Source organism: Pelobates fuscus, chromosome 9 (genome assembly GCF_036172605.1).
Source record: "Pelobates fuscus isolate aPelFus1 chromosome 9, aPelFus1.pri, whole genome shotgun sequence".
NCBI classification, from domain to species: Eukaryota; Metazoa; Chordata; class Amphibia; order Anura; family Pelobatidae; genus Pelobates; species Pelobates fuscus.
In genome coordinates this window covers 149,410,575-149,554,753 of record NC_086325.1, presented here as the reverse complement: position 1 = coordinate 149,554,753, position 144,179 = coordinate 149,410,575, and the positions used below count along the sequence as shown (strand labels likewise).

The window sequence follows — 144,179 nt, the reverse complement described above, 5'->3', positions numbered from 1 at the left end:
CTGCATCAAATGGGTAATTGAAGCCATCTACTGGTTATCTAAGTATATGCACATTTCTAACAATGGTATATGCTTGGTGTGGGTAATTTTACACTTGCGATCACTGCTCTGCTTTTAATTTTTTTTTTTGATTGATTTATTTATAAAGACACTTCCTATTACATGGGATAGGAATAAAAGGCAGACAACTTGCTTTTTATTTAGTATTTTATTTAAACAGTTAGTTGGAGGACACTGACACTGAAAATACGGCGTTAGCTCGCCCCAGTGATCTCTGCCGATCTCTGCTATTAACAAAGAGAAAAGGACAAAAATTAAATGGGACAATCATTACTCAAAGGAATAATAGGAGCTACAGGTAATCTCTATTTCTCATTTTAATACATTATACACATAATGTGTAATGCATTCAAAAATAATAATAGAAAAATATTTTTCGGAATTCTTGCATTTGCTGTATTCACACAGGTAAGCCGGAGCAACAGATAACCATTTCAAGACCAGGAAGAGATTCCACCAATCAGGATGCTCTCAGGTGAATTATCTTATCCCATACACTCCTGTACTACACAAATGTATGGGATATGTGGTAGAAACCTCTGCTGAAAAACCTCACAGCAGTCATACCACTGATTCCACCAGCTTATAGGTTTAAGTTTTGGAAAATGCTACAGTTATAAGTAACTAAGTGCAGGAAGCAGGGATGGGGTAATTGTACCTTAATTTGTGCCATGGGCATATGTTGTTGTGGTGCTTAGAATATCCTTTACACAACTGGAAAAGCGGTTGCCAAAAGTTGGACCCCTAGCTGTTTTAGAACTACAACTACCTACAGATAGGGATTCACCTTTTGTCCATCCCTGAAAGAGAATGCTTGGATGGTTAGCTATACATAGGAGGAATATCTCCCCATTTCTTAGAATAGGTGGAGACATGGTCCAGTATCTCGTTTGCTTTTGATAGGAAGACCATAATGAGAGTCAATACATCTCCCTCGGCATAATGAGAATCTATCGGATCCTTTCCATAGGCACGTCTATAGAGCCCTGAAAGCGAATAATAGCCTTTCCCTTTTTTATGATCATCATGGTTCGCCTTGTCCAGCTGTTTGAACACTGGGAGAGTGTCCAGACATGGCAACGCGCTGGAGATATCATCCTGTTGTTGTTCTAGCTCTGTTTTCAGAAGAGGGAAATCGTAGAAAAAGCCATTGTGTGCTACAAGGCAAACTGGCTGAGCTTGACGATTCAAAAATTCATTGACGAGGGAAATGAGATGAGAGTTGAATTCTTGCTTCTCGTTGTCCTCAAGCATTTTATTATTGAGACCCGTGATATGTGCAGCTTCTTCAGCCAATGGCTTTGTTGGATCAACACATAGACATAGCTTGTCTAGAACCCGAGGAAGTTTTGGTTTTCCGGATTCATCAAAGTCTGGATTCTCCAAGGAGGAGACATGACAGGCCACCATGCAGATCTCAGTTATCTTGGGATGCTGGTAATTTATGCCAGTGGCTTCCAGGTCCATGAACACAAAGGTTTTTACTGAATTAGCCATAATGCCAGTCTGAAACGAAAAATTTAGAAAAGGTTGATAAAAAAAATTGACGCAGCATTAATCCACCAATTCATGTTATAGTAGAATTGTTCTAACAGGTTTATTTACAAATGTTACCGAGCTAAGGCCTTGGTTTAATGATTTTTGATACGTTTTTGACATTTTTTAATATTTTGAAAAATATTTTTATATAGTGATAATTTTTACATTTTTGATATTTTTTAGTAGCTAAAACTTAATGTTGAATATTGTCTCAAGAAAATTATTCAACCACATTTGAAATTTCTTGCCACCAAGGACATAGTTTCTATTAAAGGGGCAGTCTAAGCAGTGCTCTGTAGTGGTTGTGGTGCTAGGTGACCCCCTGTAAGTAGTGAAACTATTTAGAAAATTTTAGAAACTTACCTGGGTCCTCCAAATCCCTCCTGTCTAGCCCTGTCTTCAGATATAACTAAATTCCCAGATTTTACTAGTAACATGACGTAAAGTCATGATTTTATTAAAGACACGGAGGCGAGTATTATGCATAACTCTTTCTTTATTTCCTCAGCAGCAAAGATAGAGGAATATAAATATTGTCAAAATGAAAGAAAAAACTGTTCAGGCATAACAGGCAGCCAATCACATAACAGAGGAAGTAGCTATATAAGTCCTGTGTCTCCCACAATCCCCCTCTTTCTTGCGAAAACCGAAGACCAGGTAAGATAACGATGTCCCATTCGATCCAAACAGGAAACGGGAAACAATGCGAAACTTCAAGCTAAAAAAGATAGAAAAATATGGTAATTTCCAAACTCAAAACTGTAGACTTACCAAACATAATCGTGAGGAGCCATAAATAAAAAAACTGGATTCTGAAATAGAAAATATATAAAAATTAGGACCCAGCATAAAAACGTTCAAGATCATCCAAAACATGATAAAATTACATGATATAAATACACGAAATAAATACAGACCTAATTGAAAAACATACCTGAATAGCACCGAAGCATCTCCTTTCCCAAAATCCACACCGGGAGGGTGGGCGGGAATAATACTCGCCTCCGTGTCTTTAATAAAATCATGACTTTACGTCATGTTACTAGTAAAATCTGGGAATTTTATTAAAGACACGGAGGCTCATATTATGCAAGTTCAAAGCTGTGCCACTACTCGAGATGCGATGTGTTCAATTGGTCTGAAATAGAAATCTCGAAAGGTCGATTCTCTGGACCAGTCCGCCGCTCGCATAATGTCTTCTAGACGACATCCGACTGAGGATGCTTTCGAAGCCATCGCGCCCCGCACAGAATGAGGCGTAAAAACAGAGGTGTCTATACCTGCAGAAGATAGTAGCCAACGCACCCAACGTGCCAGAGTAGGTGTCGAAACTGGCCGGTGAGGTGACTTAAAAGATAAGAACAAATCATGTAGATCAGCGGATCGAAGGGAACGTGTAGCATCCAGATAAACTTTGACGCAATCCACTGGGCAGAGTGCCGGACAACCAGAAAACCTCGGGTAAGTAAACGACTTGGATGCAGATTTCGTCCTCCTGGATATGTCAAAAGTAACGCCTTCTGGGGTGAATGCAACGGCGTCCCAATCCAGGGCCCTGACGTCAGAGACCCTCTTGCAAGAGATCAAACAGAGTAACATCACCAGCTTGGATGACAAACGTTTTAAAGTCAATTCTTGGTTAGGGTACCATGATGAGAGGAACTGCAATATCACGTTGACATCCCAAAATGCAGAGAAACGAGGCCGAGGAGGACGGGCAAGGCGAATACCCTTGAGAAGGCGACATACAAAAGGATGTCTGCCGACAGGGGAACCATCCAAACCCTTGTGTCTGGCCGAAATAGCCGAGCGGGATAGGTTGATCGTGCGGTACGCCTTGCCCGAGTCAAACAGGAACGTGAGGAACTCCAGGATCAAATGTAGAGGGGCAGATACGGGATCCACTACCCGTTCCATGCACCAACCAGACCACGATCTCCATGAAGTTCGATAAGCTGTTCGTGTGCCTGGGGCCCAGGCGTTATCGAGGAGCAGGAGAGTTGTCTGCGGAACGTCTGAGACAACCCAAGGTCCCCTGAAAGGAACCATGCTATCAGGGGCAACTGGTGTTGTATCACCAGGTTGTGTGAGTTCCCATCCGGATCTAGAAGGAGGTCCTGGAAGACTGGTATCAACCAAGGGAAATCTATTGACAACTCCATCAAGCGAGGGAACCATGGTCGAGATCTCCAGAGAGGGGTGACCAACGCCACACGACAGTCGTGGCGAACCAGTTTCGAGATCGTGCGTGCGATCATGTTGAACGGGGGAAAGGCGTACAGGTGACCCTGCGGCCAGTCTTGGAGAAAGGCATCTGTCGCCACCGCCGCCGGGTCCGGCCTCCAACTGTAGAACTTCGGCAGTTGAGTGTTCAGCCGAGATGCGAACAGATCCATCTGGAATTTTCCCCACAACATGTCCAGGCCCTGGAACACTGAAGCGTGTAAATGCCAGTCGCCAGAGTCTCTTAAGTGTCTGGAATTCCAATCCGCTCCCGAATTGTCCAGACCCGGAATGTGTTCCGCCGTCACCGAGACGTTGTTGTAGAGGCAGAACTGCCAGAAATCTTTCGCTAGAATCGCCAACATTTTGGACTTCGTGCCGCCCAGGTGATTTATGTAACGGACCGCCGACACGTTGTCCATCTTGAGCAGAACGCAGCAATTCGCCCGCCCTGGGGTAAGGCTGCGGATCGTGAATGCCCCTGCCAGAAGTTCCAAGCAGTTGATGTGTAACGACTTCTCCACGTCGGACCATCTGCCTCCTGTGGAAACGTCTCCACAACGAGCGCCCCAGCCGTGCAAGCTGGCATCGGACTCTATCACTACGTCCGGGACGGAGCCGAAAATGGCTCTCCCGTTCCACGCCTCCATGTGTGCCAACCACCATTCTAACTCGTCTCTGGACTCCGCGTCCAAGCGTATCCGGGATTCGTAGGAGTGGCCCAGTCGAAGGTGTGAACCTTTGAGCCGTTGGAGGGCTCTGTAATGTAGTGGGCCCGGGAAGATCGCCTGAATAGAGGCTGTGAGGAGGCCAAGAATTCTCGCCAATTGTCTTACTGACAAGTCCGAGACCCGAAGAGCCCTCCGGATTTCCTTCCGAATGGCATTCATCTTGGAATCCGGTAGAAATAAAAACTGTTGGACGGAATCCACTTTGAAGCCCAGGAATTCTATCGACTGGGCGGGGGTCAGGACCGATTTGTCCCAATTGATCAGAAATCCCAAACCTTGTAAAAGGTCGGTCGTCCATTCTAAGTGTAGTAGGAGGTCCGCCCTTGACTGGGACAAGATCAGAATGTCGTCCAGGTAAATAATGAGGCGGACCCCTCGTGTTCGGAGGAATGCCACCACCGGCTTCAAGAGCTTGGTGAAGCACCAAGGAGCCGAAGAGAGACCGAAAGGCAGGCAGGTGAAGCGCCATCGTCGGCCATGCCAAGTGAAATGCAGATAGTCCCTGCAGTCTGCAGCAATGGGAACCGTGAAGTAAGCGTCCTTCAGGTCCAGTTTGGCCAGCCAGTCCGACTGGCGTAGAAGGTCTCTGAGGCAGTGTATGCCTTCCATCTGGAAATGTTGGTAACGCAGGAAAGCATTGAGAGGGCGAAGATTTATCACGGGGCGAACTCCGCCCCCTTCCTTTGGTACTAGGAACAAGTTGCTCGTAAAGCCTCTTGCGGCGAACGTCAGTTCCTCTATTGCGCCCTTGGACAACATTTCCACGACTTCCGCGGAAATCATCTCGTCCTGATCTGGTGGAAGAGACAGTTCCCTGGGGGGACAAAACTGGACAGGCATAGAAACGAACTCTAGGCGATATCCCCTTACACACTGTAGTACCCAAGCATCTGATGTCAGTGCCACCCACCTGTGATAAAACAAGGCTAACCTCCCCGCTACCTGAACCTGAGCGGGAGGGGATGAAGGGGTACTCACCGTAAGGACGTCTGTTTGGAGCGCCACTGCGGGGGTATCTGGAGCCCCAAGCTCTGCCTCTGGCTGGGAAGAAGGTGGGTGCTCTCGGGTCTTGGAAGCCTCGTGACGGAAAAAAGGAACCTCTGGGTGCTCGGAACGAGCCTCTGTAACCGCGGCCAGGCGGACGGTTCCTGCTACGCCCGGCCCCTCCAAAAACCTTGGGCGCGAACATGCGCTTCATGTTCGCTTGCGCCTTATCAATTGCGGTAAAGGTCTTCACATAGGAGCCCATGTCTTTGACAAAGGAGGAGCCGAACAGTAAGCCCTCCTCAGTCGGGTCAGGTTCTGTCACCGTCATAGCGGCCAGCTTAGGGTCGATCTTTAGGAGGATCGCCTTACGCCTCTCGGAGGACATAGCTGTATTAGCATTGCCCAGCAGGCATATAGCCCGCTGGACCCATCCAATGGCCACATCCATATCCAAAACTGAGTCTCCAGATTTGGCAGCTTCGAGAAGCTCGTATAACTTCGATAGGGGCCCCAGAGTATCCAGGATCTTGTCCTGGCACCCTTTCAGGGAGTGGTCAAGGCCTTTCTTGGGCTTCCAGCCCGACTTATTGAGGAATTGGGCAATTTGGGGATCAATATCCGGGGTTCTGCCGGCTGCGCCGGGGAGGGAAGGCCTCGGGCATTCGGCGCGCAGTTTATTGCGGCCTTCTTTAGAGAGCGGGGTGCGAATACGCTTAGCCACGTACTGGGCAATATGGTCTGGGGGAACCCACTCAGCGGACCTGGGGTGCCGCAGGTCGTCAGGGTCGAACAGAGGGTTACCCTGCGGGTCAAGAATCGCCTTGGTATCCCCAGAGGCGTCTAATAAGTGGCCACTGGCCTTGGCGGAGGAGCCCGAGGGGGTCACGCCCGTAAGGGGCAAATCCTCGCCAGGATCACCTTCATCAAAGGAGTCATATCCCATATGGTCGGACTCATCCTCCACACTCCGGTCGGTATCCGACCCATCATCTAGGGCTCTAGCCCTTTTCCATAGTCTAGCCTTTTTAGCCTGGCCAGGGGCTCTTTTGCGCGTGGGGTGCGCGCTATCAGTGACCGCTTCCAGCTTGTCATTCATGGCAGGTAGCACCTGCATCGAGGAATGGGAGCCGACATTTTTGGATTTGGCCTTAGCCTTACGTGCCCCAGGCACTGTCTGGGCAGGGGAAGGGGACCCCCCACCCTGGGAAGCTGGGGTGGTTACTGCAGGTAAAACCATCGAGTGCAGGGAGTGGGTAAATGAGGAGGAGACAGCCCCCATGGCTGAGGCAATAGCCTTCTGCAGGGAGGAAGCCATAGTGGCTTCAAGCAATGCTTGAAATTCCTGAGAGGCCATAGCACTCTCAGTAGTCTCCATGGTAAAGTCCCCAGAGCGATCTGTAGGCCCATCATTCCTATCCTGCATGATGCAATAATTTGCAAGCTGTAAACTAACGAAATAGGGCAGGAGAGAACTAAAAGGGTTGAGTAACCCACAGAGAAGAACAGTAAGAAAAATTCAGACCGTTAGTGTGCCCGGGAGGGATCGAGGCGACCGACTGCACGGCAATAGGAGGCAGACCGCATGGAGGTCCGTCCAAAATGGCCGCCGCACGCGAGGGAAGTGCTCGCGGCCGTGCACCCGTCGGGGGAAGGGGCACGTGCACTCTGCCCGCGCGGGAAGTTCGTGAGCGGGCAGGGAAGTGCACGTAGCCGCGGTCGTGAAGAAAGGACCGGCCGCGGCACCAATCACTGTCTGCACCCGCGAGAGGGAGCAAGGGAAAGGCAGGGAGAAAAAACCTCCCGGTAAAGGGGAAAAACCCTCAGGGATCCCCAAGGCACACTAAGCGGAGTACAACGAATAAAACGATGCATATACAATTAAAACAAAGGATGCATCAATAAAACAACACCAAAGTAAATTAGTAAATAGCAATAATAATAAGAAATACCACAATCAAAATGCCACAAGTAAGAGAGCTAAACATGGATACTTAGCTGTCTGAGGAAGCAGCAAAGAAAGAGGAGGATTGTGGGAGACACAGGACTTATATAGCTACTTCCTCTGTTATGTGATTGGCTGCCTGTTATGCCTGAACAGTTTTTTCTTTCATTTTGACAATATTTATATTCCTCTATCTTTGCTGCTGAGGAAATAAAGAAAGAGTTATGCATAATATGAGCCTCCGTGTCTTTAATAAAATCGAAATATTCTCCTTATTTTGATAAAATTAATTGGCTGCGAGCATCACAAGATGGGTAGAATGGATGTCACTATGCTAAGTGGACAATGTAGAGGCTTCCACTCTAGTGATATCTGAAGAGAGGGCTGGACAGGAGGCACTCGGTTGACCAGGTGAGTATTAAACAAGAAGCACATTGTGAGGGAATAGCCCAATGTGTTTTGCATTAGTGCTAGCTCGTATGCTATTTTTTGTGTCAGACTGCTCCGAGTAGTTTAATACACACTGGGTACCAGGGAGTTGGCCCCGAAATATTCTTATTTTATTATTTATATAGCGCCATCAGATTCCGTAGCGCTGTACAATGGGTGAACTAACAGACATGTAATTGTTACCAGACAACTGGACATACAGGAACAGAAAGGTGAAGGGCCCTGCTCCATGAGCTTACATTCTAGAGGGAGTCGGGTATAGTGCCACAAAGGCCAAAAGTAGGGGTACGAAGTAGGTTGCTAGAAAAGTATTAATTGAGGGCTTAGAAGTTAATTTTTAACAGTTGAAGGAGAGGAGTGATGGGGGGTGGGGGATAAAAACCTAATTGGTATGTTTAATTTGTATGCTTTCTTGAAGAAGTGAGTTTTCAATGATTTTTTGAATGAGTGGAGACTGGGTGAAATTCTTACGGAGAAGGGAAAGGCGTTCCACAAAAGAGGTGCAGCCCTGGAGAAATCTTGTAGGCGAGCATTAGAGGTGGGAGTACGGACAGAGGAAGTACGTAGGGGCCTCAATGGGACATACTTGTGTATAAGGGAGGATAGGTAGGTTGGAGCAGCATTATGTAGGGACTTGTAAGCAAGCACCAGAATTTTAAATTGAGCCCTATATCTAACTGGAAGCCTATGCAGGGACTGACAAAGAGGGGAGGCGTGAGAGGTGCGAGCGTACAGGAAAATGAGCCTTGCCGCTGCATTCATTATAGATTTCTACGGTGCAATCTTGGAACACGTAAGACCACTGAGAAGAGTATTGCAGTAGTCTAGGCGAAAGAGATCAAGAGCATGGACCAGCACCTTTGCCGCATCCGGGGTTAAATAGGATCGGATGCGCGCTATGTTTTTGAGATGGAAGCGACAGGATTTGACGATTGATTGGACATGAGGGTTGGAGTCAAAAAGAACACCCAGGCAGCGAGCCTGCGAGGTAGAGGTGATGGTAGCGCCATTGACTTGGAGGGAGACAGACATGGGAGTAGTAACACTTGAGGGACAGGTTGAGTTTAAGGAAGTGAGCAGCCATCCATTTGGAAATCGAAGAGAGGCAGTCAGAGACACGAGTCAAGATGGGTGGAGAGAGATCAGGAGAGGACAAGTAGTGTTGCGTGTCATACGCATAGAAATGATAACAGAAGCCAAAGGAGCTGATGAGTTTACCAAGGGAGGCAGTGCAGATAGAAAAACAATAGGGGACCAAGGACAGAACTTTGGGGGATGCCGACAGAGAGTGGTTGGGGGGGGGAAGAGGCAGAGTCAGAGAAAGAATCACTGAAAGAGTGCTGGGAGAGGTAGGAGGAGCACCAGGAGAGAGCAGTATCTCGTAGACCAAAATTACAGAGAATGCGAAGAAGATGTTGATTCTTTGCACCATAACCATTGCATTAAACCCAAGAAAAGTGAGAGTCAGGAACCTGACGGGGGGAGATTTATAGAAATGATGATTCATTCTAAAAGTGTGACAATCATTATAGAAACAAGAACATTCCACTGGTTCTCTTCTTGGTTCAGTTTGATAAATTTGTCTGCTTTTCTGTTCAATCACTTTTTGTTTATTAGTCTCTCCCACCTTGAGGCTGACCTGAGGGCTGCAGCTGATTACACTCAGGTCATGCAATATGTTTTTAAAACACTAAATTTAAGGCAAAACTGAAAAAATATATATAAAAATCAAACTATATATTATAACTCCATACCGCCTGATATTAAAAAAAAAATAATAATAAAAAAAAATATATATATATATATATATTTTAGTGAAGTGCATATCATTATTATTTTATTATTTATATAGCGCCAGCAAATTCCGTAGCGCTGTACAATGGGTGGACTAACAGACACGTAACTGTAACCAGATAAATGGATGCACAGGAACAGAGGGGTTGTGGGCCCTGCTCAATGAGCTTACATCATCAAGGTTAAGCGATTGCTCCCATATCATACTGTTGGGGATATTTATAACCCGGTGAAAGTCTGATAGAGTTGAGTAGGTCAAACCAGTTGCTATCCATGAGATCTGCCCAGCCATATAGGATATTAGGTAGTTTCTAGATCACGGGTAGGCAACCTTCGGCACTCCAGATGTTGTGCACCACATCTCCCCTGATGCTTTGCCAGAATTATGGATGTAAAGCATTGTGGGGGGATGTAGTCCACAACATCTGGAGTAACTATGATTGACTTACCCCTGCTCTAGAGCATCACTTATCAAACATTAGTACATCTTAACCAAGCTCTGTGTTAATGTAATAAGTACATAGTGACCAAATATTCCAAAAGTATAATAATAACATAATATACATCAAAACAAATATTTCCAAATGTCTATATCTAGGCATCCATTGATAAAGGCTTATTGCTGAAATGTTGGGATTTCCCACTACTCTATAACCAACTTAAGGAATCTGTACATTTCACCAACATCATTGGTTTCCTCGTTTTGCTGATTTTTTTTTTTTGATTTTTTTTTGCTTATTGGGGATGGTTACTTCTTGTATATTATGTTATTATTGTTCTTTGTAATACTTTGGTCACTATGTACGTACTATTAAATCAACACAGTGCTTGGGTAAGATTTATTACCCCATTATGTTATATGAGGTTTGACTTAATAAACTATTTTTGAGTGTTTACCAGTGTTCTTCAGTACTATTCCTTTTTAACCACTAGAGGGAGTGTTTCATTGCTGACCAGCATCCACATATTACATAGCATGCTTATTAGGGGGGTCTTTTTTGTTTGCTATATAGAAACATAGAATGTGCCGGCAGATAAGAACCATTCGGCCCATCTAGTCTGCCCAATTTTCTAAATACTTTCATTAGTCCCTGGCCTTATCTTATAGCTAGGATAGCCTTATGCCTATCCCACGCATGCCTAAACTCCTTCACTGTGTTAACCTCTACCACTTCAGCTGGAAGGCTATTCCATGCATCCACTACCCTCTCAGTAAAGTAATACTTCCTGATATTATTTTTAAACCTTTTGTCCCTCTAATTTAAGACTATGTCTTTTGTTGTGGTAGTTTTTCTTCTTTTAAATATAGTCTCCTCCTTTACTGTGTTGATTCCCTTTATGTATTTAAATGTTTGGTAAACAAGAAAGAATGGCCCCTAGGCCCTGGTTAGGGGATGATGGGGGGCAGGTATGCGGGTTTGCCACCTGTGATAACACCGCTATAGAATTTATTAATTTCTCCCCATGTGTTACCCAGACACGCTGAGAAGTCCACTCGGAACTTAGAGACTTTTTCTTTTCTTTTTTGTCTAGGTGACTTGACCTACTCTCTGAGATAGTCTAAGGTGTTTTTAATCCCCAAATCCTGGACTGGTAGGGGGTCCTGAGGACTGGGTTGAGATCCCCTGTATTAGATACACTGTATCACTGATTTAGCTGGCACTTGATTTTCGTCTTCCTGGAGTAGCATCTATTTAAGTCACTTCTATGAGTGGCATAGTCACTATTTAGCTCTCCTCTGAGTGGCTCTCTCTATTTTGACATTATAAGCCGACCAGGGTTACTACATAAAATGATAATGAGATTGTCAGATTTTTATTTGAAATACCAGGGCTTAGTCTCTGGCTTTCAGGACTCCAGTCCACTTTGCCACGGCCTCTTACTAGGAGCTACAGACGTTTTGATAGGGGATACCATTTGAATACATGGTACGCTATTAAAGGGCCATTTTGGGCACCCCTTTACTTTAGGATTGGCTTAACGGGCCTTTCCAGCCTGTCTTTGTTCTTTCTTCCTATCTTTTTGTTTGTCTTTCACAAGCTTTACGATTTTCATTGTTTTTACTTGTATCATTAAAGGTTAAGTTTTATTAAAATTCACACGGTTCCCCAGGGACTTCCTATATCTGGACCCCCAGGGCTAGCTCTAGGGGCTATTCTTTCTTGTTTACCACACACGAGTGAGGGTTACCCCCTGCAGGTTGTCCCTGACACACAGTCGCTTGTTCCCCCTAGGGCCTAGGGGACTAGCTTATTCTAGTATTTCAATGTTTCCATCATATCACCCCTGTCTCGTCTTTCCTCCAAGCTATACATGGTAAATACATACTAATGGTATATATAACATATCCAGAAACATGGCAGATCTGCATCCCTAACAGACCTAACCGTGTACCTAAAATAAAAAAAATAAAAACTTAAAACCCACAATTCAGCAACACAGCTTTTAACCATAGGTGTGTATATAGCTTGCAGGGTGTGTCCAGAAACACCCTAATGTCTTGGTAAACACTGCTTTAGCTTTATCTAGTAAACTTCCTTTCAGGTTTAAAGTATAATGGGTTAATGCATTGTGTGTACACGTTACACACACCATTGTACACGCAATCTTGCATATACTGCAGCCGGCTGCAGATTGCAAACTGGCTTTAGTGCGAGGCAATGCCATGATAGGTGTCTGACATCTACCCTTAAATGCTTGCCTTCTGAGTGATGGTTGCAGTAGAAGATCCCTAATCAGCAGATTTGGCTGAAGGACACCCCTGGTGCAAGGGGTTTTGACTACACAGGTGAAGACGCATTTCGCTGCCCCCTCAGCATCCCTCTTTGCTCACATCTTCTATCCCCCCTTGTCTGTCTCTCCTAATCCTTTCGTATCCACTTGCTTGTCTCGAACCCCCTTTTCCCCCTCTTACTCACGTAATTGTGTTTCTCACGTCCCTTTGTATCTCTTTTTTTCTTTTTGCATATCGTATCACCCATGTCCCTCTTATCCCATATTTTGGACATCTTCTTAGCCCCTCGTTTGTCTCTTACAATTTCCCCTTCTGAGTCTCAGAAATTGTGATTAGTGAGAGAGAGGGGATGAGGGCTGTAAGCTTGTAAGATGGACAGATAGACTGGGCATAGGGTATGTGTAGGCTTAAAATATATCCTGCAAGTGTCCCTCCTGCACCTTCTCCACCAGATACAAGACACTCTGGAGGAAAAACTGATTTAGTGTTTTCTGTCCATAAGATTCTATAATAAGGCCCAAACTCATCAACTCCAGACCCAATAGGCTCTTGATCCATCACTGATAGTAGCTGGAGTTATGGGGGCATTCAGCATCACAGATGGTATTTAGACTTGGACACAGCATAGAGACTAGGATTAGTGAAACAAGTTAGGGTTTAGATATGGTTACTAATGATATTTGGTGGTAAAGGATAGGATCATGGATGTAAAGCAGGCTTATGTTATAAAATGATCCTAACCTTTAGTTTTAATATTTAAATGGATACAAATAAATGACCTTAACTTTGTGACAGATAACATACCAGGACGTTCAGGACACGTCAGATAATAATGGAATTCTCAATATCCTCAACCAGCTGGATAGATTTATCTTTCTTTTCTATATTTATAGGGGTTTTACTACTCCCATGATGCTCCAGGTGCTGAGGACTTATCATCCCAGGAGTCTTTTAACAATATATATTAATATGCTATTAAAAATAGAAATATTTAAATACATAAAGGGAATCAGCACAGTAAAGGAGGAGACCATATTTAAAAGAAGAAAAACTACCACAACAAGAGGACATAGTCTTAAATTAGAGGGACAAAGGTGTAAAAATGATATCAGGAATTATTACTTTACTGAGGGGGTAGTGGATGCATGGAATAGCCTTCCAGCTGAATAGGTAGAGGTTAACACAGTAAAGGAGTTTAAGCATGCGTGGGATAGGCATAAGGCTATCCTAACTATAAGATAAGGCCAGGGACTAATGAAAGTATTTAGAAAATTGGGCAGACTAGATGGGCCGAATGGTTCTTATCTGCCGTCACATTCTATGTTTCTATGTATTAATGCATTTTATCAGCAGTCACCGCTTAAACAAATACATTTTAATTATGGATTTTTGAACGATAGTAATATTTAAGGTGATATGATCTGGACAGGCAGATACTAACTTACATATTGATATTTGACATGAATCCATACTATGCACATGTAAATCACAGAAAGTGCATCCAATAGCAAGTTATGTTATTTACATAGCACTGATATAATACTCAGGGCTGTACAATGGGAACATAAAAATGACAGACAAATGACACTCCGGTGAGCAATATTCCTGAACATTTAGTTATAACTTGTGACTGTCTACAATAATCTGGGACTCCTGGCACATGTGAGTTAGTTAGTACAGTTTTAACACTGACGGAGTATCTTACCTGTGAGAATACAATGCTGTGAGGATGCTGTTTCTGTCAATTAATGTTCCTATGACATGTTAGGGCTGCTTTAATAGAGTCTAGATCGATCCGCCCATTGATTGCTTAACAAGCTGAAGACGCATAATAACATGTATTTCAGGAGATATACACCCTTAAAGCAATATGCAGATATACAAAAATATAGATCAAAGTAAACTACTTCCTGATATGGTCCAGCCACTCATATGTAATCTAAGGATTACAATGTATTAATAATATCGTTTTTTTTTTTTTAAATGTTGTATTAAGTATTAAGTATTGGTACACTGCGGGAAAATAGAATTTGGTAAAGTATAAATTAAAATAAAATAAAAATGAGAGAGAGAGTGAGTGAGTGAGTGTGTGTGAGTGTGTGTGAGTGATTGTGTGTGTGAGTGTGTGTGTGAGTAAGTGTTTGTGCGTGATTTTTTTGTATTATAGTACAAGGGACCTCAAATAATCAGAGCAGCTTCTTTGCAACTCTGTCACTAAACAGAGAGATAATTGGAGATCAAGAGTCTTATTGCAATGGCGCGGCTGTTGCGTAATTAAGATACATAAACTCTAGTTTAAAATAACAGAGAACGACTTGTATTGTATTGTAAACACAGAGAAAAGGAAGGAAACCTGATAATATAATATTACATAACAATGACATAACCATGAATCATACTGTGACTAGAAATAAACAAACTAGTGTGTGTGTGCAGCATGACTTGGCATGTTACAAATACGCAGGAAATAAAAAAAGGTAAAATCTTAACATAAAACAGGCGACGGCAAATGCCAAACTAGGAACTGTGGGGATGTACATTTTGTATCATGTCACAACCTCTATCATCCAACATAGCTAAATAGTTAAAGTGAAGCATTAACCAAAAGTCAGTAGTCCAGTGCCTTAAAGCAGGGCTGCCTAGAATGTAGATCTCCAGGTGTTTTAAAACTACAGCGTCCATGATGCTTTGTCATACTAAAGGCATAATAAAGACACGCAAAGCATCATGGGAGTTGTAGTCCTACAACATCTGGGGATCTACCTATTGGGCACCCTTGCCTTAAAGGGACATTACAAGAACCATCACCGCTGCAGTGTGCTGTACTGGTCACGGTGCCAGGAGTGGCTTGGTGCCATCCCAGGGTAAATGGCTATTTTCAAATTGTCTGCCAACTTACCTGGGACCCAAAATACAGAGTCAGAAGGTCCTGCATGAAGCTTACATTAATTGCCCTGAGCCAAGTCCAGCAGTGCAGATGCAGCTTAATGGCTGGAAGCATTAGCCGGTCTTACTCTGCGCAGAGAGCTTCCTGCTCCTGGAGCATGCTGAAGTGGTTATGGTGCTTGAGTGTTCCTTTAAGACGCAATAACAAATGTCAGAAGGTGAAAAGTTCCCTTGTTGGTGTGGAAATAAAGAGTTCAATTACATCCAGCATTGGATGTGTAGCATAAAATGCTATGTTATATTATAGCTTTTTGCTATTTTTTTTTTTTATTGGTCTAACTAATTAAATAATGATTATTTTGATATTACATTGTAATTTAGTTTTTGTAAAATTGTGACCACCAAAACATGAGTGTATAAGGTAAGTTAAAGGGCCATTATTTAAATTGATTCTATAACTGTAAAAGTGATGGCAAAAAATATCAGAACTTATTTACCCACGCACGGCTCCTACACCTGGAGAATTCGGAAGCGATGGCAGTATGGCCGAGCTAACACAGCGCATTGATGTATCCCAGACCCTGGGAAGACTTAGAGCACCAGCTGCACTCAGAGGGGAGAACACACAGTGCCATCATCTGTAATGAGACCTGTAGGTGCATGCCTTTTACGATTACAGAAGGACGTAAGCCTGGAAGTGGTGAGGTGGCTGGCTCCTTTAAAAGATTGATCTCTGGGGTCCTCTGCCCTTCGATGGGGAGTTGGACAGACTCTAGTGACTCTGCTTCTGCACACAATTAATTTTTTGGTGCTAAAGTTTTTTCTTTGTACTCGTTTTAGTTTATTTTTGTGCCATCTCAATAAATGTCAGCGTTAATGGGTAACTATAGGCACCCAGACCACTTCAGCTTATTGAAGTGATCTGGTTGCAGTGTCCCTGTTGCACTTAGTGCTGCAATGTAAACCATTGCAGGTCCTGGGAAACTGGCGCTTCCTGGCTGTTAACGCACTTTTAGTCCGGTAACTAACGCTCTGCATGAGGACATCCATCGTCAGCTATTTTCCTATAGGAAAGCATTGATTTAATGCTTTCCTATGGGGAGGCCTACTGCGCGTGTGGGACTTGCTGCGCATGCGCATTAGCGCTCCCTTGTCGAGTGACGTTGGAGGAGGCGCAGCCACAACCCAGCGTCGAGGGACATTCGAGCTGGATCAGAAAAGTAAATAAAGGGTTTTAAAACCTTTTATTTACCACTGATAGGGGAGGGGAACGAGAGGCAGAAGGAGCTATAGTATCCATTTAAGTACTATTAGGCAATGACCAAAAAGTAAGTTTCCCTCATGTAAGCTCCTGCTAATATTCATGTAGCTCAGTTAAGCGACCAACACCTCTTATTTCTATAGAATAGTGCAGTTTATCTGTCATATAATGATTCTGATGTGTATTTCCTATTGATGCCTTGACATTTTAAGTTTATATGTCTTTTTTTTCTATATATATCAGAACTTTGATTGGGATCACTGTGACATTGTAACAACTCACCAGCAGCGATTAACATTCCACTCAATATAAATGATAGATTGTAATGTACTCAAAAATCCCTGAAAGGACATATCTCGACATGCACATAGTCGTCTTTTTGGCATATGCCAAATAAAATTGTTACCGCACAACCCTCCCGCCTTCCTCCCCCCCCAAAAAAAGAACCCCGACACCAGAGTTAAAGTGGAATTAAATATCACAGCTTTTTTTTATTTTTATTTTTTATTCTTTATTTTTGTTGTGCTTAGATAATACATATATGCTTGAAATGCCACAACAGCTATTACCAACATTTCAAAACACATAAAGAGATTGCTTGGCATGCAATAACTCTGCACTGTTTTGTTAAATAACGTATAGTGAACATGAGGAAAGGTAGAGCCAGGACGAATACTGAAAAGGTCAGAGTATGCTTGGTAACTGACTGCTCTAAAATGAAATAAAAACATAACGATAGGAGCCATGTAGCTTAGCTAAATCATTTCCCTGGGAGGTCCCTTTTTAAGAACAGAAAACAAGGCATCTGAGAAGGCCCTAACAGGTATGGCTAGACAAGAGCTAACAGGGTAAGAGAGTAGTTGACATCAGGAGACTATATCCCAAATTAGCTAAATAAAACTAAAGGTTCATCCACTGCAACTGTACTAAGGTCTCCAGTGACCCTAGCAACTGTACTACGGTCTCCAGTCACCATAGCAACTATACTAAGGTCTCCAGTCACGCTAGCAACTGTACTAAGGTCTCCAGTCACCCTAGCAACTGTACTAAGGTCTCCTGTCACCCTAGCAACTGTACTAAGGTCTCCAGTCACCCTAGCAACTGTACTAAGGACTCCAGTCACCCTAGCAACTGTACTAAGGACTCCAGTCACGCTAGCAACTGTACTAAGGTCTCCAGTCACGCTAGCAAATGTACTAAGGTCTCCACTCACCCTAGCAGCTGTACTAAGGTCTCCAGTCATGCTAGCAACTGTACTAAGGTCTCCAGTCACGCTAGCAAGTGTACTAAGGTCTCCAGTCACGCTAGCAAGTGTACTAAGGTCTCCAGTCACGCTAGCAACTGTACTAAGGTCTCCAGTCACCCAGCAACTGTACTAAGGTCTCCAGTCACGCTAGCAACTGTACTAAGGTCTCCAGTCACCCAGCAACTGTACTAAGGTCTCCAATCACGCTAACAACTGTATTAAGGTCTCCACTCACCCTAGCAACTGTACTAAGGTCTCCAGTCATGCTAGCAACTGTACTAAGGTCTCCAGTCACGCTAGCAACTGTACTAAGGTCTCCAGTCACGCTAGCAACTGTACTAAGGTCTCCAGTCACCCAGCAACTGTACTAAGGTCTCCAATCACGCTAACAACTGTACTAAGGTCTCCAGTCACGCTAACAACTGTACTAAGGTCTCCAGTCACCCTAGCAACTGTACTAAGGTCTCCAGTTACCATAGCAACTGTACTAAGGTCTCCAGTCACCCTAGCAACTGTACTAAGGTCTCCAGTTACCATAGCAACTGTACTAAGGTCTCCAGTCACCCTATGCCAGCAGATGGCAGAGCACAGTCCACGTTTATGTAGGAGTACTTCTGGCTGTTAAGCTCAGGTGAAGGTCGGCAGTACAAATCGGAGACCGGAAACAGGGCTCTCCGCACCATCTCAGGCTTGTTAAATATCACAGCTTTAATAAAGTATATATATGTAAAATATATAAATAACAAAATGTGTAATTGCCAAACTGACACAATATATTTATATCATGTAAACATAGATACACCCCCAAGTTAAAACTACTATACCCCCTGGCAATTACCCATAACATAATACCATAAATAAAACCATAAAACAATATAAAAATAACATCACACAAAACACGGCCACAACAAGCATCATATTCCAAAATGATTTAACATTGCAAGGGTACACTTCGGTACCCCTACACCCCAGGTTGAAAGCCACCAACGGACTCCAAACTACCAAATAACAAATTCAACCATGTGAATATTGTTAGCGCACTTCAAACATACGAGCTACCAATCCAGAACAGTGAGTTAAGTTTCAACCGGTTCATAAATAGTTAGACAGATTACCAGAGGATGGAACCCATAGAAATCTGGCACCACAACCACAAAAATGAGCTGTTGTGTCCATTTAATTTACTTGGCTAATAACAAAGGATCGTTTGTATAGCCCCTCATTGCAAAAAAGACCAAGATTTTATGAAATATTGATGGCTAAAGAAGTGCCCAATATTTATCAATAGTAGTGTAGCAGAGCGGCAATATTAAATCCCACGATCTCCACTGGTATTAAAGGTAAATCCACAGTCATCGCTGAAAAGTAAGGCAATATCCCAAATCCCCAAGTAACCGGTCGAAACACAGCTTCCAGTATTTATGCAAGTCCCCATGCAAGGGGTTTCCTTACTGACATAGCAGGGGTAATACAGTGAGGGACTTAACAGATGGAGCAATTCTCCCATCAGGCACTGCTGCACTAGAGGGACACTCCCACTGAAATACACCGTTAAGTGGATTATCCCTCCATGCAGCAGAACCGGCATTTTACATTTAAATACATAACTATCTCATAATTCACCTTATTTGCACGAATCGACGTTCGGGAGATAGCGGGGGTCTGGGGGTACCTTTCGTAAGAATACCGCTCAGATCCCAGCTAAAACAACCGAACGCCGCACGAAATGGACTTTGCCATCGAGTTCGTTTAAAACTTCTTAACACCGATGGGGAACCTTAATAGGAAACGATTGGAACTCCCGAACGGTCTGGAAGTACAGCGGTGTTCGTGCCATCGAGTAGACGTTTTCAGTTCCAGGCGCTCGACGACCAAACACCGCTGAGGAGACAAAGGATCCAAGATGGCCGACCGCCGCGTGGTCGGTAGTCGAACTACGGCCACCTAGGAGAGCCTTTAAGTACCGATTGCAACAATGTTGCAATCGGTTAACGAGCGCCACACGTCCCTCTATGGGTGGTCTATCAGGGAGGCCCGCATTCGTTTCACGAACAGCACGTACCATCGCTGTTCGTGAAACAAACTACATGAATGCTAGTGGCTTACGGCTGCTAGCATACGAATTCTATGGGCAACATAATATACATTCAAGTTATACATACATCACAGCAATGCATACAGACAACCTTTGGCTACATGAAGTCCAGTATCCTAGAAGTGGCTAGGTTTGCCACAAGCAGGCTTGCCTTTATCTAGTAATTAGCATACTGTAGATCAAGTCTTCTCTATCTTCTTATCATTCATACCAACACCCACAGAATTTTGTCTCGCCCATCCTCCCTTTTTTCATGGCATTTTGTGTTTCTTCTGGTCACAACAGTGGCTTTAGGTCTACTCCAGCATCATAAACAACCCGGGGGGGAACCAGAGGGCACTATAGTGTTAGGAATACAGAAGGCAAAAAAAAAAAGAATTAATTAAAAAGTCTGAGCTATTCTTTTATCTATCACTCTATGCAAGGCTGACTATTACAAAACATATGAGCAATTATTCCAGAATGTGGTTTGAATTTAATCATATAAACCTCCCACCTATTATTATGATACTCAAAGGGAAATTCCAGGTAAAAATAAAATCACAAGAAACCAAAGTGAGTATTACTCATTTAATAAACACAATGAAGTAAAGGATTTAATTACAAATCAGTCAGACCGTTTAACACACCCATGTTTCTACTAACAATAAGCAATACAATAGACTAAGCTCTATACCCACTCCCAGTCCAGCGGTCAGGAGTCTTCGGAAGCAGTCCATCTGTTTTTTTAATAAATGATTTGAGACGTTTTACAAATCTGGACCACCTTTTGTTGATTACTTTAACATTATCTGTACAAATTCTTAAAAGTCGTGACAGCACTGGGTTGGCGATGCATCACGAGAAAACTAGTTCAAAAAGATCCGTGGTTTTTAGTTAAAAGACAAAATGTCTTCTAGCATAACGATTCCTAACCCAGTCGTCAAGTACTCCCTAACAGTCCAGGATTTAGGGATTACCCTGTTGTGTATAAAGTTTTTTTCAACTTTTCTTTCTAAAAATACCTTAGACACAACTGGGTAATACCTAGATCTTGCACTGTTAGGGGGTACTGGAGGACTGGGTTGGGAACCAGTGTTCTAGCCAATACCATTAAACCTGCAGAACAATGCATTGGCCTCTGGCCACCTATAAACAAGAACATTGGTACAGTTTATCCTCCCCCCACCCACTCGGCCATTCCAACAAACATAAAGGTATACAAAACTAAACAAACAAAAAAAAACAACACACTTAACACACCACAAATATTGATGGCCCAAACTGCTCCCATATTGGCTTGCAATGACAACTCGCATTTTATTTGGAAGTCATATGAAACGTAGTTAACTTTTTTCCCATCAAATCATTAAAATATTTTTTTCTTTCCAGCAATTTTAAAAAAACAAAGAAAGAAAGAATGGCTGGGGAAAAAAAGGGTCGCTAAAAATGAGTGGGAAAGGTAGGCAAGTGATCTATCCTTAAACATTTCAATGTACGCAAGAAAAAAGAATGTGATGGTATGTTACAACAAATCTTATATTAAGATATTTTTTTTTTTTTTTTTTTTTTTCAGACAGTACCTGCCGATAAATTTCTGCTGCCGTTCATGTAGTTCGGACCATGGTACTTAAGTCATCATTAATATTTTCCGTTATCAAAAACAAAAACATGAAGACAATACAAACACATAGATGGTGACAAAGGTCCTCAGTAATGTTCCCATTATAATAATTAGAGTAACTAGCTGATTATCTTAACATTTATTCTTACTTTTCTTTTTTTTCCTAATTTCTTTATCAAATTAGAATACGCACAACTTATTTAGCCATATATCTATATCCATCTTTTTTTTTTCTTTTCAGGTTTATATTTAAGCCTCCTTCCATTTTTAGCTGTAAGATTAACTGATTTTTTATGGTTTCCCAATTTGGTATAATATTAGTTCTCCATCTTCTAGCTATAGAAATCTTTGCCGCTATTAGAGCATGAGTAAAAAAGTATTGGAAATCCATATTATATTGGCTGAGATTTAAGTGTAGTATGAGTAATTCTGGAGACAAGGGTATTTTAGTACCGATTATTTCTTGGATTTTACCTATGAACATTTTCCAAAATTCTATTATCAGGGGACAGCTCCACCAGATATGTAACATGTCTCCCGTCGCTCTATCACACCTCCAGCAGGTAGCTGATATGTTATGATCCATTTTATTCATGCGACTAGGGACCAGATAAAGTCTGTTTATAATCTTAAAATGTAACTCAACTAAATTTAAGCATTTAATGTGTTTAGCCACAGACACCCAAGCTTTTTTCCAATCGCTTTTATCCAATTTTTTCTTTATTTTCAAATCTTTCTCCCATTTCTAAATGGCCGGAAAAATAAGATCTTCTTCCCCGAGTCTCAGTATCGAATTACACTTTTTTAATAGATTTTTCGTGTCTTTCGCCTTCAACAAATGACATAATTTACATTTAACTTCTGAATGTTCTTTATCTAGTGCTTTGCTTAAGTAGTTATTAATCCATATGAAGTTATATTTTTCTTTTTCTGGAAGAGCGAATTCTGTACTTAATTGTTCAAATGATTTAAGATTTGATCCTATCATTAGATCTTCTATATTTTGAATGCCTGCTTTGGCCCAATTTTTTAAATTTAGATCTTCTATATTGTTTTCCAGAATTAGAATTGGTAAAATGATGATAATACGATTATTAAGACCCATATTTTTTCTTATTTTGCTCCATGCTTCTCCAATATTTAGTAACACTATACTTTCAGAACATGGTTGGCAGTTATCTTTCTTTTTTTGCGTCAACCAAAAAAGGGTAGACAGATCTTTATTATTTGACATTTTTTTTTCTATTGCATACCATCTCTCTAGTTTAGCCTCTGTTTGTTGTGAAATAATACAATGAGAGAGAGTACTCGCTTGATAATATTGTTGGATCAGCGCAAGTCCTACACCTCCATTTGCTTGTTTAATCGCCAAGAATTTTCTTGCCAGCCTAGGTTTCTTTGATTGCCATATAAATTTAGAGAAGGATTGTTGGATCAGTGATAGCCAACTATCGGGTACCTTCAAAGGAAGCATTCTAAATAGGTATAACCACTTTGGTAGAATATAGGATTTAATTATATTTATGCGGCCCCACCAGGAGAATTCCAAATTTCTCCAATCTTTTAATAGCTTATTCATTTTTAGAAGTAATGGGAGGAAATTGATCTCAACAATTTTCCTTGGATCTGTACAGATATTAATTCCCAAATAGTTAAATGATTTTTCAATCCAAATAAAATCAAACCTCTTTTTTATCTCTTTTTTTTCTTCCATATTTACATTACTCGCCAGAATAGTTGATTTATCTGTATTTAGTCTGTAGCCAGAAACCTGTGAAAACTTTTCTATAATTGTCATGAGCTGTGTTATTGATTGTAACGGATTTTCTAAAGTTATAATCACATCGTCTGCGTAAAGGTTTATTTTTATGTTTTCTTTCTTGTGGTCAAAACCTAAGATGTTTTCTTCTTGTCTGATGGCAGATGCCAGAGGTTCTAATGAAATTATATAGAGTAAGGGGGATAACGGATACCCCTGTCGTGTTCCGTTAGATAATGGGAACCACTCTGAGCTAAAGCCATTCCCCATTATTCTTGCTGTTGGGCCAGTGTATAGGGCAAAAATATTCTCGAGAAGTCTTCCCTCCAATCCAAATCGCTGCAGTGTTTGTCTCATGAACTCCCAGTTGACCCTGTCGAATGCTTTCTCAGCATCCAAGGACAGGGTCAACATGGGAGTTCCAGTGGTCCAAGCGGAATCCAATATGTCAATCAATCTTCTGATGTTATGGGTTGAAGACCTCCCCGGAACAAACCCGACTTGGTCTCTGTTTATCATTTCTGATATAACTTTTTTTAAGCGTTCTGCTATCATAGCAGAGTATATTTTAATGTCGGTATTCAACAGTGAGATTGGACGATAATTCTTTATCTTCTCTGCATCCTTTTCTTGTTTAAGGATTGGCACTATATTTGCTTGTAACAGTTCTGCAGGTATGCTATTAGGTGTTACAAAAGAATTGAAAACTTCAATTAGGTCCGTTTTAATATTATTTCCTAATAATTTGTAAAAAAAGGTTATCAAATCCATCTGGACCAGAAGATTTATTCTTTTTTAATTTGTTAATACAGAAAATAAGTTCTTCTTCTCGAAAAGTTTTATTAAGCTCCTGCAGTTGCATTTGTGAGATTTTTGGGCTCTTTATATTCTCGAGGAATGCACTAATGTTCGCCGTTTCGATAGGGTCTTTAATATTATATAGATCTTGATAGTAATTTTTGAAGGCTTCTGCTATTTTTTCAGGTCTCAAGAGAGTCTCTCCATTATGAATAATTTTGGTAATGATTCTTTTCGATTTTTCTTTTTTTATTCTGTTCGTCATTAATTTTTCTGCTCTATTTCCAGTGTAGTACCAGTTCTGTTTTAAGTATAGCAACGCATTATTAGCCTTTGTCATAAGATGTTCATTAATTCATTTTTCAGTGTCTGTAATTTCGTTAGTAATACTCCGAGATTTTTTTTTTTATTTTGTTCAATTAAGTTGTCTAGTTTTATGTACAATTCAGCTAAATTTGCCTTTTTTTAATTTAGTTTATTATCTTTTGCTGCTAAACTTATAAAAAGGCCCCTTATCACTGATTTGTAAGCGCACCAAGTCATTGCTGGAGAGACATCTTTATTTCTGTTTTCTTTGAAAAAGTGGTCTGTTGTATCTTTAATTTGTTTGAGATTATCTTTATTTTTAAGTAGCCAGTCTTTCATTCTCCAGTCAGCTCTTGTTCTTTGATGTTGTTCTTTTATATCTAGGATGACCGGATTATGGTCTGACCAGGTAGTGGCTATTATGAAAACCTTTTTAATTTGGCTCGCTAAATTTCTATCCCCCAAGAAGAGATCAATTCTAGAATATGAACAGAAAGCTTTTGAGAAACAGGAAAAATCCTTTTCCTTCGTATGAAATATCCTCCAATAATCTAAAAGTTGAGCTTGTTTAATTAATTCTGAGAATTTTTTTTAGCAGTCACCTTCAGGTTTCCATAGTTACTAGTTTTTGTTTTAGAACTTCGGTCTATCTCAATATCGGGTACGCAGTTAAAATCTCCCATAACAATAACTCGGCCCATTTTCACACGTTCAGTTTTATTAAGCACTTTTTTAATAAATGCAATTTGTGATTGGTTTGGTGCGTATATATTAACTAACGTATATTTTTGATTATTAATTTCTGCTACTAATATAATATATCTGCCTTCCAAATCAATTTCTTGGTGTATAATTTTTAATGAAATATTCCTAGAAAATAAAAAGGCTACTCCTCTTTTCTTTTTTTGGCTCATAGAGGCACTGATTATAGTAGGAAAAAATTTAGATTTAAGATTGTTTTTATCTTGCGTTCTCCAGTGGGTTTCCTGTAGGGCTGCAATCTGGATTTGTTCTTTTTTGAGAAACTCAAGGATTGTATATCTTTTAAATTGTGAGTTTATCCCCTGTGCGTTAATCGTCGCTAGTCTCATATTATTTTATGTATACTATTTCTTTTCCTTCGAGGACTGATAGGTTCACCATCTGTACTAACAAACATATAAAACATAACATAAAACGTACAATGTCTGCCTTTTACTAGGCGAAAAACTATGTATCTATTCCCTCCCTTGTATTCCTCCCTGCCTGGGCCACCCATAGCCTTCGGGGGGGAGCCCTGCCAAAAACACAGGGAGAGAAAACAACAACCCAAAAACGACACCGACTCTCTAATCAGTGACGTCGTAAATGTCCCCATACTCTAAGCTCGCAAGAAGGTAAAATGTCGAGATCTGCGAGCTAGAGTTTTCTCCTTGGCCATGGGAATATTAAGATATTGATGTATGAAGACAGTGTTTCTTTAGATTACAACCGTTACACAATTAAACATTGAAAATAGTTTATAGTTTGTGTTCATGGTTTTTTTTCTATAAAAGATTTACCAAATTACATCACGCCCCAGTTCACTCAGGGTAGTTACCTGTATTGTAATAACCTCTAATACTACACTGACATTTATTTGTTTTTGGTATTTGAACTTTACATGCACTCCAGACTTTCTTTGTATTTTAACATGTACACATTTGAATGACACATTAAATATGTAGCACTTTGTTATATTCCAATGTACACTATCACATATGGCCTGTATTACATAACTTTCCTTGTACACATGAGGTATCTCCACCAATGAGCACTGAAAACTGTGGTCAATCAATTTGTTTGGTTGGACCCAGAACTCCTTTTCAGTTTGCTGAAAATATTACCTGCTTGCTAGGGTCATTGATATGAAGGTTTGTACTGAGCTGCGGATTTTCACTAATAGTTGTGGTTTTTGGGAAGAACCAGAGTCCTCCACTAATTTGAAACTAAAGCCTAGTATGCAGGTTTATGGGGTATGCCAAACACGGTTCTTGAAGACAAACGCAAAAGCAAGGGATGACCGACAAATTTCCGCGATTCAAAATGAGAACCTTTTTCATTTGTGGACTAGTCACATCTGCTGCCCTCGTCAGATGGCAGATTTAAAAACAAGAAGGGATCCTGAAATTAAAAATTGTTACCATATATGGGTCTTTATTGACGTTTGCTCCAAGAAGGTACATCCAAACGATTTATACTGCTCTGGAATGAAATATTCTCTATTAAAAGTAATAACACAATTATTGAGAAACTGGATGACAATAACTTATCATTGCAACAGTGATTACAGAGAAGAACAATACATTAAGATTACCCATATTCTTGGAAAGTCTGGCAGCTATGTTAAGCTATCCAGATAGTATCCTTCCGTACCCTCCAAAGCTTTACTAGAGCCATACACTAAATATGATATATTATGGATGGCTAAGGTTCATGTAAGTTTGTATGCTGTAACTCCACACCTTATCACGGAATAAATTTATACACAACAGGGGTGGTCAAACTTCACGACCATAAGACCTGCATGTTAAAATTGACAAAATATAGATGAGGGGCAATTAAATTTATTCAACAGAACCAAAGATTTGAATCATAATTTTTATGAATATGATTTAGCCCCTCCATGTGTTTCATTCCCACCAAGCCCCTCCATTCAGGTGTCTTATTTCAACGCAACCCCTCCATTCATGCATCGTATGCCCACAGTTCCCCTCCGCCCAACCGCCAGCTGTGCTGTGTGAGCCCCCCCGGTTGGTCATTGGACCTTGTGCCGCCTTATGGTAGCCCCTGCCCTGAAATGTTTTGTGAGCCGCATTGGACAGTCTAAACATCCACATGCGGCTCGTGAGACAGTTTGGCCATGACTCGTATAAGTTGCCAGTAGTCACCAGTAAGACTGTACACAAAACTTTAAAATGTGTGTGTATGTGTGTATATATACGCTGCTCAAAAAAAATAAAGGGAACACTTAAACAACACATCCTAGATCTGAATGAATTAAATATTATTTTGAAATACTTTGTTCTTTACATAGTTGAATGTGCTGACAACAAAATCACACAAAAATTAAAAAAATGGAAATCAAATTTTTCAACCCATGGAGGTCTGGATTTGGAGTCACACTACAGGCTGATCCAACTTTGATGTAATGTCCTTAAAACAAGTCAAAATGAGGCTCAGTAGTGTGTGTATGGCCTCCATGTGCCTGTATGACCTACAACGCATGCGCATGCTCCTGATGAGGTGGTGGATTGTCTCCTGAAGGATCTTCTCCCAGACCTGGACTAAAGCATCTGCCAACTCCTGGACAGTCTGTGGTGCAACGTGACGTTGGTGGATGGGGCGAGACATGATGTCCCAGATGTGCTCAATTGGATTCAGGTCTGGGGAACGGGCGGGCCAGTCCATAGCATCAATGCCTTCGTCTTGCAGGAACTGCGGATACACTCCAGCCACATGAGGTCTAGCATTGTCTTGCATTAGGAGGAACCCAGGGCCAACCGCACCAGCATATGGTCTCACAAAGGTCTGGGGATCTCAACTCGGTACCTAATGGCAGTCCGGCTACCTCTGGGGAGCACATGGAGGGCTGTGCGGCCCCCCAAAGAAATGCCACCCCACACTATTACTGACCCACTGCCAAACCGGTCATGCTGGAGGATGTTGCAGGCAGCAGAACGTTCTCCACGGCGTCTCTAGACTCTGTCACGTCCCTCACATGTGCTCAGTGTGAACCTGCTTTCATCTGTGAAGAGTAGTGATGTCGCAAACATAAAATTTTCCGTTGGCGAACGGCGAACTTCCGCAAATGTTTGCGAACGGGCGAATCGGGCGAACCACAATAGACCTCAATAGGCAGGCAAATTTTAAAACCCACAGGGACTCTTTCTTGCCACAATAGTGATGGAAAAGTTGTTTCAAGGGGACTTACACCTGGACTGTGGCATGCCGGAGGGGGATCCATGGCAAAACTCCCATGGAAAATTACATAGTTGATGCAGAGTCTGGTTTTAATCCATAAAGGGCATAAATCACCTAACATTTCTAAATTGTTTGGAATAACGTGCTTTAAAACATCAGGTATGATGTTGTATCGATCAGGTAGTGTAAGGGTTACGCCCGCTTCACAGTGACAGACCAAACTCCCCGTTTAACGCACTGCAAACAACCGCAAACAGTCCATTTGCACAACCGCAAACTCCCCATTTGCACAAGGTTGGATACCAAGCTAGCCATGTCCCGTTCCTTGTCCTCACTGATGTCACTGAAGGTCTCTTCCTCCACCCAGCCACGTACAACACCAAGGGTCCCTGAAAGGTGACAACAAGCCCCGTGTATTTCTTTTTTAAATGTACACTACTGTGGCGAAACCAACTTCGCCACTGTGGGCTGGAGAAGCCTGGTTGCTAGCCTCCTGCCCTGCGACTATGGCCCTGGACATATTGTACTATAAAAACTATATTTGGGCATGTAATAATGTATATTGCTGCTACCGGCCCTTTAAAAGCATCTAGGAACAGATTGGGACTTTTGGGACTACTGTCCCTTTAAGGCCGGGAAGCATATTCTAGTGTACTGCCTGTAATATTGTATATGTATTATGTGTTAAGTTTAACCTGGGTGATATATATGCAGCATTCATCTGATTGTTCGGTAGAATCACTCCATTCATTATATTGAGTGAGACTACCGAACAACCAGACCACCCAGGAATAAGTGTGCCTCCAATTACCGTTTGCAACAATGTTGCAAACAGGTAATTGGCAATCCATGTAATGTGTTCTGTGTCCTCTGGGTGGCCGCCATTCGGGAAACAACCACGTGGCGGCGGCCATCTTTAACTACCGAACAGCGGTGTTTTGCCGTCGAGTGTCTGGAACTGAAATCGGACACTCGACTAGGCAAACACCGCTGAGACCTCCAGACTTCCAGGATTTCGTGGGGAAACTACCGAACGGCCCGCCGTTCGGTAGAAAGAAACGTACGAACTAGGGGATTCATACGAATCCCCCTTAGTCTCTATAACACAGACAATTCGTCTGTTTCATTCACTTGTTTGTGACCGACCGCAGGGCCAAAATGCATGGAACTGTTTTCGGATACTTTACCCATGCGGTCGGTCAATACTTCAAAGTCCCATAACTCCCGAACCGTTTATCCGAATGGGCTGATTTTAACATATGTTGTCCCTCCAGACTAGGGCTATCTGGCGATACTGGATTTGTGGATGTACCCCAAGTATTTAGGGTACATCCAAAACTTGGGTAAAAATATGTCCCTGTTAATTGTGTTAACAGATATGTTGGAGGGAGGAGATGTGTGGGTTGTACCTTAAACTGGATTGGTGTACTGTAAACCCCTCCCTTGCATGGGAGAATCTCATATAAGCCTGTGTGTGAATAAATCAGTGTTGTTGCTGTTTAACCCTGAAGCTGGAGTGTGTCTCTTTCTTGGGGGGAAAGGGGACTGTATGCCGACTGCCAGGAGTGTAAGCTGTTCATATTGCTTTTCCTGTTCGGCTGCTTCCAGGGTTCGTGTGTCTGCTGTTCGAGAGTTGGTGAATTCGTGCAGTTTGGGAGTTCGGGAAGTTGGTGCTTATGGTAGCTGCTGGTCTATCTAAAGGGGATGATCGCCTAAACGGATTTTTCCCCTTTTATGCTGAAACGGTCCGTTACAACTACTGTTACACCAGATATGAGTTGCACTGGTGTGACACTGTGCCCTGGCAGGCCCTGAAACGCACACGTGTGAAGGAAACTGACTGCTATTATATTACAGTCAAAAAAGTTTTTTTTTTTTAAATGCAAGCTATTGTGACACCAGATATGAGTGGTGGCACTGGGCAAGTGGGCACAGTATACGCTGTGAGCCTGACACACACGCTGGCAGGCAGGCAACTGCAATTAGATTACACAGAAGAAAAAAAAAGCAGACTGATGTTCTAGCCCTAAAAAGGGCTTTTTGGGGTGCTGTCCTTACAGCAGAGATCAGATGAGTCCTTCAGGACTGTAGTGGACACTGAATACACTAGCCTAGCTATCGATTTCCCTATTAAATCAGCAGCAGCTACACTGTCCCTCCTCTCACTAAGAATGCAGCTTCCGGGGGGCGGGGCCTAGCTGTCATGGAGGAAAGACGCACTTCGTGTGAGCTCCCTCAATATCTCACTTTAAGCAGCTATCAACAAGCGAATTTCACCCCAGAAGGGGATGACCCAGCAATGTTGCTCCTACCTGACCGACCCAACATGTTTAATAGCGGTCAGCAACTCGACAGAGTCTTACTTACCTCCGCGTGGCAAGTGTGGCCTGGTGCTCACCGGGCGGGAGAGGCGGCCGATCTCCCGAACCTGGTTTGCCCAGGAGCAGCTACTTCCCGGCAGGAGCTCCGTTACCCCCGCCCTCGGTCCACCCCTTAGAGGCTGTCTGGAGCTAATGGACGCACAGAGCACAGCCGCCCAGGCTGACATACTCATCTGCGACTCTCCCAATATGGCGGCAGCAGCGTGTCCTCCTGGTACAAGCAAAGCATGGCAGGATAGACTCTTTAATCAATTTAGGAAGCAAATAACAAGCAGGAAGCCCCAACAAGCTCCACCACAGCCCCAACAAGCACCACCACAGCTAAGCGAAGCAGTCCCCATTAAAACCCACCAACACAAAAGGCGTCGAAGACGGGACCGGAGGCACAAACAGAAATGCAGAGCCTGCCCCACGTCAAGCATTCGCCTCCACCTTAAGCCACCACAATCCCGCACCGGACGTGAAGCACCACCGGGACAGATCCGACCACCCGACAAAACAAGCTTCCACCACCTCAAGCCGCGAACCCGGCACTCAGCCAGAGACTTGCCTTTGTTGTTCCAGGTATCAGGGACTCCCAGGGTCTGCACCTGTCGCCCAAAAGGGATCGGATGAGCACAAGCAGTAAACAGCAGCCTGCCAAGCATGTCCCACTATAGCCGATCCTCCACACCATGCCTTTGATCACATGAACTGCTCTCTGCACATTAACTAATCGTAAAGTAGCAAGCGTTTAAACATGTCATTATTTCACCTCCTAAAGAGTTTATTGTCCTTACATGCCTTTACCTTAACCGTTCATGTATTATGTTATTCACTAGTCTCATCTCATGGGGCGACTCACACTTGATTTATAACTAGTGGTGGAGCTGCTGATATAAATACACAGTTGATAACGTGCAAGCTACACCCTAAATACAACAGCCATCTTTCACAACAATGTACTGCTATATACTCATACCCACAGTGCAACTAGCCATGATATACGCACGTTCAGCCTAGCATGCTCAAATATAACACACTTCTGTCTAAAAAAAAATAATAATAATAAAAAAAAAAAAAAAAAAGAATGCAGCTTCCGAATTAATCTAAAATGGATGCTGTCCAGGAGGTGGGAGGGAGGGTCTGCTGCTGATTGGCTGGAATGTGTCTGCTGACTGTGAGGTACAGGGTCAAAGTTTACTCAATGATGACGAATAGGGGCGGACCGAACATCGCATATGTTCGCCATCCGTGGCGAACATAACAAGCTATGTTCGCCAGGAACTATTCGGGGTATCTCTAGTCAGGATAGATGCCTCTGGAATGGGAGGTACGGGTTGAGATGGTACGCATACCAGTGTCTCAGGGGCCAAATAAGCATTTCTGGACAAAAGTGTCTGATGGGCCTGGGAAATCTGGTCCATGCGGTGATCCTGTTCTTAAAATCTTGCCTCATAGGGGGCCATTTGCTGTCCTAAACCTTCAGGGCCCATGGTCCTATCATTATGTCATGATGTAATACCCCAACACGCAGAGTTTAGGATAGCAAGGGACAAGACTAGGATATAACTTATTACCTGGACTTAGAATGGCCAGACTAAACGTCAGACAGAGATAAAGCGTAATCAGAAACGAGACAAGGTCATGGTAACAGAGAGACTACGAAAACGAGAACAAGCCAGAGTCAGGTAGATGGTAATCAGTCACACGGGCAAACAAGACAGGAAAGGGTTAAAGATAAATTCACAGTCAAGAACAAAGCCATGGTCAATACCAAAATAAACAAAATAGATCAAGGAACGCACTAAAGGGTACTGACACAGAAACCACGATAGGACAAAGTGGATAGGGCTAGGGAAGTTTAAATATCCTTTAACATTTGATTGTCCCACGTCATGCCTACGCCCCCAAACCGTTCGTGTGTGGGGGTGCTGGAATGACGTGGGCCAATGGGAGCCTGAATCAACTTTTGGCTCCCACTGCCCCTTTAAGAGTGAGCTCGTGACTCGAGCCGTGCTCCTAGTGCCAGGCGGGCCACGTGACTGATCATATATATATATATAGCATTTTATGTTTGTTTGAGACCACCTTAAAAATATTGGATATCGCTAAAAATCATGATCACTATATACTTTCGCTACAAACCTTTAAAACAAACCAAACTACTCATCCATCCGCTATACCACTTTATCCCACCTAGAACTAGTGCCCAGTTAAAATACTTGACTCTTACTTACCCACACTCAGTCATGCCACACACATTTCACCACTACTCTCACTGAATCCCTCTGACTACGGCTAAATTCATCTTCTACATCAGAACACTACTCCTAAGATTGGGTTGTATCCATGTCTCGGGTCTTTCATTTAGAATAGGGGCAGCTTTGGTCTCCTTCAACACTGACACTCCAGTGCATATTATTAAAAGATTGGGCAGATGGAAATCCTCAGTCTACAACCGACATATTCCTCATCCCGAGAAATAAATGAGGAAAGCTTTTAAAAGTTTGGCTTTGGAAATTTGATGCAATAAGTGTGTTTTTCTTTAATACCTTTTCACCCTCTTTGCATGAACCCGATTTACATATATTACTAATATGTTTCTGAACATATATATTATATTATTCACTCACTCACTCACTCTCTGGGCCGGCCTAAGACATCATGCTGCCTAGGTCCAACGATAAATGACTATGGGGGATAATGTATAATAAACACAGGTTACTGGCTATGGGGGGATAATGTATAATAAGCACAGGTTACTGGCTATGGGGGGATAATGTATAATAAACACAGGTTACTGGCTATGGGGGGATAATGTATAATAAGCACAGGTTACTGGCTATGGGAGGGATAATGTATAATAAACACAGGTTACTGGCTATGTGGGGATAATGTATAATAAACACGGGTTACTGGCTATGGGAGGATAATGTATAATAAACACAGGTTACTGGCTATGGGAGGATAATGTATAATAAACACAGGTTACTGGCTATGGGGGGATAATGTAAAATAAACACAGGTTACTGGTTATGGAGGATAATGTATAATAAACACAAACACACAAAAAAATAATAAAAAAAAAGAATGCAGCTTCAGAATTAATCTAAATTGTATGCTGTCTAGGAGGTGGGAGGTTCTGGGAGGGAGGGTCTGCTGCTGATTGGCTGGAATGTTCGCCAGCAAACCGTTCAGGACATCACTAGTGAAGAGCACAGGGCGCCAGTGGCGAATTTGCCAATCTTGGTAAATGCAAATGCCAAACGTCTTGCACGGTGTTGGGCAGTAAGCACAACCCCCACCTGTGGACGTCGGGTCCTCATACCACCCTCATGGAGTCTGTTTCTGACCATTTGAGCAGGCACATGCACATTTGTGGCCTGCTGCAGGTCATTTTGCAGTGCTCCTCCTGTTCCTCCTTGCACAAAGGCGGAGGTAGCGGTCCTGCTGCTGAGTTGTTGCCCTCCTCTACATTTCCTGATGTACTGGCCTGTCTCCTGGTAGTGCCTCCAGGCTCTGGATACTACGCTGACAGACACAGCAAACCTTCTTGCCACAGCTCGCATTGATGTGCCATCCTGGATGAGCTGCACTACCTGAGCCACTTGTGTGGGTTGTAGATTCCGTCTCATGCTACCACTAGAGTGAAAGCACCGCCAGCATTCAAAAGTGACTTAAACATCAGCCAAGAAGCATAGGAACTGAGAAGTGGTCTGTGGTCAGCACCTGCAGAACCACTCCTTTATTGAGGGTGTCTTGCTAATTGCCTATAATTTCCACCTGTTGTCTATCCCATTTGCACAACAGCATGTGAAATTGATTGTCACTCAGTGTTGCTTCCTAAATGGACAGTTTGATTTCACAGAAGTGTGATTGACTTGGAGTTACATTATCTTGTTTAAGTGTTCCCTTTATTTTTTTGAGCAGTGTATATATATTAAATTAAAATAAACAAATAGTCATTAATATGACCACCAGAGATACTGGTGCATACTGATCTCTGGTGCCAGGTGCAGACCTAGAGTAACTATCTTGTGTGCTCAGGCCTTTACAGTGTAAGAGCTTCGCTGTGGTAGATTGTGGCAATGCTTTGATTGGCTGTAACTTGTAAGACAGCTACTCATGGTCTACTGTGAGTGGTTTTGCTTTGGAGCTCTGCATTTTCCTTGACTTCCTTGGCAGAAAAAGAACCTCAAAAGGCATGCTCTGCATTTAACCATTTATCACTTCGCTCCACTGCAGGGCAGGCTCTCACAGCACTACATGGTGTACCAGTTTATCACAGAGCTCCTCAACAATACAATTCCCAGTAATGAGCGTATCACATTGTTCCCCCAATTATAAAACAAAGTAAGGTGTATGATGTAATGGGTGCATTGTCTTTGTGCAATAAGCATGAGGACTGTGTGTGTGTGATATTTGTAGTAGGTGTATTGACTGCGTGTGATATGTCTATTAGGTCTGTGTGATGGGTATATATTCAGATAAAAATAAACCCACTGCTTATTTAACCCTACTAGACCCTGGTGGAGGATAATTAAATCCTTAACCTGGGTGACGCACGGCCACACTTTATAGTGCTACCTGCAGCACATGCATGTTCTGTGCACCCTCGTGCCAGTCACTCAGTGCGTGTGCGAGCAAAGTCTGCCACCTTGTGTCCCTGCTGCTAGGCTGCCCTGTGCACAGCTGTCTGGCCTCGAACCCTTCTATACACTATTGTTCTACCTGAAAACAGGCTTTGTAATCTTACACCTTGAAACCTCTATTATTAAAGATTAGCAGGGTTATTTACTAAAGGGAGAATTCATTGTGAATGTTAACATTTTTACACAAGAGTAGTCAATCTGACAGCATAGCTGTAAATGTTTCCAGTTTGGCAATTTTGACTGTAAATTTTTACTTTAGAGAATAACTGTATATTTCATCTTTTTTGCCCCAGCAGCACGTGGAAGCGGACGTCAGACTCAACAAAGCTTCTAAGCAATTACAAATCTCACCATTGGAAAAGTAAGGCACTCACAGGACTGTGCCTTCTTCCAGCTCAAAGAAGAGGACCATGAAGTCACCAGTATAAGTGTGGACTATGTCTTTATATATTTCATGTCAAATGAATAAATTTATAGGCAATAATTGAAAATTGTGTGGATTTAATGAATAAATAATTCACATCAGTTTTCTTTTTTCCCCCATTTTATTCTGTGCAAGAATAATTATTTCAGCAGGATAAAATTATAGGACAATTTATTAAAGGCATGTAAAAATCTATCAGAAAAAAAAAACAAAACGAGAAAAACCACAGACAAAGCTTATGAAGTACCAACGTACTAGAGTACTTTAAACAATATCTATATCTTGTATTGAATACATTTTAAGAAGAACTTTCAGGGTCATGTGCGGGGTGCGCCAAATCTTCTGAAATAACACGGTACAGTAAATCCCATAAGTAATTTGGGCTTCGGCCTGATACTGCACTGTGGGATGCATTTGTTAAGCTTTCAACCAAATACCTTAACTTATATTATGAATATATGTAATACATTTTCAATCTAAAAATAGATTACACTTCTAACCTAATACAAAATAATGGTTTTGTATGTAGCAAGGTTTACAACATTTAACTTCCCATCATGTTGAAGTTTGTGCTTATAAAACAAAATAAGGTTCCGATAACCATATTTCTGCACCTTGACAGATTACCTTAATCATGGACTGTACATGTTAGTGGGATAACCGATTGGAGGCTCCATTAATCTTCTAGGATTTAGAACCTATTTTGTGTTTCCTTTTCCACCCCAAATACCTGGCCTGCAACATTCACTGTCTTGGGGAATCATGCATTGTGGGGCAACAATATCCTACAAAACTACAGACCATGTTAGGCCAGGAATAGTGATGTCCCGAACAGTTCGCCAGGAACTGTTCGCCGGCAAACATAGCTTGTTCGCGGCGAACGCGGTGGGCGAACATATGCGATGTTCGGTCTGCCCCCTAATCGTCATCATTGAGTAAACTTTGACCCTGTACCTCACAGTTAGCAGACACATTCCAGCCAATCAGCAGCAGACCCTCCCACCTCCATGACAAATAGGGGGCGGACCGAACATCGCATATGTTTGCCTGGCGCGTTCGCCACGAACAAGCTATGTTCGCCGGCGAACTGTTCGGGACATCACTAGCCAGGAATACCATGCAGAAATAGAATATATACAACCGAAATTAGACTCTTGGAAGAGCAAGAAAGGATTACAGATCGATTAAACTTAAATAGCTAATCATATAGAAAAATACTTTTATTCCTAATTACTTTAACACTATACTACCATACATTTAAAAAGTACAAACACACACAAAAAAAATTAAAACAAAATGTATAATACCGTACCCTTTTAAACACAGGGTATTCATAAATTACACCAATTTATACAATGTATGCTTAGAACAGTTTAATCCATGCATTAATCAAACCATCACTATTTCTTTGGGGAGTTCCCCCGCTCTTCACTGAAAGCCATTAAATAAGGCAGCAAACAGCTTGGGAGATCTCTGTTAGTATAGATGACTCGGGATGTTGGTGTTCAGTACAATTTGGATGGAATTTGCTGACAATCAGATAGAGACAAATTTCTGCAATCTTCACTTTAACCTCGTGTTTCTCAACAGATTTAACATTAAACTGATGATTAATTTAACATTAATTAAGTGAACACACAGTCTGTAACATGAGACAAGGCTTTAGAGAAATACAGACTCACAAGGACAAAGTTACAGCAGATTGTTATGCAGATGAGAGCAGCATGCCTGTATTCTTAATTAAAAACACACACCACAGTAGAGGGGAGGTGCGGCCACTTGGCGTAGCGGGCATAAATCAACAGTCCACGGCTTCCCTGCATTTTATGATGCATCAGACAACAGCAAGTAGCTATATCTTCCAACTTACCAAGCAGGGAACCTGCAGAATCAAGCAGTTTGAAAAGTAAACCTTCAAGACTACAGTTACTGCATAACTAGCAGCTGCGGTTGACAAACTGAATCCTTTCTTACAGTTACACCTGCTTGTAAATTAGAATCTAGGCTCACACCTACATTGCATGCCATTTCCTCAAGCGGGTCTTTTCTGGATACAAAAATAATGATTCTATTACTCGTGTAAGGACCCCTGGAATGCCTCGTAGTTTTGTTTCAGTTCCTTAATTTTCTCAGCTGAAAGAAAATAAAGAATTAATGAAGAATGATATTGCATTAGTTGAATTACAAAACCGCAAACAATTACTGAAACTGCAAATACAGGTCACCTATAGAATTTTATGTTTACCATATTCATCAGTTGCTGTAGGAACTATTAATTTAGTTGACATGCAAATTTGTGCTTACATGTAAAGGTCTAAAAACAAAAACAAACGCTTAGGCTAACATTTGACTCAAACTGTTAATCCATGGTAAAATCACAACCCTGCAATTTTTTTTTTTAGTATATTGAACTAAGAATCTTTGCCAATTGAGTATGCATGAAAAAATAAATAAATTTAAAAATTTAAAAAAAGGCAAAAATTTGCCAAGTTGTGTCCTTGGGTTGAGCTGGAGATTTTTTTCAGATTACCTATTTTTGCCTCAGTTTTGTCATATGGATTGTATTGCTAAAATTCTGTGAATAACCCTGTATGAATTGTTAGCGTGTGTTTTTCCCCTTCACAAGTCCACATCTTAAGATTTTAACGTGCCACATACGCAAGTTATATATCCCAAAAATCATTTACCATGACTTAAAACGGAGTAAGATGTTTGCCTAGGGAGTTATAGGCATTCACATTTCTAGGGAAAATAAATATGTTTTCTGTTAATAAATAATCATTAGAAAGAGGAAAAAAAAAAAGTTTCTTAAAAAAAAAATAATAGTGTCTAGGTACAACAAGCAGTTCAACAAGAGGAAGTGGTGTTTCTGTCCCCAGCCTTAAAAGGACACTTTAACCCCTTAAGGACACATGACGTGTGTGACACGTCATGATTCCCTTTTATTCCAGAAGTTTGGTCCTTAAGGGGTTAAACAACTCTTGCAGAGGAGATGCAAAAGATGGACTGGATGAGATATCAAAACAGCTTTATCACAATATTTAAAACTACTCTAAAATAATGACCAGAAGAAAACAAAGAAATTAAACAAATAGCTGGTCAGAAATACTTACACAATGTGGTGAATCTGCTGCCTCCCCATGTATCTTTGGACTGTTCCCTTTGTCTGACCACTCCTGAGATGTTCTCAGATGTTTCCGTAAACTGGGCAATAGCTTCTAGTTCCTAAAAATCACAATGAAGGACGCAATGAAAGTATGTGTTGGAAGAAAGAGAAGATAAGATATGCATTGCTTGCATTTAGTATACACCATAGAACCGGGATTTTCTGTCATGTGTCTTTAGGTTATCTGGGATGGTGAGGACCACTGAATGTTTAGCAAGTGTCGAACAGAGCTGGGCTTTTCTTTTTTTCCCCAAGGATTTACTTTTATATTTTTGAAACTCCGTTTTTTGTATATAAAAGAACTCACAGAAATCATGCACGCCCACTTGCAAAATGCAGTTATGCTGAAGTTAGGTGACTGCTCTAAGAACCCCCATTGAAATTATAGAATTCATTGAATATCTTTTCAACTATACAAACGTAAAGAGTTCAGCTATAAAATAAACAGACGGTTAGCAGAACAAAACCATTCATGACAGTTTAGAAGTGTCAAGAAAACACTAAAATAGCTACTTCAATACTACTTTGGGTCTAAGTGGTTACATAGCTACGGGGGAAATATAAGAACATCTAAAACGATTTTGACAGTGGAAATGAGAAACCATTCTAGCAATATGAAAAGGAAAGCTACATTCTCTACAACATAAAATACTTAGACCAAGGCAATTCTCCCTAAAAATTATTCCTTTCTTTAACCTCTTCAGTGCCAGAAATGCGTTGGCCGCTCCTCAAATACCAAAAGGGTTAAGGAGTGACAGACTCCCGCCTTGGAAAAGTAAGACTCTGGCAGACAGAATTCAATAGTGTAATGGTGATATTCATCCATCCCAGGAAGTGGGCAATGTTTCGATACTGCATGCGTCTTTATCAAGCCGTATTTAAAGTGCAAAATACAAAATCTTCTATAGTTGTACATATCAAAATCAAACCAATCAAAGTGCAAAAAAAAAAAGTGTCGTCTTCCATTGCTTCATAGATATGTCTCCATGTGTAAGTATATAGATATAGCAAATAAAAGAATGATAAAGAGATTGAGTAAGAGAATGGACTCCTGCAATAATGTCTATGACTTGTGAGTAACTGACAGGACATGACATCTTGCCAGCATTGCGAGTCAGGAAGCTGCTCAGAAGAGCAAAAGAAGCCTTGAAGATGCTTTTCCAGCATACACAGACAAACTGTTCCTTTGAAGATAATGGGTGCATTTAAGGAAAATCTACTGATTTTTTCCTGACCTGGAGAAAGACATCCTCAGCGCCATTTGGGTGTTACCACACACCCTAGATATGCCAAGTCCTGATTTAGACAGATTTTTCAAGGAATTAATGACACAAGTGTAAATTTACCTTGCTACAGATACTTAGAGAACGGTGAACAGACTGAAAGAGTGGTCCTGAAGGGCTAAGCTGAGGAGTTGGATGGCCGCAGTGGTCTTGAAACTCATTTTCATAAACTTGAGTGAAGGCAGCTATAAGCTGGTAAAGATCAGTTAGTGCCAACCTTAGAGTTTGTAGGATGGTATCGCTGCCGGGAACAGAGCTTTTCAGGAAAACACTCTGCGGAAATAAAATAAATAAAATCAATCAATATATTTTACATTCAGAGCAGTTTCAGCACAATACCCTTAGTAAATGTATACATCTTGGGTCACTGGGAAATAGTACACGTATGAAGACTTGCAAAGTCTTATAAAACACATGCAAGCCCTCGGGATGACAGAGTTGGGAGGTATGCCATATGCAGTGTCCAACACAATCCAAGCCTGATGCTCCTGGGTAGGAGTGAAATATAAATGCAAAACATTTATTAGCATGTAACTATGATATGTGCTTACAGATAATTAAATTAAAGGACTAGAAAAAAAACGATTGAACTCACTTCTTCTTTCAAGGCTTGAAGACTGGAAGAGATTTTCTGTAATGCTTCTAAAGAGTCACTCATTACATCCTTATTGGACTGAAGTGTCCTGGAGAGGGAGAAGATAGATTTCACATCATTCTATTTTTTATAAAATATGGAACATTTGCTTTTCTCATTTACAAATCGTGCGGCGTAGATTTTTCCAGAGGAAGAAGTGGACATTATTTGTTCTGCTAGCAAAGCAGCAGCTTTCCGATAGACGGAAAGTAGAGAGAGAAATGAAAGGGACACTGTAGCCACTAGAACTGCTTTACTTCATTGAAGTGGCTTTAGTGTCTGGAGTCCCCTGGTGCCATTGTTCCAATCAGTGTTAATGGTTTGCTACACAAGAGTCCTCATCAGCACATACCCCTGTGCTGCTCTAGCCAACAAGGAAGATCCAGTCTGAAAAGCAATGAGTGTCGCTGACAGCTTTCAACCTATCACAGCCGCCCATTCATGGCATGACTAAAGAGGGTCACAATCTCTTCCTTAGCCAGACCGCCAGTGGGTTCCTGGCTGTGGGTTATCAGACTCTCATTCAGTGTTAAATAACTTTAAAAACGGATTAACATTGAATGAAGGGATTGTGATACAAAACTTCAGGCAATATAACCAATTCCATTAGATAAAATGATTAGAGTGCCTATAGTGTCTCTTTAAAGGAATGTTCCTAGCACCACAACTACTACAACTCACTGTAGTGGTTAATGTGACAGAAGTGCCCTGGTGTCAGCTGATGGTAAGATGTCAAATTTACCATTTGTAAAGATATACTGTAAACACTTCTTCTGGAAAAGGGGTCCATGCCCCATAAAATGCAAACATACCTCACCAAACACAGCACCGACAATCCATGTAAATAAAATGGGAATCCATTTTGAACACAAAGTCTCAATTTAATTATTTTGGATCCGCATTTCAAATGATCAATCTGTTACAAAAACGTTTCATTTGATTTATCTACAGAAATAACTATTAAACATGGTTAAATATAGGAATTTTTGTAGATAAATCATTTGGAAAAAACAGATTCTGATCATTTGAAATGCAGGCCTAAGAGACATGTCAAAGACCACACATACATACATACATACATACATATAATAAATACCAGCGCATTAAATAATCATTTGCTATGATTTCATGAAGATCAGTGTACCGTTTGTGTATGGGTTCCTCTGTCAGTAAGATTGGTTTGAGGTCAGCTGGCCACGGAGTGCACTCAGGGTACAGAGTGGTCTGGAACTGGGAGCTGGTAAAGAGATCTTTCAACAGTTCTTCATTTTCTCGAACACAGTTTACAAAGGTTTTGTCAGTGCTGAGAAGGAAAATAAAATGATTAAAAGTTTCTTACTAGCAATATAGAAAACACACAACTCCCTCCTCTCCCAAACATAGAATCCCCCTTGAGTGCAGAGGAAGGAGAAAATGGTTATATGATTATTTTTACAGTGCTTCTTTTTGAAGGTCGTCTTTGATTATAGAGAATATTTATTCATTTACAGGGTTTCATTGCTCAGAGCTCACCATGTGTGCCACAACTGCTACTGCATTACGTGTAGCCAATGTACATTCTATCACTAGCAAGAACATTTTTTTTTGAGAAAAGGAAAAAGTTACATTTGTATTACATCTATATGAGAACGTGCAATATAAAAAATGAAGAAGTATAAATAATACACTTCGTCGCCTTTTGTTAAAAGTTTTAAACATCCTAGATAAATGAGTGTCTAGCAAAATAAAGCAGCCAGATCCCAAACGCAAGTAAGTACAGCTGCTTTATGGTAGACACATTCTCCTACGGAGCGCCATTGTGTAAGCAAACATTTCACCATGGAGAGCAAAGATTGTAAAGAACTTAAAATCGACAGTGCAGCTTTAAGAGTAAGCCATGTCATCACAATCAACTTGGAAAATGGACTGACAATGTCAAAATAAAAAAAAAAAAAACAATGAGGTTTTAGGCAAACTACCACTACTACCTTTTTGCAATCATAACACAGGACATTCTCTTATCTAAATACATTGGAAGTATATAGAAACTAAGCCTTAAAGCAATAGTTCTTTCAAGTGGACCATGTCTATTTAACCCCTCAAAGAACAATTACTTTCAATAGAGCCATTACAATCTACCTCCTATAAACCTTAGAACTGTAACTTCCTGTCAATTGAACAGAGGTAGGACGTCTCTGCACTCATTAAAGGGGGAGGACAGAACCACTAAAGATCGGATTAATCAGGAAATGCAGCATTTGTTGCAAAGTCATTTTCATATGTTCGGTGGCTCTTTTACAACAAGAGGTACAATTCTGATTTAAAATCAATTTACATTACCCAAGAGAAACGGGCTGTGCCGTCAAGTTACTTGCAAGTGTTCCAGGATTCTGAATGATGTCCATTAATTGCCCGAAGAAGGAAAGCTGCTTCTGTGGGCTGGCAAGCCCCTGCAAGAAACAGATGATTTAGGTGACATTTTTTAAAAGAAAAATAAAGTGTTGCAGTATATTGCTTGAACACATGCTGGGGCATTGGACATGCGGGAACGAACCTCCTCCCCCCCTTTTGCAAGGCTACTTACAGTAGTTTAAGCACCAAGTATTGCAGTTAGAATGTTAATCTCCCATGTTAAAGTTAGTGTAGAACCCACTAAGTGACGTAGTGGTGGGCTTAACACAATACGACCATATGGTGTAACTGAAACCCTTATATAGGTTTTTCCAAGATGGGTGGTTTTAAGTGGCCTCGTAAAATGTAAAACTATGTTTGCGCTGTTCCTTTATCTGTATTTTGTATATATTTTGGTCTTTACGGCAGCAACACTACTTAGAAAAAAAGTGTATTGATGGCACATCCAGAACATGTAGGTTTGAAATCAAGATTTCTAATGGGCTGAACAACCCACCCGTCCACAGGAATAAGTTTAAGCTGTATGTATTGCAAGTTACCATGTAAATCTCCCATGTTAAAATTAGTGTAGGTCCCACCGATATTGGGGTACTATGACGGAGTGTTTTTTTTTGTGTGCGCTGTTCCTCACTCTGTATATATATTTTGGTCTTTACGGCAGACTACTACTAAGGAATGCATGTTCCGAGTGTGCGGCCAACTCCCTTTTTTAAAAGTATAAACACACATTTGTTTTGCTTAACCCCTTAAGGACACATGACATGTGTGACATGTCATGATTCCCTTTTGTTCCAGAAGTTTGGTCCTTAAGGGGTTAAACAAGCCATGTGTGTGCAGAGACAGGAAGTGTTCATCAATAATGTCCATCATCTGAACATGTGTAGAAAAGTATGTAGATGCATAGCTCCATTACTGAAATCTGACAACACAGCACTAAGTCAAATGGACTATTTAACCAACTTCGTTAAATTCATGACAACCATAATAGCCTCATAGTAAATAAGTGGACAATACCAAAAGTCCAAAGATCCCCATCTCTAATACATTGGGACAGAAGTCCCTACAACCAAGCCAAACCTTTTGGTATTGTCCACTTGGGGGTATTTACTATCAGGCTATTATGGTTATCATCTAGTGTGGTAACATCAATTTCTCTGAGATTCCCCCATCCTCTCCTCTCCCCCCGCTCTTCTTTTTTTTTTTTTTTTAAAGGGAGTATATATGGAGCTCCCCATGTGCATATTTTTGCTCTCATAATATTATTTTGATCAGGACAGATTCTCTGTTATGACTATCGCTGTTCCCCCATTTAGTTCAAGTATTAATGGGGTTGTAACTTACATTACTATTGGTTACTTTCTGTAACTTTGTACTAGTGGAAACGTTGTCTCACTTGTGTCTAAAAGGTGCTTAGGGTCCTATATATGCAGCAAAGAATTATCCTCTAGATCCCTATATTACCCTGGACACATTTTGATCCTTTCCACGTTATAAGTATGCAGTTGATGTTCCTTGGATTATGGTAGACATTTAGGAGATAAGCCAATTTTTACCTATCCAAGCATTGAATAAAGGAATCTTTCCTAATAATAATAGCATTGATTGAGTTAAGGTGGCACTTCTTTTAATACTTTCCCGTAGAGTATATATAGAAAGTAGGTTTATATACATTTTTTGTGTGTTTATTCTTACTTAATGCTTCCTAGGGGAGAAATAATCCTCAGGGGGACCTCTCTATCTTTCTTGTCTATAATTTACACTAGTTATGTTTTCTATTAAAATATTGCATGGTGACACTCCAATGACTATATGCACTACAGCATTATTGTAGTATGGTTTTAGGAAAGTTAAAGTCCCTCCAGTTTTATCAAACCACTCAATTATTTTCACATAAACCAAGGGATTCCTAGTACCAAAGCTAACCCCTCCAGCATATTAGATCACAACACGGAAATGTCACTTCATTATCCATCCATGTGTCTGTGTTCATGCTTTGAAATGAGTGGCTCTAAACACAAAAGGTATAGGAACATGTAGGTGATGCAAAATTGCATCTGCACTACCTCACCCAGTGCTCTTTTAGCGTCTCTTTCTCTGGCTCTGCCTCTTCCTCCCAACCTCTCTGTTGGGGTCCCCCAAGGTTCAGTCCTTGGTTTCCTCCTGTTCTCGATCTATACTGCCTCCCTTGGTAAACTCATCAGCTCCTTTGGCTTCCAATATCACTTCCAAGCGGATGACAAGCAAATCTATCTCTCCCTCCCGATCTCTCCCTGCCCCTTTTGACAAGTGTCTAACTGCCTCTCTGCTATTTCTAACTGGATGGCTGTCCACTTCCTTAGGTCCAACTTGTCCCAAACAGAACTTCTGGTCTTTCCTCCCTCGAGAGTTGCTACTCCAGTTTGTCTCCCTCCACGTTATTGGTGCTACCATCAGCTCCACCACAGAAGGCTCGCTGCCTAGGTGCTCTCTTTGACACTGACCTCTCACCAAATCTTGCCACTTCCTTCTCAAAAACATTGCGCGCATCCGCCCCTACTTAACGCCAGATGCGACTAAGGTGCTGGTCCATGACACTGTCCTCTATCACCTTGACTACTGCAATCCGATTTGCAGTGGTTTTACAGGTTTCCAACTTGCCCCATTGCAGTCAATAATGAATGGGATGGTGAGGCTCATCTTCCTGTCCGCACGTACCTACTACGCCTCACCCCTCTGTCAGTCCCTGCATTGGCTTCCCGGAAAATATAGGGCTCAATATAAAAAAATCTGGTTCTTGCTTTCAAATCTCTAATAATGCTACTCCCACCTATCTATCCTCCCTAGTACAAAAGAATGTCCCGTCTAGGCCCCTACGCTCTGCTGAAGACCTGCGTCTATCCTCTGTTCGTACTCTCACCTCTGATGCTCGCATTCTAGGGCTCCACCATTCCTATGGAACTCCCTTCCCTTTTCCGTTAGACGCTCACCCAGCCTCCACTCCTTCAAATAATCATTAAAAACTCAAGTTTTCACAAAAGCATTTCAATTAAACTGTTAATGGCTCCAAAAGAAAACAAAAAAAACCCACACTAAGTCTTCATTAAATACAATTCTACCAATCTACTTCCCTTACCTTTTGTGTCACTACCCCACTCCCTCTAGCATGTAAGCTCATTGAGCAGGGCCCTCAACCCCTCTGTTTCTGTGCATCAAATTTGTCTGGTTACAATTACATGTTTGTTGGTCCACCCATTGTAAAGCGCTGTGGAATTTGTTGGCGCTATATAATAATAATAAATTGCAGCAATAATATGGCTGGACCCTTCATTATATCTGAGCACAGTAAAAAAGGGCTCATGCCAACAAGTTCACTTCAACTTTATTAAATACAAAACAAAAAAAATATATAAATAAAAAAATCTTACCTTAATAAGGTCCATGTCATCAGAACTGCAAAGCAGAAGTTCAAAGCCAAGCCTAACCATTTCTGCCAAGCAAAAGATTATATTATATACAGAATAAAATACTATACACGTTGCAATAGCAAGATGTGATCTTATCCATTGTAGGTTTTATGAATTACAATGCACAGAGAGATATATAGATCGGTTTGCTGTAGATATAAATTTAAAAGTGTGCTTTTGACACAATATATTACTGTAATTAGAGCATTCCAATTTATTTTACTTTTTCTGTGGTTCGTTTTAAGAGTGCTCAATGAGAATTATATTCACTTAACTGATTTGTTAAGTACATTCAATTGTGTGTTCTAGGTGCAGTGGCCCTTTCATTTTAACACGTTTTGTAGGATTAAACATACCTCTAGTGGCCATCTTCCTAACAGCCAACTAGAGGCGCTTCTTTGAGCAGCATTTGATTTGCGCAATGCGGAGATTTGTTACACATGTGTAGTATCCTCTCGATGCTTTCCTATGATACAGCACTGGATCATCATGGAAATGGAGACCAGTGTGTCGAGGGAAGAAAGGTAGAGGAACACTATAGCTTTTCAAATACATATTTGTATTCCTATTGCTCTTTAATTTCATTGCGCCACATCACACTCCTTTTAACTTTGCGTAATTTGGAATTTTAAAGTCAACTTGGCACTGCTGCGATTAAATTGGTGAATACTGTAAGCATGTCAAACTTTGAAGCTGTTGGGCGACAGCAGCAGAAAAGCACACCAGGTTCCAGAGCATGGACACACCAAAACGGAACTGCGGAAGTCTGGAAACATGATGGTTAGTCTGAGTCATTGTGATTTTTGATGATGCATGCAGATATTGTAATTATTTTTCACATGTTTCTGTGCTGGACAGACTTGGGGAGAAGCCTTAATGTAATCCCAACATATTCTTTAGATCTCAGTTTCACTGTGTGTGATGTGTACAGTTATGACAACGCTAGCACGCTCCATCAATATTTAACTTTGTACAAACGATTTGTCATTGAGTGATACATGTCTGTGAATGTGGAATATTTATAAGCATTGTCTTCTGTAAACGTATTTAACAACAAAAGAAAAAATACCTTTCACTTTTACATCCACTTGGGATTCTTTTAAAGACGACAACTGGTCTTGAAGAGGTGGATAAACTCTGTAAGAAAACACATTCCATTTTATAATGAGATTTCCTGCAGCATGATAAAGTAGCAAATCTCTACAAAGATCAAGCAAATTAAGTGCAATATTGCTTCTTGAGCTGCAATTTACAAACAAAATTTTTATTTATATGTGGACTTGATTTCAGCATAGTAATATTGTATCAATTGCACAATGAAGACTTAAAAATCTATATAACACACACACACACAATGAGGTGAAAAGTTACTAGACTGCACATTAATTTGATGTTCTTTGTCTTAAGGCTTGTGTTTATGGAGATGTCAGAGAAACCAGACAACCGCCCCAACTTGAAGAAAAGAAAAAAAGGTGGAAGCTACAGGAAAGACACTCAAAAGATGGGGTTAACCCACAATGGACTACCAGGGTAGTAACAGGAAAGAGGAGACAAGCTATGAGTGCCCTTAGTAGATCAAAATATCACTAAAATTTAACTTTTAATAGTACGAGAAATATAAAACAATTGGAGGAAAAAATAAAAAATATTGAAAATAACTTTTAGTGAATTTACAGTAAGTGTAAATGTATGTACAGCAAAACAAAAGAAAAGAACCAAAAAATAAGTGCTAATCAAAATCTGTAAGCTAGATGGTGAATACACGTATACCTATATTATAATGGTATATTTGTGCACATAGTATCGCGGCACATCTGCCCCAAATTGCAATGTGGGAGACATTCGATACTTCAAGTAGTGTGCAATTCGGAGAACACTGAATTGGGGTCTAATGGGCAGCTGCTGCCGAGTTTCTGAGCATGAATCAGCCCTGTGACCTATGTAAAGAGAGATCTTCAATCGCTGATAAAATGTCCAGCGTATTTGACAGGCCTGTTAAACGATCACAGTCAAGATGAGGATTAATCTTTCTAGTGATAAATCATAATTAAATGAAGTGCTGTACAAATATACACAGAAGATATGGTAGCTGTGTGCAACTGATAGTCCAATAGCAATCAGTGTAACGTGTGAGCGACCAAATAGACAAAAAACAATCAAACACTGAAAGTGCTGGTAATCAACCCTGTGACCTATGCAGAGAAAGACCTATACTCGCTGTTAAGATATCCAGCATACTTATTGACAGGTCTACAATGGTCACAGTGCAGATATGGTTCCTTCTTTAAAGTGATAAATTATACATAAATGAGGTGCTATACAAATGTTCACTAAAGATATAGTTGCTACATTCTTTGTAGTGATAAATTATACATAAATGAGGTGCTGTACAAATATACACTAAAGATATAGACATTAGATACATAAAAACACAGAGGACCTGTTCATAAGTTTTCAGGATACCTCTGGTATAAGTAACTTGCAACAAAACAAAGTTGCAGTTAGCTTGCAACAAGACAAAGTTGCAGTAAGAACTGAAATAGTAACAGTAATGATTTACTTGGTAAACAGAGTGGAATGTTGCCACCAACTGCATATGAGAAATGGAGCTAAAATAGCCCAAACTAAACCACAATAACTGTTATAGCCAGCAGACACAGAGGGAGGGGGTAGTATCACAATCGAATGTGTACTGAAGATGAAAGAATAATGCACAATGGCATAGATCTACCCCACAATATAGTCTGCTCCAGTCATAACAGGAGTGGTGAACAGGATCCTTCAGAGAGTGCAGTCATGTTGATCTGAGGACCACACACTGAGCTGTTGCACTGAATCCAATGGCCCCTGGCGCGCGCGTTTCGTCACAACTCATCAGAGGGGAACCGATGTGAGGTATCAGCTATTTAAAGGTAATAGGTAGAGCTGATAGGTGGATTCAAACGAGACCCGCTGATTCTGATTGGTCGGTCACTAATTGTCAGTGATGACTAATTGATCACTAATTGAATAAGTATCATCATTAACCCTGTAGGGTCTGTAGAGGAAACTAATGAATATGATAATACATATGAATAGATAAATGTTGCAGTTGAAAACTGATAAACTGCCACAAACTTATGAGCGAAAATGACTCAAAAAGTAGAGACAATTACATATCAATGGAGGACTTAAGACATAGTAAAAACACTAAGAAATGGTGTATATAATGTCTATATCCCTGTGATCATGGAGTGCTGTAAAGATCGGTTTTAACCCCTTCAATGCTGATCAAGGGGTGAAAAAACATAATACAGAGGAAAAACCAGACTAAGATAAAAAATAAGACCATATGTGTAATCTAATAAGGGATTCTTAGTCACAAGGGGCAAATCTTGTCATGAGCATTAGTATACAAAAATAAATACATACGCTCTATTGACTAAATGAATCCTAATGTGAATGAATGAATGGAGTGAAGTTGAATTCTTCATTTAGACCGCCTGGAGTGAGAGTTTTAAATTCATAAATCCACCTGGACTCTTTACAAAGAAGTATGTGATTGAAGTTGCCTTTCCTGGAGTTTAAATTAACTCTTTCCAAGACCTGAAAAGATAGATGATTAGGGTTTCCATCATGGAAATTTCTGACATGCACGGCCACTGGAGTACTCAGATGTACACTGAAATTCCGCCGGAGCTTAAAAACAGTTTTATTTGCTCAGGCGTATGGGATGACATGACATTTTTAACTTGGTTCAAATGCATGTGATTATAATGCTGTGGTTTTGCTGGATATTGTTTTGTCTGTTTTTATTGCTGGTATGCGCATCGAGACCCTATGGGTAATAAGACTGCGTTTTCTTAAGAATTTTTAATAAATAATAATAATAAATGTAGATTTTTAACAGAATTCACATGTTGCAAAGTGCGCCTCCTGAGTTCTTGGTAGGTCTTTCCAATATATTGCATGCCGCAAGAGCATGTGATGACATATATGACGCGTGTAGTACTGCAGTTTATGAACTGGTTGATTTTAAATAATTTTTGTGTATTCATGCACTTAATCAATTTGGACTGATTTATGAAAGGACATGCCTTGCACCGTCCACATTTATACATTCCCACGGGTGCAGTGAGCCAGTTCTTGGAAGGTGTTTTTCTCTCAAAATGACTGTGTACCAGAATGTCTCTGAGGTTTTTTGACCTACGAGCCGTGATGTTGGGATATGCCACTGCTTCTGGTTTTAAGTCAGTGTCATGTTGTAGGATTGGCCAATGCCGAGTAAATATCTCTTTGATAGGTTGCCATTGCTTGTCGTAGGTTCCTATACACCTAATCAATTGGTTAGGTGAGGTGACTTTAGTAGAATGAAGGCTGGAACTTCTGTCTTGAGAGAGAGAGCCCTCTGAAAGGCCTTTTTGAGGATCTTATTGGGATACCCTCTACTCTTGAAGCGTGTCCTCAAAATATCTGCTTCGGCTTTAAATGACACTTCATTAGAACAGTTTCTCCTAGCTCGGAGATACTGTCCATATGGAATTCCAGCTTTCAGGCGGTAAGGGTGGAAACTGCGCCAGTGGAGAAAGTTATTGGATGCAGTGCTTTTCAGATACAGCTCAGTATCTATTGTGCCATCCATGTTCAGTAAGATTCTGAGATCTAGAAATACCAGTTGTGTTTCATGAATGACGTGTGTCAGTTGTAAACCAATATCGTTGTTGTTTAGCACCGTCACCATGTCAGAGAAGCTAGAACAAGAACCGGTCCAAAAGATTAAAATATCATCAATATATCTCAACCATTTGTTTATATATTGAGAAAATTGGTTAGTGGTTGTGTCTTTGAAAAGGTTTTCCTCCCACCATCCCAAATATAAGTTCGCGTAGCTAGGGGCACAAGCCGTGCCCATAGCCGTACCGCGAAGTTGTAGGTAGTACAGACCGTCGAACACAAAGTAATTATGTGTTAAAACGAACTCCAAAAGAGTTAAGATGAATTCAATTTGCTCGGGGTTGTACTTAGTAGATCTGTGTAAGAAGTAGGAAGTGGCATATAATCCCTTGTCATGGGGGATGTTATTGTACAATGAAACCACATCCAGACTGGCAAGGAGTGAGGAGGGTGGAACCTCTAAGTTTTCCAATATCAATAAGGTATGTTTTGTGTCTTGTACATGCGACTAAAGTTTTGTAACAAATGGATGGAGGAGTTGTTCAAGAAATTTGCTATTTTTTTCAGTCAGAGAGTCGTTCCCAGAGACAATGGGTCTCCCTGGTGGGTTAGTTAGGGATTTATGAACTTTGGGGAGACAGTAAAAGGTTGCGATAGTGGGATTGTTGGTCGGAATCATAAATTGATATTCCTCCTTTTTGATTAGTTCATCCTCCAAAGCTTGGGTGAGCAAGATTTTTAATTCGGTGAGGAAAGTAGCTGTAGGATCCTGAGGCAGTACTTGATATTGAGTATTATCTTTAAGATGTTCAAGACACATATCGATGTACTTATCTTGGTCCATAAGTACTATATTTCCTCCTTTATCCGAAGGTTTTATAACCACATCATTGTTCTTACTGAGTTCTCCAAGTGCTTCACGTTCGGCTTTGGTTAGGTTATCAGGAGCTTCTGTAGGAGGGGGGAGGGAGTCCAAGGCTTTGGTAGTCATTTTTACAAAGAGATCTATATTTGATACATCTTTAAAATTAGGGGTGTACCATGAAGGGGGTTTACATGTAGTGAGGGGTGGGTTGTCATTTTGTTCCTCCAGGAGAGATATCATCGTTTGAACGTGTTGATAGTCTTCCTGAGTGATACCCAATTCCCTGGCATGTTTGTGCTCCTGTCTTGTATGGATAATGTTAAGGGCGAGTTTGCGTCCAAAAAGATTTGTGTCTTTCGCCCAGTCAAACATATTGGTCGTAGGGGAAGGAACAAATGATAGGCCCTTGCTCAGGAGAGAATTATGTTTCTTAGTGAGTTTGAAGGTGGACAGATTGATGACAAGATTCTCATCAGTACTGTCGTGATTTATTGGTTTTTGTATCCTTCTTTGCTGGTCTTGTACCCCCATCTTTTTCTGTCCCTGAGTCTGCCTCTCTGGGGTAGAGGCCACTCCTGTTCTAAAAAAGAAGACGAGGAGGAGGAGGCTCCAGGTTGAGAAGAGGTAAGTAAAGTGGAGACGTTAGTATTAGTATTTGAGGGGGTATAATTCTGTGGATCTGGAAATGAAACATTTCTCTCTGTTTGTTTTAGTATGCCTTTCCTTGGTATAGGGTTTCTACTCCTGGTCGAATATCTGTCCTTCCTCTCTAGGCTCTGATCTGAATTGGACCACTCTGTGTCCCCTGAAGTGGAACTCTGTCTGATATTATAGCGTTTCCTAGTATTTCTCAGTCTACAGATAGTTCCCTCCTTAAAGTCTCTATGATCTCGTTGATATTTGAGATGTTTTTTTCTCTCTGATGTATTTTTTGAAATTTTCCAAATTATTGTTCAATTTGGATTCCATTTGTTTAAAATCCAAGTGAGTTTGAAATGTTTTAATATTATTGATTTCTGTCTGCAGATTCTGATTTACGGTTTCCAAATGAGATTCCTCGAGTTTGATTAAAAACTCCATTAGTCTTAAAGAGCTATCAATCAGGATATCATTCCACTCTTTTATTTGGGTGTCCCCAACTTAACCTATCTGTGTCACCCAAAGTTTGATGGATTGCCAACACCGGCGTTCAATTCAGAGGGACCACAAAAGTCCACCGTTTGGCCATATCTCATAAAAAATGGTCTGACAAACTTGGGAGACAGTAACCTCTTTGCACCATAACCACTACAAGGAGCTTTATCTGCTTACTGTGCCATTTTAACATATCATTTCCTGCAGGCAGCTGTTGTAATTTATAAAAACGAACAACTAAATATTGGATAAACGCCAAACAATGGTAGAGTTATCCTCTAAAAGTTAAATGTCAAGATTGGACATAGCTACCATAACCACTGTATCGCTTGTAGAAAATAACCACCACCAGGGGTTAAACAATATAAAATTGGGAAATGCTTATTGAAATAAATCAATAATAGATACAGGACTCAGTGGAAAGGCACACAAAAGGAAAAAAAAAAAATATATAAAAAATAAACAGGATAAATAAAAAATTAAATCTTATAAAAATATATAAAATATAAAGTGTTACAAACTGCCATTTGTAACTGGCCCTTTAAATGAGAAATTGCCCTGCTTCCCTGGATTGTGGAGAAGCATGTTTGCCAGCCTCCTGCCTCATGACTATGGCCCCTGGAAGATTGTGCCCCTGAAAACTTATTAACATTTATTGGGTGTGTATGGCCCTTTAAGAACCGTCTGGGGACATATTGTGACTTTGCTGAACAATGTCCCTTTAAGACTATGTCCCCAGACCTGTAAAATAACTTGCCCCTGGCTTTCTCCCACTTGGTTCAGTAAATAGGGCTTACTGAACCAAGTACCACACAGGCGGACCACCCAGAAGCTAAAGTGTGCAGGCAATTTACCTCCCAGGCTGTGAGGTTACTGCAGGTTAATTGCCGAGCGCTGGGTGGCCGCCATTCGGTAGCCGAACACGTGCCGGCGGCCATTTTAGTCATTCGAATGCGGTCAGCGGTGTATGCTAAAGATTCTGTGGAACTAAAATCGGCTACACATTTTGCCGAACACCGCTGACCCTTACCTTCTCCCATACTGAACTTGCAGCTCCAGAGACTAAGTCCCGTTCGAAATGGGACTTAGTCGTTTTTCGGCATGAAATTGACCGGCCGCACAGCCCAAATCTATGGAACTGTTTTGGGCAGGAAATTGTGCTTGCGGTCGGTCATAAAGGGACTTCCAGCTAACTTTTGATCCACTGGAGGGATTTGGCTGATTTTTGGAAGTGTTTATGTTTGATGTATGCTGAGTCTGAATATGTAACTTTTATTGAAATTGAATGTATGGTTTTAAAGTTACAGTGTGTATGTGAAAACTGTATTTTTATTGTATGTAATAATTGGTTTAACTGTTTATCTGAGGGGAGGGGACCTGTGGGCTGTACTATGCTGTTATTGGTTAATTTCATCCTCCCCCTGGGAGTGTCCTGTGTGTACCTTATCCTAATAAAAAGCAGGCTGGGTGTTCCAGTCCTCAGACCTCTTCTGACCCTCAATACGTAGCCTTGTCTCGTTATTGGAGGGAACTGCTATATCACACTGGGGATTGCTATGCGCTGCATATTCCCCTGAGCTCTTAATCACTTAGCTCTTTTAAGAGCTTGTTCCGGATACGCTCTCCAGGAGGAGAGATCTTCCCCACACGTTCCTGAATGCTGAAGGTTCATTCCAGGGTGGACGGAAGACGGCGCGGCTCCAGTTAAGCTACGGCGGTTGTGGAGCCTTCGGTGGTTGTGGTGTCGTCTGCAGTGCTTGGAGTCCTCTGAGAGCGCTAGGAGCATCCATCAACGGAGGGTACTCGGTCGGAGTACACTGAGCTCCGTTACATAAAGTAAAATCAAATAAAAAAATGAAGATAATGGTAGAGGATTGCTGATATTTTGAGTATAAATTAATCAGCTAATTGGGTTATACCCTCTTGGAGTGTCTGGTAAATGCAGTCTACAAGTGGCTGAAATAATAATCTAGCTTAAGTGAATAAGCCACTGAGCTGAAAAAAACAATAATCAAAGAAATCTCTCAAAGGGTTAAAACAAATATATGCGGGAAAATATAGTGCAACTGACAGAGTACTGTTAAAAATGTATTAGTACATGAAATTGTCAAAAAAGCACAAAAAATACAAATATAAAGACTACAATTAATGTAGTCTTAAAACTAATAAAATACGGTAGTCCAAGCATGAGAGTGCAAAAATAGAGATAGCATTAATACCAGGTAGAGTAAACTTTGGTCCGAAGATGTAAAAAACACTTCCTTGCCGGCCGGACTGAAGTGGATACGGACTTTCTCGTGCTAAGTAACACTGGATTTAAGCCGCGTGCGTTCCACTGCGGCTAGTGATGCGTTTCAGCTATGCTTTCTCTCAGGAACTGATGTGTAAAGATGCCGCCTTACGCGTTTCGTGATCTCAGATCACTTCATCAGAGGATGGCATCTTGAAATCTTCAATCTGTTTTATACCCTTTCAATTTAGTCGTTTTGAATTAACCCTTTGTAAGCTTGTAAAAAAACTGCAGTATAAAGTCTTCAACACATATATTTAAAATGCATTTAAGAATAAATCCATAATAGGAAGAAATAACAATTGGAATATTAAAAAGGCATAATTCTAATATTAAAAAATTAAAGATAAAAACGTTGTTGTATAAGCATATATAAAAAATATCATAGTGACTATTAATTGATAATTTTGTTTTTAAAAATACATATATAACAAAATATATTTGCAGCAGCTGGTAGAAAAGTTCAGCAGAAAGATATACATATAGATAATTAGTCTGTAATACACAATGTTACATATAATTTGCTAAAATGAGAGTTATGGAGAAAAAGTAACAAATAAAACAAAAAGTTACCATTTTAACCATTCTATTTGAACTAAAAACCTCAAATGGCATTTGTATGGATACTGATAAAAAGCTAATAGATCGTTCAATCGTTTGAAATAAACCCATTGTATGCTAAATATAGAATACTGCAATATGAGGTATTTTTTTAACACATATAATTTAAAATACAGCTTATAATTCATGATAAGAAGAAATAACAATTATAGTAATAAAAGGACATAATTCTAGTAATAAGAATAAAGATAAAAACATTGTTGCATAAGTATATATAAAAGTAAGATAGTAGCTATCATTTGATCATTTCGTTTTTTTTTTTGTTTTTTTTTAAAAAGCATACATAACAAAAGATGTTTGCAGTAGCCGGTAAAAAAGTTCAGCAGAGAGATATACATATAAAAATTCATCTATAACACATACTGTCAAATAATGAATAATAATTACAATTTTATGGATACTTATTCGCTAAAATGACAGTTACAAAGAAAAATAACAAATATAACGAATTTAACGAAAAAATAACATGTTAACCATTCTATTTAAAAAACCTCAGATGGCATTTATAGAGGTGCTAATAAAGAACTGATAGAGACTTTTTATGTGCTCAAACCAGTGTGATTAAAATTGATTGAATTTGATTAAATCAATATCTATTCATCATTTAATCTTTCCCTTTCTTTGAAGATCCCCACACCTGGGGAAATGGGAATAGACTTTCAATGTATATAAGAGTTATCATAAAATTATAATAATCTCCTTGAATTGTTCTTACTAAATACGTGTTTAGTAAATCAAAGAGGAACATATATATTTTTTAAAGAAAAAAATTATATATATATATATATATATATATATATATTTCGGTTATCTAACCAATCTACAGAAATATACGGTATAAAAAAAAGGGGGGATAAAAGAATGGTGATGATTCGTTTGAAATGATATTATGATAGTGTAAAAATTTAACTAATTATGATGTGGGATGGCTTGTCAACCAGCTATAGAAAAAATATAAAAATATATACCAGTAAAAAATAAAAATAGAAATTGGGAATTACAAAAAAGCATTAAGTTCAAAGTCAAAATTTAGACCAAATGGCTCTAGGCTATTGAGTTGAAAGATCCATTTGGCCTCATTTTTATCAAGGGCTTTTTCAAAGTCTCCTCCCCTCCAGTGTGGGTTGACTTTTTCAATGGCATAGGATTCTAGGCCTTCTGGATTCTTTGAATGGTGACTTGAAAAATGTCTTGAAAGGTTGTGTGTCATCAGTCCCTTCTTTATATTGCGGATGTCTGATCTTAAATTTTCTTTTTGTTCTGCCTATATAGTATTTCTTACAAGGGCATATTAAAAGGTAGATGACTCCAATGGAATTACAACTTAAATCTGAGTTGATTTTTGTAAGTTATCATTTACAGTTGCAAGAAAAAGTATGTGAATGGTTAACATGGTATTTTTTCGTTAAATTCGTTATATTTGTTATTTTTCTTTGTAACTGTCATTTTAGCGAACAAGTATCCATAAAATTGTAATTATTATTCATTATTTGACAGTATGTGTTATAGATGAATTTTTATATGTATATCTCTCTGCTGAACCTTTTTACCGGCTACTGCAAACATCTTGTTATGTATGCTTTAAAAAAAAAAAAAAAAAAAAAAACGAAATGATCAAATGATAGCTACTATCTTACTTTTATATATACTTATGCAACAATGGTTTTATCTTTATTCTTATTACTAGAATTATGTCCTTTTATTACTATAATTGTTATTTCTTCTTATCATGAATTATAAGCTGTATTTTAAATTATATGTGTTAAAAAAGACCTCATATTGCAGTATTCTATATTTAGCATACAATGGGTTAATTTCAAACGATTGAACGATCTATTAGCATTTTTATCAGTATCCCTACAAATGCCATTTGAGGTTTTTAGTTCAAATAGAATGGTTAAAATGGTAACTTTTTATTTGTTACTTTTCTCTATAACTCTCATTGTAGCAAATTACATGTAACATTGTGTATTACAGACTAATTATCTATATGTATATCTTTCTGCTGAACTTTTCTACCAGCTGCTGCAAATATATTTCGTTATATATGTATTTTTAAAAACAAAATTATCAATTAATAGTCACTATGATATTTTTTATATATGCTTATACAACAACGTTTTTATCTTTAATTTTTTAATATTAGAATTATGCTTTAATATTCCAATTGTTATTTCTTCCTATTATGGATTTATTCTTAAATGCATTTTAAATATATGTGTTGAAGACTTTATACTGCAGTTTTTTACAAGCTTACAAAGGGTTAATTCAAAACGACTAAATTGAAAGGGTATAAAACAGATTGAAGATTTCAAGATGCCATCCTCTGATGAAGTGATCTGAGATCACGAAACGCGTAAGGCGGCATCTTTACACATCAGTTCCTGAGAGAAAGCATAGCTGAAACGCATCACTAGCCGCAGTGGAACGCACGCGGTATTCACTTCAGTCCGGCCGGCAAGGAAGTGGTTTTTACATCTTCGGACCAAAGTTTGCTCTACCTGGTATTAATGCCATCTCTATTTTTGCACTCTCATGCTTGGACTACCGTATTTTATTAGTTTTAAGACTACATTAATTGTAGTCTTTATATTTGTATTTTTTTGTGCTTTTTTTGACAATTTCATGTACTAATACATTTTTAACAGTACTCTGTCAGTTGCACTATATTTTCCCACATATATTTATGTTTTAACCCTGTGAGAGATTTCTTTGATTATTGTTTTTTTCAGCTCAGTGGCTTATTCACTTAAGCTAGATTATTATTTCAGCCACTTGTAGACTGCATTTACCAGACACTCCAAGAGGGTATAACCCAATTAGCTGATTAATTTATACTCAAAATATCAGCAATTCTCTACCATTATCTTCATTTTTTATTTGATTTTACTTTATATTTTATATTTTTTATTAGATTTTATTTTTTATTTTTCCTGTTTATTTTTTATATTTTTCTCTTTTTTCTTTTGTGTGCCTTTCCACTGAGTCCTGTATGTATTATTGATTTATTTCAATAAGCTGTTGTAATTTGGTCACTAGTATAAAGATTGGTGGAGATTGTATTGAGATGGTCATCTGGTTTCCACCAAGATACGGTTAGCTGCAATTTCTGAATTAAAGGGAAACAAACTTGTTTTCCTGGCACTGTAGCTTCCCCTTCTGTCAAGGCCCACAACCTAAACCCTTCTGTCACTTACTTGGGTCCAGCGCCGATGTCCCTCAGCGCTGACTCCGCTCTGCCCATGCTCCTCCCCCACAGACCTAATGTGCATGTGTGGCAATGGTCGTGCTTGCATTAGGATCTCCCCATAGGAAAGCATTATTAAATGCTTCCCTATGGAGATTCCGGCGATGCATAGCGTGAGAACGTCCAGCGTTGTTTAGACGACCAAAAGTCATCAGCCGACAGCCACTAGAGGAGGACTTAGCCCTGCAAGGTAATTATTGCAGTTTATAAAAACTGCAATAATTATATGCTCAGGGTTAAGGGTGATGAGAATTGGCACCCAGACCACTTCAATGAGTTGAAGTGATCTGGATGCCTACAGTGTCCCTTTAAGGGCTTGTGATCTCACACTAACAATGAAGTAGTTTGAATTCCTTTTCTCAAGGTTTGTGACTTAACATTCCCTGACAATACTTCAAATAGATCTATCTGAGTATAATGGGAGGATAGTGGATCTACCACCTTATACATTGTAAACAAGAAGCCATGTATAATCTGTATGTGCTTTGTTTAAACTCCAGAATGGTTAAACTGAGACATTTTACTTCTGCCATTTGTATAAATTCTGCATATTCGTTCATTCATCTGCCTGAATCCCAGTTCTCTGTGGTAGTGACTAGTTTTAAAGCTGCCATGGGAGATCATCACCTCCAGGGAGTTACATTTACCATCTTCAATATACTCTTTGCTAGACAACATTGATAATATATTATATGCATTTTACCTTGGCCACTTTCCTGATGTAATATTGCACAGAGAACCCATGCCCCTGCAAGCTCATTTATCCAAAACTGAACTTCATGCCAGGAGGAACAGCTTTCAAAGCAGAGCCTAATCGATTGTATATGTACTCTGACCAAGGACAATTCATATGTATGGAGAAATAATGTCTATGTAGATGTCCCCAACATTACTATTCGTAGAACAGATGACAATTCTCCAACTCCAATGGTTAGGGCTAGGTTTTGCCATTATGGTCTCGATTTAATAAGCATTCCAATTTGTTTTTTTCTACAGAAGTCAACATTCAAGTCTATGAATGGTTTTTGCACATAAATCATTTGTGTATTTTTTACTCACAGAATTGAAATAATGTCTTATTAAACAGAGACCTATATTGGCAACAGACCTCTGATCACATAAATCCTTAGCAAAGGCAATGGAATAAAATGTGCAATGGATAGCCTTCAGCCTCCTGGAGTGTAGCAGTGTTTCACATTATATTTATGTGATAAGTTGGAAAAATAGATATTGGAAAGCAGAGAGATATTACCTTGTGCATATCCACTCCAAGATGTCCAGGCGATGAGCAGAAGGAGTGCAAAGCAAGTCATACATATTCTGCGGCTCTGTCAGATAAATACCCTCCAGACATGGGCATGACATAACCTGCAGGAGCAGAACAAAGAACATAAGAAACAAAAGAAAACCTGTTAAAAAACACACAAATAGCAGGGACAGAAGGACATTTAAAATACCGAAAAATGGGTTACAGAGTTCATACACGTCTACATTGCACTCATGATGGTGTTACTCAGTCCTTATTTGTATTATGGAGCATGTATTCCTGACCCTATAGAGTAAAAAAAAAAAAAAAAAATCACCAACTAGCCCCACCCCCCCTCACTCCCGAATATAGTAAAATCTTACTTTTATTGCAGTCTGCTGCTGCTGGCTGAGCATACAGTGGCTCCATTCTTGTGAGTTAGAATTCGTTAGAACATCATTTGGAAAATATAATAAGAAGTATAGGCTATATTGCACTATTATTTGCTATTTTTTTTCTCCTAGGCTTTATTATAGGAATGTACCTATGTAAAGAATCATCTTATAAGTGCATGTAAGATACTCCACCTTATTTTCTTGTTTGTGTGCATCTGATCTGCCTGCTTGGCTGACATCATAAGAAGTGTTGATCTAAGCCAATCACAATACTTTCCTATAGGAAAGCATTGGATTGGCTGAGAAGGTCAAGGAAGCAGTTCAGTAGAGCCAGCACAAGCCAAACAGACTTCACCAATCAGCATCTCCTCATAGAGATATATTGAATCAATGCATCTCAATGAGGACATTTTAGTGTTTCCATGCAGAGGGTGGAGACACTGAGTGGCAGTGCTGCACAGTCACTGCAATAGGAAACACCTCTAGCAGCTAAGGAGTGGCCAGTGGAGGTATCCCTAGGATGCAATGTAAACACTGCATTTTCTCTGAAAAGACAGTGTTTACAGCAAAAAGCCTGAAGAGAAGATTCTACTCACCAGAACGCAAACAATAAGCTGTAGTTGTTCTGGAGACTATAGTGTCCCTTTAATTTTTAAAGCGGACATTTTAAAGTTTAAAATAAAATAAAAAGGTTGCTCACCATTCGTTTGCCACTCCTCCCAAGTTGAGATTATAAGTGATATCAGCCAAATCATGTTTTTCAGCAGCCTATGCCTGCATGTATCGGACAATACGTAAAGATAGCACTTCTAAATTATTATAAATGGCAGACTTGCCATATTGCCTCTGCTATTCAATCACCAGATGCAACACACATACCCATTCATCAGAACCAGACTGAATGAGATCCCCAAGTACCTGTCCAGGCAAACATGGGGCTGGGGGGGATCTTCCAACCCTAAAAAAAACCATGCCAGCATGCATGAGGTAGTCCTTCTAATACCCACAATGCAACAGTCCGGTCAGTGGGCAGCCGTGCCCCCTCATTCTCTATTCACTGTATAATACACTATATTATTCCATATTATTTCAGCAGGGAGGGGGTTGCCCCTCTAACCCCCACAATGCAACATTTTAACTGTCAGTGTGTAGCCCTGCCCTCTCATTATCTAATCACTTTATAATACACTATATTATTACATCTTATTTCTGTACAATACACTATATTAATCCATATTATCACTGTATAATACACTATAGTATTCATTATTATTTCGGTATTATACACTATATTACTCCATATTATTCCAGTATTATACACTATATTACTCCATATAATTTCTGTATAATACACTGTATTCCATATTATTTCTGTATTATACACTATATTACTCCATATTATCACTGTATAATACACTATATTAATCCATATTATTCCAGTATTATACACTATATTACTCCATATAATTCCAGTATTATACACTATATTACTCCATATAATTCCAGTATTATACACTATATTACTCCATATAATTTCTGTATAATACACTGTATTCCATATTATTTCTGTATAATACACTGTATTAATCCATATTACCACTGTATTATACACTATATTACTCGATATTATTTCTGTATAATACACTATATTAATCCATATTATTTCTGTATTATACACTATATTACTCCATATTATTTCTGTATAATACACTGTATTCCATATTATTTCTGTATAATACACTATATTAATCCATATTATTTCTGTATTATACACTATATTACTCCATATTATTTCTGTATAATACACTATATTACTCCATATTATTTCTGTATTATACACTATATTACTCCATATTATTTCTGTATTATACACTATATTAATCCATATTATTCCAGTATTATACACTATATTACTCCATATAATTCCAGTATTATACACTATATTACTCCATATAATGTCTGTATAATACACTGTATTCCATATTATTTCTGTATAATACACTGTATTAATCCATATTACCACTGTATTATACACTATATTACTCGATATTATTTCTGTATAATACACGATATTACTCCATATTATTTCTGTATAATACACTATATTAATCAATATTATTTCTGTATAATACACTGTATTAGGGTGCACCGAAATTCCAGCGGCCGAAAGTATCGGCCGAAAATGGACCTAATCCATTTCGGCCGATATTGGCAAATATCGGCAGAAAATAGGGCGGCCAGGCTGGCGGGCGCGCGAGGGAGCACTCTCCCCCGAGTGCTTCCTCTTCAGCTCCCTCGCGCACCGCACTGATACCGGAGCCGGAAGATGACGTCATCTTCCGGCGCTGGTATCAGTACGCGGCGCGCGAGGGAGCTGAAGAGGAAGCACTCGGGGGAGAGTGCTCCCTCGCGCGCGCGCCAGCCTGCCTGCCCGCCGGGTGACCGGCCCCCCAGGAGCCCAGCAGCACCACTGGACCCCAGGGAATCCCCTCAGCACTCCAAAAGGTAAGGAGGCTGAGGGGGGTTAAATAAAAAAAAATGTGTCTGTGAGTGTTACTGTGTGTGTTAGTGTTACTGTGAGTGTCTGTTGAGTGTGTGTCTGCTAGTGAGTGTCAGTGAGTGTGTTACAATGTGTGTCTGTTACTGAGTGTGTTTGTGTTAGTGAGTCTGTTTGATGTCTGTTAGTGAGTGTTTGTCAGTGAGAGTATGTTTTGTGAGTGTGTATGTATGTCTGTCGCTGAGTGTGTCTCTGTCAGTAAATGTGTGTGTCTGTTAGCTAGTGTGTATGCATCTGTTCGTGAGAGTGTGTGTGTGTGTCTTCAGCGCCGGACTCCCTTGGCGCTGGGGATCCCTCCGCCGCTCAGCTCCGAATGCGCATGCACGGCAAGAGCCGTGCGCGCATTCAAACCGCCCATAGGAAAGCATTACTCAATGCTTTCCTATGGACGTTCAGTGTCTTAGAATCGCGGAAGCTCCTCTAGCGGCTGTCAGTGAGACAGCCGCTAGACGCTGGATTAACCCTCAGTGAAACATAGCAGTTTCGCTGAAACTGCTATGCTTTCAGCTGCAGGGTTAAAACTAGAGGGACCTGACACCCAGACCACTTCATTGAGCTGATGTGATCTGGGTGTCTGTAGTGGTCCTTTGTGTGTGCATCAGCATGCACTGGTGTACATACCGCGGCGGTCGCAGCCCTGCGACCAGGTGCCCGCCGCCATGTTTTGCGGCCCCGGCCTGCGCAGAGTAAGCGTGCAGAGTAAGCGTGGGGGGGGGGGGGTACGGATCAATTTTCGCACCGGGGCCCCATTGGTCATGTGTACGCCACTGCTCACCATCCACCCTGGTACCGCTGTGAGAAGACCGCACACTGCCGCCGCGCAACCTTCTAACCGGAAGTGCCAGACGTGCCGTGAGAGCAGTGGGGCAACCTGCTGTAAAACTACCCACATCGTGTATACAGAAAAAGAAATACACTTTAAGAAAACCTATCCTACTGCAAACATAGCCACATCCATTTATTAATTATATTCTGCACGTGCCAATCTGCCCAAAGTGCTTTCGTCAAGTCCCTAGTCCACATTTCTAAATCTTTATTATTAATAAATATTATTGGTATGGTATTCAATTAAAGATAGATATATATATATTATTCAGTCATATATAGCAAACAGGGTTAACAGATTTTTATTTATATTGTTTTTTTTAAAGCTATTTTCTGTCCAATTTTGGTGTGTTGCTCTCAATAAGTGTGGTTATTTATTTTATTGGCTTGTAGTTTTTCATATTTGATTTATTAAATTCATGAAAGAATTATATTAATAAAATCATAGAAAAAAAAAAGTATTTTAAAAGTATTTGGGCAAAAAGGCAGTTTCGGTTTTCGGTCAAGGGCATCCTGAATTTTCGGTTTCGGCCCTGAATTTTCATTTCGGTGCACCCCTACACTGTATTAATCCATATTATTTCAGTATTATACACTATATTAATCCATATTATTTCTGCATTATACACTGTATTATTATTATTCCATATTATAATTATTATTATTATTATTGCTATTGCCAGGCTCGGTGTGTATATTATTCCATATTATTTCTGTATTATACACTGTATTATTATGATTTCATATTATACGATATTATAATTATTATTACAGCTATTTCCAGGTTCAGTGTGTATATTACTCCATATTATTCCTGTATTATTATTATTCCATATTATTTCTGTATTATTATTATTCCATATTATACGATATTATAATTATTATTATTGCTATTGCCAGGCTCAGTGTGTATATTATTCCTGTATTATACACTGTATTATTATTATTCCATATTATTTCTGTATTATACACTGTATTATTATTATTCCATATTATACGATATTATAATTATAATAATAATAATAATTATTATTATTATTATAGCTATTGCCAGGCTCAGTGTGTATATTACTCCATATTATTCCTGTATTATACACTGTATTATTATTATTCCATATTATACGATATTATAATTATTATTATTATTATTATTATTGCTATTGCCAGGCTCGGTGTGTATATTATTCCATATTATTTCTGTATTATACACTGTATTATTATGATTTCATATTATACGATATTATAATTATTATTACAGCTATTTCCAGGCTCAGTGTGTATATTACTCCATATTATTCCTGTATTATATACTGTATTATTATTATACGATATTATAATAATTATTATTATTATTATTGCTATTGCCAGGCTCAGTGTGTATATTATTTCTGTATTATACACTGTATTATTATGATTCCATATTATAATTATTATTATTGCTATTGCCAGGCTCAGTGTGTATATTATTCCATATTATTTCTGTATTATTATGATTCCATATTATACGATATTATAATTATTATTATTGCTATTGCCAGGCTCAGTGTGTATATTATTCCATATTATTCCTGTATTATACACTGTATTATTATTATTCCATATTATACGATATTATAATAATTATTATTATTATTGCTATTGCCAGGCTCAGTGTGTATATTATTCCATATTATTTCTGTATTATACACTGTATTATTATGATTCCATATTATAATTATTATTATTGCCAGGCTCAGTGTGTATATTATTCCTGTATTATACACTGTATTATTATGATTCCATATTATAATAATTATTATTATTGCTATTGCCAAGCTCAGTGTGTATATTATTCCTGTATTATACACTGTATTATTATGATTCCATATTATACGATATTATAATAATAATTATTATTATTGCTATTGCCAGGCTCAGTGTGTATATTATTCCATATTATTTCTGTATTATACACTGTATTATTATGATTCCATATTATGCGATATTATAATTATAATAATTATTATTATTATTATTGCTATTGCCAGGCTCAGTGTGTATATTACTCCATATTATTCCTGTATTATACACTGTATTATTATTATTCCATATTATTCCAGTATTATACACTGTATTATTATTATTCAATATTATTCCTGTATTATACACTGTATTATTATTCCATATTATTCCTGTATTATACACTGTATTATTATTCCATATTATTCCTGTATTATACACTGTATTATTATTATTCCATATTATTTCTGTATTATACACTGTATTATTATTATTCCATATTATACGATATTATAATTATCATTATTATTGCTATTGCCAGGCTCAGTGTGTATATTATTCCTGTATTATACACTATATCAGGCATAGGCAACCTTCGGCACTCCAGATGTTTTGGACTACACCTCCCATGATGCTTTGCCAGCATTATGGGTGTAAGAGCATTATGGGGGATGTAGTCCACAACATCTGGAGTGCCGAAGGTTGCCTATCCCTGCACTATATTATTATTATCATTATTATTGCTATTGCCAGGCTCAGTGTGTATATTATTCCTGTATTATACACTATTATTATTATTATTATCATTATTATTGCTATTGCCAGGCTCAGTGTGTATATTGCGGCTGCAGTGACAGTTATCCTCTAACACTCTTACTGGTTAACCTCTGACACTCTGTGGCCACGGACTACATTTCCCATGATGCTCAGCCATTGAATGAGCTGCCAGAGGTTTATGGGTAATGTAGTCCGGCGGAGCTACACGGTGCTCGGCGGGTCGGTCAGTGCTCGGTTAGGTCTGTCACCAGGTAACGAGAAGCAGCCGGTTTCTCCGGCAGACAGCGGGCGCCACGGGCAGCCGATACCCACCTTTAACCGATGATACAGATCCGCAGCTTTCCTGTACTCCATTACTCCCGCCATTCCTCCGCCTCTTCACAACAGACAGCTTATTAGCGCAGAAACCCAGAGCAGCGTTCCTATTGGCCGACAGCATCAACAGTCCTGCTCTCTGATTGGAAGGGTGTGTGTGGGCCAGAGCTGCCTGTCAGGCACGCTGATTGGCTGTAATAATGTAAGCGCTATGTATGCTGCGTTGTCATTGGTCCGCCAACTTCACCCGTTTTGATTGGCTCAATCGCTCTGTTCCTGTTAAATATGTTATTACAGTGACTAATAAAATATAAATTCAAATACAAAATGATGTTCTGTGCAGGAGTCATTCTCACAGTCTGTCTGTGTTTCTATGTAATCCACAGTCAATGCATGTACAAGGACCACTATTTTGCATAAAACACAAATAATAAAATAAATAAACAATAATATTAAACACATACTTTGCAGGTGACAGTAAAGCAGAGCTGTCAATTTTTAGTAAATTCATGAAAATAAATTCTTTACAAATTACTGATCAAGACTGTATTTAATAACACTTACAATGAGATAATAATAATAATAATAATAATAATAATAATAATAATAATAATAATAATAACAACAAAGTATTTAACCAGGAAAGGTACATTCAGATTACTCTGGTTTACAAGTTCGTCCTGGGGATGTTACCTTAGCCCAACATCCAGGGGTTGTTACTACAAAATGCAAAGATATCATAAGAGAAAGTAGAGTCTACTCTGTCTGATGGTAAAGCCTAAAGGGATTCTATTGTGTTAGGAATACAAATATGTACAAATATGTATTCCTAACACTATACCCCTCCACCCCCCTATAATTCAAAGAATGTGTACTTTCTTTTTCCTGTGACTGTATGTGTATTTTTTAATCTCTAAAATATAATATTTTCCTGTATCCATACAGGTGGACAGTGCAGGACCTCTGATGCATGTACCAATATGGCAAATGAGTTCTACTTGTTATCTGTGCTTAGGATAAGTGCAAGATAATGCATCCTGGACTTAAAAACCCAAGGGCAGAGTACAGAATATTTGATAGAGTCCTAACCTCAACATCTGAGGAAAGGGATTTAGGGGTAATTATTTCAGATGACTTAAAGGTAGGCAGACAATGTAATAGAGCAGCAGGAAATGCTAGCAGAATGCTTGGTTGTATAGGGAGAGGTATTAGCAGTAGAAAGAGGGAAGTGCTCATGCCATTGTACAGAACACTGGTGAGACCTCACTTGGAGTATTGTACGCAGTACTGGAGACCGTATCTTAAGAAGGATATTGATACCTTAGAGAGAGTTCAGAGAAGGGCTACTAAACTGGTTCATGGATTGCAGGATAAAACTTACCAGGAAAGTTAAAACGATCTTAACATGTATAGCTTGGAGGAAAGATGAGACAGGGGGGATATGATAGAAACATTTAAATACATAAAGGGAATCAACACAGTAGAGACTATATTTAAAAGAAGAAAAGCTACCACAACAAGAGGGCCTAGTCTTAAATTAGAGGGGCAAAGGTTTAAAAATAATATCAGTAAGTATTACTTTACTGAGAGGGTAGTGGACACATGGAATAGCCTTCCAGGTGAAGTGGTAGAGGTTAACACAGTGAGCAAGTTTAAGCATGCGTGGGTTAGGCATAAGTACTACAATCTTTTTTCTTCTTCTACCAGCTGCAGAGTTCTGGAAATAAAAAGCCACATATCTGAGGCTTCAGCCCCCCTAAACACACCTTAGCAGTGCTGATCCATTTACTAAATGTATTTGGATAAGTAAAAATAATATTAACATTACAGACGAGTGACCGTTTTGCTTTAAATGCTACAGTATACATTGTACTTATGTATTAGAATAACCCTCAAATAAACCTAATACAACTTAGTAACGACGATATGATCTGGAAAACATGTATTGCTGACGAGTTGGAGGACCCTCAGAAGAATATGGTTATAGAGTTCGTCTGTTAGTAGCTCAAACTGATATGTCTGAGAATCACCCACAAACAACTCGATGACCTTGAAAACACTGATTAATCTGCTTGTTTACTGGATAAAAACCCACACCTGGCATAAAGTTTATTTTCTCTCACAGTTTGGTTGGACATTATATAAAACGTTTCTTCTGCAAAGTGCTTCAAACATCGACTAAAAATATTGTGGACTCTTATTTTACCTCTATCTCTATCCATCTGGTAACGAGGAATACAACAGGTAAGTCAATATTCTCATGAAATTTGGTTTAACATAGGGTGTGCTCAGCGTTTTTTTGTTGTTTTTTTAAATAGCATTTTATTTCAGAATCCATTCCATAACATATCACATAAATGAGCATACGACATACCGGCATTAGATAATACGCTGGCATGATCAGACAATACTACAATCAGTATAGATTATACTCGAATATATATCATCTGTACATGTTAGGCAACTTTCCGTAAACGTCTATTTTATATATACATAAAAATAAATGCATTAATGAACAAAACATTCTATTTCTACGTTTATAGCAAATTAAGCCATGAGGGGGGAGATTCGTCAAAGCAAAAATATGTGCTAGTCTGGGACAAAGTGCTAAATATGGATCAATCGCCATAGAAACCAATAGATTGGGGAGATTTATTAAAGTGTTTCATTCTAAAAAGTGTTCTAATTTATTAAAAGTTGGATAATCTCCATGGAAACCTAAGAAACCAGCAGGCACATTCTGTTGGTGACTCTATTTTACATTTTTGGAGCCACTTTTTAGACCAGAATATTATGATAAATTGTCCCTAATGTGTCTAAACAGCACGTCCAAGGTAGCCCTTGTTACATAAATCTGTCTCTACTTCACGTCCTAGATTGCGTGTTTTAGATCTCTTTCCTATAGTCTCTGGATTTTGCAGACACTATTGCTTCTACTATCTACGAGAAGCTAATAAATCTGAGATAAATAAATGTCCCTTTTCTTGGTAATTATATTAAAAGAATCATTGGAATGGAGATGGCTTAGGGCAGCTTGGAGAAAGAAAGTGAGGTGTCATCAAGCGACCAACTTTTGGGTTGAACTTTTGGAAAAGAGTTTCATTTCTGAAGTTATGATGGTGCCCAGACACCGCTACCACTGTAACAACTTAAATTAGCTGAATTTGTTGTGGGATTAGGAGTGTTACTTTAATAAAAGATAAAAAGATCTTAACTTCAAATGTCAACCCCAATCCAGCTCATCTTAATGAAAACCCAATATGATAATTATCTCAACCCAGAGTCTCATTGGATTTAGCTTTCAGAGGACAAACCTGTTTAGACTGTGGAAGTCCAAATCCTATGTTTGCCAGTCAACATCTTGCTAGCCCACTATGGTTGTGTTCTGGGTGTGTCAATGTCAACACTAAAACTAAAAATGATGTAAACTAGTTAGGATTGTAAAACAAAAAACAAAAAATCATTATATTTAATAAAATCTGAAGTCTTTATAATTATTTCACCTTGTAAACTCAACACTCAACACTCAACATTGTTCCATTGCATGACATTGGATACTGGAGCTTTAGAGTTAGAGTTCTAGAACATAACAAAAGATGTATCAAGAGCACAGTTCACTGACTGCCAATAGCTATGAGTGAATGGGCCAAACGTAGAGTCAGTCGGGTGGATTTATAGACATATAGCATCTTCACCGGAGGTTAATGACGAGTTTCTGTATATCGGACAAGATTGGTAAATGTTGCGGCACGTATTCAAGTCTTATTTTGATTTGCCTTGATTAATGTGTATGAAATAGATACAGTCTCACTACATTCCTAATGTTTCTTTGCTAAGACAAACCTATGTATTCAGCAATAAATGTGGCAATGATAGTGTAGTAGTTCAGCTTTTGGAAAAAAAATTGACATTAACTTCTCTCCTTCCATCTTTTTGAGAGTCATGAAGTTCCAGATTCTACTGGCTATCACTGTATGTTCCCTGCAAGGCGGTCTTGCATTTAAAATTGCTGCTTTCAATATTGAGAGGTTCGACAGTCCTAAGGTGGAGGATACCACTGCACGGAATCTTCTCATCCGGGTAAGCACATCACCAAAGTTATTCAAAATGTGGTTGTAACAGTAATAATTGTAGATTAATATTATTGTCATTGGCCAATAAGGCCACCAAACATTTCATGGACCATGGTCTAGAACAGGGGTCAGCTACCTATGGAACGTCCATGCATGGCACTTAAGGATCTGGCCTAGCAGAAGTCCCAGTGGAACTTCAGATATCTGCTAGTGCAAACTGAGCAGTTATTGCAGATAGTGAGGGACAATCCTCAATTTACATATTACAGCACTCAGATCACTTCCTCCCAGCACTTGTGAACGGAAATCTGCACTGGAGTAATGCAGCCCACAGCAGCTATCGTAGCTCCTGCACTTGACCTGTACCTGGCCAGCTCGGTCCCCACTGGACCCCATGGAAGTCACCCACACTGCTAATTATTCACAAAGCTGCAGAATAAGCCTCCTCCTCATACAAATAATAAAAAATAGCCCACACACAAACACACACACACACACAACCCCACAAGCAGCTTTTCGCATGCAATACCACAAACAGCCCAACATTTACAAACCACCAAACACACAATGTGACAGATTATCCACAAGCACACACAACTCCACAAGCGGCCTCCATACACAGCCCACATTCATATGTATCATCCGTAATACCACAAATTATGCATGAACATATACATTATAACAGCCCACATACACATACATACAATGTTACAAAGTAACTGCAACACCCATAAATAACAAAAGTACAATATGGCACCATAGACCGCTCAATTTAAAAAGAAAAACTAGGACTGGCACTCCAAGGGATTTCAAGTTCTTGTTTTTAAAAGGTTGCCATCCCTGGTGTAGGAATTGGGACATTCTTCCTGGGACGTCAGCTTCTAGTAATGACTCGAGGACACATATAATTTGAAAGTTTTTAAGTTCCAGGTTCTGCTAAAAAAAAACAACCTGTAACAGATGTAGGTATTTTACAAACAAAATTCAATAATGTAACAGAACAGGAAAAATATGTAAGCATTAAGTCTAAGGAATGTTGCACCATTTACCAGCGTGGAAATAATATTATATTTGGATTCCACGCTGGTCACTCTATCGAAACTGCTGTGACCAAAGTATCCAACGATTTAATTGCTGCTAAATCTCACGGCCAATACTCTATCCTAATCCTCCTTGATCTTTCTGCTGCCTTTGACACTGTTGATCATCAACAGCTTCTTCACATTCTTCGTAACTTTGGTCTACGGGATACTGCTCTCTCCTGGTGCTCCTCCTACCTCTCCCAGCGCTCTTTCAGTGTTTCTTTCTCTGGTTCTGCCTCTTCTCTCCAACCCCTCTCTGTCGCGTCCCCCAAGGATCTGTCCTCGGCTCCCTACTGTTCTCTATCTATACTGCCTCCCTTGGTAAACTCATCAGCTAGTTTGGCTTCCAATATCATTTATATGCAGATGACATGCAAATCTACCTGTCCTCCCCTGATCTCTCTCCACCCACCTTGACTCGTGTTTCTGACTGCCTCTCTGCTATTTCCAACTGGATGGCTGCTCACTTCCTTAAACTCAACCTGTCCAAAACAGAACTTCTAGTTTTTCCTCCCTCAAGTGCTGCTACTCCTGTGTCTGTCTCCATCCAAGTCAACGGCGCTACCATGACCTCTACCTCGCAGGTTCGCTGCCTGGGTGTTCTTTTTGATTCTGACCTCTCTTTTACTCCCCATGTCCAATCGATAGTCAAATCCTGTCGCTTCCAACTCAAGAACATAGCGCGCATCCGCCCATATCTAACGCCGGACGCGGCTAAGATACTGGTTCATGCTGTTGTTCTCTCTCGCCTCGACTACTGCAATCCCCTTCTCACCGGTCTTACATGTTCCCAGCTTGCACCGCTGCAATCTATAATGAATGCGGCTGCGAGGCTTATTTTCCTGTCCGGTCGCACCTCCCACGCCTCCACACTCTGTCAGTCCCTGCATTTGCTTCCAGTTAGATATAGGGCCCAATTCAAAATTCTGGCACTTGCTTACAAATCCCTACATAATGCTGCTCCAACATACCTATCCTCCCTCATACACAAGTATGTCCCGTCGAGACCCCTGCACTCAGCCCAAGACCTACGCCTGTCCTCTGTCCGTACACCCACATCTGACGCTCGCCTTCAAGTCTTCTCCAGGGCTGCACCTATTCTGTGGAACTCCCTTCCCTCCTCAATCAGACTTTCACCCAGCCTCCACTCCTTCAAAAAAATCTTTGAAAACTCACTTCTTCATTAAAGCGTATCAATTAAACTGTCAGCAGGCTTCTCATCCCCCACCCCATGACTCCTTTCCTGCAACTGTCAAAAATGACCTACCAAGCACTCAATAAACCCTTCTATAACAAACTATTTATTTCCCCTACTTTAACCCTTTGTGTCACTATACCCCACTCCCTCTAGCATGTAAGTTCATCAAGCAGGGCCCTCAACCCCCTCTGTTCCTGTACGTCCAGTGGTCTGATCTCAATTATGTGTCTGTTAGTCCACCCATTGTACAGCGCTACGGAATTTGTTGGCGCTATATAAATAATAAAATAATAATAATAATAATATTTGAAAGGAAACTGGCCTTCAATTATTCCAGAATCCCATATATATGCAAACGTACGGTATATTTCTTAGCGTGATCATCCTCTCGTCCTTTAGTCGCTGCACTATATCCATTTTGAATAATTCGTATTTATAATGCCACATTCCACTAAATGGATTTTACTATATTTACCTAAGAACAGTATGTATTCATATAAAAGTAAATACAGTTGCAAGAAAAAGTATGTGAACCCTTTGGAATGATATGGATTTCTGCACAAATTGGTCATAAAATGTGATCTGATCATCATCTAAGTCACAACAATAGACAATCACAGTCTGCTTAAACTAATAACACACAAAGAATGAAATGTTGCCATGTTTTTATTGAACACACCATGTAAACATTCACAGTGCAGGTGGAAAAAGTATGTGAACCCTTGGATTTAATAACTGGTTGAACCTCCTTTTGTAGCAATAACTTTAACCAAACCTTTCCTATAGTGGCAGATCAGACGAGCACAACGGTCAGGAGTAATTCTTGACCATTCCTCTTTACAGAACTGTTTCAGTTCAGCAATATTCTTGAGATGTCTCGTGTGAATCGCTTTCTTGAGGTCATGCCACAGCATCTCAATCGGGTTGAGGTCAGGACTCTGACTGGGCCACTTCAGAAGGCGTATTTTCTTCTGTTTAAGCCATTCTGTTGTTGATTTACTTCTATGCTTTGGGTCATTGTCCTGTTGCAACACCCATCTTCTGTTGAGCTTCAGCTGGTAGACAGATGGCCTTAAAGGGACACTCCAGGCACCCAGACCACTTTTGCTCATTGGAGTGGTCTGGGTGCCAACTCCCACTACTCTTAACCCTGCAAGTGTAATTATTGCAGTTTTTCATGAACTGCAATAATTACCTTGCAGGGTTAACTCCACCTTTAGTGGCTGTCTACTAGACAGCCACTAGAGGTCACTTCCTGGTCCATAGCACAGGAAACCTGTGCTAGAGCGTCGCTGGACGTCCTCACGCTGTGTGAGGACCTCCAGCGTCGCTCAAAACCCCATAGGAAAGCATTGAAATGATTTTTCAATGCTTTCCTATGGGGAGACTTAATGCGCATGCGCGGCATTGCCGCGCATGCGCATTAGGTCTCCTCGGCCGGTGGGCGGGATCAGTCTCACCCACCGGCCGACGCAATGGACAGGAGGAGCGTCGCGGAGGAGGAGACAGCGGCGAGGGACATCGCCGCTGCCTCAGGTAAGTGACTGAAGGGGTTTTCACCCCTTCAGTAACCGGGGATTGGAGGGTGGGAGGGAGAGGGACCCTCCAGTGCCAGGAAAACGGATCGTTTTCCTGGCACTGGAGTTTCCCTTTAAGTTCTCCTGCAAAATGTCTTGATAAACTTGGGAATTAATTTTTCCTTCGATGATAGCAATCCGTCCAGGCCCTGACGCAGCAAAGCAGTCCCAAACCATGATGCCCCCACCACCATACTTCACAGTTGGGATGAGGTTTTGATGTTGGTGTGCTGTGCCTCTTTTTCGCCACACATAGTGTTGTGTGTTTCTTCCAAACAACTCAACTTTGGTTTCATCTGTCCACAGAATATTTTGCCAGTACTGCTGTGGAACATCCAGGTGCTCTTGTGCAAACTGTAAACGTGCAGCAATGTTTTATTTGGACAGCAGTGGCTTCCTCTGTGGTATCCTCCCATGAAATTCTTGTTTAGTGTTTTACGTATTGTAGATTCGCTAACAGGGATGTTAGCATTTGCCAGTGACTTTTGTAAGTCTTTAACTGACACTCTAGGATTCTTCTTCACCTCATTGAGCTGTCTGCGCTGTGCTCTTGCAGTCATCTTTACAGGACAGCCACTCCTAGGAAGAGTAGCAGCAGTGCTGAACTTTCTCCATTTATAGACAAATTGTCTTACTGTGGACTGATGAACAGCAAGGCTTTTGGAGATACTTTTATAACCCTTTCCAGCTTTATGCAAGTCAACAATTCTTAATCATAGGTTTTCTGAGAGCTTTTCTTTTGTGCGAGGCATCATTCACATCAGGCAATGCTTCTTGTGAAAAGCAAACCCAGAACTGGTGTGTGTTTTTTTTAGGGCAGGGCAGCTATAACCAACACCTCCAATCTCATCTCATTGATTGGACTCCAGTTGGCTGACATCTCACTCCAATTAGCCCCTCGAGATGTCATTAGTCTAGGGGTTCACATACTTTTTCCACCTGCACTGTGAATGTTTACATGGTGTGTTCAATAAAAACATGGCAACATTTCATTCTTTGTGTGTTATCAGTTTAAGCAGACTGTGATTGTCTATTGTTCTGACTTAGATGACGATCAGATCACATTTTATGACCAATTTGTGCAGAAATCCATATCATTCCAAAGGGTTCACATACCTTTTTCTTGCAACTGTAAATAAAACCAGATTTAATTTACCAGCGGGCAAGAAGATTTTTAATTCTCATTTCAAGATATCTTCATTTTGAATGCAAACTGCGAACACATTTTAGAACTCAGGGCTCAATTAATATGAGTGCTTTTTATATACTCATTGCTAGATGTTAGATATGTATGTAAAGGTTATATGTTGTGACTGTCTTGCTCTTTACAGTAACATTTTAAACTATGCTAGTAATTACGCTGATGGTAGAGATAGAATATGATAACTTAAAGCTATGTTATGATTGTCTGCTTGGTGTTTTGAGCCAATCGTGATACAGTTACATTCTAAATCACAGTCATTTCAATGCAGTGATGTAAATATTCTAAATTCGGCATCCCATCTGCTACAAAATGGAAGGATTTTTTTTTTTTTAACAAACACACTTAACACACTTAAATATCATCCAAAAGGTGTTTTTCAACGTTTTAAAACTTTACAAAAAAAATAATAATAATTCTAATGAGTCTGTTCCTATTCTTATACAGATACTGAGAAGATATGAACTCATAGCAGTCCAAGAAGTAATGAATTCAAATGATTCAGCTATTAAGAGACTTGTCCAGGAACTTAATCTGTAAGTACTCATATTTTTACAAGCATCGAATGAGAAATTGAGTGGAAACACATCATGCTTGACTTTGGGACTTTCGGGGTGTTGTGAAAAGTAATTTACTCTGGATGGGAGAATGCACCCATTAAACACTACTTGTGCACTATATTTCAAATTTGCAATTTGTCCTAATTCGCTGCTGTTTACTCAAACTAAACAGATCTAAATTTATTTTTTCCTCATAGTTAATATCTTCCATTCCCTTTACTAATTTTGTATTCAGCCTCTGCATTTTTTCTAGTGCACTTCCTTTAGAAGAGGTGCCAAAAATTGCATGGCATATTCAAGGTGCGGTATTACTGTTGATTTAGAAAGACCCAAAATTATATTTTCATCCTGAGATTTATTGCCCTTTTTTATGTATGACAATAACTTATTGGCCAATGGCCATTGCACCTGCTGATTGACATTGCATATTATTTCCCATTTTGTTGTCTCTAACAATTCCCAAATCCTTCTCATGTGTTGAATCTGGCTTTGCTGATAGAAACATTTGCAGAGCAGTAGAAATTATCAAACTAACTCTACATCTGTAAGGTACAATTTAACTTATTAAAGTGGGGTCTGTATTTTAGTGGGTGTGGCTAGAGGTGTCTCCATGGCAACAATCTTGGAGGCCATTTTATGGGGCTTCTTTGCCTACTGATAACCATTTATGTAACTGGAAATACAACGTAGATGAAGATCAAAGCATCTTATTTATACAAACTAATTTCTAAACACATCTATTGTTTAATTAAAGACACATCACTGGGAGATTCAGTAAATATGAATCTCTGCTATAAACTCTTAATATCCCTAAAACCTAAACCTCCCAGAGTAAGAGGACATTAGGATAGAGATAAGGGACAGGGGGATATATGTCTAAAGCAGGGACTCTCTTCCTAACATATATGGGAGGTGTGCGTTAGTGACTATAGCAAATATTTTTATTGTTATTTATATTTATCTAATTGTTATATTTATTTATGTGCAGAGCAACTGGTTTACCATACAACTTGTTGATATCCGACCATCTGGGTCGAGGTTCCTACCGTGAGAAATATGTCTATATATACAGGTAGGTTGAACAGCTAGATATTGCGTTGGGATTTGCACGTCGGCTCGAACATATTGTCAACAATATTCTGTATGCAGAGACCTACTGTGTCAGTGGGGAACTCCGAAACTGATTACTGATGATTGACAGTGTAACTTGGCTCTTTTCAGTTGGAAATATTGTACTTTCAACTTTGTGGGAAAAAAAAGTTAATTTTTTTTATCCTTTACTCAATATTGTTCTGACTGGGTTTTTTTTATGTGGTACTATTTAACCTGCAGACTGTGGAATTATTAGAGTGTTATTTATTTATCAGAGAGACATATTCAATTCTGCCATTAGAGTTAAAGGGACACACTATAGTCACCAAAATAACTTTAGCTTAATGAAGCAGTTTTAGTGTATAGATCATGCCTCTGAAGTTTCATTGCTCAATTCTCTGCCATTTAGTTGTTAAATCACTTTTGTTTCTGTTTAGGCAAGCCTAGCCACACGTCCCCTGGCTGTGACTGACACAGCCTGCATGGAAAATAAAATGGTTTAATTTGCAACCAGATGTTAACTGACTCAGAAGTTGTTATTGCCTGCTCTGTAAATCGAACTTTAATTACACAGTGGGAGGCTCCTGCAAGGTCTAGCAAGCTAATAACAGAGCAAGAGATAAGAAATTCTATATTAATCAGAATTTATAATAAAGGAAGAGTAAACACTAGATGATTCTTTACAGGAAGTGTTTAGGAAGGCTGTGTAAGTCACATGCAGGGAGGTGTGACTTGGGCTGGATAAACAGTGTGATTTAACTCCTAAATGGCAGAGAACTGAGCAGTGAGACTGCAGGGGCATGATCTATACACCAAAACTGCTACATGAAGCTAAAGTTGTTTTGGTGACTATAGTGTCCCTTTAAATGTTATATAGGGTTAGGGATTTCACTGGTTTTAGGAATTACATGGCATGAGAGTTAGGGTACCCCCAATCCCCAGTGTTTAAACTTAGAGTTATACCATGATCACCTTTGTTAGAGTGTACATCTGCACTCGAGTGATGTTGACTGTAACTCATGCTATATGGCGTGGATGAGAGTGATGGTAATCTACAATCTAATTTCCAGTGTCCACTTTAGTCATTGAGGTTACATATCACTCCGCACTCTGTAATTTCACTGATCATTGTGAAAAGTGCTGTTATAAAATAAAACAACTTTTAAATAACAACACTTTATTACATCAGAACATATTTATCTCCCACCCCCCCCCCCCCAAAAATAAAACCTCAAAACACAGAATCTTTTGCTACGTTTCCTGCATTGTGTGTTAGCGTGTGCGTGATTTTCTAGAACCGTGTTTTGGATTTGTTTCCTATTTTGAGAAATCTTTATCCAAAATGTCATGGTTCATTGCAAATAAAATAAATATTAGAGGATTAGATATTGCATTAATATTGTTTTTTTAAATTTTTTATAAAGAATGCAATTGTTACTGAGGCATTGCTTAGGATACACATATCCAGTTCATAGCATCGGTGGTACATTAATTGAGGTTTGGGAGCTGTGAGTACCTGGTGCTGGCCCAGTCCAGCAGTTTGACAGATGTATGAATCTTACATGACCCAGCTTGTATCAGCTTTTTTTGTATCAGCAATAATACGCCATACACCAGATGGTGCGTTTACGGTGATCTTGGTTAATTCCTCTCTATTCTATTCCCCTGTAGGGAGGACATTTTAAAACCAACAGAGTGGTATCACTATGATGACGGGTGCGAAAATTGTGGCACAGATTCGTTTCTACGGGAGCCATTTGTGGCCCGGTTTACTTCTTTAACTACTGGTAAATGGGAAAGTTCAGGGGTGTCCTGATATTGGGAGTTATATGGTTAACCATTATCTACCTAGTATTTAAAGAAACACTTCAAGTACTATAACCACTACAGCATGCTTGGAGTGCCCTACCCACCCCCCAATATAGGTAGGCATGGTGTTTGCTAACTGAAGATCTAAAGCCCATTCCCAGTATATGGATTGCAAATATGTATGTCCCTTCTCATAATAAGAATCTATAAGGTTTCAAACCTACAGTCTATTTCGCTATTATTCTATATTTTCTTTTGCGACTTTTATTTATCTTATGCCATTTGTTGTTGTTGTACATGCTGTGTTTTTTTTCCCCATAGGTATACAATATCATTGTTGCATATTTGCAAATCCTTTCAGTTCATGTGTGCTTTGGTTTTTAAACACATATTTTATTGCATTTTATTCTATTTGATCATTGTTAGCAATAATGTATTTTATGGTTTAGGTCTTATGACATCATAAGAGACCCCCAGACCAAAGATTGAGTGGTTTGTTAATGTTTCCAAACACAAACATTGCATTTTTCCTCCTAATACATGATTTTAAATTATACATCTTTTATAATACATGACACGCTGTGGAAAATGAGGGATATCATGAATTTAATATTATTAAAGTTATTTATTATTAAAGTTGTGTATGAAGTTACTGTCAACTTGTAAAGAGTTGTCATGTTTAACCGCTTACAAGTGTTGTATCTGATTGTGTTATTCTGATTTCTCCTGTAGAGTTGAAAGACTTTGTCTTGGCGACAGTTCACACAAGCCCAGATTACGCCGTGCTAGAGGTAGATGCTCTGTACGATGTGTGGGAAGACGCCAAGCAACGACTGCGTACAGAGGTTCCTAATTTATTCCCAATATCCTTAATTTATAGACTTTAACATCCCCCCATTCTACACTTTACAACTGCATAGGGCATGAATGACAGTAACACACAAACTATTATTCAAAAACAAGAGGTAGATTCACAATGTTATAAATAATTCGTTGTGTTCCATAAATCAAACCTAAACTTAATTAAACACTCAGTTTTAAGTATAATAAATACACCTCTTTAATATTGGGAAGACCCACTATTGCACTCAGAATGGCCTGAAATATATGGGCCATGGATTTAACAAGGTAATACGGTATTTTTATTCTATCCTTGGAGATTCTGATCTGTATTGACATTATAAATTATACAGTCGCAACAGATTTTTTATTTTTTATTTAGAACACGTCATATTTCATTTCAAAGAATGATACAAACCGATGCTTGTTTTTCTTTAACAAGCTGTTTTAGGATATGTACAGTTAACTATGTGCAGTCAAAAGGCATGCTGTACTTTAAAATATCAAACATTAGAGTGAGGATTTTGTAACTATCTGTCCCGGCTCCCGGGTCACCGCATGGTCGGCACAACCACGCCAACAAGCTGAGTTTACCTGCTCAGCGGCGAGCCGAGAACCGCTCCTCCGGATCTTCTGGGCAGTTTGCCAAAAACAAAGATGGCGCCGACCATGTGGTCGCGGCTATCATTGGCCCCGCCCCCCAGAGTTATAAGACGGTACGTGTGACGTCACGACGTCAACGCACACGCACGTTCTGGGGTCAGAGCTCACCCTCTGACCAATTACAGTCTATAGAGGGGTATATAAATTCCTGAAGAGTCCCAGTACCTTGCCCTGTTGTGGTTTCCTGTCCTGGTTCCCGAGATTGCATTTATCTTTGCTATTATTGTGATTTCCGGTATTTTGACCTGGGATATTCCTGACTACTCTGATTTCTGGTTCCCCTGACTTGGCTTGTTTAACGGTATTTGTGTATTTCTGGCTTCCTTGACCTCGACTTTCCCTTGACCATTCTTTGTCTCTAACGTATTAGTCCGGCCATACTAAGGACCGGTTTACGTTCTATCCTTTCTGTTTCTTTCTATATTCTACGTAGATGTTACATAGTTCTGCGTGCTGGATCACACTAGCAGTCGTGACACTATCCCATTTGACCATGCGTGTTACCAACCAATGAGAGATGCAATTTCTGATCTGTATTTTATTCTATCGGAAGGTCAAAGTTATAGTTTTTTTTTCTTTATTATTTTGTCGAGCAAAGGAAGTACATACACAGTTGCTAAAGATTTATCAATTGCACATTGACATTGACTCTTTCATTCCAACACATCTCAACAGTGATCTATCAGACTGAGGTATAGACTACAGGCGTAAATGGATACAATGCATGCACACATTGATATGACGTTAGATATTTCACGTTGGATGGTGCGGTTAGCGGCTGGTGAAGCCCATCCACTTCAATTTTGGACATGGTGTTTATTCAGAAATGCTCATAGCACAGTGTTATTATGTGTTTCAGTAACTGTAGCATTTCTTTAACCTTGAATCTGTCTGGCTATTATCTTTATTGTCTGATTTAGACAGAAAGGAGATCCAAGGAAGAACTTACTTTTTAAACTTGGAAATAGACAATTGTTCTCCTTTTGAATAGTGTCATTGACATGTGATTGAAAGAAACATTGGATTATTTTAGTCAGCATCACACTCATTTAATAACATTCAGCATAAAAAAGGTTTAAAAAATATTTTTAAAAACATTAAAAAAACATTTGTGTTTTTCTGAACTTTTATGTACCTAAGCATTTAAAATATTGATATGCATTTTTACATACAAAAAGATACACCTTGGCATTTTATGAACGAAAAATAAACGATAAGCAAAAAACTTAAAACAAACAAACAAACAAACAAACAAACAAAAACAAAACAACATTTAAGAGGATTTTCCCTGTGCAGAATATCCTGATTTTGGGAGATTTCAACTCAGACTGCAGTTATGTGAGCTCCAGGCATTGGCCAATGATCCGCCTTCGTCAGGACCAGAACCTCCAGTGGCTGATTGGTGAGGGGGCTGATACCACTGTCAGCACAAACAATAACTGTGCATATGACAGGTCAGTATTGGTTAATGCTCAATGTGTGGGGGAACATAACATGGTGAACATAACATGGTGAAGCTTGGGAAAGGGGGCATGAGTAATTTATACTGTTCAATTGTCTCATAAAGTAAAGTAAGCTGTATATGACCAGAACCACCTACAGATCTATTTATCTATCTATCTATCTATCTATCTATCTATCTATCTATCTATCTATCTATCTATCTATCTATCTATCTATCTATCTATCTGTCTGTCTGTCTGTCTATCCACCCACTCTAGGGTTTACTGCCAATATTGTAGACAGCTGACTTCGAGATTACTACAGTCTGTGAAATTATATAACAACGCATTCCGTTTCTCTGAAAGGGCTAATCTGTGAATGCAGGAAGGAGTGTGGAATTTTGGTAGTTGGATACGGCTGTATTCCATACAAATGTTTTGGACAGATAATGAGGAAGTGAAATTTACACTTGTAGCATAACTAGTAGAAAATCCATACTGGCTATGATTAGAGTGTCACTATAAAGCTTTAGTTAGATGTAAGTTTAAAGATTTTAAAATTTCATGGGTGGTATGGTGTCAGTTGGGGAGTGTATGGAACAGTGCCTAAACAAAATGTGCTACTTTTCTTTACATACGGTCAAGATCACGATTATATTTTTGCTGATTGGTGCAAATGTTGTTCTTTACCCACCAGATATGTTCAGTTTTTCCATAGATGACAATATCCATTTTGTAAAGCAAGAGAGACATAACATATGTGAGATCCCAAGATAGCAACTTTTCTTCCAAAATGCAATAATTATGGGCGGTAATATTAAATGCCAAATGTCACTCAAGTGTGAATTGTTTGGAATTTAAGTTAAAGTAAAAAGTAACAAGTACATTTCGCATTTTTGACCACAATTGCTGAACTTGAAAATTATCTAGGCGAGCCATGATTTCTTTTCAGCTATTGTATCCAAAAATTTTAAATTGACTTTGATTTCCCAGCAATTCGGATGTAAGGGAATAACCTGAGTGCCTGTTACCATAAAAACATACGGTATTGCTACAGTAATTTGGCCGTGCCAAGTTGAGAAAGCTCCACAAATGTGTCAATGAAGGGTAAATAAGAGAGTATCTCTGGTAAACCATTAGTAGTAAGGAATTTGTAACAATTTAACGGCAACGTGGCCTTTGTAGAAGCCAAAAATACATTCTGTAACATTAGAGGTCACTGTACTCACATTAGTCATTATTCTATCATTCTCAATGCTCTAGTACTGTGTTGGTGCTCCCGTTCTGTTCACCATTGTCATCTATTTTGTTTTGTTTCCCTCACACTTCTTTCTTCCAGGTTTGTAGTGAGTGGAACAGGGTTGAAAAACACAGTGATTTCCGGCACAGCCAGGCCTTTTAACTTGCAAGTGGAATATGGCCTTACTTACGCTGAGGTGAGGATACCATCTGAATATGTTTTCTTGTTTTGCGTAATTAGTTTATCGTCCGTGCTTCGTAGTGGCTAAGCTTGCTGGTTAAGTCAATGAAAGGGACAGAGTGCATGTGGATTGTAAAAGGAGTGCATGTGGCTAGCTCCTGGTATCATGCAGGAGTGAGTAAAGCAGAGACACACTTCTAGACTGACTGCCTACAGTGCGAGACTGTGAGAGTGGACCGTCTATACACGGACAGCGAGAGAAATTAGTCCTCCACCAGTGTTTTAGTATAAATTGACACACATGATACTACAAACCTATGATGAAATTAAAGATCTTTTTATTTCGGTTTAATTTATATTTTGGGTAACAATATTTCTGTGAACCTTTCTTGAAATATATATATATCTTTTAATTCCATCGAACCATTGATGTTTTGTAGTGCTGCTACATACCATGATATAAGTAAAACCCGTATCCTTTATATCTCAGGCAAAAGCAGTGTCTGACCATTACCCTATTGAGTTGGAACTCCGCATAGATGGTGAGTATTGTATGATCGTAGTTACCATGGAGATTTAATAAAAAGATATAAAGTGTAAATCCTAGACTGCAAATGTCAGTTTCCCATATACACTCAGTTGTATTTAACTGTCTCACTGGAGTTGATAAATCGTGAGAGTTTTACAGTGAATGAGATTTGAAGAGAAAGAAATCAAGAGCAGGAAAGATTAATGAATATTTGTAAAAGATTTAAAAATTAAAGACTAAATCACAGGCTTAAAGGTTTTAGCGGCACTGTCACTATCTGGGGATTTTGCAGAATTTGCAAAGACCCCCAATGTTGGCCAGGGCAAGGCGGGTGGGGGGAGGTTGGCTAAGGTGAGTACTCAGTGCCTGAACCTGTCCCCTGCGGGCGCCACCATCTTTATTCGGTGGATCCTTTTCAGGAGTGCCAGGAGCCAATGTCACTGCTATACTCTTGTGCATGTAGAAGAGCACAGTGTTGAGGTCTATGTAGGATCCCTACTTTGTCTCAATATATTTCATAACATGGTTTGAATTTTAGTGAATTTACTGTTTTAATAATTGTGCAAAGCATGAAAGGTGAGAGTGGTGTACAGATTAGCAGGATTGCAGAGGGAGGGAAACTATTGATTATTGAGAGACAGTTATGTTGTCATGGAAGAACTGACAAAGAACTTAATGAGGATGTACCCACTGACGTGTAGATAGATTTCGCAGACAGTGGCTGGTGGAACGGCAAGGTTGGACAAAGAACATATCCCTGTAAGCTATTCTGTTGCAAACGATTTCAGCTGCAAGTGCAGATTACTGTTACTATCTGGCACTGCTGCATACCTCTCCTCACATCAAGATTTTGGTGTTTAAACATTATGACCTTCGATGCCAGCAATTAATTAGGTTTCTATAGACACAAGAACCAGACGAAAATGCAGGCTATTTCATTTTTACTATAGTCATAGACGGCTATCACAATAAAGAAGTTCAGCACTTATCATAACGTGTGATTTATAGATCATAAATCTCGATAGTAGAATATTCAGTACTCTGAATAATCTGCTTGTCATACACCTAATCTTTGACAGTGTGGTCAATTCAGTACAATATCACACTGCTCTCAGTGGCTTAGATTCCACTTAGAATTGTATCCCAGTTATATCTGACAGTATTAAACTGCAGTTGATATTGACTTATTAAGTCTTCTGGGTCTTTTCTAACCATACAATTATTTTATTTCACTATTTTTTTGATTTGGGGTTTTCTCACTTTATGTTGGTGTGTCAGTTTGTATACCATAGCCCCTATAGATAAGGGTGCTTTTTTTAGTTATTTATTTATTAAAAGTGATATTTTATTAGTATTTGTCATTTTATTTCTTTTTTCTTTTCTTTTTTGATCCAGTTAACATCATAGGAATTCCCCGGTTGTACTATCCTAAGTTAACTGCTACCTCCAACTCTTCTCCGTATTCTATCCCTGTAACATCCATCAGTATAACCTGCACAGTATGAGGGAGCGCTCACAGAGATCTGTGCATGTCTAAGAGACTGTTTCCTGCCACCCATGACAGTTGGTGTTTTATGAATGCTATGTTCTCGCCATTTTAATATACAGACAAGTAGTGTGAGGCTGCAGCCCACAACCCCTTTGCCAGCCCTCCCCTGCTAGTAGCCCAGGGGCAATTGCCCCTCTGCCCCCATGCCAGCCCTCCCATGAATGTTGCTTGGTAAAAGAGAATTGAAATCAAGAAAGATGGGAATAATTTATAGTGGAGGCCCTCACCTGAGTCCAACCATATGACCGTATGCCAAGAGATATTGGAAGGGGGAGTTTGTTTGAAAGAGAGAACAAGGTTTTAGTAAGTAGTAGGCGAGCTTTGTTGCTGGACTCAGTTAAATCTATCCAGTCCAGTTTCAGTGCTGAATGGGGAGAGAATGTTCATTTCTAGCCTGTCTTTCAAAATAGAGTTAATATATTGCTCATATATAAATCCGTTTCTTCCAGCCTGACAACAGTTAATCAGTATCCAAACCATCAAAATGAAACAGAATTAACTCTTATGATTTAAGGTCAACTGTCACTTCTTAGGAATTTACAAAACTGATTAAAACATTAAAAATCACATGAAACTTATAACTTTTTTTTGTGTGTGATTTTTCCATTACTTTTTAAAATGTATATTAAAAAAATCTTGTAAATTAGTTTATAATCCAGTTTGGTCCAGACACAGTCAGGGAACGTAGCGCGAACAAGGGGGAGAAGAAGAATCATTTGCTTCATGTCTCCTCTTCTCTGTAAGCTCTCTCTATTCTGACTGCCATGTGTAAAGCACAGAGCTTATAACAATGATTGACAGAGAGCCAAGATGGAGACGCCTAGTAGCAGGATAGAGACATGTGGGTGTTTACATTTAATTTAAATTTTCACAACTCACACATATTTATCTGTTAAACATATTTAACATTAAAATAGCTGAGAGGTAACAACGCCCCTTTAACTGCCTGTAAATATTGATTTAATTACCTTTTCCTCTCGCAGGTTTATACAATGGCCAGCGTTTCGCGATCAGCTCGAGCGTTGGGATAAGTGGAGGTCTGTCTCTGAATGGCGTCTGTGACTGCGTAGGAGTAGATTTTGCAAGCTGCAATGGACGCTGTGGAGCCTATTCCAATAAATTTCCCTGTAGCTGTAATGCTTCATGTACTACCTATGGCGACTGCTGCGCTAACTACTTACCTTACTGTAAACCGTAAATCATCTGGACTTTAAAGAGCGACAAACCATAATGTTTTTTATTGCACAGTGCTACAGATCATGCTGTCATTTTAAAATATATATAATCACTGAAAACAATATTTACAGACTTTCTAACTAGACCTTGCAATAAGCCTGCCCAGAAAATGTACCCTATTTTACTTCTCCGCTAAGTCTTTTAAAGTGTTTATTTTTTTTTTAGTACATTTCAAAGTGTAAAAAGCTTTAATCAATAAACAGGTTGGATTAGCATGATGCGTGCTTTGTTTTGACACTCATTCACCTCCAGTGGTACAGTACATATATATTCTAGCAGTTAAGTGGAGCTAAGGAAGGGTGTATACCAGAGGCGTAACTAGAAACCACGGTGTGAAAATTGCTTTGGGCCCCCCCCATAAATCTCCTACCCCACACGTCCCCGCCCCCACCACACATGTAGACAGATACACATGCAGACACATACATACAGACACACACACACACACATACACACACACACACACACAGAGACCCATACATACAGACATGCTTACAGACCCATGTAGAGACACACACATATACACACTCATAAACTCACAGACACACACACTCACAGACACACACACACACACACACACACACACTGAGACACACATACACTTACAGACACACACACACTTACAGACACACTCAGACACACATACACTTACAGACACACACACATACACTCAGACAAACACACTCACAGACAAACACATACACACACATACACTTACAGACACACATACACTTACACACTTACAGACACACACACATACACACACTGAGACACACATACACTTACAGACACATACGCGGGCTGTCTACTGATGCTGGGAGCCAGAATATGACGTAATATTCCGGCTCCTGGCATCAGCAAATGGCGTGTGAGGGAGCAGAGCAGAGAGAACACAGCTCCCTCGCCACGTCTGACAGGAACTCTGCAGCCCGCCGGGGGGGGGGGGTCCATTAGGTGGCCAGCGGGCCACCTATTGGGCCCCCCTATGATGGGTGAACACGGAGGGGGCGGCATCTAGGCGGCCCATGGTAGCAGGGGTCGTGGCTGCAGCTGGGCCCCCAGCCATGACCCCTGCGACCATGGTAGGTATGCCACTGGTGTATACAATGTTTTGAAAGACAGAACTCATTATGTGCCTTGCATCAAATTAGGAGACCTAATGCGCAATGGCCGCGCTCACATTAAGATTTCCCTATAGGAAATCACTATTCAATGCTTATCTATGGGGATTCCAGTGACACTGGAAGTCCTCATGCATAGCAAAAGGACGTCCAGCATCATTTAGGCAAAAGTCTGGTAGACAGCCTCTAGAGGAGGAGTTAACCCTAGCAGGTAATTATTGCAGTTTATTAAAAATTGCTATAATTACCTGCTCAGGGTTAAGGGGGATCGGACACTGCACACAGACCATTTCAATGAGCTGAAGTGGCCTGGGTGCCTACAGTGTGCCTTTAAGCGGCCCTAGTGCCAAGGTCCCTGAGAAGCTAGGGGCATCTTCTTCCTATGGATCCTGGAGCCCTTTCAGTGTGCTGTATGTCACCAGCGGATAACTACTGATTGTGTCTGACTGAGATGATTGGTGCCTGGGACACTTGGTCAGTGCTCACAGATAATTACACCAAAGATCACCAAACCACTACATTACACGAGTGGTTGGTACCTCCGCCAGCTTTGTTTTGGATATCACTTATTGTCAGAGCGCAGTGCCAAGAAAGCACAATACACAGAGACAAACCCTGGACTGTCTGAAATCATAACATTTTCGAACAAGACTTATCTAGCCTAGTGTTCACAAAAAGGACAACAGTGAAAGGTCCAATAAAAGAGAAAGTCTTTTCACATTTATTCAAAAAGAAAATGACTCTGAATGTAACCAGTTTGTTTGTGACACACAAACTAAACACAGTCCTCCCCATGACCCAACAGACCAGCCCGGTCACTAGGTGTCTGGAGGACTGTGCATCGAAATGCATTTACCTTTTCTCCATTGCAGAAAGGGTCTCACCTTCATGATCAATATTGATGATCCTCCACAGGAAAGCATTGGTAGGCTATTGCACATGGGTGGCAAAACTCTGAGCGGTGCCATCCAGCATCTCCCCACCAATGCATCTCTATTAGGTACTTCAGTGTCTCCATGCAGAGCGTGGAAACGCTGACCTAGGTGCTGCACTGGACTGTGCAGGGCCGGACTAGGAAGCACCTCTAGTGGCCGTCTGAGTGACTGCCCCTAGAAGTATTACTAGGCAGCAATGTAAACACTGCCTTTTCTCTGAAAAGGCATCATTCTCATCGTCGAGCCTGCAGGGACTGACTATACTCACCAGAACAACTACATTAAGTTGTAGTGTACAAAGATACAAAAAAGGAGATGGAGCAGCGCTAGATAGCAAAATACAGAGGCAGCACCCCTAAATAAAGGAAATTCTCTCCAAAAAACATATTATAATAGAAAAAAAAAGGGAGGGAGGGTGCGCCAAGGATGGCTCAGATAAGGTATTATACAAAATGTATACAAAATGTATTAAAAAATGTAAAATAAAATACTATAAAAAAACACAATTGACAATAAAACAGGTACTCAAAGGGAAATTAGCAGCAGTCCCAAAAATTAAAAGTCTTGGGGACGAATGAGGGTTCTTAATGGTATCTTCCTTCTTGGGAGGAAAGAATTCCAGTCTACTCACATAGCCAGCTCTGGTGTATTGCGCATGCAGTGCTCTTGATCCCCCACCTATAGGATATTCTGAAAGTAGAGGTTGTTGTCACCGGATGTGTGCAGGACCAAAAAATGGAAATAAAAAAAGCAACAATACTGTGTAAATTAAAAGTGCCAGGAGTACTATTAGGTAAAATGCACTTACATATTCCTGAGCATGTAACACTGCTCAGTTAATTCAGTGCAGGTGGTATAATCCCCACTTGAGATCCTAACTTAGATGTATGTGGTCATTTTGGTCTCTCTGTGAAATTACGTGGATATCAGTCTTTTCTGGCAGGAGTCTGTACTGTTTTTTTTTAGGGTGAGACAGGCTCTGCCGAGCATCAAAGTTCACAGAAAAGAAAGCCTTTAACCGTTCATTACCGATCAGTTTTCAGAAAAAAAACCCTTGCAGAATCCAAGTATTTTTGGTGTTTTATACTTTGTCCAATATGCACTCAGTTCTCAGTTGTGTATATAGAAAACAATAGATTATATAATCAGCATTCAATCAATACTTTCCTACAGAGTTTTCTCTGGGGCTGGATGTCCTCATGTAGAGCGTGAGGAAGCCCAGCGTCAGTTAGGCGACCAAAAGTCCGGTAAGATCCTGGAAGCCTCTCTAATGGCTGTCAGATAGACAGCCACTAGAGACTGTCTCAGTGCTACAATGTAAACATTGCAGTTTCTGTAAAGCTGCAATGTTTCCATTGCAGGACTAAGGGTGACAGTGACACTGCATTCAGAGCACTTCAATGAGCTGAAGTTGTCTCGGTGTCTATAGTGTCCCTTTAGAGTCCTGGTATTTGTAGGGTGCACTCTATAGATATTGCATCCACAGAAAAGTGGGCTATAACACAGAGGCAAGCATATCCATAGCTCTCTATGTTATATCACTGCCTATCGATGGTTATTGATTTATGCTGAACGTTAACTCAGACTTTGTAGTAAAAAATCCCGGTAGGAAGGCCTTAATACATTCCTGTCTTCTACGCTATCAGTATAAATGAGGGGTTTACAATGTTCTTATCAAACCCCTCATGGCTGACGAATTAGGAATTAAACTGCTCCTTCTTGCCTACTAATAGCAGATATATAAAAACAGTAGTTTCTTGCCACCTAAATACACCTGGGTTAAGGAGCCCCCAAAACGCTCCACTATGAATGCCTATGAATTTATGTTACAAAATATTGAATGAAATACAACATTTGATATTGGTTTTAGGACATCAGGTGCTAGGCATGTGGCGTTTGGATTTGACAAGGTCATTTCTTAGTTTGGCATTGCTGTTCCGCTAGATTGTCGGGGACTGAACCCACATTACATGCAGTCAAATGAGAATTAAATGAGAGAAAACCCCTTTAAGAATCAAATAAAAATGAATCCTGCAACAACTTAATGGCAAACAGTGGTATTCAGAAAACGCATGGCCACTCGTGTATAAGTAGGTCATTAATTCAACTCAATGTCACTGACTGGTTTAAATCCCTGTCAATCATATTGCTACAGTGCATATCCAAATGAATAATATGAAAATTTTAGTGCATATGTTGAGAACCCAAAAACTTATCATCCCCTAATCTGCTGACATAAGGAGCTAGTGGGATTGAAGAATAAGATATTGGTCCCTCAACCTGTCTCTTTTTATATGTAGAGTATGACGAGCAGGAGGTTGGCATTGCCCTGGAAAAATGTACTTATATTTGCGAACATCTTATCAGACTAGGGAATTGTGCCTCTACTTACTCGTTGCTAATTATTAATGCCACCTATCGGAAAAGTCTTGAGATGTTTCTGATCGGTTCTTCAGTAAAAACATTCAAATCCAATGAGAAGTCAGTGAGTTTACCAGATAAGGTGGACAATAATTTTACCATGGGCATTTAGGAGTCCGAATTGAATCTGACTATTGAATAGGCAGCTTAAATATAGACTTTTGAGAACCTCACATAAACAAACCCATTACCTCTACAACTCTGATTAATTTGCTTGTTTTATGGATAAAATCGCAGCTGGAATATAGCTTTTTCTCTCACAGTTGATTTGAAAAATGTATAAAAGGTTTTGCTGAAAGTAAAGTCACGGAACATTAACTTAAAAGCCTGTGGATTATTATCACACCTCTACATATCTCCAACTGGGAATTAAAAATACAGGAGGTAACTTATTTTTCTATCTGAATTTTGTTTATTTACTTATTTTTGTTTAAATCGAGGACATAAAAAACAGCTTTTTTCCTTACCTAAGACACTCATAGTTTTACTTTATAGATTTGTTTATGATGGCTTTTTTTTTTAAAGGTTGATATTTTAGACAGTTCTTTTGAGTGCCACGGAAGCCAAGGTTATTTATCAAAGAGTTATTCAAGTTCGATTTTATTGGCCAACAAAGCTAAGCTAAAAACTTTGCTGACTATAAATTTTTTTTTACAATTTTATTTTAAACTATTTTATTGTTGTATGTGTCGATTGGAAATGACAAGCATAAAAGTCACAAATATGACGTATTAAGTTAGCAAGGCATAGGATAGTGACTTAGATATCTTACGCACTGTTTTTAGTTTAGAAAGAAAAGGAAACGACACAACATTAACTCAAAGCAAAACAAGATATGTTTTCTTTTACTAGTCATATGTAAGAAGGCAAAGATGCATTTGTACAATTCGAAATTCATTTTGAATTCTCATTCTCAATTTATACAATTTACACCTTAGTGAATTACACTTAGTGTTACTCAAAGGCGTACAATCTAAACTGAATTGTGTGAAGTCAGTGAATTAACCACTCTGTAGTTTGTGAACATGCTGCTCTTGGTAGCCTTTGACGAAATACCTTCAAAACTTATTAGGGTTCCGTGTTTGGATGTTCAGAGGTCGCCCTTTGACTACAGCTCGATTGTATCAAGTATTCATTGGAATGTAAATACTTGATGCGGAAAACAATTCGTACATTAGTTATGAAGGATTGGCATTCCTGTTGAGCCAGACATTGCCCATGGTGCTGAAGGTTGAGCTTCTTGTTAAATTTCGAGAGACAAGGGTTAGTCCTTTCTCCGATTTGTTTGTGGAATGGCCCCGTAATCAGGTATAGACAACATTTTATATTCACACTGATTTGTACTACATTATCATTATATTTATTTGAAGGGTTATTCCAACCAAAAAGTAGAGTAAGCTTTAATGCCCTCATCCTTCCCCTCAAATATTTTTAAGAAAAAAAAAAAAAAAAGATAATAGCTAAAAATTACCTTTAATCCCACACTGAGGCCAAGTTGTCCTAGAAACCGGATCCTCCACTGGTGATGTCACTCCTCTCATGGGATGTCAGAAAGGATGGGCTTATGAAAGGACTTGGGTGACATGGGGGGTCGAGGCCATAGTAAAAAAACTGCACATACAGACTACACGCACCATGACCACTTCACATTACTGAAATGATCATAGTGCTTAGAGTAACCTTTTAACTTTATTCTTGTCCTGATTGTTCATTCCAACTACTGATAATTTCACACTGCAGTGAACAAAAATGATAGCGAACGATTAACAAAAATCCAAATGTTACACTTTATAAAAATCAAATTGTTTTTTTTTTTTAGCCTTGTGTATCAATTACCATTCTATTATATAGTATTAGATATCAGAACAAAGGGACTTGACCTCTTGCGTGCCAGAAGGACGAAATCGTTTTTTTTTTCTTTTCTCAAAAAGTTCCACTCTACGTTTCCATGGAAAGACAAGAGAAGGAATTGTTTTCTCTGGATACGTCAGATTCCTAGCTAGTTCTTTTTAAAAACAAAAGAAAGAATATCAGATTGCGCAATTCAATGAGTGCACAAAATGAATGAACAAGTCAAATGAATGGAGTTTGTGTTGTAGGCTTGTGAAGATATAACTTTGAGCCATTAAGGTTAATGGCACATATACTCCTGTTTAGAGAAAGGAACACGCAGGAAAATGACCAGGTGTGTAAGTCATATCTACTAGAGCACGTCTGTGCATTCATTTCATGGCCATAGCATTCTTTATGATTCTTTATTCTTTAGCTTCTAACTCTTGGAAATATATGAAGACTCCATCGGGCAAGACAACTGGCTTGGAATTTCTGTTACTCCTAAACTAACCCATATCTTATATCTATTTTTAGGAGACATGAGGTGGCTGATCGTGTTGGCTCTCACAGCCTACGTCCTTCAAGCCTGTCTAGCCTTTAAAATTGCTTCATTCAACATCCAGAGGTTTGCCATCTCTAAAGTTGACGATCCCTTTGTTCTGGATCTTCTGATACGTGTAAGAATAATGGCTGATACTAAAGTGATTCTGAAGAATGCTAGATAACAGTTAAGTTAATGTTATGACAAAAATCATATCAATAGGATGAGGAATACGTGTTAATATTTTTAAAGTAGTTTTACATTATAAATTCTGCAGTCTATAGCAGTGTGACTTTTTAGGTGCTATCAGTACTCTTTGCAGAGCATGCAAGAGTAGTCATCTACTCTTAGGATATAGATTTAGTTGAAAATATGTACCCTTTGCATTTGGTTATATATGGTTATAAATTGGAGATCCTTGGAATTTAATCTCCCTTTAGACGCAAAATGAGACTTTGAAAGAGAAAGCGTCATGCACCTGCAGTCTCACTGCTTAATTCTATGCCATATAGGAATTAAATTACATTTCTGTAGCCGTAGCCGCACTTCCCCTGGCTTTCAATCAAAACATTCCTACAAACTTCCTGAAACGTTATCTCAATTTCTGCCTATTAAACATTCAACATCAGTACATCATTTTTTTCATATCCACTTTTATATATTTTTTTATAGCCTCCAAATTTGGGGTATAGAATCTGAAAATGGTTATTAATACCAAACATCTATGATCTATGTGTATTTTATGAGATAGTTTTATCTTTAGAAATACATAGATATATACATTTTGTTTCCATTTAACACATTTGAAGAAATCCACATTTAAGTTGATGTTTTGGAATAATTAAAAAATAAAAATAAAAGTATATTATGCTTTTCAAATGATTTAATGTTTTTAACAAACTTTTAAAATGATTTAATATTTTAATATGTTTATATTCTATTTTGTGATGCATTGATATTTTTTTTATCCTTTAATATTTTGAAAAAAATTACTTTAAAAGTTTGTCCTCAAATACTAAACTGAATTTGATTTCTGAATTGTTGTCGCCTTGTTTTGCATAAAGAAAGAGGAAGGGTTTGGGTTACTGCCCTCTATTTATTTGGATTGCTTCTTTTCTCATTGGTTATCCAGTTTTTATGTTATTTTTTTTGCTGTTGTGGAGTTTAGTAAAAAAAATGTGAATCTTCATTAGAACTATATGTATTGAATTCAATGTTCTGTTTTGGTGTTTTATATTTGAAGAAAATGTTGCCACTATTTCCGTATTCCCTTTTCTGCTAAAGATATTGAGAAGATATGAGCTGATCTCAGTCCAAGAAGTAATGAATTCAGATAACACAGCGATTATCAGGCTTGTTCAGGAGCTCAACCTGTGAGTATCTCTTCTTGGCCGTCATCATGATTCTAAAACCCATCTGATGTTAGAGGAGAGCAAGAACACCGAACACGAGAACATTTTATTTGAGAGTGTAACTGCCTTAAAAAAACAAAACTCATCTATATACTATGCGAGGAAACTAGTCTTTACTGATCGGTCATCTTCTCTGGATCCTAAATAAGTTGGCTGCATTCATCATGTGTGGAATGCAAAGTACAGGTATCTGCAAATTAAACCACTCCAACATTTTATAGCACCCGTTTGGTAATAGTAGGAGGAAATAATCTTGGGGTAAACATTTTTTTTTTTTTGTACAGCGTTCGGCATTTCATATTCACCATGTTGACATTTTTTGCATTTAATAGGATTTGGGCAAGTTCTAATTACCATATGTCAGAAGAACGGACATTAGGACAATGTGATGATGTCAACCTATAAATACATGTGTGTATGAAATCACTAACAATAACTACTTCAGGTTTCTGTAACCTTATAATACACTAGTATGGTTAATAAATTAGCTAATTGCTTGTTTACACTATGCAGAATGTTTGACTAAACTGTTGCTTTGGAACTATCAGGCCTAGCTTAGCACCAAGACAGAATTCTGTTCTCTGCAATAAAAATAGGGAAACAAATAAAAACTCACTAGGTAATGTGCATTTTCTATTTTTACTTAATCTGTTTTTCATTTTTAGAGCCACTGGTTTAAAGTACAACGTGTTGATCTCTGATCACCTGGGGCGTAGTACTTACCGGGAGAAGTATGTCTATATATACAGGTAGGTTGTGCAACAATACAGTCCACAAAATGCTCTGGGTACACTTGTCACTGTCCACCATATTATGATCTCTGCAATGTAGACTTCCTGTGTGTAATTATTTTTTTGCTAAGCTGCTCACCTCAGACATTCTTTCCATGATATTTTATTCTGGGGTTTCTGGACCTCTCGAGTAGAAGGGATCTGCTTCACCTATTTCTTTTGACAGCCTCTGTGGTTAAGACAAGCTATTAAGCTTCTGTGAATTCTTAAACAGTGCATGCTACACTTGGTTTTTTACATGTTTACCATAATTAATATGATGTGCTCTTTCTCTGTGAACTTGTATGGTGAGTGCTAGGATTCTTCTCACCCCAAGCTAACCACCCTTGCTAGAACCAATATTTTTTGGTATGTCCAATGCTTGATGCAAGGCCCCATGTTGCTTAATTTTCTATGTGGATTGATCTCATGGTGGGCTGACGTTGAAAGTGACTGGTCATAGGCAAATAGAAGAAGACTATGTTACATAGTTACGCAGTTTCATAGGCTGAAAAATAGACTGGTGTCCATCAAGTTCGGCCTTTCTCAAATCTGTTTTTGCTGTTGATCCAAAAGAAGGCAAAAAAAACAAAACAAAAAAAAAAAACACAGTTTGAAGCACTTCCAGTTTTGCAACAAACTAGAAAAAAACACCTTTCTTGACCTCAGAATGGCAGTCAGATTTCTCCTTGGATCAAGAAGCTATGTACTGTTAGTTTGCTTGCTTGTCTACCTACAAAATCAGGTAGATTATGCACAATATTACTTCAGAAATCTAATTCCTTTACAAAGAGGAAATGTGGTTGAACGCTCCACGATGACCAGTTCCTTTAGTGAGGGATATACATTATTGTTGTGCAAATATGATAATACAGCATCAATCAGACTTTATCTTGAAATTGGCATTGAGAGACATTAACACCTGGTTCACGCAGAGCCCTGGAGTTTAATAGATTTGTGAGAGTACCAGAGCGCTACGAGACAGCTTGCATCAGCTGTTTGAAAGCCAAGCACCAGATGGAGAGGTTTTGATGAAGTTGCTAAACTCTTCCCCGTTATTTTTCTCGGCAGAGAAGATATCCTAAAGCCAACAGAGTGGTATCATTATGATGATGACTGTGAAGTCTGTGGCACGGACACATTCATGAGGGAGCCATTTGTGGTTCGTTTTTCTTCTTTGACTACAGGTAAAGCAATAAATATTGTCATCAGTGAGAACATTGTGAAAGGATTATGAACTATGGGGATTCTGGCAGAGGTCAAATGATTATATAAGAAGCAGACTTGGGTTAAGGGCAAGTAAAAGTCAGGAAATAACTAAATCTGGTTTATATGTGCTAAGCCTCTGTTTTCCAGAACCTGCATTTCCGTTTGATGACATGTTTACAGTAGTGATGTCCCGAACTGTTCGCTCCCTATTCGTCATCATTGAGTAAACTTTGACCAAGCCTGTACCTCACAGTCAGCAGACACATTCCAGCCAATCAGCAGCAGACCCTCCCTCCCAGACCCTCCCACCTCCTGGACAGCATCCATTTTACAATAATTGTGAAGCTGCATTCTTAGTGACAGTAGGGACAGTGTAGCTGCTGCTGATTTGATAGGGAAATTGATAGCTAGGCTAGTGTATTCAGTGTCCACTACAGTCACACCAGTGCAACTCATATCTGGTGTAACAGTAGTGTACATTTAAAAGAAAAATAATTTTTTGACTGTAATAGATTGAATAGCAGTTAGTTGACTGCCAGCGTGTGTGTGTCAGGCTCTCAGCGTATACTGTGCCCACTTGCCCAGTGCCACCACTCATATCTGGTGTCCCAATAGCTTGCATTTAAAAAAAACGAAACTTTTTTGACTGTAATATAATAGCAGTCAGTTTCCTTCACTAGTGTGCGTTTCAGGGCCTGCCCAGTGCCACCCCTCACTCACTGGTGTCACAATAGCTTGCATTTAAAAAAACCAAAATGTTTTGTACTGTAATATAATAGCAGCCAGTTTCCTTCACGAGTGTGCGTTTCAGGGCCTGCCATTGCACAGTGTCACACCAGTGCAACTCTTATCTGGTGTAACAGTAGTGTACATTTTTTATAAAAAAATACAATTTTGACTGTAATAGATTGAATAGCAGTTAGTTGTCTGCCAGCGTGTGGGTCAGGCTCACAGCGTATACTGTGCCCACTTGCCCAGTGCCACCACTCACTCACTGGTGTCCCAATAGCTTGCATTTAAAAAAACTAAACGTTTTTGACTGCAATATAATAGCAGTCAGTTTCGCGACATCACTAGTTTACAGTGTTCAACAGACCCATAGACCCAACAGACTCAATGAACCCATAAGTGTAGTAATGATAGGGTGTGGACAGAATAATTCACTCAAAGACGATGATAGGGAAAAAAAAGTCTTGCATATATGCCAGGTGACAGGCAGTGGCACTGACAAGCCACGTTAAGAGTTTAGAATGCACAGAGCGCTGTTGAAGCACTCTCATATGCGTTGAATGCCTCACATGTCTCGCTGTGCTTCTTGAGAACATTTATCTGGTTGACCCAGATGTGGTACTCCATGGAACAAATTCAGAGCCCATGCATCACCCTTGCATCACAAGCACACTCTCAAAGGGGCAATGGGAGCCCCAAGTAATTTCTGGCTGCCATTAGTCCACGTCATTCCAGTGTCCCCACGCACGCATGGTTTGGGGGCACAGGCATGATGTGGACCAATCGAATGTTACTTAAAGATATTTAAACTTGCCTAACACTGTACACTGTGCCCACTTGTGGTTTCTGTCCCAGTATCCTTTAGTGCATTCCTTGATCTATTGCATTATATTCTGGTATTGACCTTGGCTTTGTTTTTTACCCTGCGTTTATCTGACTGATTACCGTGTACCTGACTCTGGCTAGTTCTCGTTTTTGCTGTCTCTCTGTTACCCTGACCTCGGCTCGTTACTGACTACTCTGTTATCTCTGCCTATGTTAAGTCCGGCCATTCTAGGCCCAGTAATACGCTATTTCCTTCTTTTGTTCTTTTCTGCCCTAAACTCTGCGTGTTGGGGTGACATCATGTATTTTTTATATACTTACAGTTGCACATTTATAATTCCCAAATAAATACTTTTAATATGTAATTGAATGTTCAAACTGCGTTTCTAGTTGTCATGCTAATGCCCAAGATATTTATAACATCTTTCATTGTGTAAAAGTGTGAAGATAACTAAGCAGCGTAAATGTGGCACTGTCATGGGCTAACTAAAAATATTTCAAATATCCAGCTGTACTCCATTCACATATCATAAAGGACATTTTTAAAACTGCATAAAAAACAGATATTATAAAGCCTATAGTGGGGGATGCAAGACATGCAAATAAGCGAAAATAACACTGGCACTTTTTAGACATTAATTTGTACTATTTGAGTAGGTTCATAGGCTCTTACTCTTTTGGGGATTTTAATGGAATTAGTATGGCTTGCTGGTCAAAGGAGAAACCTGAATGCCATTTTAGAGTCGGGAACAGATTTCTTTCCTATTTTGTTACCTTCAAAATAAATCCAAAATTTTTTTTTGGCCTTCTTTTGGAGAAACACCAGAATAAGAGTTGTGTGAAAGGTTGAGCTTGATGGAACTGAGCCTTTATTTGAACCTTCATTACTACGTATGTAAATGTGTAACTGTTTGGCCTTCTGAGGCTCGTCAGTCCTAACCTGGTCTGACTATATTAAAATAAGTAGATAGAATGTGTGGTGTCACAATCTCTCAGCTATCTTCTTTGGGATGTTGCTGTTAAAGTTGTTACCACAAGGTGGTGCTTAAACACAAGACTCCAGGCACATCTGTGTTGCATTATCATTTTAATGTATTTATTTATTTTAATGTGCTGTACCTCTGATTATTCATACCACAGAGCAAATGCAGGTTACTAGCAGCTTAATAACATTTAATGACAATAATTAATTGTAACATATACGGAGAGTTATTTGACAAATTATTTGAAAAAACACAACCCATGAAACTTTATAAATATGGATGTGTATATACGTAGTTTTCTCTCATACATTCGATGGTTCCAGCAATAAGGTTGGAACAGTCCCGGTTTAGGACTAGTGTCCCATCCTTCTGGACCCTATAACTGGAAAGGAAGGGGAGAGTAGCCAGACTCTTGATTCAGACGTGACTGATCAACGATACTTTTAGCTTTTTCAAGTACATCTTGGGTCCACACTGTTATAGAAGAAGAAAACCAGAAAATGTTCAAAGTGTGCATGTCTATTAAGACATGACAGCCAATAAGAAAGAAGACTATTGGTCTACTAGTGTTTGCACAAAGGTTAGCCATCTAAGTGTCTGATAGCCTAGTTCCCGTACTCTGACATTTACCCAGTGACCACTTTATTACGTACACTGTTCTTATAATTATTTCAGATGACTTAAAGGTAGGCAGAGAATGTAATAGAGCATCAGGAAATGCTAGCAGAATGTTTGGTTGTATTGGGAGTAGTGATGTCCCGAACATAACATTTTTCGTTCGCGAATGGCAAACGCGAACTTCCGCAAATGTTCGCGAACGGGCGAACCGGGCGAACCGGGCGAACCGCCATAGACTTCAATAGGAAGGCGAATTTTAAAACCCACCGGGACTCTTTCTGGCCACAATAGTGATGGAAAAGTTGTTTCAAGGGGACTAACACCTGGACTGTGGCATGCCGGAGGGGGGTCCATGGCAAAACTCCCATGGAAAATTACATAGTTGATGCAGAGTCTGGTTTTAATCCATAAAGGGCATAAATCACCTAACATTCCTAAATTGTTTGGAATAACGTGCTTTAAAACATCAGGTATGATGTTGTATCGATCAGGTAGTGTAAGGGTTACGCCCGCTTCACAGTGACAGACCAAACTCCCCGTTTAACGCACCGCAAACAACCGCAAACAGTCCATTTGCATAACCGCATACTCCCCATTTGCACAAGGTTGGATACCAAGCTAGCCATGTCCCGTTCCTTGTCCTCACTGATGTCATTGAAGGTCTCTTCCTCCACCCAGCCACGTACAACACCAAGGGTCCCCGAAATGTGACAACAAGCCCCCTGTATTTTTTTTTAAATGTACACTACTGTTACACCAGATATGAGTTGCACTGGTGTGACACTGTGCCCTGGCAGGCCCTGAAACGCACACGTGTGAAGGAAACTGACTGCGATTATATTACAGTCAAAAAAGTTTATTTTTTTTTAAATGCAAGCTATTGTGACACCAGATATGAGTGGTGCACTGGGCAAGTGGGCCCAGTATTTGCTGTGAGCCTGACACACACGCTGGCAGGCAGGCAACTGCAATTAGATTACACAGGAAAAAAAAAAAGCAGACTGATGTTCTAGCCCTAAAAAGGGCTATTTGGGGTGCTGTCCGTACAGCAGAGATCAGATGAGTCCTTCAGGACTGTAGTGGACACTGAATACACTAGCCCAGCTATCGATTTCCCTATTAAATCAGCAGCAGCTACACTGTCCCTCCTCTCACTAAGAATGCAGCTTCCGGGGGGCGGGGCCTAGCTGTCATGGAGGAAAGACGCACTTCATGTGAGCTCCCTCAATATCTCACTTTAAGCAGCTATCAACAAGGGAATTTCCCCCCAGAAGGGGATGACCCAGCAATGTTGCTCCTACCTGACCGACCTGACATGCTTAATAGCGGTCAGCAACTCGACAGAGTCTTACTTACCTCCGCGTGGCAAGTGTGGCCTGGTGCTCACCGGGTGGGAGAGGTGGCCGATCTCCCGATCCTGGGATGCCCAGGAGCAGCTACTTCCCGGAAGGAGCTCCGTTACCCCCCTTCCTCGGACCGGTGGGGGTTATCCCGGTCCACCCCTGAGAAGCTGTGTGGAGCTAATGGACGCACAGAGCACAGCCGCCCAGGCTGACATACTCATCTGCGACTCTCCCAATATGGCGGCAGCCGCGTGTCCTCCTGGTACCAGCAAAGCATGGCAGAATATTGAGTCTAAGCTGGACAGACTCTTTAATCAATTTTGGAAGCAAATAACAAGCAGGAAGCCCCAACAAGCTCCACCACAGCCCGGATAAGCTTCACCACAGCTAAGCGAAGCAGTCCCCATTAAAATCCACCAACGCAATAGGCGTCGAAGACGGGACCGGAGGCACAAACAGAAATGCAGAGCCTGCCCCACGTCAAGCACTCGCCTCCACCTTAAGCCACCACAATCCCGCACTGGACGTGAAGCACCACCGGGACAGATCCAACTACCAGACAAAACAAGCTTCCACCACCTCAAGCCGCGAACCCGGCACTCAGCCAGAGACTTGCCTTTGTTATTCCAGGTATCAGGGACTCCCAGGGTCTGCACCTGGCGCCAGAAGGGATCGGATAAGCACAAGCAGTAAACAGCAGCCTGCCAAGCATGTCCCACTATAGCCGATCCTCCACACCATGCCTTTGATCACATGAACTGCTCTCTGCACATTAACTAATCGTAAAGTAGCAAGCATTTAAACATGTCATTATTTCACCTCCTAAAGAGTTTATTGTCGTAGTTCCTTACATGCCTTTACCTTAACCTTTCATGTATTATGTTATTCACTAGTCTCATCTCATGGGGCGACTCACACTTGATTTATAACTAGTGGTGGAGCTGCTGATATAAATACACAGTTGATAAAGTGCAACAGAGGCGGCTCTAGACTTTATGAGGCCTTAGGCGAAACTCAAACATGAGGCCCCACTAACAAAAAAGTGTCACATATACACATTGATGCACAGTTTACCTGTGTATGTGCCTGAGAGTGTGTCTGACAGAGAGTATCCTTGTGTGTGAGAATTTATGTCTCTGTGAGCATGTTTGCGTTTTTGTCTGAGACTGAAGTGTGTTGTGTGTATGGCGGGTGATGGTGTGAGGGGGTGATGGTGAGAGGGAAAGGGGGGTGATGGTGAGAGGGAGAGCGGGGTGATGTGAGAAGGAGGGGATTGATGTAAGAAGGAGGGGGGTTGATGTGAGAGTGAGGGGGGGTTGATGTGAGAGGGGGTTGATGTGACAGTGAGGGGGGTGATGTGAGAGTGAGGGGGGTGATGTGAGAGTGAGGGGGGGTGATGTGATGTGAGAAGGAGGGGGGTGATGTGAGAAGGAAGGGGGTTGATGGTGAGGGTGGTGAGGGGGTGAGGCTGACGGTGGTGAGGGGGTGAGGCTGAGGGGGGTGAGGCTGAGGGGGTGGGTGGTGAGGCTGAGGGTGGCGAGGGTGAGGCTGAGGGGGGTGGGGGGTGATGCTGAGGATGGTGATGGGGTGATGCTGCGGGTGGTTGGGGTGGGGGGGTGATGCTGAGGGTGGTGAGGATGGTGAGGGGGGTTATGCTGAGGGTGGTGAGGGTGGTGATGCTGAGAGTGGTGAGGGAGGGTGATGCTGAGGGTGGTAGGGAGGGTGATGCTGAGGGTGGTGGGGTGGTGAGGCTGAGGGTGGTGGGGGGTGGTGAGGCTGAGGGTGGTGTGGGGTGGTGAGACTGAGGGTGGTGGTGAGGCTGAGGGTGCTGGGGCCTTATGGTACTGGGAGGTGCTGAGGCTGAGGGTGGTGGGGGGTGCTGAGGCTGGTGGGGTGGTGAGGCTGAGGGTGGTGAGGGGATGAGGCTGAGGGTGGTGGCGAGGGTGGTGAGGCTGAGGGTATTGGGAGGGTGGGGAGGCTGAGGGTGGTGGGGGTGGTGAGGCTGAGGGTGCTGGGGGTGCTGAGGCTGAGGGTTGTGGGGTGCTGAGGGTGGTGCTGGTGGAGGGGAGGGTGGTGAGGCTGAGGGTGGTGGGTAGGGTGGTGAGGCTGAGGGTGGTGGGGAGGGTGGTGAGGCTGAAGGTGGTGGGGAGGGTGGTGAGGCTGAAGGTGGTAGGGAGGCTGAGGGTGGTGAGGCTGAGGGTGGTAGGGAGGCTGAGGGTGGTGGGGAGGGTGGGGAGGCTGAGAGTGGTAGGGAGGGTGAGGAGGCTGAGGGTGGTAGGGAGGGTGATGAGGCTGAGGGTGGTGGGGATGGTGGTGAGGCTGAGGGTGGTGGGGGGGTGGTGAGGCTGGCTGAGGGTAGTAGGGAGGGTGATGAGGCTGAGGGTGGTGGGGGGGTGGTGGTAGGGAGGCTGAGTGTGGTGGGGGGCTGAGAGAGCCTACCTCTAGTCCCTGGTGGTCCAGTGGGCTCCCTGGTGGTCCGGTGGCCACTGCTCCCGGTCTGCAGCTCCGCAGAGCTGCAGACCATGTAATCAGAGAGCCACCTCTGACGTGCAAGCTACACCCTAAACATGACAGCCATCTTTCACAACAATGTACTGCTATATACTCATACCCTCAGTGCAACTAGCCATGCTATACGCACGTTCAGCCTAGCATGCTCAAATATAACACACTTCTGTCTAAAAAAAAAAAATACAAAAAAAAAAAAAGAATGCAGCTTCAGAATTAATCTAAATTGTATGCTGTCTAGGAGATGGGAGGGTCTGGGAGGGAGGGTCTGCTGCTGATTGGCTGGAATGTGTCTGCTGACTGTGAGGTACAGGGTCAAAGTTTACTCAATGATGACGAATAGGGGGCGGACCGAACATCGCATATGTTCGTCATCCGTGGCGAACGCGAACAAGCTATGTTCGCCAGGAACTATTCGCCAGCGAACCGTTCGGGACATCACTAATTGGGAGAGGTATTAGCAGTACAAAGAGGGAAGTGCTCATGCCATTGTACAGAACACTGGTGAGACCTCACTTGTGGTATTGCACGCAGTACTGGATACCATATCTCAAGATGGATATTGATACTTTGGAGAGAGTTCAGAGAAGGGCCACTAAACTGGTTCATGGATTGCAGGATTAAACTTACCAGGAAAGTTTAAAGGAACTTGACATGTATAGCTTGATAGAAAGATGAGACGGGGGGATATGAGAAACATTTAAATACATAAAGGGAATCAACATGGGAAAAAAGGAGACTATATTTAAAAGAAGAAAAACTACCACAACAAGAGGACATAGTCTTAAATTAGAGGGGCAAAGGTTTAAAAATAATATCAGGAAGTATCACTTTACTGAGAGGGTAGTTGATGCATGGAATAGCTTCCAGCTAAAGTGGTATAGGTTAACACAGTGAGGGAGTTTAAGCATGAGTGGGATAGGCATATCCTAGACTTACGATAAGGCAGACTAGATGGGTTAAACGGTTCTTATCTGCCACCACATTCTTTGTTTCTATGTTTCTATACTACATCGTTTGTCCTCAGAACAGTCTTAATAATTTGTATCATGGGTTCAACAAGTGCTGGAAACATTTCATAGAGATTCTGGCCTATACCGACAACATAGCTTCAATCATTTACTACAGATTGGTCAGCTCCACATTTGTGATGCAAATCGATCAATTTGGTAACTGTGGAGGACATCGGAGTCAATGGAACTTATTGTTATATTCATGGAAGCAGCTTGAGATGATTCATGCTTTGCTATATGATACAGTATTCTCCTGAAAGTAGCCATTAGAAGATGCGTATGCGGTGGCCTTAAAAAGATGCACATGGTAAGCAGCCATTTTCTTTTAACCTGTAGCATTTAAACCAGGGGTTCCCAATTAATTTTGCCTGTGGAACCCTTTGACATAGCGTATCAACATAATGGAACCCCCCACCCCCTGGTTTTTGTATGTGCCGGTGTGTGTCTATGTGTCAAGGTGTGTTTCTGTGTTTGTATGTGCCAGTGTGTGTATCAATGTGTATTTGTGTGTGTGTATGTATGTGAGTGTGTATGACACACAGATACACACACACTAGCACGTAGTAGCACACATACACACAGTGACACACAGATACACACACCTTGACACACAGTGCTTATCTGTGTGTGTGTGTGTCAAGGTGTATGTATCTGTGTGTCAAGGTGTGTGTATCTGTGTGTCAAATTGTGTGTATCTGTGTCAAAATGTGTGTATCTGTGTTTGTATGTGCCAGTGTGTGTATCTGTGTGTCAGTGTATATGAATCTGACACACATATACACACACACTGGCATATAGTAGCACACAGATACACACACTGACACACAGATACACACTTTGACATACATTGTGTATCTGTGTGTGTGTGCACTCACAAATACACACACACTCAGATAGAAACAGTGACATATACACACACTTGCACATACACACACTCAGATACACACATTGACACATACACACAGTGTCATATACACACACTAACACACACTCAGATACACACATGTTGACATACACACACACATAGGCACATACAAACACACTGATATACACACTGATTTTGGCGCAACCCCGTTTGTGTTCTTGCGGAACCCAGGGTTCTGCAGAACACCAATTGGGAAACGCTGATTTAAACAGTTGGGCAACTAAACATTGCCAAAGTGCTTGTCGACTTTCACTGGAAGCAGTCAGACCTTTCCACCTACTCTGAGAAGCTTTCCAGGGCAGATTAGATGTGCAAAAGGTCACCTCCTGGAGATCAGCCGGTCTCTTTAGTCAACACAGGTACATTGTTGCATATATACATAATTTCCATTGCCTATGCCTCCCATTTCTTAAGCAACAACGTATATGAAAGGTTTCACTAAATGCAGTAGTCTTTGTCAAGCCTGTTGCCTTTTTTTGTAATTTTCTCTCCTGAGTCTCATACTAAATTAGCAATTTTGCCAACAGAACAACCGTTAACTGAATGTTTTTTGTGTTAATTGCATGGTTGAAGTCACTTCCTCATTTTGATGTTAGGTTTTACCAATAACTGAACTTCTTGATCATGTCTACATGTTTTTATGTATTGTTGACGCCACTTGCCTGGCTGAGAACATATTTGCATTAACAAGCAGGTATACAGGTGGACATAGTAATTGGCTACTGAGTGTATTGTATTTATTTGTAAGCCATAAATAATTATTTGTAATACGTCATTTATTTGATTCATAATAAAGTGGCTCAGAGTATTTGTAACTTTTGCACTTCTCTATTTATATCTGTTTTTAGAGTTTTGAAGTGCTTCTTGACAAGCCATACTTTTTGTATAAATCTATGCTAGACAGGCAAATCAGTCACTTGAATTGGTCTTTACTTATTGTGCGATTTTCAAGGACTTGCACTTCTTGCAAGTCCTTGCACACGCAGAAAAAAATTATAATCAAATTTGCAGTTGAAATACACAGACTGAAAAAAAAATAAACTAAAAGAGACGACGGGCTGAATGAACAGCTAGCAGATAAACTGTAAGATGCCGTAAACATAAAATAAAATAATCATTTTCGACTTATAATCAGAATGGGGACAGTCAGTATATACAGAGAGCACAGTATTATCAATTATCAGCTGATTGCCTATGAGATGAGTTGGGGGTCCATGGTCCGACCATGTAAGAAATAAAAATAACTTCAGCATGATGGTTCCTGTAAAGGGGTGCACTATATACCACACCTTATAGTACATCAGTGAGGCATTGAATAACCAAGCCTGATGAAGGTCTGTTGGCTGAAACGTCATTCATTTTTAGTTTCTTTATGTGAAAAGAATTAGCAGGCTACTAAAAGGCCCCTGGACCACTGTTGGTCTAGCATGGGTTCCGGGGACCCGTGCTAAACCAGTAGATGACTGTGATCATGTCAATATCCCCCACCGAGGAATTGCGAGCAAGCGTGGGTATGGACCACCTAAAAACCTCACTCGGTTGCTATTCGGTTGACCTGTTTTTAAATGAATCTCACTGCAGTAATGAGGTCCACTTAAACATAGTAGGGATTCATTTAGCTTAATTCCAGTTTATCACACAGCTGTGAATAGATCCCCGTTGTCAACATAACAGAACTCCCTGGTAAGCTGATAGATGCCTGGGTCGGCATTGTATCCCAGATATAAAAACAAACCATAGAAAAAAAATTACCTGCGCTCTTCCCAAATCCCTATGCATATTTAAACAAATGGAGGTTATTTAGTTTCTCCAATGGCTATGAAAGACTTTAGCCCACCTGCCACGTCAAGGCAAACCTCTCAGGTGGGCCCTACACTAACCTTTCACCTTGCTTCCTTGAGCTTCTGGCAAAGATATCTCCAATGAGACAGAAAGGTGTATTTTCTATATACACCCCTAAATGCTTATTAACCCCTAATAAGGAACACATGGGATGGGCGGCAGCATTGTAACATAGCTGTGTGATTCAAAAGTTTTTTGTATTTATAAAAACTAACCATGTTTACCTATTTTCTGGATGTTAAAAATCAGTCATGGCTAACCTATGCAATCCAGATGTTGCTAAACTACATTTCCCGTGATGCACAGCCAAACATAAGATCTTGATCCTATTTTTTTTTTATCTCTCCTTTAGAGTTGAAAGACTTTGTCTTAGCTACGATTCACACAAGCCCAGATTACGCTGTGCTGGAGGTAGATGCTCTGTACGATGTGTGGGAAGACGCCAAGCAACGCCTGCTTACAGAGGTTCCTAATTTATTCCTGAATTCCTGATATAATTTTATTTATAGACTCGTACATTCCTCAATCCCCACATTGAAACAGCATGGGGTATGAATGACAGTAACACGCAGACTATGTAATTTAATAGCAGGGGGTCACACAGCATAATTAAAGTAATAAATAACCCACGGTGTAATTCAGGGAAATATCATGACTTTTCCGAGGCAGGGGAGGCATGAGAATGGTGGATATAGCAGGAGGAACTGATGTATTCTAAACATATCTTTCAAGATTCTGCTGTGTAATTAATTCCAATGTGTTCTCAACCATGGTAGTGATGAGGCCCAAAGCAGAAGCTCGTCTTGAAATATCCAACATATAACTTTCTCCTTGTGTAACTGATGTCATTCATGTCTATGGTACCGAGGAGAAACAGATGACCATTTGGCCAGATGGCGGAACTTTGTGATATCTGTTGGGATTGTCTAGGACAAATCAGGACAGTTGAAGTAATTCAGCGTGCTTTTAATCTGCAAATGCAACAATTTTTTTTATTCATGAACAGTTTATCAGGATAGGCAACCTCAGGATATACAATTGTTAGTACACTTAAAGGGACACTGTAGGCAATCTAATCATTGCATCTCATTGACTTGGTTATAGTGCCTGGAGTCCCCTGGTGCTGTGTCGGCAATCAGTGTTAAACCATTTTTGGGCAGTAACACTAAATAAGTATCACTAATCACCCACAGCCTGGCCTCTCCTGGAGGTGCGGCTAACAGAGAGATTACACACTTCCTTCTAGCCATACCATTTTATACCAGCATAGGATGCTATAATAGGCTGAAAGCAATCAGCTGAAACTCTCAGCCAAGTACAACCACCCATTGCTGCTCAGGGTAAAGTTGTTTTATTAGTCTGACCAGCATAGAGGGGATGGGATGGCCATCCTGGTTTAATGAATAGCCCTGTTAGAATTGCAATATCCAGTTATTCATAGGAATAATTCACCGTTATCTTGACATCCTGTCTGTGTATTCCAGAACGGAAGTAAACAAAAAGCATTTATGATGATTTCTACATTTCCTCTTGAACACAGGATATTATGATTTTGGGAGACTACAACTCAGACTGCAGTTATGTGAAAGCCAGCCATTGGCCCAGCATCCGCCTTCGTCAGGAACAGAGCCTCCAGTGGCTGATTGGTGAAGGGGCCGACACCACCGTCAGCCCCAACAATAACTGTGCCTATGACAGGTGAGCAGTGGTTAATGCTCAATGTGTGTGGGGAAAGGTTTTTTTTACTGTAAGAACAATAAGAATGTGGAATTCTCTGCCTGAAGAAGTGGTTTTATCAGAGTCCATACAGATGTTCAAACAGCTACTAGATGCATACTTGCAAAAACAGAATATTCAAGGATATAATCTTTCAATGTCGGGTAATAACTGCTTGATCCAAGGATAAATCTGACTGCCATTCTGGGGTCAAGAATTTTTCCCTAGCTTGTTGCAAAATTGGAAGCGCTTCAGACTGTTTTTTTTTTGCCTTCTTTTGGATCAACAGCAAAAAACAAATGTGAGGAAGGCTGAACTTGATGGAAACAAGTCTCTTTTCAGCTATGTAACTATGTAACCATGTAATATGTGCCCAGGTAAACGTTGCAGATCTAGACATCCCGTCTGTGAAGGAACTTGTTAGTAGATCTGGAGATTTGTTTCGGACTGAATTACAATACTGAGAAATTTAAGCCAACAATCAAGTGAGAAATAGAGGGACAAACATAAGGACCAGGAGAAAAAAAAAATCTATATTTATATACAGTATTATATAATTAATAAATATATAATATATACATATCAATGTTTTTTACTTGTCCTCCTGTTTTCCTTCTATTATCTATCTACTTTTCTCACTTGCTCGGTGTACTAAATGGTGGGAGAATCCCCCTCTCAGTGTACTGCAAAGTATAAACATATTATTATAGTATGTATATGTTTTGAAGCACACTGACAGGTCATTTCTGTGTCTTTTTGGTTTGTTCTCCTGATTCAGTTTCCGAATCATAATTCGGCAGAGCCAAACCAACATCTGGGGAAATTCAGGTGTCCTGAAAATGTTTCTATCTTTGGAAAAATAATTCGGGAGAACATAAATTTCCTGCCATGTAGAAGTCTGCTGGTTAGAGGTAATGGCAACTGCCAATCATGAATTTATTTAGACTCACCGCTTTCTGCTAAGGAGCTAATCACGCCATTTAAAAATATCCATTAAAATAACTTTCGGTAAGGTACAGCGGTATAGCTATCAGCTTGGGTAGCAGTTCCATTTACATTTTCCCTGAACTACACATCCCTTAAACCTTTTCTGAACAGGAGTTTATGGGAAATAGTCCCCTCCCACTGAAGAAATGCTAATGCTAGTTTCTTTGAACTAAGCTCAGTCTAGGGATTCCCACCAAACACATCAGCTTCAAAAATGAGTACTTTTTAATTTGTATTTTTTTTTTTTCATCAGTTTTAGTAAGTCATCTATATAATGGTTTATCTAAAAATGGAGGTATACTCTACTGGGGGTAGGCAACCTTCGGCACTCCAAATGTTGTAGACTCCATGCCCCATAATGCTCTTACAGCCGACATACATGGTAAGTGTAGTCCAAAACATCTGGATTGCTGAAGGTTGCCTATGCCTGCGTCTAGCCTGAGGCGTCCCTTTAACACCTTTTATGAAAACCAAATGATGCATTCTGGAGAAAATGTGTCGCTATAGAACGGATGCTGCCTTCAAGGTCCGTAACATGTGCTGTGTTATCTCACCTTTGTTAGGTTTGTGGTCAGTGGTTCGAGAATGCAGAAGGCAGTGATACCTGATTCAGCCAAGCCTCTGAACTTTGAAGTGGAATATGGGCTGACCAATGACGAGGTGAGGATAGAGATTGTGTACAACTGTGTTTGGTTTACATAATTTACCATTAAAGGTGGTTTTCAATCAAAGCTGTGCGCGAGGAAGGCACCTGGTGTGTGTAGGCACGTCCTAATCAAGGGCTGTTCACAATTTAAGTTCCTTTCTGCCATTTTGTGTTAATTTGTGGTAACTCACTACCTAGTGAGTTAAAGCTTGTAGTAATGTCAAGCTGTTTTAGAACAGGGCGTTTCCCAGTCCCCAGAGAACACCCTATTTTTTGCTACATTGCTAAATGGGAATTAACATCTCCTCATTATCAAAGTCAGTTGATAACCTTGACCGCTGTGACTGGACAGTTAGCCTAGGCCAAGCCAGGCTAACCATGTGGGTAGGTGCAGGGCCGGATTAACATACATACACATAGTATGTATGTCACTGTATGTGGAGAGAGGCAGGGCTAGGAAGTTACAGCATATCCCTGCCTCTCTCTACTACTCACTGATCTGTGGGGGAGCAGCAACACAGCACAGAGTCCAGACAGCAGCTCTACAGCTCAGGTAAGTGAGGGATGGGGGGGGGGGGGAAAGGCAGCAGGGACACATGGGGACACTGAGACACTAGGGGACACTGAGACACTAGGGGACACAGACACACTAGGGGACACAGACACTAGGGGACATATGGGGACACAGATACTAGGGGACATATGGGGACACAGACACTAGGGGACACAGACACTAGGGGACATATGGGGACACTGAGACACATGGGGACATATGGAGACACTGAGACACTAGGGGACACACACACTAGGGGGCACACACTAGGGGGCACACACTAGGGGACACACACTAGGGGACACTGAGACACTAGGACACATGGGGACACAGACACTGGGAGACCTGGGAACACAGACACTTGAGGACACTGGAAAACATGGGGACGCTGAGACACATGGGGACGCTGAGACACATGGGGACGCTGAGACACATGGGGACGCTGAGACACATAGGGACATTGGGAGACACTTAGACATTGGGACACGGAGACATTATGTCACCATGTCTCCCAGTGTCCCCATGTCCCAGTGTCCCCTAGTCTCCCAGTGTCTGTGTTCCCATGTCTCTGTGTCCCTAGTGTCTTAGTGTCCCCAAATGTTTCAGTGTCCCCATGTCTCCCAGTGTCTGTGTCCCTAGTGTCTCAGTGTCCCCATTTCTCCCAGTTTCCCTAAATGTCTCAGTGTCCCCATGTCTCCCAGTTTCCCCATGTCTCTCAGTGTCCCCATGTCTCTCGGGGACACACTGAGACATTGGGACACTGGGAGAAATGGAGACACTGGGAGACTAGGGGACTGGGAGACATGGGGACACTGACACTGTGATACATAGGGACACAGACACTGGGTGACTTGCGAGACTGAGACACTGGGAGCCAAGAAGACACTGGGAGCAATCCATCTATACAGCAGAATCCAACTGTGAGTAGTTTGTTGGTGATTTTACAGAATTTCTCTGATGTCACTCCTTGTGATTTACATCATGTGATGTCATGCATAACTAATTAATTATACAAATGATTAAGGCTGGTATTTTTTTCCAAGAAAGGTGGCAACCTTAACTACTCTTCACATACTCTTGCTTAAAGGAGCACTATAGGGCCAGGAACACAATCATGTATTTCTGACCCTATTATGTTAAAACCACCATCCTGGCCCCTTCTTGCCTCCCTAAATATAGTAAAATATTACTTGTATTCAAGTCTGCAGCTGCTGGCTCTGCCTCTGAACTGACTGTCTGCTGACATCATCAGAAGTGGTGGTCTGAGCAAATTACAATACTTCCCCATAGGATTGGCTGAGACTGTCTAGAACTAGGCAGATCAGAGGCAGAGCCAGCACAAGTCCAACATAGCCCTGGCCTATCAGCATCTCCTCATAAAGATAAATTGAATCAATGCATCTCTATGAGGAATGTTCAGTGGCTGCATGCAGAGGGTGGAGACACTGAGTGGCAGTGCTGCACACTAGGCAGTACTGCCCCAGGAAGCACCTCTAGCAGCCATGTAAGGAGCGGCCAGCCATCTCTGAAAATACAGTGTTTACTGCAGAAAGCCTGAATGGAATCATTCTACTTACCAGAACAAATACAATAAGCTGTAGTTGTTCTGGTGACTATAGTGTCCCTTTAAGTTTGGAAGCTTAAGAGGGATGTATGGGAACAAAACTTGTGTGGACTGGCTGACAAAATTAGTTTAGGTAATGCAGACGTTGGTCACTCTAACACTGTGGCATGTCTCCTTTCTTCCACACTCACTACATACATATTTTCTGTCTCAGGAATTTCTGCCTGCTAGTAAGAAGGTAAGGAGACAAGTGGACCAGCGAGTGCTAGGGGACAGTCCTTAGAAAGCATGGAGTGAGCGCATCATTAGATGCATTTATGTCAAGCTCAGGGTGCTGCCTGCATAGTATGCCCTTAGTTGGACAGCCTGCATGATTGGCTGGCAGCCTGACATGCATTCCTTTTTGGGCACGTTTACCCCTTTTGGCGGGTCCGGTCACGTGATTCGCGCCAGTGGCACACCCTTTTACCCCGCCCATTGACTTCCTGCTTCACTGGACACTGCTGTTAGGGGGTATGAATTTACTTGAAAGATGAAAGCATAAATTAGAGAGAGATTAGCATAGAGTATGTGTTTTCTTATAGCTGCATCCAGTACCATCTCCATCAGATACATGACGCTTGGGAGGTATGATTGTTTTAGTGTTTTTGGTCGATAAGATTCCGTAATTAGGCCCATCATAATTGTCAGCACCAGGCCCACTGTGCTCTTAATCTGGCCCTGGGTAGGTATGTGTGTTGGGGGGGGGGGGGAGGGGGTTGGTAGGCCATTCTACTCAGCCAATCGAATGTTCAGGTTGGACAACGTTGACATCGTTAATCCAAAAATGTTAATTTTGCTTTATTAATGCGGCTGAACTGGGATCAGTTTCCGAGTACCTGGAATAGACCTGATTTATATCAAACTGTTCCTAAATGAAGTGACATTAAACCAGGGGAAGGCTGCAGGGCATTCTTGGCATCATAACCACTACAGTGAGTTAAAGAGGTAGCAATGAACATTATGAGAAAGGGAAACAAATGTGTCGAAGATAAAATGATTTTCAGCATGTACATGTAGGGTTTACAGAAAATGATTATAGGTTTCAACCTCAATCTATCATTTGATAATTATCTACATGTTCATGTCCAACGATGAGATGGGTTTATAATCACATCTTTCTAAGGTTCTTCAACAACGTTTCTGGTATTTTCAGTTCAGCAGAAAAAAAAAACTATATCTTACGTTAAAACAAAAAGATTTAGGGGGCGGGGCCTAACTGTCATGGAGGACAGACGTGTTTCACTGAAGCTCCTCCACAATTTTGCCAACGAAAGCAACACAGGGCCTCATCAAGCTTAATTTCGGAACCACCTGGAGCCCACTCCGGCGCCTGACACTGCTGGGCCTGGTTGTAGGGGTCGGTGCCCCGGTAAAAATCGAGTAACCACGCGTGAGACAACATGCGGCCTTGTGTGCACCGGGTGGGAGAGGCGGCCGCTCTCCCGCTCCGAGGAAACCTAGCAACTGCTACAGAGAGGCAGATGCCCCGTTACCCCCCCCTGGGACCGTCGGGGGTGAACACGGTCCAACACGGGAGAGCTACACTTCACAGAGGCGAGGGGGAGGTGAAGGCCAGACAAGCGACTCACCTAACTGCCGACTCACCCCTAATGGCGGGCACCCCGTGCCTCCCTCGCAACCAAGATCTCAGCACTGAGACCACGCTGCAGACCAAACTAGACGCTATTATGGCAGCATTCTGGCTGAAGCTGGAGAAAAGGGCACTGCAACATGCCCTACAACAGGCAAGCAGCTCCTCACCTAGACGACGCCTCCCGCGCACACAGAAAATACCCGCGGCTCCCGCAGGGAAGAGGATCACGCGAAGAAGGCTGATCAGGCCTCACGCATCGTCCCAACACAAACAAAAGCAAAACCTGATACACCTGAACCCTACCTTTGCTCACCGCTGAAGACCTCCGGCACCTATAACAACCACCACCCGAGGGACTGACCAGCCCCGCTGCATGAGACTCAGGGGCCTGAATCACCTTACCGACCTGCATAACCGCGGGGCACACCATCACATGCCGGATACCCGGCACTCAGCCACGCCAAAGCATCCGACATCTCAGGCGATAAGAGCCCTCGAGGACGGCGTATGGCACCCAGCTGGAATCGGATGAGTACAAGCTGCAGACCAGAGTCAGCCAGGCACTGCTTGTTCTTGCTGGATTCCACTACCATGCTCCTGAATGCAGGAACTGCTCCATATATACAATCTAACCGTAAAGTTACAGTTTATGTGCTGCCATTATCTAATCAAAATTTGCTATAATCCACTGCTGTCTCATAGCTTGTTAATAACATGTTATGCTTCTTACCATGATCTATCGATACCCAATGTCCTAGCATGTTAACTACCTATTATTGATGTCTTATAGCTTGTTAATTTCTTATAGCCTGTTAACCTCATGTTTTAGCATGTACACTAACTATGGAAGTCTCATAGCCTGTTAATTCCACATTATATTTACAAAAATGTGCTGTCTAATCTGCTGCAACCTGAAATGCTTTGACTACACCTGCAGTAGCTGTTGTGGCACTGCATGTTTGATGTTACACTGATCACAAATAAAATAAAGATTTAAAAAAAAAAAAAAAAAAAAAAGATTTAGAAATTATTACTATAATAATATTATATTATAATTCAGCAAAAGTTGATAACACAACCAATATAGACATCTTCTACAGTCAAAATGTTTGTTTTGAATATGCGTAAAGATCACACAGATAATAATGCTGATTTACAACACAACAGAATAATACCACATATCACACACAATCACTTCACTACTTCACAGCTGTTTTGATGGATGTAGTGGCGGGTTATTGTGCTGGCTGTTGAAAATCTTTAACCTGTGATGTAGTTGCCGAGCTTGCCAAACCTCCATTTTGTTTGTCATCAACCTCACAATCCCAGCAAATCGCTCTCAAGATTGTGTGATAATAAAAGCTAAACCACCTTTTATGTTCCCTGATTTCTAACTTAGTTGGCATCCAGTCAGAGAACTAATAAGATATTTTGGACTCTAATCATGCTTAAAAAAAAACCAAAAAAAAAAAACACAACTCTGACTAAAGTTCATAAACTGCGTTCAAATGAAAACAAGGTGCAATTGTGACTGAGGCCTTAATTAAGTACATGCTCAAAAAACATCAATTAAAAGTTACATTGGTTAAAATATAAGTTTGCCATTTAAAAAAAATAAATACATATTTGTAAGGATTGCTACTTCAGTTAGAGAGGATACTTCAGGGATAGAACTAAAATTAATCTCTTTTTCATCTCAGGCTAAAGCAGTGTCCGATCACTACCCAATTGAGGTGGAACTATATGAAGATGGTGAGTACGGTGTGATCTTAGTTCCAGATGTGTCGGGTAGAGACTGGATGAGTTTTATTGTGTAATGCCTACGCTGTGAATGCTATAATCAAATCAAACCTGGTGGTTTCCAAAAGTTGACTTACTGAGGGACGTATCCATTGGTATACATATCCCAACCTTGTTTTAAACTGGCACATTTAAAAGGAGAAGGGAGGATTGGAGGTGATCTTGGGACACTCACCAGATGATGCAATGTTTGCTGAGACAGGAGACTACCAAATAAATCCTAGACTATCTCAACATATATTGCACTGCCTTAGTCCAAAAAATAATAATAGGCAATTTACAAAGACATTCAATCTTACAGTTCCACTCTAAATTAACACAAAATACCTCAAATTAAAACATTTATGAAGGTAGAAGGGTCTACTAGCTGCTTTTTTTTTGTTGTTGTTGTTGCAATCTTCTGATATGTACATGATAAATTGATAATATAAGCAAAATAAAGCTTTGGACTAATTGGTATATTTTTTAGCAGATGGGTAAATATCTGTACCCATCTGCACCTCTCTCAGCTGTGACCACTTGGACGTGGCAAAAGAATAAGTTGATTTTACAGTGGTGTGATTGTTGTGGCAGATGTGGTGGTTCCATGATGTCCGAAACAGCTGGCTTCCTGTGGGCTTACATGCACTAAGTCTCCTAGAGTTTAAAGAGAATTAAAATGCATGCATTGCATGGACATTCTGTGGGTGAAATCGACTTGTTGTTGAGAGAGGTCAAAGGTTAATAACCAGACAGAGAGGACACAAATACCCAAATAAACATCATTTATAACAATGGTCGGTAGAAATGGCTTCTCTGAATATACAACCTTTTGTGTCTTGTCTGAATTGGGTGACAGCAGCCGAAGACCCATTTTGGTTTAAGCAGGAACACTATTCTTATAGATAGAATTTGAAGACTCAAAGTAGAGACACAAACAGTGAGAGTTTAAAGAACACTGGAGTAGTGCACAAAGAACACAAATAGTAGGGCACTCGTCAATCGGCATTCTCAGAACTACAGGTGATTTTTATATGGCTTTCGTCCATGTAACTTCGCAACTAGGAATAATTCAAAAATTTTAAACATGGCGAGGAAAAGGGATTGTAAGGAGTAGAAACCTTAAAAAAAAAATGCAAAAATATAATGGTAAGAGACAGGGTAGACTAAGGCAATCCTAAGATGTCTGCTTCAGGACATCTCTTCTCCATCCGTCATACAGACCTCCTCAATTATCTTAAAATCCTTATTGCTTCTTGTAAGGATGGTGCTTGTGGTGGATATTGTGTAGCAATATTTTTATTCCATTTTTCCTTTATGTACTTTTTATTAAAATCTTTTTGGGTTAACTTTCACTTTCAGACAACTTTGTAGTTTTAGTTAAAGTGATGATATACTTTAAGTTTATAGTTTAAGGAGGTAAATGTGTCTTAAATTATATATAAGATAGGGTTATCATTTCCTGCTGCTGTCTCATTTATTGATGATGTCAACGAACGTGGCCATAATCACGATGTAAATGAGCTGTGTGTGCTGTTTTTGTTACAGTTTTTTACAGTGGTCGATATTTCGAGACCAGTTCCACTGTAGGGATAAGTGGAGGTCTGTCCCTCAATGGCGTCTGTGACTGCGCAGGAGTGGAATTTGCAAGCTGCAATGGGCGCTGTGGGTCCTCGTCCAAAAATTTCCCTTGTAACTGCAATGCTACGTGTAGCAGTAATGGCAACTGTTGCACTGACTACAAGGCGTACTGCAAGCCGTAGGTCTCTGGACCTGAATTTAGACTCTGAAGACTAACAAACAATATTTACTACATTAAAAAAACACTGCAGAATACGCTGGTAGTTTATTAATTCCCCATTATAAGCTAACAATTTTTACCTGACCCATCAAAGGATCTTTAGTTAAAACTAGCCATAATGTTTGCCTTTACTTTATATTTTATTTGATCCAGCCCGATTAGTAATAATTATCTTTATTTAATAATGGAATTGTTTATCTTCAGTACATCAGCATTATTTTACAGCAAAATTGAGTTTTGGGAGCAGGTAGGGAAATGTTACGGTGTAAAGAAATGTATAGATGTCCACCATATTTACCCTTTGGCAGTGCAAGCAGCTAGTGGGTAAAGGGTTTATGATATTAAAAATAATGAATTCAAATAGAGTTAATATATCATGATAATGATAATCATATAAATATTTTTAAACTTATAGTTTTATGATTTCATTATTGGGGTATAAGGATTATGGAGAACCCTTTCTCCCTTGGAGTGAGTTGTAGCAGATGTTTACAATGTAGTAGCTTCCATTAGAATTGGCTACTATTTACTGACAAATCAAGTTCAGCTGCATTGTGTAAATTAGACTGAGATGAACTTCCAGGCTGATAGTTTCCAATTTTGTTGCATCAGAGCATCGGATGTGTATTTCCATAATTCAATTCTGGATTTTAGTCGTTTGGCTGCATTCCAAAAGGGTGAAATCCAGAATATTTTCAAGGTAATTTGGAGTCAGTTTGCAAAATCCAGGTGTTAGGACCGCTGGTATTTCAGATACACCATTCGTTTTCGGTTCCTCCTGAACTGCTAAAGGCTGAGTGATTATAGCTTGCAGTTCGGGTGTTGATTCGAACGTTCTCCAGAAGAAACTGCAGTATCCAAGTAAATTCCCCAAGCAATCAGACGTATACCCAAACATCAGCCTAGACTAGATGAAGGGTACAACAGGATTGAATTTATTCAGGCCAGCTGGCCGGTTTATATGCAAGTCCCCATGCAAGGGGTTCACCTTGACATATTCTAGGGACATTCGCCACTGGACCTGAGAGGGGACTATGGTAAAGTACACACTGTAATTACATTGGCTTTCAGGCGCCGGACACTCCCACACAAAACAAGATAATCCCTCCCCTGTGCCTGAGAGATAATTTAGTCAGGAACTGTACTAAACTCAATTATCTCCAGGCACAGAAAACATACATTTTGACAACACCCTAAAAGTGCCCCCTGAACACATTGAAACCCAACAAGAGTCATATCCCTTATAGCCCCGTTGTGGGGGACCAACTTATCCAAAAATCACCTAGATCGGTTCAGGAGTTCGGGATTTCCATGGAAGTCATAATTTGATCAACCGCACATGTGGCTCCTGCCTAAAACAGTTCCAGAGAATCAGGGCATGCAGTCGGTCTAGTTCGGTATTTTTAAAACTGAACAAACTACCGAACATAGTCAATAGTATTACCCTGGAGCCTGTTCGTCTCATCCAGACGAACAATTCCACCGAACAGTGCCCTTCTAAATTGTGTAGAACCGAACGCAGGTGATGATGGAAGTCCAGCTGCCTGCGTTCATATGAAAAAGAACCACTCCCGGGTGGTCTCTGATTCGTGCTGCTGTTCGGTTCCCGAACCACATAATCCCAATTGCATGAACAGAGCCCTTTTGAAGTATATTAGCAAAGGTCTTTCGCAGAGGCCATAGTCCTGAGGCAAGAGGCTGGCCAGCAGGCCCCTCCAAGAACCCGTGGCGAGGTTCAGTTCGTCACACCAGGCTTTGATAAACATTGTGAACAATTCTTGGTTTTTGCAGGGCAAATGCAGTCTGGATGGTCCCAGACAGGGCTGGCCCGTCGATAGGACGGACTGGGGTAGTGGCCCCAGGCGGCACTTTAACAGCCTCTGCCTCCGGTCTGCAGCTCGGCCGTGAGCAGAGTTGCAGACCATGTGCTGGAAGGCTTGCGAGTTCCCAGAGCATTGCCATGGGTTACCACGGCAACGCTCTAATCAGAGCCTGCGAGAACTTGGTCTGCAGACCTGTAGAGCCAGCCCACCGAACCACCAGGAAATGGGGAGCACTGAAAAACAAGGTATATAAGTTGTGGAAGACTGGTCACAGCCTTCCCACAGCCTGCCCCCACCTCACAGCCTGTCACCCCCACTGTCACCCTCTTACCCTGCCCCCCCACAGTCACCCTCATACCCTACCCCCCCACTGTTCCACCCTAGAGGTTTTAACCTCTTCAGCGACATGGGATGGGGGTGGGACAGAGTGGGGCACTCCAGGATTCTCTAGTGCCAGGGAAACGGGTTTGTTTTCCTGGCACTGGAGAGTCCCTTTAATGAAGCAGTTTTTGGGTATAGATCATGCCGCTGAAGTTTCACTGCTCAATTCACTGCCATTTCAGAGTTAAATCACTTTTGTCTTTGGTTATGCAGGCATATTATTAGCTTAGTATATTATCATTTAAGGTTGTTGTTTTTTTAACTAAACATTGAATTGCAAAATGTAGGCACATTTAATTTTTGAATTGCAAAAAATCTCCAAATTTGACTATTTTAAATTTCTAAACATTTACCCCAATTCTTTTTTTGTGATTACATGTCTTTAAGTGTTTACTAGTTAGTTACTCAGTTTTTCATTCGCACTCTGCCTTGGTTAATGGAGAGGCAAGAAAGCACACAATACTTTCCATCTTCTAACTTTTTGAACCCTGCATCAAATTGCTTACACACTTATCTCACATCTACTGAAAACATTAGAGAATTATTTGAGATTGGCATTTAAAAGCCCTCTGTGTCATGACATAAAAATAAAATTAATTATTGCTAGTAATGACAAATGTAATCTCAGCGGAATCTGAGGTTGCTGAATCGTATTCTTTAATTCTTGATATATTTGCGGTTAATTGTAACAAAGTGTGACTGCATGTGATTGGTGAATAGGATTAAAACCAAATGTATGCCCTGCAGCTAAACGATACTGAGCCTCACCAATGGAAAAAAACACCACAGCTGCTTTAAAAAGACATATTGGATGCATTTCAGATCTCTAAAACTAATTCTAGTATTGATGGACTGCAGCAGGAACAGAGGATGTACGCGGTGTCCTGCTCTGTGGGATCAGCTCCAATCGACTCCTAATGCGTCTTCAAAGGATGGAGAATATGGGCAAAAGAGACTCATCTTCATTACGTAGCTTCAAAGTGAAGTGTACTGCCGAGGGTGAGGAGTCACGGAATGTTCAGACAGCAATGTCTCATTGTGCAATATGGAAAGTTACAGTTGCACTACGTTGTTCTACTAAAACAATAGATTCTGCTTTGATATGCTGGGACGTAGACTCCATTATGCAGAATCTTTGTTTTCAGCTGTTGCACATTAGGTAGGGCTGGTAAACATTTCAGCTGATCCATCCAAGTTCGAGTTTGGCAGAAATGTCCTACATTAGTCAAAATGTGTTTGTGTGTATAAATATACATATATATCTCATGACAATCTAAACACCAAAAAAATGTAAAGGGACACTATAGTCACCCAGACCACTTCAGCTCAATGAAGTGGTCTGGGCGCCAGGTCCCTCAGGTTTTAACCCTTCAGATGCAAACGCTATGTTTACATTGCAGGGTTAATCCAGCCTCTAGTGGCTGTCTTTCTGACAGCCGCTTGAGGCGCTTCTGCGACGCTGGATGCGAAATTCGCATCCAGCATGCAGAACGTCCATAGGAAAGCACTTGCCGCGCATGTGCATTCTGTTCCACTCGGGTGCTGACGTCGGTGGGGGAGGAGAGGTCACCAGCGCCGAGGGAGACCGGCACTGGATTAAGGTAAGTAACTGAAGGGTTTTTAAAGCCTTCAGCGCCAAGGGAGGGGGACCCTGAGGGTGGGGGCAGGGGTGGATCCTAAGGATGATATAGTGTCAGGAAAATGAATTTGTTTGGATTTGGTGTATAGATCATGCCCCAATAGTCTAACTTACACATTTCACAATCTCTGCAATTTTGAAATTAAATCACTTTGTTTATGTAGCCCTAGTCACACCATCCCTGCCTGAGACACTACATACAAGTACACCACTAGTTTCCAATGACAACACCACATACAAATACACCCCTACATTCACAGATATACTTCATACAAAAACATGGAGTGCTTGCAAATCATTTTGAAGATGGCTAAACAGTACCTTTACATCTTACAATTAAAGATAAAATATTCGATGGCTTGATAAGTTTTAGACAGCAATTCCACCGCCACCCCCATATACATTCAAATTACCCATGTGCCGTACACATTTCTATATTCCCTGAAGTTGTCTCTGACCATGTGTCTGTAATGTGGCATATGACACTTTGCCAAGAGGCTTCTGTTTCATCAATGATAACTCCAAGAAATTTCATAGAAATATTTTTCCAGGTTTCTGATATGTTATTTAGAGTATAGAGAAATGATTGAGGCCCAGGGCAGTAATATTAACTGGAGAACATCAAACAATTCCCTTTGGGATTATCCCTCTGGTGGTAGCTTAGAAGAAGGGAGTTACCTATCAAGGAAAAGGGGGAAATTAACGTCAAATATCTTTGGATTAACTTCAGGTCTAGACTCCTTGGCATGCCATATGTACTGGAGTACAGAATGAGCTGGGTAAACACAGCAGTTACTGCTGATTCCTGGATAAAATTGGGTGCTTTAACTCCTTGATGGTCAATGTTATGATCAAAAAATTAGATGCTTAAAGATGTTGCCAATTCAGAATATTCTGTATTGATAGTCTAGGAAACCCTTTAGAATGTCAATAGTCCACTGCTGGGTTAGTCATTTAATTCCAATCTGTCATAGGATCAATTAAAACTGTGTTAACAACAACTGTTGTTATTGGTACCCAAATGGTTAAGGTGACAGTATGACTTTATTTTCAAAAAGAAATTACTTGTATATTCCACAATCACCACACACAGATATACCCGCAGGTTCTAAGCCACAGACCAACTCGAAACCTACCATACCAACTTTTAAACCATATATCAACTTTTAAAATGCATAATTCAATCCCTAATAACAACCCATTCCTTCCCCACATTTTTACTCTCCAGTCCCCCGCCGCTGTGACCAGACGGAGGACAACTCCAAACCTAACACAAAATCAGGGAGGGTGGGAGGGACAACAACACGGTTTGTGAGAAAGCATTAGAATGGGGAAATTTTAAGATGGCTGCCCTATATGTATCAGCCTGGCCCATCCCAGACAGCTAGCCAATCCAAACACATTAACTGTAAATGCCCGTCACCTAGCTCTGTCAAAGCCCTATTCCACTAAGCTATGCTGCTCCATGGGCTACAATATTGTGTATCATTTGTCATTTTATCTGCAATACTGGAAATAACCCGGGGGGTGGGGGGAGAGGGAAGGGAATAATATTTCCGATCTGCCAAGAAAGCTGAGCAGTCACACTCCTCTGTATATATGAGATGAAAACAGGAACAATATAAGTGGATGTTTATGTATAACAGGCAGCCCCAAGTAGTTATCTTTAGTCTTTACATGCGCACAGTAAATCAAAACCAAGGAGAAAATTGTATTTAAGCATTTTTCCTAATTTTGGCACAAGGGTGGGAGTGAATAATTTTAAATCGAATTGCGCACTAAAATTTGTATTATTTAATTTTTTGACCACTCACTGGACTGGCTATGTTAGCATGATGTGTTTTTCAACAGAGCTCTTTGTATGGCCCGCCCTGAGTTAAACTGTCATTCAGCCTGGCGTGCATTCTTGACGGGTGGACATTTTATAGGTGGTCTCATGCAGATCTGCCCTGTTCTCAGACTGACCCGCTCCTTTCTCTCTGGTGGGCCCACTCTGGTCCCGGATCACCACCGGGCAAGGTTGCAAGGAATGCTGTACAGAAGGCACTTGATCTATGATCCACTGCAAGAGAGGTCACTGAAGTCCCAGTTGTCTTATCTGCAGACGTGTAGGCAGGAACCGCACTGAATCCCTAAGCAGCCACCCGGTGCTCCGGAGCAGGACCAGCAATCCCACAACAGCAAATCAAATAGAAGAAATGTCTCCAGGCACTCAGGATGTTAAAGCCGCAGACAGATTTATTGAAACAGAAATGACAACAACCTTTTGACCTAACAGGAGGCCTTTGTCAAGCTAGATAAAGACCTCCTGTAAGGTAGAAACGTTGCTGTCCTTTCTGTTTCAATAAATCTGCCTGCAGCTTTAACATCCTGAGTGCCTGGAGATATTTCTTATATTTGCTTTCCAGTTGTCTTATCTATGATAAGTTATTCATTCTGCAACAAGTTTAAAATAAACAACCAAATGGCATTTACATGCACTTTCAGATCTTTAACCCCTTAAGGACAGATGACAGATATATTCCGTCATGATTACCTTTTATTCCAGAAGTTGTGTCCTTAAGGGGTTAAAGGCAATTCCATTTATGCATTTCATTAAAGTCTGCAAATCAACTCACTTGTCCCGTGTCATATCACCTCTTTTTACTCCATGTTTTCCATGTAAGTTCATCTTCTTTTTCAAGGAGGTCTTGACTCTTTGTCCCCCGGGATTTAGAAATATGCCATGTCTTGGTTGTTTAATTGGGTGCGGTGAACATGAGATCTTAAAATGAAGTAAGAGCCTGACATATATATGTACCAAATGAAATCACGTTCCTTTGTTGACCTTCAGCCAAGAAGAGCTACCTTACTCAGCTGAGTGTCTGCACACCACCTATTCCTGACATTCATCTAACATCATATTAAATCTAGACAACATAGGACTGCGAAGCTAGAGGGGTCTGGCACAAGAAGGCAATTGGTGATACATTTACGAGTTCATGTTTTCAGGTCTGGAATGAAAACTGTATTATTACACTGCTAGTAAAGGCACAGTGGGAGTTTTGAGCTTAAATCATTTACTGTTCCCTGGAACGTGGCCCAAAATAAAACAGAAATATTCATGCGGTTCTGGAAACTTGTCTAATGTAACTGGATCAGCTCGCATACAATTGAACACAGGCTGGCGAAGACAGCTGACTTTGGCTCTGTTTGCAAGAAAGTTATATATACAGTGAACACAGGATGTTTTATGATGGGATTATCACGTTTTACCAAACTTTGTGCATTTTGGATTCACATGAAGGTAACCAGAAAGCCAGATCTCTGCAGACTTCTAGAAGCACATCTGTAAAAAAAAAAAAATATGCTATAGAAAAAGATAAGTGGGATACGAATGCTTTATTCGACTCCAGTGACTCTTAACCCCTGGTCATAGGTTGTGTCATTCGGTCTTCATTTGATGAATTGGGCTCGTCATATTTATCAGACCTTAAGCAACTGCTCACAATAACTGCACTGTAACAGTCCTGCCTTACCAAGTTCTCCCTGCCTTTGCAAATGATTTAACTGTGGGAATGAATGTTTATTTTTTTTTTTTTTTAAACGTAATATTTACATTAATAAAGCCCCTATACACATACTATACATAGTGCACCCCCTATACGCACACGCATTATACCCAGAATACACACACTACACCCCTATGCACATAGTTAACCCCCCATATGCACACTATGCCCCTATACACTACCTATAAACACACACTACAATAACTTTACACACACTACGGCTCCTAGATACAAACACACACGCTGCAGGCCCTATTCAAACACACTTGACCCCCTACTGACCAACATTTTTATTTTCATCAAACTTTATCATCTCTTTGTTTTTGGGTTCATAAGAATGGGAGGTTTTAAATAGTGGGAGGTATTGGATGAGAGGAAGTGGTCAGGGAGAGGCATGACTAGGAAGGGGCGTTGTGAAGATGTTTCGCACATGGTGCCTATAGACCGAAGGCTCGTGCTGCATCTAGGGGAGATGTGACTAGGGCCGCATAAACAAAATTGTTCAACACCTAAATGGCAGTGAATTGAGCAATGCGACTGCAGGGGCATGATCTGTACACCAAAACTGATTCATTAAGCTAAAGTTATTTTGGTGACTATAGTGTCCCTTTAAATACTATAACTGAAGGGGAAAGAAAACTTATGAGCACACAATGACTGCAGACTAACTAAGCATTAAAGGACCACTCTAGTGCCAGGAAAACATACTCGTTTTCCTGGCACTAGAGTGCCCTGAGGGTGCCCCCACCCTCAGGGACCCCCTCCCGCCCGGCTCTGGAAAGGGGAAAGTGTTTAAAACTTACCTTTTTCCAGCGGTGGGCGGAGAGCTCTCCTCCTCTTCTCCTCCCCGTCGGCTGAATGCGCACGCGCGGCAAGAGCTGCGCGCGCATTCAGCCGGTCACATAGGAAAGCATTCATAATGCTTTCCTATGGACGCTTGCGTGCTCTCACTGTGATTTTCACAGTGAGAATCACGCAAGCGCCTCTAGCGGCTGTCAGTGAGACAGCCACTAGAGGAAATAGGGGAAGGCTTAACCCATTCACAAACATAGCAGTTTCTCTGAAACTGCTATGTTTATGAAAAAATGGGTTAACCCTAGAAGGACCTGGCACCCAGACCACTTCATTAAGCTGAAGTGGTCTGGGTGCCTAGAGTGGTCCTTTAAAGTGAAGGAGAACAGCAGTAACCTCCTTCCAGCCGAAGGAATACGGCACAAATGCACTGTCCACGACACTCAGCAGTCAGTCCTGTAGACAAGCGGCATAACCAAAAAGTTTCATACCCCTAAAATTAGAGTGTCTCCTTGTCCATTTGAAATGCTGGGAGCTATGCAAATCGGGTGTAACTATATGAACCTAGAAATGTTTTCATTTCAGAAGAACATGAGCATTTGGTGACATTCCAATTTACTGATATGTGGTTTGCAAACTCAATAATAGTTTTCTTCTCTCTGCATGGGACATGGAACGTCAAACATTTATAGCACATTATGTATTTATGTGCATGAAAGCATTTGCAGACTATTGAAATGTATCCATGTCATTCTCAATAATGTCCTTCCAAAATGTGTATCATAACCAAGCAAACATTGTGTATTTTCCATGTCAATCCGTCCGTCCATCCGTCAAGTTATCTATCTATCTATCTATCTATCTGTCTGTCTATCTATCTATCTATCTATCTATCTATCTATCTATCTATCTATCTATCTATCTATCTATCTATCTGTCTATCTGTCTATCTATCTATCTGTCTGTCTATCTATCTATCTATCTATCTATCTATCTATCTATCTGTCTATCTATCTATCTATCTGTCTGTCTGTCTGTCTGTCTGTCTGTCTATCTATCCACATACGTATGCTAAAAATGCTGATTTCCACCCTGACTGATTTTCACTGTTTGAAGACGCTCAGATTACTCCGAAAAGTACTTGTCTGAGTTAAAGTTCTCCTGCTGAGATCACGTGTAACTGGCGCATTGTTGGAAGTTTGTTCTGCTAGCTGGTAATGTGAGCCCCATTAACTCTGCAAGACTGCTCATGGAAGCAAAATGGAACAAACAATTGTTCCAGAAAACATACACTATGTTGCATGGCGCCTCCTTATTGACATACCAGGCAGAAATCCAGTTTGGTAATGGTTGAGTCATGTGCAGGACAAGGTCAAAATTCTCTTAGCTACTTCAACTGAACAGGTTTTCTGCATTCACCTGGCATAGACAAGATATAGTATACCCCACACCTCCCAACTGTCCCGGTTTCTGCTATACAGTCCCTATATTCATGCATTGTCCTGCCATCCCCACCTTTGGAGACATCAGGTAACTATCCCCAACAAACATAGCGCATGTGCATCATTAGATGCACGCTGCCTTGCAGAGGACACTAAAAAACAGTGTTTCCATCCAGGGTGTGTTGGTCTGCCGCACTTGGGTGGAGCCAGTGGCACAATTGCATCATTGACCCACGCCATTTACACTCCTTCCATCGGCCTCCTGATTCTCGATATCCTATGCTGATGTCACAGCTCCTCAGTCACTAACTTCAAACACTTTATATAACTCTTGAAAATGGCTATGCAAGATGCAGGGTATGTATTCCTGTAGCCCCATGTAACAAAAGCACAGCTTAGTGGAAAGGGCCTTGACAGGGGTTAGGAGGCGGGCATAGGAGGAAGCTATGTAGGGACTGGGCTATATTTAAGTAGGCAGACATCTTGGAAAAATCACTCACTAGAACAAATGCAATAAGCTGTAGTTGTTCTGGTGACTATAGTGTCCCTTTACGCTATCTATATTTCCAGATGTCTACTTTGGCCTTACATTTGAATTCTCACTTTAGTGAGTAGCTCTGCACGTGTTTGTAAAACGAACAAGTTTGTCCAGTGAAATTACTGGAGCTCAGGGTGTAGGTGGAATGAATACCCGCTGCGTGCGATTTGTTTTGGTTGGATGTAGACACCATGGTTCTGACTATTCAGTTCTAGGTCTGATCAGTAAACTTTAGGAGGTCAAAAAGACGCTTTGCTTCGTCCATTTCACAACTTGCCACTTGTCTAATATATGGAAGAAAAATAGATGCCAGGGGCCAATCATATTTCCTGGACTGCCTTGCTTCTGACTGCAGACATACCCAGGAGGACAAACCATGAAAGTTCTGTAATGCATTTAAAAAATCTACATTAGAGCAGGATAGGGTTATTGATTGGAGTTGCAGTCAGCAAGGTCTTGTGTGCCTGCAAGGATAAGGGGGTACACTTTTTTTGCTAGGTTCCTCAAACAAACCCAAAGCGTAACTTGGGGATTCCAGCAGGTGCGGCTGGTGCGGCTGGTGAGATTTAAAGATGTGCCCCCCCTGAGGCCCTGTTCAAAACCAGTTGAATCTCCAGTCAAAAATAAAGGAGAGAATGGAAACTGTAGATAGAACCATGACAGACACGGGTTTTTTTCTAACAATATTTATAAATCTGGCTTCTTTCTGGATTTTTGGGTGGGGCTTTGCAACAAAAACCGGGGAGGGGAGAGAGTAGAAGAAGGTGAATGCGAGCAATATTTTTCAGGTGGAAGACTTGAAGGAAAAGTAACTCCAAAGCAGCAAGCTTGAGGGGTTGGAGTAATAGGTGTCTCATTGATGTGCAGGGAGATAGATGGAGAAAGACTATTCAAGCGGTGAAAGACGAGGAGTTTCGTTTTAGAAAGATTAGGTTTTAGAATATGGGAAGACGACAACTTAGATATCAAACCCGGCTTGCGGGTCCTGGTGCCAGAGCACATAAATACATACTAATTCCAGTCATATTGCATTAGAGGATTGCACTGGTATGAAGCACATACACTTTTTCTTCTAATAGAGGTGAAATAAAAGAATATTGCAGAACAACTGCTTCCAGAGATAGCCTGGTATCTACAGCCAACCTTACAGAAATAGACCATGATTTCCCACGCGTTCCTCGACTAACTCAACTATGTAAATGTAAACCACATTGGGGTAAATCTAAATAATGACCAGCAATCATAATAATAAATACTGACAAAAGTATGAGCATTATCTTCTTGTACAAAAATTTGTACAAAATCCTTTCATCGTTATCGTCTGCTTGCGAAGCACAGCATCAGTTCACAGGGAGACCACCAGCATGTCCGTAAAAATGACAGAGTTACATAGTTACATAGACTGAAAAGAGACCTGAGCCAAAAAAGTCCAGACTTTCTCACATCTGTTTTTTACTGATGATCCAAAATAATTAAACAATTAGGGCTGGGCAAATGGTTCCTCCCCAGATGTTGTAAAGAAGATTCTAAAGGCTGGCAAAGCTTCATGGCAGTTGACGTTCTAAAACGTCTGAGGATCTACTGTTTGCGCAGCCCTGATTTGAATGAATTTCTTTGGCTTAATTGCGTAAAACATTGCAGCAACAGAACACAACAAAATACATCTGTAACCACTGAGAACAGGATTAAATTCCATCACATTAAATTAACCCTTACGGGGTAATTCACCAAACGCTGGATTTTGTACAGATGGATAATATCCTATGAAAATAACGAATCCAAACTGCAATGGCAATTCTCATATTTACTAAAGCCAAATACGGTCGGAATTCGGTCAGCCTTGAGTGAGTCTGCAGCAATCACCAATTCAGTGCTTTCACATTTTGTATAGGATTCAGAAGACTCACAAGCTTTGGTTTTACAAAAATTCTTACCCGAGTTTACAAATCATTGTTAACTTGCTTTTTTTTCAAGTGAATAATAATCTTAAGTACTATTTGCCTGCCGGCAGTGTTAGCAGCCAGCAAATAGTTAAATAAAGCTCCTGCTGTTTAACTATTAAATTAAATCTAAAAAGAAAAAAGGAGAAATGCTAGTGCTATATAATTATTCATTTACAATTTGTGAACAAAACACTATTCAAAAGGTCCAATAGCACTTAGAGATTCAAAAATAAATTCAAAGGAGTCACTGTAGGAATTGTCAAGAGTCACTGCAACGATATGAAAAATGAATGGAAATGATTGATTCCTTAGGCCAGTGAATGCATGTGACCTTGTATCCAAATGAGTGCTCAATTTGTATCCATTCAAATATCCATATTGTTACCTTGAATAAAACAGATATGGTACATAGTATAGTACTTTGATCTTATTGAACTGGTAAAAAAGTAATGAAAACCCTTATACTATAGAAATGTGACGTTTATAGCTAAGCTCACAGAAACAGCAATATAGGCAATACGGGCCAGATGTCTTTACCGCAATCCTCCTCACAGCACGTTGTCCACCAGTGACTGTGTCTGGTGATGTGTGTTGCAATGTTGGTAAGACGATGGCAGAATCAGTCAATTGGTCCCATCACACCACCGTTAACTGCTATCATCAAGTCTGGTGTCACCTCCATTTCTACCACCTGGCTCTGAAGTACACACCCTGCTAACAGTTTCCACTAAACCATCTTTACCTCCGTCTGAAGCTATGAACATGCCTCCATCTAGATCACCAATCAGTAGTGATGTCCCGAACGGTTCGCTGGCGAATAGTTCCTGGCGAACATAGCGTGTTCGCGTTCACCACGGATGGCGAACATATGCGATGTTCGGTCCGCCCCCTATTTTTTTTTTGTGGAGAAATTTACTAATACTAAGTAAAAATTACTTAGTATTAGTAAATTGTGCACCTACTCGCAATACCGCGAGTAGGGGCATGTCTATTAAACAGTGAGCGGCCTGTGGCTGCTCACTGTTAAAAAAAAAAAATCACGCTATTGTCCTCCCCCCCCGGCCCCCACCCCTGAGCGGTGGGTGGGGGCCCTAAAATGAACAATAAGGGGGGACCTACTGTCCCCCCCGGCCCCCACCCCTGAAATCCATCCAATCACAGTGCTCTGTGTCATTTTACACAGCGTGGGAAAATTCCAAAGAACTTTCCCACGCTGTGTAAAATGACACAGAGCACTGTGATTGGATGGCTTGAAATCCATCCAATCACAGTGCTCTGTGTCATTTTACACAGCGTGGGAAAATTGAACTTTCCCACGCTGTGTAAAATGACAAAGAGCACTCTGATTGGCTTAAACCAGCCAATCAGAGTGTTCTTAGCCTAATTGCAGGGCGTGGCAAGGCTTTATAAGCCTTTCCCCGCCCTGCAGAGCTCAGTCTGCGCGGAGCCCTCCATGGGTGAACATGGATTTTTTTTTTGTGCGCTCGTTTTTTTTTTTTATTGCGTCGGTTATTATGGTGGGGGCCGGGGGGGGACAGTAGGTTTCCCCCCCCTTATTGTTCATTTTAGGGCCCCCACCCACCGCTCAGGGGTGAGGGCCGAGAAGGGACAGTAGGTCCCCCCCTTATTGTTCATTTTAGGGCCCCCACCCACCGCTCAGGGTCGGGGGCTGGGGGGGATAGTAGGTCCCCCTTATTGTTCATTTTAGGGCCCCCACCCACCGCTCAGGGGTGGGGGCTGGGGGGGACAGTAGGTCCCCCCTTATTGTTCATTTTAGGGCCCCCACCCACCGCTCAGGGGTGGGGGCTGGGGGGGGCAGTAGGTCCCCCCTTATTGTTAATTTTAGGGCCCCCACCCATTGCTCAGGGGTGGGGGCCGGAGGGGACAGTAGGTCCCCCTTACTGTTATTTTTAGGGCCCCCACCAACCGCTCAGGGGTGCGGGCCGGGGGGACAGTAGGTCCCCCCCCTTATTGTTAATTTTAGGGCCCTCACCCACCGCTCAGGGGTGGGGGCCGGGGGAGGACAGTAGGGCCCCCCTTATTGTTAATTTTAGGGCCCCCACCCACCGCTCAGGGGTGGGCGCCGGGGGGGACAATAGGTCCCCCCCATTGTCATTATGGTCCCCACCCACCGCCCAGGGGTGGGGGCCGGAGAGGGGGAGGACAGTAGGTCCCCCCCTCATTATCTTTATGGCCCCCACCCGCCACCCAGGGGTGGGGACCGGGGGGGGGGGGGAGGAGAGTAGGTCCTATTGGTATGTATGCGGTAAGAAAAAAAATATATATATATCATACAATAGATATTAGATGTGAAGATTCATTTTGGGCTGAACTGCAATTCAACTTCCGAGCTGAAATGTACCCGAATTGCAGACCACGCTAAATGTGTAAAACTGAACTTGTTTGGTTTATTTCACGATTCTGGATTTGGCGCCGAAAAATAATGTTTTATGTAAAAAAAAATAAATAATAATTATTGATGAGTAGGGGACAGTCACAAAATGTTGAATTTATTCACAGATCAATGAAGAATCAACAGAAAAAAAAATCGGAGAGCATTTACTGTGCCTCCTGTTTTCCTTCTATTGGTTATTATTATTATATAACGTATTTATCTAGCAGCACACTGATTGGCCCATTTTTGTGACTTTTTTGTTCTACTGATTCGATTCGTGAATAAGAGTCTGAGTTCTGAAATTTTGCTGAGCTTTGGGGAGGGAGCCCCAAAAATGTTCTGCTTTTGGAAAAAATGGCTCTGTGGAGCTGAATTTTTTCGCCGTGCCCTGATAAAAATATATATATTTCAAAACATATTCTGCATAGTCGTTGAAGCCATATGTGCATTATTCCCCAAACAGCACAATTTAATGGTCCCGGCCTGCCTGAGATTTAATTAAAATGATAACGATAATGAACAGTTCGTTTCAATGAGTGATATCTTTATTTTCATAAATGAGATTTATCTAAGGACCTCAGGAACTGGCATTTGGCACTGTGCCTTAGAATATCATTATACGTTTGGAAAATGATGATATAAAAAATTATAGAAACATATGTAAAAAAAAAAAAAAAAAGAGGGCGTAGAGCTTACCATCTGAGCTGAATGGACACCATTCTCCCGAGCTCCTACTAACTCCACTAAATCTGAGCTCCTTCTAAATCCACTGAAATCGGAGTTCATGGAGCGCTATATTTGCGACAGAATACTCACTTTGCCTTGTTTTTATTTTGTTATTGTGATTGCATGATTGTTTACTCACTCACCAGCATCCTATCAGACGTATTCTGTTTGTTTCATAGCCAACCACAATAAAAAAAAAGATTGAAAAAAAGCCCCCAAAACCTATACGTGTGACTGAGTTTTCTTGTAAAAACGTAGCTTCTCATTGACAAACAAGTACCACATTTGAATATTAGTTTGGCTTATATCATATGGAGCTGGTTAGGAGGCAGAGGCGGCTCTAGACTTTATGAGACCTTAGGCAAAACTCAAACATGAGGCCCCACTAACAAAAAAGTTAAAAAAATAAAGTTGCAATACATGCACACTGTCACATATACACATTGATGCACAGTTTACCTGTGTATGTGCCTGAGAGTGTGTCTGACAGAGAGTATCCTTGTGTTTGTGTGTGTGTGAATGTATGTCTCTGTGAGCATGTTTGCGTTTTTGTCTGGTACCCTATGTGTATGGGGTAGCTGCTTGAAGTGTGTTGTGTGTATGGGGGGGGATGATGGTGAGAGGGAGAGGCGGGTGATGGTGAGAGGGAGAGGGGGTTATGGTGAGAGGGAGAGGGGGTGATGGTGAGAGGGAGAGGGGGGTGATGGAGAGAAGGAGAGGGGGGTGATGGAGAGAGGGGGAGGGGGTGATGGTGAGTGGGAGAGGCTGGTTATGAGAGGGAGAGGCAGGTGATGGTGAGAGGGGGTGATGGTGAGAGGGAGAGGGGGTGATGGTGAGTGGGAGAGGCGGGTGGTGAGAGGGAGAGGCGGGTGATGGTGAGAGGGGGTGATGGTGAGAAGGAGAGGGGGTGATGGTGAGAGGGAGAGGCAGGTGATGGTGAGTGGGAGAGGCGGGTGATGGTGAGTGGGAGGAGGGTGATGGTGAGTGGGAGAGGCGGGTGACGAGAGGGAGAGGCGGGTGATGGTGAGAGGCAGAGGCGGGTGATGGTGAGAGGGAGAGGGGGTGATGGTGAGAGGGAGAGGGGGTGATGGTGAGAGGGAGAGGGGGGTGATGGAGAGGGGGGTGATGGAGAGAGGGGGAGGGGGGTGATGGAGAGAGGGGATGATGGTGAGAGGGAGGAGGGTGATGGTGAGTGGGAGAGGCTGGTTATGAGAGGGAGAGGCAGGTGATGGTGAGAGGGGGTGATGGTGAGAGGGAGAGGGGGTGATGGTGAGTGGGAGAGGCGGGTGGTGAGAGGGAGAGGCGGGTGATGGTGAGAGGGGGTGATGGTGAGAGGGAGAGGGGGTGATGGTGAGAGGGAGAGGCAGGTGATGGTGAGTGGGAGAGGAGGGTGATGGTGAGAGGGTGATGGTGAGTGGGAGGAGGGTGATGGTGAGTGGGAGAGGCGGGTGATGGTGAGAGGGAGAGGCGGGTGATGGTGAGAGGCAGAGGCGAGTGATGGTGAGAGGGGGGTGATGGTGAGTGGGAGAGGCGGGTTATGGTGAGAGGGGGTGATGGTGAGAGGGAGAGGGGGTGATGGTGAGAGGGAGAAGGGGTGATGGTGAGAGGGGTGATGGTGAGAGGGGGTGATGGTGAGAGGGAGGAGGGTGATGGTGAGAGGCGGGTGATGGTGAGAGGCAGAGGCGGGTGATGGTGAGAGGAAGAGGGGGGTGATGGTGAGTGGGAGAGGCGGGTGATGGTGAGAGGGGGTGATGGTGAGAGGGAGAGAGGGTGATGGTGAGTGGGGGTGATGGTGAGAGGGAGAGGGGGTGATGGTGAGAGGGAGGAGGGTGATGGTGAGTGAGAGAGGTGGGTGATGAGAGGGAGAGGCGGGTGATGGTGAGAGGGAAAGGCGGGTGATGGTGAGAGGGGGTGATGGTGAGAGGGAGAGGGGGTGATGGTGAGATGGAGAGGAGGTGATGGTGAGTGGGAGAGGCGGGTGATGAAAGGGAGAGGCGGGTGATGGTGAGAGGGAGAGGCGGGTGATGGTGAGAGTGAGGAGGGTGATGGTGAGAGGGAGGTGATGGTGAGAGGGAGAGGTGGGTGATGGTGAGAGGGAGAGGGGGTGATGGTGAGTGGGAGAGGCAGGTGATGGTGAGAGGGGGTGATGGTGAGAGGGAGGTGATGGTGAGAGGGAGAGGCGGGTTATGGTGAGAGGGGGTGATGGTGAGAGGGTGTGAGGGTGAGAGGGAGGTGATGGTGAGAGGGAGTTGATGTTGAGGGAGGGGGGCTGATGGTGAGGGTGGGTAATGTGAGGGTGAGGGGCTGATGTTGAGGAGGGGAGTTGATGTTGATTGAGGGGGGCTGATGTTGAGGGGTGATGCTCAGGGTGGTGAGGGGGGATGATAGTGAGGGGGTGACAGTGAGGGAGGGGGGTTGATGTGAGGGGGGTGGTTATGGTGAGGGGGTGATGCTGATGGAGGGGGTATTGCTGAAGGTGGTGAGGGGGCGTGATAGTGGGGTGGTGATGCTGAGAGGGGGTGATAGTGGTGGGTGATGCTTACGGGGGTGATGCTGAGGGTGAAAGTGAGGGGGTGATAGTGAGGGGGGTGATGCTGAGGGAGGGGGATAATGCTGAAGGTGGTGAGAGGGGGTGATAGTGAGGGGGTGATAGTGGGGGTGATGCTGAGAGGGGTAATAGTGATAGTGATAGTGAGGGGGGGGTGATTCTGAGGGGGGTGACAATGGGGGGGTGATGCTGAGGGGGTGGGATGCTGCGGGTGATAGTGAGGGGGGTGATAGTGAGGGGGAGTGATGCTGAGGGTGGTGAGTGGGGGGTGATAGTGAGGGGGGTTGATGCTGAGGGTGGTGAAGGGGGGTGATAGTTAGGGGGGGTGATGCTGAGGGAGGGGGGTGATGTGAGAAAGAGGGGGGTCTGATGGGGAGAGGGGCTAGACAACATACCCTTTCTTCCCTGGTGGTCCAGTGGGCTCCCTGGCGGTCCGGTGGCCATTGCTTCTTGTCTGCAGCTCCGCAGAGCTGCCGACCGTGTAATCTCGCGAGATGTTAGAGTGTTGCCGTGGTAAGCCGATGGGCCCCCTCCTGGTGTCAGGTCCTCAGTCACTGACCGAGGACCCTACACAGTCTGCCCTCAGGTGGTTTAGGCGACCGCGAGGCCCCAGCCAGCGCGAGGCCTCAGGCGGCCGCCTAAACCGCCTAATTAGAGAGCTGCCTCTGTTAGGAGGACAGGCCAACCCTTTATCCGTCTTGTGCCATATGCTTGAACAATCACAAGCCAAAATTATATTTTCACTAATCAGTTACAAAATATAGGCTAAAACCCTGCCCCCCCAAAAAACGCAGAGTTGCAGATTTTTTAAAGCTATTTTTTGGCTATTTTGTCAACATTTTCTTTGCTTGGTTGTCAAATTACATCAACTCACCACAAGTCTTTTGTCAATGAAAAAAAATAAAAGTTAAAGCTGACAGAAATAAAAAATATATCGCTTTGGGATTTCTCATAAACCACTGCAAACCTAAGCATTTGTCATTCACTCTTTCCTGGTCACCTTATTAATATAATTTCTTAAATAATATTGTTCAGGCTTCAGACTGTGTGCCAGGCAAAAAAAAAATAAAAATATATATATATATATATATAAAAAAAAAAACAACACGTAAACTGCTTCAGAGAAAAATGAGTCTTTAATTTAAACCAGACTGTCGACTTTGCAATTTGAGTCTGAAGGCAAACAAAATGTAAGATGGTTTTTATTATTCTGCAATACCAGGTTAACAAAAACAGGAAAAGAGGAGGGGAAATTAAAAAAGAAATGGCATGGTCTTCTGCAATGGAAAAAAAAAAAATCTAATACAGATTTACTTTGCATTTTTTTTGTATTGTAGCGAAGAGGTAAGAAAGTGACTTTGATATTTATTTAAAGGGACTCCAGATTTTATGAACGTATCTGGAGAATATTGCATATTCTATTCACTCGTTCACGTTAGATATGGGTGTCTGGATTGAGGATAAGGAACGGATAACATCTATATGTCACATGGCTTTCTTTGTCTGAGAAATCTGGAATGTGATTCTGAACCATTCAGAATCATATGAACATTCTTATTTAATTGGTGTAACTACTATTAAGCTTTCATCAATTATATCCTTTATTTAACTGGAGTTCTGGAGGTAGGTTTCAGACTCTCTGATATACAAATTTCATACACTTTTAATATTTCACCTTTTTATATAAATTGCTAAATCTTATATCATCAGATTCAAGCTCTGCCCACAGTATCTTGGCCAATTGGAAAACTTATTTTCTGGTCTACAGGATCTCAACTGTTGGCTTGGGTTTGATTAACCCATAGCATAGCAAGTGTTAAACTATTACAGTACACAGATACATCATAGATAAATCACCTATAAACCCGTCAAACTACCTGTTCGGCTGCATAGTGTGTAGGGAGAGACTGACTAACATATTTCAAAGTTTCCTGTGCACACCCTCAGTTCTGCTCAAAGTATGGCAAAAATCATTGCCATGTTTCTTGTATTATCACTCAAGGTTATGAGGAAGGGACAGAAATGGCACTTTGACATCATATATGCCAGAAGAAAATATTTTAAATTGGGCATTTGTGACACAGCATACAGGCTTAAGATACAGAAAGCTAACTGCTAAATGTCTATTTATTGTCCAAATAGTGAAAATTTAGCTGCAAAACATACAGCTAATTATATACGCAAATGATTTAAAATGACTAAACATTGGTTGGTGCCTGCTGGAGATCCCTTGAATATAATTTGTCATGAATAATTATCTTATGACCAGTAAAATTAGCAAAATATATTTTCATTGAGAGGGAGCTCTGGGTGATTGAGGAAAGATGTACTCGGTGCAAGCGGTCAATTTATTATATTGATGGATTGACCAATGTGTCACCACACGGCTGAGGCAGAGGCCATTCTTCTTCCATCCTGAAACAGTAAGAGCTTACATAATATACAGAAAGAACACACATAAACTGTGAACCTGCTGAGGTTTGGGTGCAGTCCTGAATTTTTGGTAAAATTGATTTTCTAGTAGTAGTAGTAGTATTACTGGATAGGTCTTCCTATATCCTGTCCAACTACTGTTCAAACTTCAGTTAGTTACATTCGTCTAAAAACCCCTGCTCTGGTTATATTCATACAAGTCACTGCACATTACTGGGTTACTTTGCAAGCGGACATGCACAGTATTATATTAAGTGCAGAGTCTTAAGGAATAATCAATAAATTAACACTTGTTATAGTGAATGTTTAACTAGAGCGTGCCTGGGGCTCACCAGCCAGTTCCTGGTGTAACACTGAGGGAACACCTACAAAAGAGTATCATTCAGAAGTGAGAACATTTTAAAGTTATATATTCATTTAATCTTATCTATACATATATTAAATGCATTCTCTCTCTCTCTCTATCTCTATCTCTCCCTCTCTCTCTCTCTCTCTATATATATATATATATATAGAATGCATTCAAATGAAGTATATTATATGTTATTTGTGTGTGTCTTTAGATTCATTCCTGATGGTTAATTTTTTAGTTTGGGTCTTGCATGCATCTCATGACCCAGATTGCACCAATGATGCAGCCCAAAAAGGACAGACCTGCCTAGCAAGAGGGGGGCCCCAACCCACTGATGGGGCATGTCAACCTGGTGTCAACACTGATGCGGGATAACAGGGAACCAACCAGGGACAGCGGAACAGGACTTAAAATATCTGACTGAAATTGAGATTGTTGTGAGGCATGGGGTTGTAGAGGATGCAAATTGCTTTACTGATTCCTAATAATAATGTAATTCAGGTTGTTATGTAATTTCTAGTCAAACTGATTCAGTGGGAAAATATAAGGGATCAGTCCCAGGATTGGGGTTCAGACCCGACTCGTGAGCTGTTCAGGAGCCTAAAAATGTATGAATGGGGTCTGCAGACTCCTGATTAGCCTGGATGGGGATTAATCTTGGTGATTACTCATCCTTCATCCCATAATCTTATGGAGGGGCTTTTGCAAAAGGTTGTACATTTTAAAAAAACAAAACAAAACACAAATGTTGGATTTCACAAGCTAAAACCGGTGAACAATGCTGAAACCAGACTGTTTCTTGACTGTTTAAAAAAAATGGGAAAGTGTTGGATTTCCAGTGTTTTATGCCAGGATCACATGGGCAGAGGAACAGCTAGTTTAGAATAAAGATGCCAACTGTGCACGCTAATTCCTGTTTTTGTAAATTAGAAGATGTGGCCAGCCAAGCACTCATTTGTGATTTTGGAAAATGACAATTTTTGTTGCACATTCATTACCGAGTATGAGCAAGAAAGTTTACCAAAGCCATATTGAGACACATAATTACCCTATAAAGGTCAGCAATGTTTGTGCTCTAATCATTGTACCTGGCAGCTTTTCAGATTCACGGAGATCTCAACATATACACAAAGCAAAAGGGCAACAGTGTCAGGTCAGGCGAAAGGGACATCATTCCATATTTAAAGTAATACTACAGCGTTCTACTCCCCATCTACATTCACTGTCCCTAAATAAAATGTAAAAAAAAGGGGGGGACAAGGGTCTTACTTACCTTTTTTCCAGTGCCAAGACTCACTTTGTGCAGTTGCCCATTCCACCTCTCCTTACATCGTCCTGCAGGCAGTCTACTCCCTAGAGAACTAGAGAAGCATTGGGGACAATACATACATGCACAGCGAGGTCCCTGTTCATCCTATCAAATGCTTCCCATTGGGAAGCATTGAATCTAATGCTTCTCTATGATCAGCATTTGAGGATGTTCAATGTCAATGCATGGCGACGTGGAACATCACATAACTGTATCTGACTCTGTCATTGCAGCAGAAACACCCTCATGTAGACAGCCACTAGAGGTGTGTTTTAGACCTTCAATGAAAACATTGGTGCATCTATGAAATGACATCTACATTAGAGGACTAAAACGACATGTCCTCTGCGCCCAGACCACATCATCAAGATGAAGTGGTTTGGGCACCTGTAGTGATCCTTTAAAGTACAGTATAACAATTCTCCAACTTTAATTTGAAGTTAGTGTCCATTCTATATATTATCACTTCCATCCATAGTGGGCAAAACAGGGCTACTCGATTCTTATTTTCTATACAGTGGAGAAAGAGGAAGGGCCTCTCAATGTGATTTCTCTGTTTTCCAGAGAACTCTGGTGATTCTTTTTCTACCACATTCATCTAATCTCCCATCAGGTAATTATAAGAACTATAATTATGTGCAATCCCATTTTTAAAGGGACATACCAGCTAGGAGTTTACCCCTTTTCTAAATCATTATTTAGAATTTAGAATAATAAAAGGTACTTCCTGCACTTTCTTAAAAAACGACATGGTTTAGAGGTTTACACAGTCACTTTTGCAAAAACCATAAACTAGCACTGCTGTTATTTTCAGTGGCATCTGAGCATATTATGTGTATGATTGGAAGGCCAAATCTAGATGGGGACTAGTACAGTGTGTTTCTGCCCCGCAGCAGCAAGACATACAAGTACTTGTACAGGCATTGGAAAGCAAAACTTGGTCTGGTCACATCTGTCTTTGAGTGGGAGGACTTATAGCTGTAGCAATGTTTGCAAACTACTGCAAATAACTTTGCTGTAAAACTGTGAGCTAGAAGGACTCATTTTCCTGGTGGATAATCCAAAAATAAAGTAGAAAATAAGTACATTTTATTTAGTTTTGTTAAATAACAAAGCACATTGGGCACCTCTGCCAAGGATCACTTCCTAGCTGGAACAGGAGAAAACCACAGTGCTCCTGCCCCAGTCGCCGTGGCTTTACTAGGGTCCTCCTGCGGCCTCTCAGTCCTGGAGCAGGATAGGGGACTAGCTCTATTCACTCCCAAGGACTGGAAGGCACACAGTCATGGGAGCTCTAGTCCTTACAAGAACTTTCTCTGCCGAATCCTCCACGAGCTGGAACAAGGTAGTGAGCCAGGTTGGAGAAGATGGCGGAGAACATCCCGTAGCTTACCTGAGAAGGAAACTTCTGCCCAGGGAGGTGAGCTATGCCACCATAGAAAAATAATGCAAGGCTGTGGTGTGGGCCCTAAAGAAACTACATCCTTATTTGTCCGGACAGCAGTTAGTCATACTCACAGATCAAAACCCGTTGGTATGGCTAAACCGAGTGGCGGAGCATTTGTCACACTATTAATATTATTGCCATTTATATAGCGCCAACAGACTCCGTAGGGCTTTACAATATTATAAGAGAGGGGGATTTAACTATAAATAAGACAATTACAAGAAAACTTACAGGAATGATGAGTTGAAGAGGACCCTGCTCAAACGAGGTTACAGTGTATAGGAGGTGGGGTATAAAACACAATAGGACAGGAAATAGCAATCAAATAAGGTGGGAGTGAAGCAAAGCTGGAGGAGAGATTAGAGTGATGTCCTTTAGGAGAGAGCAAGAGACAGGTATGTGAGGTAGAGGTTACTCTGGGAGGCCATAAGCTTTCCTAAATAGATGGGTTTTAAGGCACTTCTTGAACGATTGAGGACTAGGGGGGAGTCTGATGGTGGTAGGCAGGCTATTCCATAGGAAGGGAGCTGCCCAGGAGAAGTCCTTCAAGCGTGAGTTGGCCGTACTGGTGCAAGAAGGTCATGGGCAGAGAGGAGAGACCGAGAAGTGGCATACCTATGGATCTGTGATGAGATATAAGAGGGGCTAGAATTGTTCAGTGCTTTATAGGTATGGGTTAGTACTTTGAATTGACTCCTACAGGATACAGGAAGCCTATGTATGGATTGACAGAGGGGTGAGGTATGAGAGGACAGACTAGCAGGGCCAGACTGGGAATGAAAAGCAGCACGGGAAAAAAATTCTATACCAGCCCCATAATTCATCGCGCCAGCATAGTGTGCAGATATGAAAGCGGGAAAAGAAAACCTGAAAACTATCACTCAAACATGAAAGAAAGCACTCATAGGGTTTCAAAACAAACAAAAGAGAGGATTTGATGTAAGCAGACGTGCATTTGCATATAATCAATGTTTCAGTCCAACTACCTTGACATAATTGGACTGAAATTGTGAATGTATGTTATTACACAGCAGTAAAAAAATGACGTTATCTTGCTCATTTTGAAGTAACAAAAGTGTGCGCTTCACTTTGGCTGACAACTGGATGATCTCAGTCAACGCCAATTTAATTTCCACAGGAAAGCATTGGTAGGCTATTGCGCATGTGGCACAAAACGCTGTGCTTCACCGTACCCATCAGCATCTCCTCATAGAGGTGCATTACATCAATGCATCTCTGTAGGGAGCAGGGACGAACTGACCGGTCGGGCACTTCGGACATGGTCCGAGGGGCCGGCCGGGAGGGGGGCCCGCCATCAGGGGGCTGGGTGGCACACTCTGAGGGGGCCGGCCGTGTTCAGGGCCGGCCCTTTAAATGCTGCAGCCGCCTGAGCGCTCTGTTAAGAGCCTCAGGCGGCTGCAGCTTCTTCTTACCACCTCCCCTGTAGCGTGGCCGAGCTGCTC

General features: G+C 41.0%; 4 protein-coding genes across 5 annotated transcripts; 2 read left to right on the top strand and 2 right to left on the bottom strand.

Moving 5' to 3' along the window:
* Positions 1–234: 234 nt before the first annotated feature.
* Positions 235–14,190, bottom strand: TREX2 (three prime repair exonuclease 2). Its single transcript, XM_063431492.1, has 2 exons — positions 14,166–14,190; positions 235–1,566 (listed from the first exon to the last, which is right to left on the bottom strand). Exon 2 carries the CDS (start codon positions 1,555–1,557, stop codon positions 883–885), a length of 675 nt encoding a protein of 224 aa, XP_063287562.1. The 5' UTR covers positions 1,558–1,566; positions 14,166–14,190; the 3' UTR covers positions 235–882.
* Positions 14,191–37,607: 23,417 nt separating this feature from the next.
* Positions 37,608–67,535, bottom strand: HAUS7 (HAUS augmin like complex subunit 7). The gene is made up of 10 exons (XM_063432711.1): positions 67,414–67,535; positions 60,775–60,890; positions 47,782–47,849; positions 46,674–46,735; positions 43,198–43,307; positions 42,023–42,181; positions 40,840–40,927; positions 40,308–40,517; positions 38,909–39,020; positions 37,608–37,928 (listed from the first exon to the last, which is right to left on the bottom strand). The coding sequence occupies exons 1-10, from the start codon at positions 67,465–67,467 to the stop codon at positions 37,867–37,869; spliced, it is 1,041 nt and encodes a 346-aa protein (XP_063288781.1). The 5' UTR covers positions 67,468–67,535; the 3' UTR covers positions 37,608–37,866.
* A 2,017-nt stretch (positions 67,536–69,552) lies between these two features.
* LOC134573180 (deoxyribonuclease-1-like) lies at positions 69,553–87,905 on the top strand. The gene is made up of 10 exons (XM_063432728.1): positions 69,553–69,660; positions 71,355–71,496; positions 76,995–77,083; positions 78,096–78,179; positions 79,871–79,986; positions 80,741–80,853; positions 82,808–82,965; positions 84,293–84,389; positions 84,864–84,915; positions 87,435–87,905. The coding sequence occupies exons 2-10, from the start codon at positions 71,359–71,361 to the stop codon at positions 87,647–87,649; spliced, it is 1,062 nt and encodes a 353-aa protein (XP_063288798.1). The 5' UTR covers positions 69,553–69,660; positions 71,355–71,358; the 3' UTR covers positions 87,650–87,905.
* A 4,541-nt stretch (positions 87,906–92,446) lies between these two features.
* LOC134573179 (deoxyribonuclease-1-like) lies at positions 92,447–119,797 on the top strand. 2 transcript variants are annotated; one of them, XM_063432726.1, is made up of 10 exons: positions 92,447–92,548; positions 94,532–94,674; positions 95,823–95,911; positions 96,616–96,699; positions 97,792–97,907; positions 109,068–109,180; positions 110,256–110,413; positions 111,982–112,078; positions 117,518–117,569; positions 119,145–119,797. In XM_063432726.1, the coding sequence occupies exons 2-10, from the start codon at positions 94,537–94,539 to the stop codon at positions 119,357–119,359; spliced, it is 1,062 nt and encodes a 353-aa protein (XP_063288796.1). In that variant the 5' UTR covers positions 92,447–92,548; positions 94,532–94,536; the 3' UTR covers positions 119,360–119,797. The 2 variants fall into 2 exon arrangements, with proteins under 2 accessions (XP_063288796.1, XP_063288797.1); XM_063432727.1 differs by having other exon boundaries at positions 92,477–92,548; positions 94,535–94,674.
* Positions 119,798–144,179: the final 24,382 nt, after the last annotated feature.

Excerpts from the sequence above, each read along its gene's own strand:
- HAUS7 (XM_063432711.1), bottom strand. The coding sequence starts at position 67,467 with ATGGCGGGAGTAATGGAGTACAGGAAAGCTGCGGATCTGTATCATCGG. Across the intron at positions 42,182-43,197 it reads GCACAGCCCGTTTCTCTTGG|CACTGACAAAACCTTTGTAA; the intron begins GTAATGTAAATT and ends TTTCCTTCTCAG. Across the intron at positions 40,518-40,839 it reads TTCAAGCCTTGAAAGAAGAA|AGTGTTTTCCTGAAAAGCTC; the intron begins GTGAGTTCAATC and ends TTATTTCCGCAG.
- LOC134573179 (XM_063432726.1), top strand. The coding sequence starts at position 94,537 with ATGAGGTGGCTGATCGTGTTGGCTCTCACAGCCTACGTCCTTCAAGCC. Across the intron at positions 96,700-97,791 it reads AAGTATGTCTATATATACAG|AGAAGATATCCTAAAGCCAA; the intron begins GTAGGTTGTGCA and ends TTTTCTCGGCAG. Across the intron at positions 117,570-119,144 it reads GGTGGAACTATATGAAGATG|TTTTTTACAGTGGTCGATAT; the intron begins GTGAGTACGGTG and ends TTTTTGTTACAG.
- TREX2 (XM_063431492.1), bottom strand. The coding sequence starts at position 1,557 with ATGGCTAATTCAGTAAAAACCTTTGTGTTCATGGACCTGGAAGCCACT.
- LOC134573180 (XM_063432728.1), top strand. The coding sequence starts at position 71,359 with ATGAAGTTCCAGATTCTACTGGCTATCACTGTATGTTCCCTGCAAGGC. Across the intron at positions 71,497-76,994 it reads CACGGAATCTTCTCATCCGG|ATACTGAGAAGATATGAACT; the intron begins GTAAGCACATCA and ends ATTCTTATACAG. Across the intron at positions 84,390-84,863 it reads ATGGCCTTACTTACGCTGAG|GCAAAAGCAGTGTCTGACCA; the intron begins GTGAGGATACCA and ends TTTATATCTCAG.